Raw genomic sequence first — 144,179 nt, forward strand, 5'->3', positions numbered from 1 at the left:
ATAATTTCTATATGACCCAACCATTCCAAATCCTAGACTGGCTTTTCAAAAGAAAAGAAAACATATGCCATGCATACTGTACAGGAGTGTTTATAGCAGCGTTATTTGTAACACCCCACGCAACAAACAACTCAAGCATCTCTCAGCAAGGAGTAGATAACTTGTGGTACATCCACATACTAGAAAATCAGTTCTCAATAAAAAGAGGTAAGCAATCAATACATAGAACATCTTTGATGAATTTCAAAATTATTACATTGTATGAAACAAGCCAGAGAAAGTGGACATATTATATGAGATCATCTATATAAAACCTTAGAAAATGAAAAGTAATCCATAATGACAGAAATTAGGTTAGTTGTTGCCTGGGGTGGAATTGTAAGGAGGGACTCGTTACAAAACAAGAGCAAAGGGAATTATTTTGTAGTGGGGAAAGTATTCTGCATCTTGAGGAGTGCTTATATACCATATTTGTCAAAACTCACAGAAATTTGCCTCTATGAATTCAGAGCTTAAACTTAGCTTTCAATAAATGAAGTGATAAGCTCTTTGGGTATACCAGAAATAAAATTGATTTTTAATAAAGGAAAAGGAAGCTAAAATATTCATTAATGTTCCTCACTCTTATCCTCCAGTCAGGCCTATGACACAATACCAAAGTTCGAGTCAGGAAACATGAAATCCAAGAGATAATAAAGAAATGAGATCCAAGAGTAATGTTGAACCAACTTGTTCCAAAGATCAAATTTCTAATACCTAGAAGAACAAGTAGACTTCCCCTAGGCAATTCTCCCATAACCAATATTTCTTACAATACTATGGTAACATTGAATAGCTGGAGTCAAATGCAAGAACCTGTCATACTGGTACAGATACTGTGAATTACCTTATGCAAGACAAAGAACCTAACCAACCAGGACATAGCCAATCCCAAAGAGTTTCTTTAGAAAACAATGATCTACACCAAAAAAGCAAAGAGATGAGCAAGGCCTATGTCATAGAACAGTAGTTTTGAAATTTTGATTAAACAAATTCTTCTTAATGATGAAACATGAATAAACAAAACAAAGGTGAAGAATGGGTGTTAAGTTAAAAGCGTCACATCTTAGTAGGAAATTTTGCTTGTACTTCAGGTATTTGCGGGGTTCTAAGATTCAGAAAAAATGATTCATTCAATTATTTAGAAAATATACACTGAAAACAGCTTGTACCAAAAACTGTGATAGATGATGGAGATATATCAATGAGTAAGATAGTTTCATAGTTACATGCAATTTATCAGTAGCATAGTTTAAAATCTGCCAGAAAGCATGGTTACTGTGATCTTATCCTTGAAAGTTCTGGAAACAAAATTGAACAATTATCACTCTTCTCTTTCCTCATCCTAACACCCATGGATCAATCTTTCTCTCCCCCCCCTCCATCTTTCTCACACACATACACACACACATATATGATATATATGTATATATATATTTACATTGCCATACATTAGCATTCTTCTATGCTGAATATATCTTATAAATTAATTAATAAATCTCAGCTAACAGGTACATGTAGACCCTTAAATCATTTCTTGTAGAGAAGATACATTTTGTTTCATCAACTCATAAGATATTTACAAAATCTTGTCTTTGGCCTAAAAGAAAAACTTCATAAGTTGAAATTACAAAAAAGAAAATTTTTAAAATGATTTTTTTCGGATTACATTCCTTAAACATATTCCAGTAAAATGAGATATTGATTATAAAATTTTTAACTCTAGAAAAGTTAATTCATGAATCAAAAATAAATAAAAAGTGTAACTACAAACTTAAGGGAAAGTAATGAAATGGAATAGCAAAATCTATACTCCAAGTGGACTTACCACCCTAAGTGTCTTTAAATCAAAGAAAATAAGGAAGACAAAGAAACTTCATATACACACCAGAAATAATGAATGGCAGTGAAAGAACCTGCAAGAAACTAGAAATAATTAATTGAAATAAAAACTGAATTTAAGGTGCCAGTGTTGTGGCTCACTGGGTTAAGCTGCTGTTTGCGATGTTGGCAACCTGTATCATAGTGCTGATTCCAATAGAAAATGGAGTTCCAATCCAGCTCCCTGCTGATGTGCCTGGAAAAGCAATGAAAGGTGGCCATTGGGCCCTGCTATATATGTGTATATGGAGATCTGGGCTCCTGGCTTCAGCTTGGTCCAGCCCTGATCATTGCTGCCATTTAGGGAGTGAACAAGGGATGGAAAATCTCTTTCTGTTTCTCCCTCTCTCACTATCTCTCTAATTTTCAAATAAATAAATAATTTTAATAAATGGTAAAAACCATTTGGTAAAAACCAAAAAAAGCCAAAATCAAACAGAAAAGATAAATAAATCCCAAATCTGTGTGTGTGTGTATACACACACACATACATACATATATATATATATATATATATGTATTTGAGACCAGTAAAGCAGCTAAAATTTATGTAAACCTAATTAAAGACACAATTCAAATGACAAACGTACAAGTGAGGGCACTTGTAAAAGGCAAGATTTAGAATAAAGAGGAGATGAAACCACAGATACAATCATGAGTTTGAGTCAAAGAATGATGAGATAACTGCTTGCAATTCTGCTGCTACAAATTTAAAAACATAGAGGAAGTTAATGATTTCCTAAGAAAATATAAACTGCTTAAATTGCCAATCACTGCAGAAGATGTTGGGCTGGTGATTAAGAATCCATCATGGAAAAAGACACAAAGAACACGTGGGTTTAATCTTTAACGAACAGATGATTCCAGTGTTATTTAAATACTTCCAGGCCATGAAGAGAAAAGAACACCAGGAAAAAAATCCTCCCAATTCATTTTATGAAGCCAGATTAATTTTAATTCTGAAGCCTGATATGATATCAAAAGCATATGCTAGACTCATCTCACTTAAAAGCACAGATGCAAAAATTTAACTAAAGTATTAGCAAATAAAGGGAATTTATTCCTCTGTCTTAGGCTGGGGTCCCGGCTTAGACTGTGAAGTAGAGGGAGACATGCCCAAGGCTTATGGGTGAGAGCTTCCAAAACAACATCTGTTAGAAAGTAAGTATATGTGTGTATGTGCATGTGGGGAGGATGGTACTCTTTTGTCTGAAGTTGCCTCTGGTGTACTATGAAGTAGTTGTTAATATTACACATTGCAAGAAAAAGAATCTGTAGTTGTTTTGTTGACATTCTGAATGCTTCTGAGTAACTATAATTTATATATATAATATGTATTATTTATAAATACATAAGATATAAATATATATGTAAAAAGAAAGTAAGAGGCAGGGAAGGGCCTGGGGCAGGGAGAGAAAATTGAATAGGAATAGATAGACTTAGAGCAGTGGCTTGCCACTAGCCTCTCCCATGGAGAGCTCTGAACCAGTTGGAGGTAGGCTGCTGTCTGAGGAGTAGCTCAGCTGTGTGCCTTCCGCAGCCCCTAGCACTCTGGGCAACGGGGCAAGTAAGGACTCCCAGCTGAAGGTGGCATCCAGGCAACACCTCGCAGCATCTATTAAACTTAGTGACTAGTGTTTCAACGGAAACAGGGTGCAAAGGTAGAATGTACGTGGTTTGCTATCAAGAAATCTTAACATCCACAAACTTAAAAGTGTAAAAAAGTATTAAAATTACAAAGTTGTTGGATGCTGAAAAGGCATTTGATAAATTTGCGAATTCATCAATCATTTCTAATGTACCTGCAGTTCTACAAAGTGCAAATACATGAATCTATTGAATACTCTATGTATGGGCTTTTTTTTTCTTTTTTCTTTCTTTCTTGGCTTTGCTTCTCTGCTACATCAGTCTCAGTAGAGTAAACAGTTAAACAATAACTGTTATACACTGTCCCTGAGTAGAAATACATTTTAACTTTTCCTGTATTTGTTCCAGAAAGAAGCAGCCTGCACCCCTAGGTTCCCGGATAGATAGGCAGGTGTTAGAGACTTTTAATTTGATTAAATGTGTCTGCCTCCAGAACCATTCTCTAGCTCTCCACTGAACGCTTTACCAATATTCCCTGGAGATAGTTAACTCCGACAAGATATAAATAAAAATAGATAACAGCTAAAAAATATCATCAAATGTGACTGTATGTCCAAACAGAAAGTAAGAATTTTTTTGTTTTATTTATTCATTTGAAAGGCAGATTTATAAAGAGAGAGAGAGAGAGAAAAGAGAGAGAGAGAGAGAGAAATTTTCTGTCCGCAGGTTCATTCCCCAAATGGCTGGGGCTAGGCTGGGCCAAAACCTAGAGCCAGAGGGGCTCTCATGTGGGTAGCAGGAGCTGAAATACTTGATCCATCCTCTGCTGCCCACACAGACATATTAGCAGGGAGCTGAACTGGAAGTGGAATAGCTGAGACTTGAACCCGCGCTCATATGGCAAGCAAGTATTTTTATAGGAGGATTGTAAGTGTAGCAGTAAATCAATACCTGTTTGGCAGGAAATTGAACTATATATTCAGCAATCCACCTGTATTAATGGCAAATGGTCTCCCTTTAATCACTCCCTCCTCTGACCAAAATAATAGAGATTTAAAGTAAAAAACTAAAATTGAGGTGCCCGAATTGTGGCACAGTGTGTTAAGCTGCTGCTTGCAAGGCAGGTATCCCATATCAGAGTGCCAATTCTTGTCCCAGCTGCTTCACTTTAGGTTCAGCTTCCTGCTAACGTGCTTGAGAAGGCAGCAAATGATGATACAAGTATCTGGCCCCTGCTGCCCGCATGGGAAACTGGGATGGAGTTCCAGGCTCATGTCACATCTGGCAAAGCCCCAGCCATTGCACTCATTTGGGGAGTGAATAAGAGTATCTTTCTCTCTGTCACCCTGCCTTTCAAATAAATAATTAATTAAAGAATAAATTTAAGAAATGTGAAATTTTCTGAAAGTTTAAATTTTCAAATTGAAAAGTTCATGGATCTCTAGTAGACATACAGCAACATGTACCAGAAGTTAATCTGAACTTTTACCCCTGCAGATCTCATCTGGTGGATATATAGATAAAGAATGTCATTCAGAGGGAGAACTCAGTGCTTCCAAGATGGAGGTGCCCATCTGGCCACAGTGACTGGCGCAGACCTGGCAAGTCACCCACAGGCTCCACCAACAGCTCTGGGAACACCCCTAACCTACTGGCACATCAGAAGCACAGTCCCGAGAAAGAGACTGAAAGGCTGTGTGGAGGTCAGTGTTTGGTTCCCTGACATCCTTTTGCACAAGTCAAGGCCCAGGGATGGAGCCTTGATACCATACCAGCAGCCAGATACTGTGAGTGTGCACCTGTTTCCCACACACAAGCAACAGCAATCTCCAGCCAGAAGAATCTTGAGAGACTGTTCTCCCCCAAGTTAGGGTTCTAAACATGATTCCAATTCAGTGTGTTATGGTCTGTCCAAGGTAACATTTATGTATCTTCTCTTTGGAGGCAGAACTTCATGGAAATTCAAATAATAATAGCTTTCTGGATACGTGTAGAATCAGAACCAGGGATCAACTGAATTTCAACCTTAATGATCACAAGGGAAGCCGTCCTGATATATTGATCTAAAAATAGTCTTAAAAAGTTCACAGAAAATGTGGATTCTAAAAAAATTATTCATGGATATCAAAACCTTTTGCACCCAGATAAACTTATGTTTTGATTCCACTTTTCCATGAAGTTTTGTTGTACCCTTGTAAAACAAAACAAAGAATAGCTTAATTGGAAGAAGATGAAGGAGAAGGTGATATGTGTAGCTCTATCCATTTGACCCCATTCTCTTCATTTCTACCAGGAGAGCCCTTGAGTCAATTCTGTGATACTCAGGAGATAAGAACCCTTCTTTTTTTAATTCGAGAGCTGGGCGGGGGGAGGGGGGGATGATTGATTTATCTTTTGGTTCACTTTCCAAATACCTGGGAGCCAAGAACTCAATGCAGGTCTCCCAAATGGGTGATAGGGTCCCAATCATGTGAGCCACCAGTTGCTACCTCCCAAGATCTGCACTACTAGGAAGCTGGAGCCAGGAGCGGAGCCAGGCCTTGAACCTAAGCACATTCTGATATGAGATGTGGGCTTATTAACACTGGCATGAGTTACCCCAATAACTCATTTTAAGAACACACAAATATAGATGAAAGGTTCCAGTTCTGACTTCTGTGATTCACCAGTCAGTCTTTTCTGCTTGGATGCAGGGTGCCTGGCTCAGTTTCAATCAGCATGTGCAATATCAGAGAAAGGACAAGGCAGGAAGTAAAACCTTGCAAAAAAGAAAAACACAGCCAGCAGAAAATAGACTCTAAATATGGTAAGAATCTTTATTAAATTGGCTTGAATTCCATTGTTAGTCTCTGGGCATCACTTACCAGGTTTGGGTCTATAAAGCTAATGTTGTGAAGTTGAGGATCTCTGCCTGTGCTAATTCCCAGGACAGCCTCTACCTACAGACCAAGATTTGCCCCAGGTCCCAGGTGAGGAAAAATCCATATAGACAAACTCCCTGCATTGCTACCTGCTGTTCCATCTTTGCATAATTGGGAACTGTCATCCAGAACCTATTCCACAGTATTCCTGTGTCTCCATAGGCCTTGCCTTTCCTTCCCTTTCCTTTCCTTTCTTTGCCTTTCCTTCCCTTTCCTTCTCTTTCCTATCCTTTCCTTCCCTTTTACTTATTTTTTAAAGATTTAATTATATATTTGAAAGGCAGATTTAGAGAAAGGCAGAGGCAGTGAGAGACAGAGAGAGAGAGAGTCTTCCATCCGATGATTTACTCCCCAATTGGCAGCAACGGCCAGAGCTGGGCCAATCTGAAACTAGGAGCCAGGAGCTTCTTCCTGGTCTCCCAAGTCAGTACAGGGCATAAGGATTTGGGCCATATTCTACTGTTTTCCCAGGCCATAGCAGAGAGCTAGATCGGAAGTGGAGCAGCTGGTACTCAAACCAGGGTGCCCAAATGGGATTCTGCCACTGCAGGTGGTGGCTTTACCCGCTATGCCACAACACAGGCCCCTCCATAGGCCTTTATGACCAGCCAAATGAAGGGACAGAAACAGTATAAGAAAGCTCTTAGGAGCCAGTGTTGTAGTGCAGTGGGTACCAATTTGAGTCCCAGCTGCTCCACTTCTGATCCAGCTCCTTGCTAATGTGCCTGGGAAAACAGAAGATAATGGACCAAGTATATGGGACCCTGCACTCACGTGGGAGATCAGGAAGAAGCTCCTGGCTCCTGGCTTTGGCCTGGCCCAGTCCCAACCATTGCAGCCATTTGGGAATTGAACCAGTGATGGAAGATCTCTCTCTTGTCTTCTCCTTTATTTCTCTATAATACTAACTTTCAAATTAATAAAATAAATCTTTTAAAAAAAAGAAAGCTCTTATGCAAGAAGCAGAGATAATATTAAAAATAACAACGACAATCATTTTTGAGTACTAAATATATGCCAGGCATTATGCTAAGAGCTTGTGTTATTATGCATATTGTAGCATCAATCCTGGATGGTGGTTTTAGTAGCTCCTTCTCACAGATAAAGAAACTGATGTCCAAAAGCTTTTTTTTTCTAAAAAAAAAGACAATATTTATAACACTAACAATGAGCCCTGAGCAAAATCATCCTTCCCTGTCCCCATTGGAGCTAAGAATGAGACACAGTCCTGCTTATCCGAAACCCAGAAAGCCTGACCTACCCTTGTAGCTCTAGAAGACTGGTGTGTTTTGGCTAACAAATTGGTCACAGGGAGACTATCAAGCAAACAGGGGCCACCTACCCATAAGACAATCTAATGTTTAAAATACCACTAGATGTTTAGAAAATATTTTAGATTACTATTATGGAAAGTAACTTACGTTATGGAAGCAATCATTTAATCACTGTAATTAGACAAATTATTACCTGTTCAGTTAATTATCTTTTAATTATGTAATCTAAAAAACTAAGCATTATATTAGTCTAGCCAATGCCAAAATCTTATTTCATAATTTCCCAATGAAAAGTATAATTTATGATACAGTACAATGTAATTTCCTACAGAAATTAAGTTTCATTTTGTTCTTAATTATAGGATAAATCTTCCCATAACTGCCATGACCTGTATATACCCAGAGAGAACTTGGCCTTTCAAGGAAATGTAATTGTAGCAAGGAAAACAAAAGTAGTCATGTTTTTAGAGCCTTGTTAAGAATGCGCTAACTTTCTACACAACAAACACTGATTGTATCATGCTCAAGGAAGGTGTACACAAACAAACAAAAACAACCTAATTCCCAGGGGTTAATTCCAGGAGTTCTGTTTTAATTTGTTTGTGTTTGGGCCTTTTGTATCTTAAAAATATTTCCCAGGTAATCCTAATGTGCAGCTAAGGTTGAGAACCATTGAGTAGATAACTGTAGCCTGTGCTGCCCTTGGTATTGTTTTGCTTGTTTTCAAGAGAGTTGTTTGGATATACTGAGTTAAGAACCACATGCTAAGTATGTAGGGATCAGTAAAGGTGGATTATAAGGGTGGATGTTAGAATACACAGACAATTACCCAGAACTACAGGTTTATAAACTACAGAGATATTAGTTTGCAGCGTAGGAAGATTGAGATGTAGGTTATAGGCCAAGTTTCTAGGTAGTAACCCTCAGTTGCCAAAATGTGCCAGTATTTTCTTGTCAGTGACTTGCAAAAGGGAATTTATTTGCATAGAATATTTATTTGCCATGGTCCTGCTGGCCCAGTTTCCCAACACCTGATAACAACTTTAACTTCAAGGATTATACTTTTTTTTTATGAAGGGCAGATTCTTGGGTCTGGCATTGTGGCCTAGTGGGTAAAGCCAATGCAAGCATCCCATATGGGCACTGGTTAATGTCCCGGATGCTCCACTTCAGATACAGCTCTCTGCTAATATGCCTAGGAAAGCAGCAGAAGATAGCCAACATGCTTGGGCTCCTACACTCATGTGGGAGACCTGGAAGAAGCTCCTGGCTCCTGGCTTTGGCCTGGCCCAGCTCTGGCTGTTGTGGCCATCTGGGAAGTGAGCCAGCGGGTGGAAGATCTCTGTCTCTCCCAGTCTGTAACTTTTTCAGAATAAATAAATAAATCTTTAAAAGGTGGGGGACAGATTCTCAAACCCTTTAGTGAAATGACAAACCAATGAGGCATATTGTCTCTGAATTTTTATTGTAATGGACACAGAAGCAAAACGAACACAAATAAACAAAAGGAATGTATGAAAATATTAGCAAAAATTAGGTAGAAGAAAATCATTTAAGGAGAGAGTTCTACTGAATCAAACATTGTGTGTCTTCAGAGGAAATTGTCCAACTGTCCCCTTCAAGGTGACACTTAAACAGGTCCAGGTTGCTATCTAGTCAATCTGATATAGACTCTGCCAGTCAGTGCCTTTTCACAGTGATTATTTACAGAAAGTAGAGTCACAGTGAGATGTCTCTCAAATGGCAGTCTAAAGGCAAGGATGTTTATTGACCCAGAAGGTGTATTAACTTAACGTCCAGCTATTTATCTTGGAAGGCCATGTCCAAGGCTTAAACTTTCTCACTGGCATATTGGCATCCAGTTGTCAATGTGGCTTTCTGGTGTGAAGTTAAGGACCTCCTTGCTATCAGCCAGATACCTGGCTCAGTTCAACATGTGTTACAAGAAAAATCTCAGAATGAAATTAGTTCTCTCAAAGCATAGTCACATTAATCACACGTAAAATACCAATTTACTTAGATTCACAAGGAGCATCACATGGCAAAACATTACAACAGGGACTGTACAGCTTGGATATGAAAGCAAAAGCTACCTGAATTGCATGTTCCTTAAAAAATATTGGGCCACTCTTATTTTGAGTTTAAAAAATTGATTTAGGGATTTAACACATAAGGCTTTTCTTGATTCCTCCTCACTTCTCACAGAGAAAAAAATTATTTGAATAAAAAAATTCTAGGCCCAAGTACACCTGTTGGTAGACACAATAGCCATAGTTAAGTGCACTTGCTGCATTTCAGTATCCAAGTGCATACTTGACACTTACTAGATGCTGGGTGTCTGGGTTGGCAAGGTTGAATGACAGATGCTTTTCACTCCAGGGAGCTCACAATGTGGTGATTTCTTGGATTGTCTGACACTGACTGAACAAAGAATGAAACAGCCTTGACTGAAGGTGTGTTTAGTGCTGAGGAAGAGAGCTCTTCAGTCTCCAATGTTTCTATAAGGCAAGCTTGATGACCACGGTATTCCATGCACTAGACAGTTAAGTCACCAACCCTGGACAGCCCATAGCATGCATCTATGATACTCGAGAGCAAACACTAAAGGAGGCATGCATGAGGTCTTTTATTTCTTTTTTAGTAACTTTTTTGAATCAACTGCACATATTGGAATTGTACAATTTGATAAGTTTGATACTCCCAAGAAACCATCACCATAGTGAAGATAATGCCTGTGTCCATTACTCCAAAAGTTTTCTGTTACATGTGGAGGTGTTCAGTACAGGCCACCCTAGAAAATGCCATTTAGACATACTGATTACTTTGAGCTAAAGATACTTAACAAAAAGATGTGGGAAAGGCTCTCTGAAATCCCCTTTCCACCTAAAAGTAGGCCATAACATTTCCCATAAGAAAAATGCCATTCCTGTACCAGGAAAAGGACACTTTTATCACCAGAGAGTTAGAGTTAAAATGGATTCACACAAACCTACTAAGATAGCCTAATTCTATTAATTTTCCCCATTTTTCTCTTAGTCACTGACCCACAATTTACTGTCCCAAGTCTCTGTCTTCTTAGATCCCCATAATTTATCATTCTTTTATAAAATGATTTGTAAGCTTTGAGGCTTAATGTCTTCTTTGGGTCTTCATTTGCCTTTTGAAGACTCCACATATTTGTAAAATATTAAATAAAATTTGTGTACTTTTCTTCTGTTAATATGTCTTTTGTCACTTTCATTCTTAGGCCCAGTCACAGGACCTAAGATGGCAGAAGGAAGGTCCTCTACAGGTCTACATAATTCTTCCCTCTACCCTTCTCTCCATTCGAAATAATTGCTATCTGCTTTCTGTCACAATAGATTACTTTGTGTTTTACTTAGAATTTTATGTAAATGAAACTCTACGGTATGCACTCTTCTTTGTTTGGATTTTTCAATCATCATAATTACTTTGAGATTCACCAGTGTTGATGTATGGATCAATTGTTCATTCCTTTTCATTTTTGGACATATGTTTTCTTTTATCTTGGGTAAATAAGAGGAAAATTACTTTGGAACTGTTGTAGATATGGATTGAACTTTTAAGAAACTGTCAAATTATCTTCCAAAGTGTTGTACTATTTTACTTTCCCATCTATGGTCTGTAAGAGTTCTAGCTCCCCTGCGTCCTCAACCCCATCATCCTCCATATCACTTGATATGATCTGTCATTTTATTTTGACAGGCAGAGCTAGACAGTGAGAGAGAGAGACAGAGAGAAAGGTCTTCCTTCCATTCGTTCACCCCGCAAGTGGCAGCTACGGCTGGCGTGCTGCACCAATCTGGAGCCAGGAGCCAGGAGCCAGGTGCTTCCTCCTGGTTTCCCATGCAGGTGCAGGGCCCAAGCACTTGGGCCATCCTCCACTGCCTTCCCGGGCCACAGCAGAGAGCTGGCCTGGAAGAGGGGCAACCAGGACAGAATCCAGTGCCCCAACCAGGACTAGAACCTGGGGTGCCGGCACCACAGGCGGAGGATTAGCCTAGTGAGCCACAGCACCGGCTTTTCTCATTTGTTTGAAAAGCAGAATGACAGTGACTGAGGGAGAGACAGAGAAATACACCTTTTGTCTGCTGATTCACTCCATAAATGCCTGCAACATTCAAGACTAGGGCAATGAAGACAGGAGCCAAGAACATCATCTCGGTCTCCCACATGTACAGCAGGAACCTAAATAATTGGACCATCGTCTGCTGCTTCCCAAGGGCATTAGTAGAAAAGCTGGATCAGAAACATGGAAAAGCCAGGGCAGCCTTTTTATTTTTAGGTGGCTTAATAGGTAGGTGTATAGTGGTATCTCACTGTGGTTTAAATGTACATTTTCCTAATGACAGATGATGGTAAGTATCTTTTTATGTGCTTATTAGCCATTCACTTATCTTCTTTGGTAATATATCTGCTCAAAGTGTTTATCCATTTTATTGGATTATTATTTTCTTATTACTAGTTTTAAGAGTGCTTTGGGTATAAATTCTTTATCAGGAATATTGCTGGCAAGAATTTTCTCCCAGCCAACAGATTATCTATATATTTTCTTAATTGTGCCTTTCAAAGTGCAAAGTATTTCACTTGATGAAGTTTAATTTATCTACTTTTTAATTTTATGGGTAATGATTTGGGTACAGTATTACAGTCTTGATCATTGTTGTAAATCCTGAAATTGTGTGGTTGAGATCTTCACATCTGTTCTTTCTAAAATTTGTTTGCCAATTCTAGGTCCTTTACATTGATTTGAGAACTTTCTTTTCTGACATAGATGTTTAGTGCTATACATTTCCCCTATAAGTATCATTTTTAAATGTATCCCAAGATTTTTGATACATTTCCGTTTCTTAGAGTTTTTAAAATTTTCTTCAAAAGCAGAGTTACAAAGAGAAAGAGAGAGAAAGAGATAGAGAGGGGGAGAGAGAGAGAGAGAGAGGTCTTCCATCCACTGGTCCACTCCCCAGATGGCTGCAACAGTTGGAACTGTGCCGATCTGAAGGCAGAAGCCAGGAGCTAGGAGCTTCTTCCAGGCCTCCCATGTGGGTGCAGGGGCCTAAGGAGTTGGGCCATCTTCTACTGCTGTCCCAGGCCATAGCAGAGAGCTGGATCAGAAGTGGCACAGCCGGGACTCAAACCGGCACCCATATGGGATGCCGGCACCACAGATGGCAGCTTTACCCACGACACCACACCGCTGGCCTCAAAGCTTATTTTCTAAGAAAAATGCTACTCTACTGGGATGGCATCAAAGAGCTACATCACTAGTCTGTACAGAGGAAGGAAGTTCTGGGTTACCAAGTCCTTTTCATCTCAAAAACTATTATCATTCTATATTCTTATAAATATTTATTGATGTAACTTTCAAATAATGTCAATGTATTTAAAATCAATTTGGCAATGATAATTAGAATTTGGTGAAAACTAAATGCTGTATACAAAATAAAATTGCTCCAATATATTATATTTGTGTAATTATGTGTTATGCAGACATTGGTATTGTTCCAAACACTCTTATAAGAAATTTCCATAAGTAATGCCACTTAATAATCATAATTCTATTTTATGATGGAGTATTCACTCCCTCATTTTACAAATGAAACAAACGACACATACAGAGACTGAACAGAGAATTCAGGACTCAGGCATTCTAACTCCAGAACAGCACACACTGTTGTCTACCATTTGCGTGTATATTCTCACATAATGGTTAGGTATCCCTCACATTTCATTTCAGGACTGTCTGATTCTTTAGCACTACTGAAATTAAGATGGAAGACCTGACTTAGTCTTGCCAGTATCACTCCAGTATCTCCTTTCATTCTCCCTGCTTAGGTCCCACTCCAGATCTACTGACCTGACCCAAAGTGTCCTCCTTAGCTCAACCCCATTTAACTCTGTCTAGCTCTCTTTGGATTGACCGTTTGAACTCAAATGATAGCTTAGTTACGATGTTTGCCCATTGGTTTATATAGAAAGGGTAGACGACTCCAGTGTCTACGTGAGCTTGGATGACAATCTAAATAGCTGAACTGAGGGCTGGAGGTAAAGTCCTGCTCTAAATAGTAAAGACCAGCAGATACTCAGCTCCTAGTGATTATCACAGGGGGGTAGGTTCGACTACCCTCAATTTTGCTCAGCTGTGCAGAATTACTTCCCTTCTGAGTTAAAAAAAAAAAAATGAGAGAGAGGGAGTGAGCGAGAGAGAGAACAACCTGGGTGAGTCACCTTTGGCACACCCTTAACCCTGAAGAACCAAACAGAGCTCTCTGGCCACACCCATCACAGCCTCTAAGGATCCATCAAAAGCAGACAGTCCACTTAATCTAGAGCCATAGTATAACGAAAAAACCACTACAGCGAAGAAACCAAAGAATATCTCCACAATGCCAAACAACAAATGCAGAAACCGAGGAAACAAGAACAAGGAAGACACTATGATGCCTCGAAATGGGACTTTTTAAAACATACACTTGGTATAGAGTGTGCCTTTAGCAGTATTTAAGTTGAGCATTATTGCTCTGAATACTACTTTCCAATTAAATCATTCTAAACTTATGTTTTTCTGCAAACTCTTCATCCTGTTGCCTCATATTAACTTAGTTATCAACTTATTCCTATAACCTCTCTTTCTACAATAAATTTCTGAGTCACATTATCCCAACCTGAATTTATGCCGCTGAAAATTTAGCCCTTCAAAAATTTGTTTTATTAAATACAGTCTGTGGCTCTAGTCAAGAAAATATTAATTTTCTTGTCCCTTAATTATTTCTTTTATCTAAGTTTTTTTTTTCTTTTACTCAGCCTCACATACTTAAAGAACCTATCTTTTATGTAAGACATTGATTAAGATGGCAAATATGATGAAGAGTGTTGCTTCTATCCACTGGAGTCCTCCCTCCAGGATGGCCCTGGACATTCATTTTTACTTATTTGAGTGACAGAGATACAGAAAAAGACAGATAGGCAGAGAAAGATCTTCACCTGTTGATTCAGTCCCCAAATGCTCACAATCACTGGGACTGAGTCAGGTCAAAGCAGGAGCTCAGCCCAGAAATCAATCTGGGTTTCCAGCATAGGTGTCAGAAGCCCAATACTTGAGTGCTGGACATTTAGATATGCTCACTCAACTTGCTTCAATTTACCTATTAACTCTTTATACAGGCCACATTTATCATTTTTATAAGTAATTTCTGGAAAATGAGGCCTCTTCCTGACTTTCTGACAGTTCCTTCTTGGTCTCCTTTGCAGGTCATCCTCTGCTAATCGCTCCAAAATGCTGGATTTCTTGATGGTTCTACTCGAATCCAGGCTTTTCTATCCACATGCTTGTCTACTATATTTTTAAGTACTACCTGGACACCAATGACTGTTTGGCACCCCTATTTCCCTCTTAAGTTTTATGAACATTTATACCAGTGTAACTGCAGGCTGAAAATCTCCAATTAGATGTTCAGAACTGAATTGTTTTTATCTTTCCTATACCCAAACTTGCTCTCCTTTGGTTTCCCTATCTCAGCCTTTAGTAGCATCATTTATGAGCTGTGCTGGAAATCTCAGAGTTATTCTAGATTTATCACACTCTGACATCACCAAATTTAATTAGTCACTAAATTATGCTCACCCTACAACCTATATGTGCTTAAATCTGCTCCTCCTCTAAACACCTACCATTACTTCCTTATTCTAGGCATTAAATTCTTAATAATCCCTCAACCAGACTCTTGATTTCTGTTTTGATTCATCTAGTTTGCAAATCTGACATTCTTACTTCAGGAGTAAAAAATCTGGTTCTCTTTGCTTCTATAATAAAATCCAGATATATCAGCATAGCAAAAAATTCCTTCTTTAATACCATTTTCCACTTTGCAGATTATGATAAGATCAGTCTGAGTTTTACTCTTCCACTAAACATATTACTTCTACTCTATGTCACTGTTAAGGTAGATCTTTATGTTTAAAATACCTTGTTTCATAAGTAGGGCAAGTTCTTATTATTCAGAACTCAACTTGCACCTTGTATGTTGGTAAACTGCCTCCCCCACTCATAGCTTTGGCACCATTCTAGAATATTCTCCTAGCAACTACTACTTCTTTAAAATTATTTCATTATGTTTGAGTCTCCTCTAACAGAAAATTTTTCATCCTAATTTTCTTAAAGATTGGCATATGGTAAATATTCAAGAAATAGTGGTTGAATTTTTAGTGAAGACTAAATGCTCAGTATGAAAAAAAATCTGATCTATGTAGAAAGCTTCCTTCAAAAATTATTGTTTCATTGTAAATAACTGTTGTTATTAAACTCAACTCCTAGTGTCCAGTGCTTCTTCACCTATAATCAGAGTTTTTCAATAAAGGCACATATAGTAAATATTTAGACTTTGCAGGCCATATGGCCAACTTCTCAACGCTGCTATTGTAGTTTGAAAGCAGATATCACTGATACATAAGAGGTTATTGATACATAATACACAGCCTCACTGTATTCAAACATTATTTTCAAAATTGACTTTATTTACAAAAATAAACAATGAGCTACTTTTGGATAGGGGGCCATAGTTTGCCCACTCCTGATCTACAAGTTTCTAAACAGGCTTTTTAAAAATGCATGGGTAGGCTTTTAGCCTGGTGGCTAAAACTACTTCCTGTGTTGTGCTGCTTAGGTTTCATCGTTGATTACAGCTCCTGACTCTGGTTGCCTGCCAAAACATACCCTGGGAGGCAGTAATGGTTGTTCAGGCAATTGGGCCTCACCCACTCAACTGGGGGACCTGGATTGAGTTCCTGGCTCCTAAGTTTGGCCCATTATGCCTTCGTTGTTGCCTGCTTTTGGGGTATGAACCAGCACATGGAAGCTCTTTCTCTCTGTCTAATAGAAAAAAAAATCAACATCTCTCTTTCATAGGAGACCTATATACTGCTGTCATATCTCTAATAATTCCTAATAAATTCCAGCACATTTTGAAATACTTAATACCAACATGGATAAATGATGGACAGTTGTCTTTACCATCGTTGCCATAAGGGTGTAGAGTGAAGATATGCTCGTGTAGTATTGAAGAAAATAGATGTTGACCTCACCAAGAGGTTAGAGCATTCACCCACAATCAGGCTATCCATGTAATGATGATCATGCTAAATCCAGGTCAAAATAAATGCAAGATTGGTTCTCAGAGATGATAGAAATCAGAGCCCAGTCCTGGTCAATGTCTGCACAGTAGCCTCTGTGAAGACCTGGAGCAACTGAAAAAGATTCGTGCCCAAAGTGGGATTTGCCAGCTCCTCAAACTTCATGTCTAAGGCCAGCACTCTGAGGCCATGTGTATGTCTCTGAAGAAACAAGTCTATAGGTCTTATCTATTAATAGTTTGCATTACTAAAAAACCCAACCTAAAGTAACTGGTGTCTACTAAGCAAATTCTCTTCCTCCACTTGAAAATAGATGCTTAACCATGCCCAATTTATTGGCACTTTCATCATTCTTTACAGATTAATGGTACATCCTTTATAGATTAGATACACAGCAAAATTTGAACATTTCTCAAATTGAGATGCAATTTCTCAGAGCTGAGAAATTAGAGTAATTAGGTTCTCCCACTTCGGCTTCTCTTTTTCTTGGTAATGAGTCTCTCCTCTCTCTCTGCTCTCTGTACTCTGCTCCCCAATAAGACCTAAATAAAACTGAGGTTAATAGCTTAGTTTTTCCAAAATAATCTTGCAACAGCAGATCATGCCTCACATGATTCTACCCAATACCTGCTGGTGGTTCATCTTATTTATTTATTTTTTTTCCAAGTCTTAAAGTATAATTTTTATTTTATTTCCAAGTCTTACAGTATTTTAGGAGTAAGTATATGGAATAGAAACACATCTATATATTATAATTGAAATGATAGTGATAACTAGCATTTAATACTTAGAACTTACATGCTTTAAAAAACACACTCTCTAGTTCTTACAACATTGTGAATTAAGTTTTTTTTGTTTAGTTTTGTTAGTTTTTTTTATTTTGCTTAAGGAATACAACTTCATGCATTTAATATATACAAACTTGGGAACATGATGACTCTTCCCCTCCACTTCACTCCCTTCTTTCTTCTTCCTCCCTCTTCTTTTCCCATTCTTATTTTTTACAGAGATCAATTTTCAGTTAATTTTATACTCTTAGGATTAAACCTACACTAATCAGAGAATTCACCAAATAGTATGAAGAAAAAAAAAAAAAAGAAAAGAACAAAAATAAACAACTAAGAGAAACATTGTGGGGCCGGCACCATGGCACAACAGGTTAAAGCCGTGATCCAAAGTGCTGGCATCCATATGGGTGCCAGTTCTAGTCCTGGCTGCTCCTCTTCCAATCCAGCTCTCTGCTATGGCCTGGGAAAGCAGTAAAAGATGGCCCAAGTCCTTGGGCCCCTGCACCCACGTGGGAGACCCAGAAGAAGCTCCTGATTCCTGGCTTTGGATCAGCGCAGCTTTGGCCGTTGTGGCCATCTGGGGAATGAACCAGCAGTTGGAAGACTCTCTCTGTTTCTACCTCTCTCTATAACTCTGTATTTCAAATAAATAAAATAAATCTTTAAAGAAAAAAAAAAGAAAAACATTGTTCCTCTGCAGTCAAGGCAAGGGCTATTCAAAACCATTGAATCTCAAAGTATTAGTTTCACTCCTATAAATTACATTTTAAGTACTCTATTAGTTACCACAGACCAGAGAGACCATATGTTATTTGTCTTTTTGTGACTGGCTTATTTCACTAAGTGTAATGGTTTCCAATTGTATCTATTTTGTTGCAAATGACAGGATTTAATTTTTTAAACTGCTTTATAGTATTTCATTCTTTATAAATACATCATAATTTCTTTATCCTGTCTCCAGTTGATGGACATCTGGGTTGATTCCATATCTTAGCTATTGTAAATTGAGCTGAAATGAGCATGGGGGTACAGATCACTATTTTATATGCTGATCTCACTTCCTTTGGATAAACTCCCAGGAGTTGGATGGCTGGGTCATATGGTAGGTCTATATTAAGCTTTCTGAGATATCTCCATACTTTCTTCTACTGTGGCTGTACCAGTTTACATTCCTAACAACAGTAGATTAAGGTACCCTTCTCCCCACATCCTCACCAGAATTTGTGACTTTCCAGTTTCTTGATGTAGGCACTAATTGCTATAAACTTCCCTCTTAACACTGCTTTTGCTGTATCCCATAAGTTTGATATGACATATTGTCATCTTAATTTATTTCCAGAAATTGTTGGATTTCTTTTTTGATTTCTTCTATGACCCACTGTTCATTGAGGACCATGTTGTTCAGTCTCCATATGTTTGCATGTGTTCTTGAGATTCCTGCTTTGTTGGTTTCAAACTTCAATCCATGGTGACCAGTGAAGGTGCATGATATGATTTTGATTTTTTTTTTTTGCATTTGCTGAGACTTGCTTTATGGCCTACTATGTGCTCTATCCTAGAGAAAGTTCCCTGTACTGCCAAGTTCCATGCCACTGCAACTGTGGCATGAAAAGTTCCATCGATACAAGTTAGGTCCATTTGGTTCTTAGTTTTGATTAGCTCTGTTGTTTCTTTGTTGATTTTCTGTCTGGTTGATCTATACATTGATGAAAGTGGGGTTAAAGTCCCCTGTAACTTTTATATTGGAGTCTATGCCTCCCTTCAGATCTGTTAACAGTTCTTTTAAATAGCCAGGTGCCCTGTAATTGGATGCATATACATTTATTATAGTCACATTTTCCTGTTGTATTGTCTCTTAATTGTTACATAGTATCCATCTCTGGTTCTTTTAACAGTTTTTGTATTAAAGTCTATTTTGTTTGAGATTAGGATGGCTACCCCTACCATTCTTTTCTTTCTGTTAGCATGAAATATCTTTTTCCATCCTTTCACTTTCAGTCTATGTGTATCTTTGTTGGTGAGGTGCTGTGTTTCTTGTAGGCAGCAAATAGATGGGTCTTGTTTTTTATTCTATTAGGCCAATCTGCATCTTTTAACTGAGAGTTGAGGCTGTTTACATTCAAGGTAACTATTAATAAGTAACTACTCTGCCTTGTCATTTTTCCATAAATATTCCTATCATTTACTTTGGATTTATTTTGTACTTTTATTGGGGGATTTTCTGCTTTCTCATTCTTTCATTATGATGGATTTCTTTCTGTGTTTCTGTCTGTAGCACAACCTTTAGCATTTTTTGTAAGGCTGGATGTGTGGTGACAAATTTTTTCAATTTCTGTTTGTTATAGAAGGTCTTCATTCATAAATGAGAGCTTTGCAGGGTACAATATTCTGGGTTGACAGTTTTTTCTCTTAAGATTTGGACTATATCTTGCCATTGTCTTCTAGCCTGTGGGGTTTCTATTAAGAAATCAGCTGTGGTTCTAATTGGAGATCCCCTGAAATGAATCTAGCATTTCTCTAGTGCACAGTTTAGAATCTTTTCTTTATGCTTTACTGTGGCAAGTTTCACTACAATGTGTCTTGGTGACGATCTGGTCATGTCTGTTAGGAGTCCTATGTGCTTCCCATACTTAGACATTCCTTTCCTTCTCCAAATTAGGGAAGTTTTCTATAATTATTTCACTAAATATGTCTTTTAGTCCATTCCCTTTTTACATGCCTTCATGCACTCCTGAGACTTGTATGTTGGGTCATTTGATACTAACCCATAGATCTCTAACACTGTTTCTAAGTTTCTAATTTCTTCTTCTTCTTTTGTTTTGTTTGACTGTAAAATTTCCAGAAATTTATCTTCTAGCTTAGATAGTCTTTCTTCTGCCTCACCAACTCTGTTAAGGCTTTCCACTTCATTTTTTAATTTGATCTTTTGAATTCTTCATTTTTAATATTTCATTTTGATTTCTTTTTAAAATCTCAATTTCATGGGAAAATTTTTTTCATTCATATCATATATGGTTTCCTTAGTTTGTGGATTTGCTTCTGATTGCTTTTTTTTTTTTTTTTTTTTTTGGACAGGCAGAGTTAGACAGTGAGAGAGAGAGACATAGAGAAAGGTTTCCTTGTGTTGGCTCACCCCTAAATGGTCGCTACGGCCAGTGTACTGCAGCCGGTGTGCTGTGCCTATCTGAAGCCAGGAGCCAGGTGCTTCCTCCTGGTCTCCCATGCGGGTACAGGGCCCACGCACTTGGGCCATCCTCCACTGCACTCCTGGGTCACAGCAGAGAGCTAGACTGGAAGAGGAGCAACAGGACAGAATCTGGCGCCCCAACCAGGACTAGAACGTGGGGTGCAGGCACCACAGGCAGAGGATTAGCCTAGTGAACTGCGGTGCCAGCCTCTGATTGCTTTTGAATGATCTTATGATTAATTTTTTGAATTCCATTTCAGGCATTTCCTCAATCTCTTTATCTTCACATTCTAATATTGAAAGGTTGTTGTGTTCCTTGGGAGGAGTCATAGTGTCTTCCTTATTCTTTTATTTTTTTATTCTTTTATTTTTAGACGTTTTAGAATTTTTTTTTCTCTGATGGCTTTTATCTTTGAGCTATGCCTTCTGTGGCTTAGTGATATGTCTACACTTTCAGTGAATCCCAAGAGGTATGTGGTGGGTGTGGCCAGGGAGCTCTGGTCAGTGCTCCAAGATGGGGAAAGTATCCAGGGTCACACCCAAGTTAAGCATGGTAGCCCTCCTCTGGTTAACTAGATGGAGAGGAATGGTCACCTCTATTGGTGTGACCACCCCTTCTCCTTCAAGCTGAGGACGGCCCAAGTGTTAGTTCCTGGTGTGTTCAACCCTCATCCACACTGCTGTATGAACCACATATATCTGCATAGTCCTTCCTGTGAGCACGGTTCACTCTGCTATGAGCTGCTCTAGGCAACCAAGGAGCTCTGAGAGTGTGTAGCAGCCCTCTGTGATTGCCCGGAACCCAGCTACACCCTGCCTCCTCTCATGCAGTCACAGTGTTTTCTCAGTCTCAGCTCCCAGGGCTCTCAGGATCAAGGAGTACAAGTAGGGCCACTGTTCCCTGCCAGCCCATCCTGACTACATGGGTACTGAGGTGTTCCCAGGGCTGCTGTCCATATGTGTTCCAGCCCACTAGATTGAGTCCGGTCCTCCCAACCAGATTCGATGCCAGTGGGGATATGGGTTTTTCTCTCTAGTAAGATCTCTGGATCATAGGCATGCACAATACCCACCTGCAGCCCAGCTCATTTTACAGTTGTGCTGGGTGTGTGGGAGAGTCCCGCAGGCGGCACTTCCCTGCTGTAGGGATGGCTCCCCCTCTCCACCTATTGCTGCGTCGGTGCAGTTGGCATGATGGAGACCTTCCCATCAGTTGCTTTTTAACTGCTATGGTTGCCCCTGCTGACTGGGTAGAGGGTGCCCCTGATAATTGCTGGGTGCATGCACAAGAGCTAGAGCAGCTGCTGCCTGCTGATGTTCAAATAATGGTGCCACCCCTCCCACCACAAGTTGCAGGTCACTCTTATAGGGGGGAAGAGGGGAGAGAGAGAGAGAGATGCACTGCTCCCCCATGCACCCGGGTGAGCAATCGTCCCACTGCCATGAAGGATCCAGGCAGGACTCCAAAAGATGCAGTTCACTAAGCTCTCCCTCCAGTTGTATCAACAGCGGCATGGGCCTGTGCAGTCATATCTCACCTGGTGTGCCAGCGCAGGCTTCTTTTCCCCAGATCCAAGCTACTGGCTCCTTTGTTGCTTGTTGCTTCATTGCACCTTGCTTCATGTCTGCACTTTCTGCACAGGTCTGGGTCATTTCTACTGCTTTCACAGGATCTCTCACTGCAGTTTCCCCTGTGGCTTTACCCTGAGAGTGTACAAACTCCACTTTTTTATATGAATTTCACTTAGCCTAAATCAGACTGCCCTGTGGTTATTCCACAATCTTGGAACCCCAATTTTTTTGTTTTAAGATTTATTTTATTACTTATTTGAAAGAGTTACAGAGAGAAGGAGGGAGAGACAGGGAGAGAGAGGTCTTCTATCCACTGGCTCACTCTCCAAATTACAGCAATGGTGGGGGCTGTGCAGGCCCAAGCCAGGAGCCAAGAGTTTCCTCGGGGTGGCCCACACTTGGGGACAGGGCCTCGAGCACTTGGGCCATCCTTCACTACTTTCCCAGGAGCATTAGCAGAGAGCTGGATCAGAAACCTAGCCTCTGGGACTTGAACTGGCACCCATATGGGATGTTGGCACTGCAAGTGGCAGCTTAACCCACTGTGCCACAAAGCCAGCCCCATGGTTCATCTTTTTACAATAAACTTTGAAAGTTATTCATTGTTCCTTGAATTTTTCCAAATCTTACCTTAAGTTGATCTCTAAGTACCCTCGTGTACTTGCTGTTGGTTGTGTTTCCTTTTCTCATTTAACACTCTTTATCGTCTAAGAGGAGGGTTCCATTCACTTCAAAGGGATGGCAGACTATATAGAATTTTTACTTAGAGGAAAAAGTATTCAGCAATGGTGGATAAAGGGATGACGTAGTTCACCAGGACTTGAAATCTACATATTAGAATGTGAAGCTCTGTATTAGTCACCTTTTCATTACTTTAACTAAAACATCTAATAAGAGCTTCTTAGGAAGGAAGGTTTATTTTGGCTTATAGTTTGGAGGTTCACAGTCTAAGATTAAGTGGCCCCGTTGCTTCATACAACTGGTGAAGCTGGAGGCTGGTGGAATGACAGTCACATGGCAAGCTAGAAGCATAAAGACACAGAGAACATGCTCTTCTTCTATAATCTACCCTCTCATGAGAGCTCTCTTCCAAAACCAAGCCCTGAAAGACCTAAAGATCATCCCCTATGCTCAGCTCCCAAACACCATAATTAGATCATATCTACATCCTTAATCCATCTCTGTTAACTGTTGAATATCTTTTTTTTCACTAAGTAATAAAACTTTGGACTTTAAATATCTGCATGAATTTGGGGAACTAAATCCTGTTCAAACCACAACAAGCGACAAAACAACAGCAAATATTATTTTCTGTGTTTATATATTTGGTCCACTATTCAACTTCCATGTCTAAAACAATGCTTGATACTCAATAAATATTTGTTGAATGAATCAAAAATGGTTATCCTTGGGCAGTACAACATTCAGGTCAAAGTTAAGACAAACAGAGGACTGACTATGTTCATGACCACATAATCAGGTAGGCAGAGCCTGGGTAAGGAAGTTCCAGGATGGGTGGCTTGAGTAGATGGCACCAGACAAGTCTGCCAGCAAGCAGGTAGCAGGGCTTCAGTATTGCAAGGTGCTAGGAAAAGTAATGCAGACAGGGAAAGGAAGCACGCAGGAACGGAAGCAGGGACTAAACCCCTGGTTTAGATGTGGACCTTATCACTGGGGATGGCAACAAGGCTGTCACGATGAGGATCCCCAGATTGCTGAAAGCTCTTTAAATTGTTCCTAACATAGCTTCGATTCTATCCTAAAGGTTTAAAATAGGATTTCAAAAATTCTATTAGCCATAGTTTTTCTTTAAAAGCAAAAGAAGAACTGAAAGCATTTTGTAGCCCTCACTTTGTGCCCACGCAGAGCTCTATGGTAAAATGCTAAACTTAAGGATACAGTTAGCAGCCATGCATTTGAGATCCCTGCAGAGTAGCTCACAGACAGTGAATTTACAGAGGGATGGGGAACAGACCAGGTGGGACCAGATGATTCTTTAGAGTGAAATTCTTTTTTTTTTTTTTTTTTGACAGGCAGAGTGGACAGTGAGAGAGAGAGACAGAGAGAAAGGTCTTCCTTTTTCCGTTGGTTCTCCCCACAAAGGCCGCTGCGGCCAGCGCGCTGCAGCCGGCGCACTGCACTGATCCGAAGCCAGGAGCCAGGTGCTTCTCCTGGTCTCCCATGGGGTGCAGGGGCCAAGGACTTGGGCCATCCTCCACTGCACTCCCGGGCCATAGCAGAGAGCTGGACTGGAAGAGGGGCAACCGGGACAGAACCCGGCGCCCCAACAGGGACTAGAACCTGGGGTGCCGGCGCTGGAGGTGGAGGATTAGCCTATTGAGCCATGGCACCGGCCTAGAGTGAAATTCTAATTGACCTATATGTCTAATTTTTGCTTTTGGGTGAAGGTCTCTAGGATACAAATGTTAAAGAATGAAAGGGTTTTAGCAGGTGAAGTAATTATTCGGTGACACATTTTCTTGCAGTTGATAAACACCCTTTTTGTCTCGATGACTGTATTTCTAGTTCCTAACTCAATGCCTGATAGAAGCCAATACATTTGGAAGGCTGAAAAAAAAAAAAAACAAATGAATAGCCAGTCAGATAACCTAATTTCACTTTTTAAAAAATTTCCATTTGTTGGATAAGAATTGACTATTTTAGTGTAGTTCAAATTCTTGAGTTGTGTCATTGTTTATTTTTTCTGCATGCTAAATGAAAACATATTTTACTACATCACATTATCATAAAAATAAAAATTACAAAGATAATGAAAAACAGTTACAATTTTGAAAGAGAAAACATAAGAAATAGAGTTCAATTTGAGATCAGATTTCTTTGCATAGTTGCTACATATTAGAAAAACAATACATAATACCCAATCAAATGATTGAGCAAGAGGAAGAATCAAATTCATTTTCAGACATAAAAACTCTCAAGCGTAACTACATTTCAAATCTTGTTAAGGAAAGAGTTGAGAAATAAGCTTCAGTAAAATGAGGGCCAAAGGCAAGCATTTTGGAAAGAATTATCCAATGCAGAAAGTTCCTGGACAAAGCCTATGCAATAGGCTTTATGACAAATTAGCTTGGTTTGAAATATAAAATGGATTATTACTCACTTTTTAGAAGGACAATCAGGGATGGGGTCTTTTCTAAGGTATAGCAGAATGGTGCTACAGAACTATTACAAGTAAGATGTACATTGACTTATAAAGTCATTTTTCTCTGTTCTATTTTTAAAAGGTTTTGAGCAAGATTGTTAAAGAGCTGTTAAAAATATTCTATCACATCAAGTCTGCGATTGTTAAGGTACTTCCAGGGTAAAAAAATAGTAAAAAGACAAAATTTACTATAAACTATATGATATTTTAAAGTGTATAACTTTTAACTCAAAACACATAAGAATTTACTTAAAAAGCAATACAAACAAGAAAGACATACTAATGCTGTGAATAAGTAGAGGATTTTGGTACTTTGGGATTAAATGACCTGGATTTGCAGACCAGCTTATTCATTTGCTAGCTTCATGATCTTGAGCAATTTGCTTACCCTCTCTGCAGTTGTTTCCTCACTTATAAAATGGAAGTGATCATTTATCAACCCCATAGCACTTTTGTGAGGATTAATGATATAATGTAGGCAAAAGGTTTGCCATACAGTGGAAGCCATAGCACAGTGACTGTTAATATTACATATTCAGTTTATAGATATATTTTATGTGGATAGTTGTTCATGTGACTTCTCAGTAATTCAGTGACTTGCCAGGCAGCTGAAGCCCACAGCTAGGTTCAGTAGGAACTGGAACATGGGGTGTTGCTAGGAAGAGAAATGAAGAACTGTTGCATTGCTGAAGGAGTTGACACTCAGCACTTGGAGATTTTGGTAGAGCTGCCTCTACATAGGAATCCAGACTGGCAACGGGACCAGTCTCAGGAAGGCCCTGTCAACAAGAACAAAAAAGAACTATCACTACCTGGATCGTCCCTGAGAACTGGGCAAAGCTGCTGACAAGATGTCTAGCAGTGGTCAACCTCAGGGTTGCTGCTGACCACATACACCAATGGGGAAAGCTTCCGGAAGAGGAATTAGGAAAATCCAAAAAAACTTGAAGGTGTCTAACTCCCTTTCTCAATCACGGCCTTTGCTTTAATGCCATAAGAGTGTTAGCTCCCAATTCCATGAGGCATCCAATGCGGGTGGAAAAACTATGTTCTGTCAATTCACAGTCATTGAGGATGGTCAATGATCATTTCCTGTCAAGAAAGTTGGAGACCAGAGTCTGAATGAGAAATCCAGCCAGTTTTGATGTTTGATCTAAAACCTGATGATTCTCAGGCTGCCAGGAGATTTTTAAAATACTTTTTTTCTGGATAAGTTTAAATTCTCCAAACAAAAATTGCGAGGTAGCAATACAATGGATTCCCAAATACCCCCTACTCTATTTATCCATATTAACATCTCATGTTAGTATATTTGTCACAATTATTGAAGCACATCCAGCTTCTCTTAATTTTTTTAATCCAAAAATCATTTTAAGGCTTATTTTTTTTTTTTGACAGGCAGAGTGGACAGTGAGAGAGAGACAGAGAGAAAGGTCTTCCTTTGCCGTTGGTTCACCCTCCAATGGCCGCCGCGGCCGGCGCACCGCGCTGATCCGATGGCAGGAGCCAGGAGCCAGGTGCTTTTCCTGGTCTCCCATGGGGTGCAGGGCCCAAGCACCTGGGCCATCCTCCACTGCACTCCCGGGCCACAGCAGAGAGCTGGCCTGGAAGAGGGGCAACCGGGACAGAATCCGGCGCCCCGACTGGGACTAGAACCCGGTGTGCCAGCGCCGCTAGGCGGAGGATTAGCCTAGTGAGCCGCGGCGCCGGCCCAAGGCTTATTTTTTATTTATATGAAAGGAAGAGTTACAGAGAGAGGAGGAGATACAGAGGGAGAATGATCTTCCATCCCCTGGTTCATCCCCAAAAGGCCACAATTACAGGCTAGGCCAACACTGGGAGCCTGGAGCTTCTTCCAGATCTCCCATGTAGGTGCAGGGGCTCTAGGACTTGGGCCATCTTCCTCTGCTTTCCCAGGCACATTAGCAAGGAGCTGGACTTAAAGTGGAGCAACTGGGTCATGAATCAGTGTCCATACAGGATGCTGGTCTTGCAGACAGAGGCTTAACCTGCTACTCCACAACACCAGCCCCAATTCAAAAATCTTTAATCACTCCTACCCCTCCAAGCCTCTGGTAATTCTGTGTTTAGATAGAATTATTGTTGTTTTAATTAGCTCTCACATGTAAAAGAGAACACGTGGTATTTGTCTTTCAGTGTCTAGCTTATTTCACTAAACACGAAGTCTTCCAGGTCCATCCATTTTGCTGCAAAATGATAGGATATCATTGTTTTGTGTAAGTGAATAGTATTCCATTGTATGTGTGTGTATATACATACTATATATATATATATATATCACATTTTCTTTATCTATTCATTTGATGATGAATGCATTGGTTGATCCCATATTTCCGCTATTGTGAACAGTGCTGCCACAACATGGTGGAGCAGATATCTCTAATACAATGAGTTCATGATTTGGGGTACATACACAGTAGTTGCATTGCCAAGTCATAAGGAAGTTCCAATTCTAGGCTTTAAGAAAGCTCCATATTATTTTCCACAGTGGCTTCACTAATTTAAATTCCTACCAACAGTGAATAAGAGTTCCCCTTCTGTCACATCCTCACAAAAACTTGCTGCTCTCTGTACTGAGTGATAGCCGTTCTCACAAGGGTGAAGTGACATCTGGTTTTTGCTTTGATGTGCATTTCCCTGATGGCTAGTGATGTTGAGCATTTCTTCATGTTTATTGGCCGTTTGCATTTCATTTTTTGAGGAGAGGCTATTCAGACCCTTTGCCCAATTTTCAATGGGATTGATTTTTGTTGTTTTTTGAGTTGCTGATATATCCTAGATATTAATCCTTTGTCAGATAGGTAGCTTGCAAATATTTCCTCCCATTCTGTCAGGTGTCTCTTCACAATATTGATTGCTTTCTTTACTGCACAGAAGCTTCTAAGTTTGATATAATTCCACTTGTCTAGTTTTTGCTATCATTGCACTTGCTTTTTGGAGTCCTATTCAAGAAATTATCACCTACATCAATGTCTTGAAGTATTTCTCCTATGTATTCTTGTAACAATTTCATAGTTTCTCATCAAACATCTAGATCTTTGATCCATCTTTTTTTAATGCATTTATTTATTTGAAGTCACAGTCACAGAGAGAGAGGGAGAAACACAGAGGGAGATCTTTCATCTGCTAGTTCACTCCCCAAATGGCCATAATAGCCAAAACCAGGCCAGGTGGAAGCTAGGAGCCAGAAGTTTCTTCTGGATCTCCTTCATGGGTGGCTTGGGCCATGTTATGCTGCTTCCCTCAGGCCATTAGAAGGGAGTTAAATTGGAAGTGGAGCAGCAGACATGAGCTGGCAAACATATGGGATGCCAGCATCACAGTCGGCAGCTTTACCCTCTATGCCACAAGGCCAGCCCCTCTTTGATCTGTCTTGGTTTGAGTTGTTTATACTGAGATATAGGGTTCTAATTTTATTCATATGTATGTGTGTATGTATATTATCCAGTTTTACCAGTACAATTTACTGAAAGACTACCCTTTCTCCAATGCATGTTCTTGGTACCTTTGTCAAAAGTCAACTGGCTGTATGTATGTGGATTAATTTCTGGGAGCTCTATCCTGTTCTACTGACCTATATGCCAGTTTTTATGCCATCACCATGCTGTTTTAATTGCTATAGCTTTGTAGTTGCTTTGAAGTCATGTGTTGTAATGCCTCTAGTTTGATTTTTTTTTCTGTAGATCATTTTGCCTATTCTGGATCTTCTGTGAATGCATTTATATTTTAGAATTTTTTCTAATTCTATAAATAATTCATTGATATTTTATAGGGATTATATTTAATCTATAGATTGCTTTAGTTAGTATAGTCATTCTAATTATATTAATTCTCCCAACCCACAACCAAGAAATACGTTTTTTTGTGTTCTTGATGATTTCTTTCACCAATGTTTTGTAATTTTCATTGTAGAGATCTTTCATTTTGGTTAACTTTTTTCTTAAATATTTGATTTTTTTGTAGCATTTGTGAATGGGATTTCTTTCTTGGTTTCTCTTACAACAAAATTATTATTGCTATATAAAAATGCTATTTTTTGTATGTTGATTTTGTATCCTGCAACTTTATTAAATGGTTTATCAGCTCTAACAGCTTTTTTGCTAGAGTATTGGTTTTCCATGTCCAGCATCATATCGCCTGTGAACATGGATATTTTGGCTCCTCTTTTTCAATTTCAGTGCCCTTTATTTAGGTTCTCTTGCTAATACTTCCACTATTATATTGAATAAAAGTGGTCAAAGTAGCGTCCTTGTCTTATTCCAGATCAGAAGGAAAAACTACTTTCAGCTTTTCTTTGTTAAATATGATATTGGTTGTTGGTACATCATATATTCTTCATAATTTTGAGGTATGTTTCTCACATAAATTATTTGCTGAGAGCTTTTATAATGAAGAGACATTGAAACTTATCAAAAGCTTTCTTTGCACCTATCATGATGAGCATATGTGTTTTGTTCATTCTGTTGATTTGATTTATTATATTTATTCATTTTCTTCTATAACTTTGGGTTTGTTCTTATTTTTCCACATCCTTCAGGTGCATTGTTAGATCATTTATTTGATACTTTTCCAATTTTTCAATGTAGGCACTTACTGTTGTGTTCAATAAGTTTTGATAAATTGTGTTTTTATTTTCATTTCCATTCATTTCAAAGGGGTTATTGATTTATCTTTTAATTTACTCTATGACCCACTGTTCATTCAGGAGTGTGTTGCTCAGTCTCCATGTGTTGTATGTTTTATAGAATTTCTGTTGTTGTTAATTACAAGCTTCATTCCATCGTGGAATGGAATTTCTAAATTTGTTGAGATGTGTTTTATGGCCTAGCATATGGTCTATCCTAGAGCATGTTCCATGCATTAATGAAAAGAATATGTACTCTGCTGCTGTTGGATGCAATGTTCTGTAAATATCTATTAGTTCCATTTGTTCTACAATGCAGGCTAGCTCTGTTGTTACTTTATCTGGGCGATCTGCCCATTGATGAAAGTGAGGCGTTGAAGTCCCCCATTATTATTGTATTGAAGCTTAGCTCTCCCATTAGATACCTTAATATTTGTTTAACAAAACTGGATACCCTAGCTTTGGGTTAATATACATTTACTATAGTTCTATCTTGTTGAATTGATCCCTTAATCATTATATAATGAACTTTATGTCTCTTTTAACAGCTTTTATCTTAAAGTCTATGTTGTCTGATATGAGTATGGGTACTCTTGCTTTCTTTTGATTTCCATTTACATGGAATATCTTTTTCCATCCTTTCACTTTCAATCGGTATATATTTTTATTGGTGAAATGTGTTTCTTGTAGGCAGCATATAGATGTTTATCCATTTAACCAGTTTATCCATTCAACCAGTCAGTAACTTTTAATTAGAGAATTCACATTTACATTCAAGGTTATTGTTGATAAGTAATGACCTGGTCTTGCCATTTTCCATAAATATTCTTAATGTTTGTTTTGAAACTCCTGTGTTTTTTTACTAGCAGGTTTGCTGCCTTCACATTCTTTTATGCTGCTTATTGTCTTTCTCAGTTTCTGTACATACTGCATCCTTAAGTATCATTTGTAAGACTAGCTTGGTATTGACAAATTCTTTCAGTTTTTGCTTTTCTTGGAAGATCTTTATTTCCCTTCATTTATCAACAAGAGCTTTGTTGGGTAAAGTATTCTGGTTTGGCAGGAGTTTTTCTTTTAGACCTTGAACGGTGTCTATTCTTTCCTGGCCTATAGGGCTTCTGTTGAGAAATCTGCTGTCAGTCTGATGTACCTGTAAAAGTGACCTGGAATGTCTCTCTTGCAAATTTTAGGAAATTCTTTTAGTATTTTACTTTTGAAAGTCTGACTATAATGTGTCCTGGTGAGGATCTTTTCTGATAGTTGCTATTTGGGATTCTACATATTTCCTGTATTTGGTTATCTATATGTTTCTCCAAATTTAGGAAAATTTCTGCTATTATTTCATTGAATAGGTTTTCTAAGCCACTACTTTTTTCTATTCCTTCAGGAACTCCTTCGACTCATGTTTGTGGTCATTTGATGGTGCCCCATAGATCCTGAACACTGTTTTCATTCTTTCTAATTTTTTCTTCTTTTTTGCCAGGTCTTGAGATGTTTCCAAAGATATATATTCTAGATCAGATATCCTTTCTTCTGTCTCATCAAATCTGTTTTTAAGGTTTCCAATTTTTTATTATTTGACTTATTGAATATTTCACTTCTTTTGTTTGGGATTTTTGTTTGTTTTTTCATTAGGCTGAAGTAGCTTCTTAGACTCCTGTCAGCTTTGCAGGCTGGATTTGAAGTTAGTGGGAACTGTGGAACTCTCCTCCAGCGACAGCTGCTGATGGCAGAGGCTTCAGCATGTTCTTTCTAACTTACCTTGGCAAAATGGTGTTTTCCATCAGGAATTGGTCATGTAGATGCAAGGACTGCTGGTGCTGTGTCTCGTGGCAGCATGTCTCTCCTCTCTCTTCACTGTCCCAGAGTCTCTGCTCTGTTCTGTTAATTCTTCAATGGAAACTTCTCTCAATCAGCCCCTTGAGAATGTGGTTCTTACAGTATTCTGGTATCTTCCTGTGGCTGAGGTCAGTGTGGCTTCTCACTATTCAACCATCTTGGATCTTCCTAATAATTGAATTTTGAATGTTGAACCAGACTTGCATCTCTGGGGTAAATCCAACTTGATTATGATGTATGATCTTTCTGATGTCATGTTAGACACAGTTTGATAATATTTGGTTACAAATTTTTGCTAATTTAATTTAAGTGAATCAAGGATATTGGTCTTCAGTTTTCTTTCTGTGTTATTATTTGGTTTTAATATTAGAACAATGCTAGCCTCATAAAAAGAGTTTTTCAGAGATCCATCTTGTTCAATATTTTGGAATAATTTGAAATGTACTGGAACCCATAACAGCCAAAGTGATTTTGAACAAGAAAAATCAAACTGAAGGCATGACAGTACCTGATTTCAAAACATACTACAAAGATTATAGTAATTATAACAACATGGTACTGGCATAAAAACTGTTACATAGATCGATGGAACAGAATAGAGAGCCCAGAAATGCATACTTGCAATCAATTGATTTTTGACGAAAGTGTTCAGACAATACAGTGGAGTAAAGATAATCTCTTCAACAAATGGTGCTGGCAAAACTGGATGTATATATGTAGAAGAATGAAATTAGATCCATACCTCTCACCATATACAAAAATCAACTGAAGATGTATCAAAGATCTAAATTTAAAACCTGAAACTATGAAGTTGCTGGAAGAAAATATAGGAGAAGCACTCCAAGACATTGGTGTAGGGGACAACTTCTTGGAAAAGACTCTCAGAGCACATGCAATAAAAGCAAAACTGAACAAATTGGACTATATCAAAGTCAGAAGCCTTTGCATAGCAAAAGAAATGATCACCAGAGTGAGGAGAGAGACAAAAGAATGGGAAAAATATTTGCAAACCACCTGTCTGACGAAGGAATAGTATCAGCAACTTAAAAATCTCAACAAAAAAACAACCAATCCAGTTGAGAAATGAACAAAGGACTTCAATAGATAGTTCTCAAAAGAAGAAATACAAATGGCCAACAAATACATGAAAAAATGCTCAGCATCACTAGTCATCAGGGGAACGCAAATCAAAACCACAATAAGATAGTACCTCACCATTGTCAGAATGGTTAAAATCCAAGACAGAGAGTAACAAATGCTGGCAAAGACATGGACAATGGGGAACACTTATACACTGTTGGTGGGTGTGTAAATTAGTGCAGCCACTGGAAAAATAGTGGAGGTTTCTTTAAAAATTACAAAAAGACCTGTCATATGATCCAGCAATCACACTACTGGGTATATACCCAAAAGGCTTGAACAAAATGAATCAAAGAGATACCTGCACCACTGTGTTTATAGCAGCACTGTTCACAATAGCTAAAATTTGGAATTAACTAAAGTGTCCATTTTCAGATGAATGGATAAAGAAAATGTGGTATATATACACACACAGTGGAATATTATTCAGTTATAAAGAATGAAATTATACCATTTGCAGCGAAATGGACACAAATGGAATACATCATGCTGAGTAAAATAAGCCAGACCCAGAAATACCAGTACTGTATGTTCTCCCTTATGTGTGGGAGCTAATTCTTAAAAAATAAAGAAAAAAGAAATACTGTGTGTATCAGTATTGCTGCAAACACAGTTTTGTAAAACTTTGTTTCATTCCTTTGTCCAACCAATGGTTAAGAATGTTACACTACTGTAGTTTAATGAGATTACTTTAAAATTCATTGTATATGGGTAGAATGGTCATTTTTCCATTCAATTATTATTTATAGTCATTCTCTATATTCCCACCCAACTAGGGTTTTTTTACTTTTTAAACTTCTTATTCAGTGAAGTAATAAGCCTCTTTACTGTAATATAAATTTAAAATATTCTATCTCAAAAACTAATAAAGGGAGAGAAAAGGAGAAAGAAGGATGATGAGAAGGAGAGGGGGGCAGGGAGAAAGGGATGGAGGAGAGAAAATCATTATGTTCTTAGAATTGTACCTACAAATCACATTTAATCTGTTAAAATGGACTTAAAATAAAATGTTTTAAAAATCTGATTCTTTAGGAATTGTTGGTAGAGTAGATGATTAAGTGCTAACATTTCATGCATGTGTACTAATTTATTTTGTGGTTTTCCAACACGTGCAGTGACCTTATTTATTTTCTTCATCTAGTGTTAACTGATATCTCTGAGTGATAAAATGTTAACTACTAATTACCACTGGTTGGGTACTTATACTGTTAAATGTTTATTTATACTGATTACTGCTAGTGGGTTTGTACTTTTGCTTGCAGTTCTATAAGATTTTTTCATACACAGCCTAATGCTCCAATTACGAACATTGGTAGGAAGCATTGTGAAGTCTTCTTGGAGAACTGTCTGCTGTCTCACTATATACTCCTTGTAAGCTTTTTTATCTAAATACTGATTGGTCTGAAATGAATATTGTATTTTCAGGTTTCATTGGACTGGTGTTATAATGGACTATCTTTCTGCATATTTTTATTTTTAATCATTCTATGCCTTTCTGTTTAATTTACTTTTAAAATGTATGTGTATGTATCTTAAATTGACAAAAATGAAATGTGTTTAGCATGTAAAATGATGCTTGAAAATACTCATATAGTATTCATGGATAAATCAAAACAATTACCATATGCTTCAAAAGAAGAAGAAATGTATTAGAGTTAGTTTCTCTTAAAATGTTTTGTAGAATTCAGTAGTAAATCCATCAGGTCCTGGACTTTTCTTTGATAGGAGGTTTTTATTTACTGCTTCAGTCTCATTGCTTTTTAAATGTGAGTCCTTGGGGATTACTTGAGTCTTTAGTTGGGGTGGATGCAAGGGATTTATTTATAAATGTTTAGTAAGAATAGTGATGATGATGTTCACATATATATTTATATACATCCACAGCATCACAGCCCTTTAACAATAAGTGATGAGAAAACATTACATAAGGTTAAATAATATATATTTACCCTAGGACTGGGAACAGTTTCTTAGTTCAAATTCCAGCTCTTCCATCAAATGGCTTTTCTTTAAGGGTCAAGTTTGTCATCTGAAAGTGGGATTTTAGAAAAAGAGGAATTCAAGGTCTCTTCTAGCTCTAACATCATTTGATCTTACCACTTTATGGTAAGGTCATAGGTGTGAAAGCCAGGGTTCATCGTCTCTGTTTCTCCATTTATGCCCTTAGAATCTCCTATTTTACCTTGTTGTGTTCCTCCATGGCAAGTTTCTACTAAATGCCCCTCAATGGGGCTTCTCTGTCTCTCTCAATTTTGGTAATTTACTAAAGGTTTTACATTGTGATACAAAACTCCATCACCAAACCAGCAGAGGGACCATATTCTCTGACAGGTTGGAACACATCAGCTTTTACTTAGCCCAGTCACTTTCTAGACTACTATTGAATGTGTGCGCTTTCACAGTTCTAGCCTCATAGTACTTACGAGTTCTCCTTACAAAACCATTAACCCATATATAACTGTGCCCCTATTCCAATGGAGACAATTGTCTTCAAATCACCATTTTCACACCATTTTCACTCAATTTATTTTAACTGAATTTCTTAAGAAGAAAACATCTTAAACACCTCTACTTGAGAATTTTTTTGCATGATTTTCAGTCCTTTCATTTCTAAAATTAAAAAATTAATGAGTAGCAAAATGTAAATGGAAAGATATTGTTTGTTCACCCCTAAGTAGCCCTACACAATAAAATTACACAATAAATCTAACTCTAGAAGGGATCTCATGAATATTGTTATTAAAAATTATACCTGGAGGCCAACGCCCTTATGGACACTGGTTCTAGTCCCGGCTGCTCCACTTCTAATCCAGCTCACTGCTAAGGGCCTGGGAAAGCAGCGGAAGATGGCCCAAATCCTTGGTTACCTGGAAGCATGAGGAAGACCTGGAAGAAGGTCCTGGCTCCTGGGTTTAGTCTGGCCCAGCTACAGCCATTGCAGCCATCTGGGGAATAAACCAATGGATGGAAGATCTCTCTCTCTCTGTCTCTCAGTTTCTGCCTCTCTGTAATTCTGTCTTTAAAAATAAATAAATAAATCCTTTTAAAAAAGAATTACACCTTTATTCTTGAAGAGTTATTTTGTAGGCTCTTTAAGCATAAAAGAATATATTAAAAGAATAGGATTTAAATTTGATTATCTTCCAATTTGAAGTTCTTTTATTCTATTCCAAAATCATATGAAGATGGTGTTAGCATTCTGTTTAGTGTTTGGGGAGCTTTTAAAATATAATGACTCAATTTATTTTTTAAAATTTTTCTTGAAAACAGATTTTTATATCACCAAGTAAGGGATACACAAAATCATCATGTGGGGTAAGAAGAAGGGTATATTGTCATGTACATAATGTAATTCAGTAAACCACCATATACAACTGCATACCAAATGATATGACTTCCACACAACTGTGATACTCTGTTTAGTTCCACATATAAGGGAAAGCCTGATACATATCTTTCTTAGTTTTGATAATATAAAATCTTCCAATCCATGAGCATGGAATATTTTTCCATTTTTTTCTATTTCTTTCATTCGTGTTTTATAATGTTCATAGTAGTGATATTTTACAAATTCAATGAACTTTAGCCTAAGGTGTTTAAACTTTTGTTGTGATTGTGAATGGGAATGATCTTTTTAATATTTTTTAAGATTTATTTGCATGCATTTCATAAATACAACTTTAGGAACATAGTAATTTTTCCCACCATACCCGCCCTCCCACCCACACTCCTATACCTCTTCCTCTTCCCTCTACTAATCCCAGACTTTTTTTTTTTACTAAGATCTATTTTCATTTAACTTTATACACAAAAGATTAACACTATTCTAGGTAAAGAGTTCAGCACTTTGTATGAGGAAGAAAAAGAGAGAGAGACAGAAAAAAAAGAAATAAATAAGACAAAAACAAACAAACAAACAAAAAAAAACAAAAGAAAAAGCTAAAAACAAAAAACATTAAAAAAAAAAAAACAAGAATGAAAGCTGTTCCTCAATAGTCCAGACAAGGGTTATTCAAAATCATTGCATCTTAGTGAGAATTTTGCTTTTTTTTTCTTGGAAAATTAATTATCTTTAAAGAGGAACCCAAGAATGAAATAAGATGGTATTTAAATGAACTCTTAAACCAAAAAAAGGTGGACATTTAGGCTGTGCTCCTTAATTGTAATATCTTTTTGTCAATGTGAGTACGCAGCTTGTGATATTTAAAGAAAATATGATTTTTGTTCATATGTTTCTTGAGAAACTGAATGTGTTGAGCTTTAACTTCAAATGTAAATTTGTATAAGACACATCATTCAACAACACAGAGATCTAATTAAAGTGCATGACATTGCCCAAATGTTGCCTGAAAAGACTGATTCTTGATGTTTCTTATTTCAGAAACCATGTTTTAAAAACTCAGATTTGTACCTTGTATACAATAGAGAGCTTTAAACAACTTTCTCAGTTGATAGCAGTTTGAGGTCCTGTTTTGTAAGAGTTAATACATTGCCTAAACAATCACATAGAATGCCTTTACTAGTAGATATAGAACATACATTTTAAAATGAAACTTAAATACACAAAAAACTATACAAACATTATATCAAAGAAAAACACCAAGATTCAATATTTCCGTCATTTCTTTCATGAATCTATCAGTCAGCTCTAACTGCTATAACACAGAACCATAGACTGGGCAGCTTATAAAGAACAGAAATTTATTTCTTACAGTTCTGGATGCTAGAAATCTGAGATGAAGGTGTCAGCATAGCCAGGTTCTGGTGTAGGCTTTCTTCCAGGCTGCAGACCTCTAACTTTTTGTTGTATCATGCGTGGCCAAGAGAAGAAAGGGAAGGCAAGCTCTCTTGTGACTCTTTTAAGGGAACAAATACTATTGATGAGGGTTCCACCCTCATAACCTCAGTGAAACCTAATTAGTTCCCAAAGACTAACTTCTAATACCATTAAATTTTGAGGCTAGGGTTTCATTGTTTGGGTTCTAGAGGAACACAAACATTAAGTCCATAACAAAGCTCAGGTGATCACCAAACACCTACATGGAATTGCTGATACCCAGTTTTTGTGACTTCCAAAAAAAATGCAAGTTTTATACAGTTCATCCTGATATAAAATGGGAATATGAGCATCAGGTGAATAACTTAAAACCCATTGCTTTGAGTAAATTTTTCCAGTTGGAAGAAAAACTTCATAACATTTGACACAGGTTTCAGGTAGATGGAAAATGATCTTTTCAGTTTATGATCAGAAAAAAAAAAAAAAAAAAAAAAAAAAAAAAAAAAAAAACACCAGAAGGTGAAGTTTGAAGATCCCCTGAGACAGGCAGAAGAAAGACCAGGTACGTAATGAGCCGGAGCCCTGATGCAAGTGAAGCTTCTGTAATGCAGCTTGCAAGACAAGGTGGGAAAGAACACAAAAGAAGCATTCAGGTAGGTCACAGACATTCAGTGGCCCAAGGCTTTTCAAAACCTGGAAGACCCATAAACAAGACAAATGAAAGGTCTTCTTGAAGCTTTAAAATCAAAGCAAAGTGCAAGCAGTTGAGCTGAGTTGAGTCAGCAATGCTACTTGACTTACATGTCACTTTTATCATTTGTTTAAATCTTACACCAAAAAATTCTTTTAAAAGTTTTTGTGGAAATGAAATGAAATCATGAACATAATGGACCTTGTACCTGAACTGCTCAAAGACTCAGTTCACTTCACACTCTCAGAGTTTGACTAGAGAATCCTCATTTGAATGATGGAAAATTGCTCAAAGAGATAAAAAATAAAGCATAGAATGATTATTAGACTAAGTGCTTGCAAGTCTGCATCAAACTGTGCTAGTCAAATGCAAAACTTGCTAGTTTTTCTTTACAAGACTATGAAAATATTGACATTTGTTTTCCTCCTTCCTAAGTTTTCCTGGCTTCCTCCCAGTATTACTTTAAGCTGGTCTGATGAATGTCACCAACGACCTCCTCCTTTCCAAATCCTCTGTATTTTTTGGAGTGCTGTGCGACATTGGACACTTGTTGGTACTAACCCTCTGGCCTATAAATCCCAACTGCCAAGCAATAGTTTCCTTCAAATGTCCCAAACACATCTCAAATTACACATATCCCCAAGCTCCCCAGCTCTACTGTGCTTCCATGGCACATTATAGGTGCCTCATTCTAGCACTTACTGTGCTATAATTCTGGGATTAAATATGTATATTGTATATTTATAAATAATATGTTATATATCATTTATAAAAATATATGCAATATTTTATGATTACATTATATAATATGTATTTATATAATATATAAATTATACAATATATGTTATTTAGAAATAATACATATTTAACCCCAGAAGTACAGCACAGTATATATACATATATATGTGTGTGTGTGTGTGTGTATATATATGTGTGTGTGCATGCATATTCTTTCATTGAAGATAAGGACTATTGCTTATTCAACTTAGAATTCCTAGCTCCTACAAAATAGTGGCACATGGTAGGCATCTGCTAAATAAGAATGAGCAACAAGAAGCCTCGTGATGGTGTTGAAATGGAAACAACACCAGCATCTCTGCTCCGTCTGCAGTGTTTCCTTCTTTCCTTGCCTCTATAGTTTTTCCGGGATGTGTTTTGGTTGCAGCGTTGCTTTGTTTTTAACTTTCTGATTGTTGCTGGGTGATTTCCCTGGGATTCTCTCCTGGTTGCCCTGCTTCCCATACTCTGAGATTTCCATCTGTAGCTACATGACCACATTTTATCAGCCTCTGGAAAGGAACAGGAAGCTCAACTGCAACCACACACATATTTGTGGACCGCAGCAGTCAGGGAAGGAGCTTGGCAGGAATCCCCTTATCTCTGCCCAGAGTCATCCCTCTTGTCTTGTTTCACCATCTGTGTCCTCAGAAAAGATTTCAGTTTCTTATTATCCAACACTCCAAGTTGAATATGTATTTTATTGGTAACAGACCTATAAAATCATAATATGAGGAGATTTATTAGCCTTAAAAGAAAAATGAGAGGAGTGAAACTTTTTTCCCCTAGCTTTGGGTTACTAAGGTTCTTTGTGGTCATTTTTCTTTTAAACTTTAAAACAGGTTATTTCATAACTGATCCTTTTTAAGTGGAAGATTTACATTAAAGTCAGAATTTAGGAGAGATATTTAATTTATTTAAATGCCATTTACAAATGTGTTATAGTAAACTTCCTTTAGAATGTTGAAAACAATTAATTCTTGATTAATTGAATGCCCTAGTTCATCCAAAAATAATTCTAAAATGCTTTATCGACACAAGACAATAAGAAATCAGAGGAATTTTATAATACTGCTGGGGTGAGGAGGAATCTAAGACACATATAGTAATTTGTAAACAACTTAAGATGATCGCACAGCAGATAAATTCTTAAGTGGGCCCTTGAAGTGAACAAATACAACTATGTTCCTCTGGTCAGTATATTACTCCATTATCCAAAAACAGTTATTCAACTTTTCTCCAGTCTCCCACACTTCTGATGCTCTGCTGTAACAGTCACTGGCATTGACTTCAACCATACAAAACCCAAGGAACAACCCCTTTCCTACATATAGCAAATCCATCCAAAGAACAATGGATCCCTTCTCTCTCTTCCTTCTCCGAATTCTTAAATATGTGCATCTATTCTTTTTCACATTTGTAGACTCCCACTCTCTGCCAGAATTTCCCAAGTTTTTAATCATATTCAAGATTTCCATTGAAAAATGATTTCTCTGGACCTTATGTCCCCACTGATACCGTGCTATTTCTCTGCCTCTTCACAACCATCTGTTGCAGAAGAGTTGTCTACACTTGTAATCTCCACTTCCTCAATTCTCACTCACTTCTAGATTTCTGGCTTCCGCCCACCACTCCATGAAAAAACTATTGAAAATGAGACTGATGTGCTCATGCTGCTAATAAGTGTTTTCCATTATCTACATGAAATAATTCACATATATATTTGTGAGAAGTAACCCTAACTCTTAAGCTTGACTCTGACATTGAGACATAGCTCTACCACTTAATGTTTTCATACATCAGGGATATCACTAAACCTCTCTAAGTCCCAGGATCCTTACAAGAAATGTAAATAATAACTGTAACTTACTTCAAAAACTTGTAGATAATCAATGCATACATTTTCTCATACATATGTAAACTGATTAGAATAGAGCGAGAAATTGCAATTATAGCTCTAACCCAAATCTTTCCTCTGAACTCTGGACTCACATTTTGAACTTTATACTGTACATTTCCATTTGTATGTCTCAAAGATACTGTATTCATTTTCTATTGGTGCTGTAACAAACCAGGACAAACTTTTAGGTTTAAAACAACATAAAGTGATTATCTTAGAGTTCTTTAACATCAGTCTAAATGAACTAAAGGCAAGATAACAGTAGAACTGATGTCCCTTCTGGAAGACTTTTCCATCATTCTGAGGCCACCTGCATCCCTTGGGTCATAGTCTCCTTTCTCCATCTTCAAAACCAGTAATATTGCATCTTTCTTTAGCTCTTTTTTATTATTGACTTGTAAATCTTATTTTTGTATTCTGGATCCTAAAGCTTTTTTAGATATATAATGTGCAAATATTTCTCCTATATTATGAGCTATTTTTTCACCTTTTTTGGAAGTTTTCTTTGCTACACAAAAGATTTTAATTTCAACAAAGTCCACATTATATACATTTTTCATTGGTTTCTTAATCATGAGCATTAATACCTATTTTCCTTCTAAGAACTATGTAGTTTACAGCACTCTGTCCTCAGAATCAGCCCTTAAGGCATTCCGATCTGGCTAAAAAGCCCGTAAGAGTTTCTCAGGTATGAAAAGCCAAGACACTGTGAAAAAAAATGACCTAAATGAAAGATATCTGTGAGTGAGATCCCAGTGGAAAGAACGGGCCATCAAAGAAGGAGGTATCTTTCTCTGAAGGGAGGAGAGAACTTCCACTTTGATAATGGCCTTGTCTAAATAAGCTCGGAGTTTGTGAACTCAAGAGGCTTCCATAACCTTGGCAGCTCATGACAAGAGCCTTGGGTGATTACTGACATCATAAATAAGAGTGTCAATTGTTAAATCAACAACAGGAGTCACTGTGCACTTACTCCCCATGTAGGATCTCTGTCCTTAATGTGTTGTACTATGTGAATTAACGGTATAACTAGTACTCAAACAGTACTTTACACTTTGTGTTTCTGTGTGGGTGCAAACTGTTGAAATCTTTACTTAATATATACTAAATTGATCTTCTGTATATAAAGATAATTGAAAATGAATCTTGATGTGAATGGGATGGGAAAGGGAGTAGGAAATGGGATGTTTGCAGGTGGGAGGATGGTTATTGGGGGGAAAATTGCTAAAATCCAAAAGTTGTACTTTTGAAATTTATATTTACTAAATAAAAGTTTTCTAAAAAAATAAAGAATTATTTAGTTTACACTCTTATGCTTCTGTCTTTTATTGATTTTGAGTTAATTTTTATATAGGTCATGATGAAGGGCCTAAAGTCATCCTTCTGCAGGGAATGTCAAATTGTCTCAGCACCATTTGTTAAAAAGACTTTCTGTGGTTAGCATTTGGCTCAGTAGTTAAGACAATGTTTGGAGTACTTGCTTCCCATGATGGAGTATCTAGTTCAAGTCCCAGCTCCACTTCTGAGACAACTTCCTGCTGATGAGCATCCTGGGTAGCAACTGGTAATGGCTCAAGTACTTGAGTCCCTGCCACCCACATGGGATATCTGGATTAATTAGGCTTTGGCTTGGCTCAGTCCCAGGCATCTGGGGAATGAACTAGCAGATGGAAGATTTCTCTCACATTCTGTATTTCTTTCTCTCAAGTAAAATGAAAAACTGTTTCTTTCCCACTGAATAGTATTGTCATCTGTGTCAAGAAACAACTGATCTCAAATATATGGATTTATTTGTCTAACCTTATTCCAGAATCACAGTTTGTATATTCTTCCTTTGAAGCAGGGTTTGAAATCACAAAGTGTGAATCCTCTAAAATTGTTCTTTTTCAAGGTTGTTTTGGCTATTCTAGGTTCCTTGAAACTTCATGTGAATTTCACATGAATTTTAGGATTAATTTAGTTTATGCATTACTGTAAAAATAGATAGTTGGGGTTTTGATAGGAATTTCATTGTATCTACAATCAATATGGGGTTTTTGCCATCTTAACAACATTAAGCTTCCAGTCCAAGAACATTGGATGCCTTCCATTTAGTTAGGCCTTCTTTAATTTCTTCCAGGAGTATTTTGTAGTTCTAAATGTACAAATCTTATATCTCTTTAAATACATTTATATCTATTTTTACGCTATCATAAGTGGAAATCTTTTATTAATTTAATTTTTGAATTGCTCACATATAGTATATATAAATAGAATTGACTTTTTTTTTTTTAATTTGACAGGTAGAGTTATAGACAGTGAGAGAGAGAGACAGAGAGCAAGGTCTTCCTTCTGTTGGTTCACCCCCCAAATGGCCGCTATGGTCGACACGCTGCGCCAATCCAAAGCCAGGAACCAGGTGCTTCTCCTGGTCTCCCATGCGGGTGCAGGGCCCAAGGACTTGGGCCATCCTTCACTGTCTTCCTGGGCCACAGCAGAGAGCTGGCCTGGAAGAGGGGCAACTGGGACAGAACCGGCGCCCCAACCGGGACTAGAACCTGGTGTGCCGGCGCCGCTAGGCGGAGGATTAGCCTAGTGAGCCGTGGAGCAGGCCAAGAATGATTTTCATCAGTTACAGCTAACCTTTGGACAGCCACAACCTGTGTAATAATGAAGATAATTTTACCCTCTATTAACCAATTTTCACCCTGCTGAAAATTCATCATTTACAAACAAGCAGCCTTCATGGCTGCCATTTGGTGTAGCAGTTAAAACACTGCCTGGGACATGCACATCTCATATTGTAGTACCTGGGTTAAATTCTTGGTTCAGCCAGCGCCGCGGCTCACTAGGCTAATCCTCCACCTGTGGCGCCGGCACCCCGGATTCTAGTCCCGGTTGGGGCGCCGGTTCTGTCCCAGTTGCCCCTCTTCCAGTCCAGCTCTCTGCTGTGGCCCATGAAGACAGTGGAGGCTGGCCCAAGTACTTGGGCCCTGCACCTGCATGGAAGACCAGGAGGAAGCACCTGGCTCCTGGCTTCGGATCAGCGCAGCGCACCAACTGTAGTGGCCATTTGGGGGATGAACCAATGGAAGGAAGACCTTGCTCTCTGTCTCTCTCTCTCTCTTTCTCTCTCTCTCTCGTAGGATATAGAGGCAACACTAACCTCTACCCATAGAGAATGGCCTTCATGCCACTTATTGTACAAGTGTCCACTGCTGCATTTGCTGAGCACAGCATTCATATAGTGAAAAGTATGACAGCTTTCAGTAAGGAATTTGGGATTCAATCCTGCCTTCATCATTAATTAGCTGAATGACCTTGGAAAATGCATTTGATCTCTTTAGATCTCTATAGAATGTGAACCAGAAGAGTCATTAAAATATTTTCACTTCTAACTTTCTTATTAACAATTTTTTGTCAAGAACCTTAATAAATTATTATTTTGAAAAATTGCAGATTGACTGTCTTCCAGGATACCAAGATGGTGGAATAGGGAAGGCTGTACTGTTCTAAGCCAGTGGTAAATAGTAAAAAAAAAAAAAAAAAAGAAAGAAAAGGATGAAGTTCATTCTCAGGGGAGATCCCTAAGAGGGATAAAGTACCCACTAACACAGTGAAAAAAAGGGGGGCATGATTCTCTCTCTCCATAGCCCCCCATGAGGGTGCCTGGCAACCAGCTAAGAAAGGGCAGACACCATTCTGGGCATCAGCAGCAGCTACGGAAGCTCTTGAGCACACCCAGCAACTAGAAGGGACAAAAGGCAGCAGCAGCTTGGGTTCATACACCCAGCAGCCAGCAGGGACAAGGTAACATTGTGAAAAAAGTAGGGGCTATGGCCAATTGCTCTCATGCATGCATGTAATCCAGAGATTCTACCATAGGGAAAAATCTGGGTAACCTACTGATTTTGAGTATGGCTGGGCAGGGGCTGGACACCCATGGAGGACTGTGAGGTGCCCCCAACCTGAAAAATATCACAGGCTCCAGAGCTCAAACTGCTAGGTGGAGTACCCACAGACAACTGGCTCTGGGACTATCTTTGCCTCTCTGTAGATGGAACAGGCTAGCGGGGCAGAGCAGATCCTCTGCACCCTGTGACTGTGGGAGCCTTGTGTGCTGAGACAGTGGGAACTCTGTGACTGCACAAGAGGGCACAGGGTGTAGGTAGGTCTCTGGAAAATCACTGTGTGAAGTTCCACGTGCTCAGAGCTCTCTGATTGCCCTGGGTGGGTCATTGCAGTGGAATCCGTGTTCACACTGAGGACTGCACAGATCCTTTGTGTGGCTCATACAGCAGTGCGGATGAGTATTGCACCCATAGTGGGCTAACACTGGGACACTGATCACCTTGGAAGAGAGGAGGTGAGGGTGTGATTTGCCAACAGAGGTGATCATAGCCTCCTTTCCGTGAAAAAGAGATCCACCATGCCCAACTTGGGTGTCACCCTGGACATTTCCCCCACCCTGGAGAACTGACCAGAGCTCTCTGGCCACATGCAGCACACACATCTGGGTATTCACTGAAAGAATAGACATTCCACAAACAGAAGCATAGTTCAAAGAAAAAAGAGCCATTAGAGGAAAAAACCAACAAGTATTTCCACAAATGTCTAAAAATAAATGCAGAAATTCAAGAAACAAGAATAAGGAAGACAACACGACCCCCCCCCCCAAAAGAAACACAGCAACACTTCAATATTAGACTGTAAAGATTAAAAGACTGATGAACTGCCTGAAATGGAATTTAAAAGATTAATCATAAGATTACTCAGAAACGGGAAGCAAATTCACAAATCAAAGAAATCCATACATGACATGAATTAAAAATATTTCCATGAATATGAGATTTTGAAGAGAAATCAAAATGAAATATTAGAAATTAAGAATTCAATAGGTCAAAAAATGTAGTAGAAAGTCTTAATAGACTTGGTGAGGCAGAAGAAAGAATATCCAGGCTAGAAGACAAATATTTGGAAATCTTACAATCAAACAACAACAAAAAAATTAGAAAAATTAAAAACAGTGTTAAGAGTGAAAAAGATAGTCCATGCTAACAGAAAGCAGAAACAAGTAGGAATAGCCATCCTAATATCAGACAAAATAAACTTTAACAAAAAAAAAAAAAAAAAAACCTTAAAAGAGACAAAGAAGGGCACTATGTGATGATTAAGGGATCAATTCAGCAGAAAGATCTGACTATAATAAATGTATATGCACACAATTACAGGGCACCTGGCTATTTAAAAGAAATGTTAATGGTTAAAAAAGGGAGACATAGACTCCAATATAGTAGTAATAGGAGACTTCAACACATGATGTTCGTCAACAAGACAGAAAATCAGTAAAGATGTCAAAGAGCTAATCTACACTATAGACCAAATGGACCTAATTGATATCTACAGAAATTTTCATCCCACAATTTCATAATATGCATTCTTCTCAACAATGGATGAGACTTTCTCTAGGGTAGAACATAAGCTAGGCCATAAAGCAAGTCTTGACAAATTAAAAAAAAAAAATCAAAACAATAGCAGGCATCTTTTCTGACCACAATGATATAAAGCTTGAAATTAACACCTCAAGAATCTCTAGAACTTATGCAAACAAATGTAGACTGAAAGGGGCCAGCACTGTGGCATAGCTGATAAGGCCACCACCTGCAGTGCTGGCATCTCATATGGGTGCCAGATGGAGTCCCGGCTGCTCCACTTCCAATCCAGCTCTCTCTGTGTCCTGGGAAAGCAGTTGAGGATGGCCCAAGTCCCTGGGCCCCTGCACACACATGGGAAACTTGAAGAATCTCTTGGCTTCTGGCTTTGGATTGGCACAGCTCCAGCCATTGTGGCCAATTGGGGAGTGGGCCTGCGAATGGAAGACCTCTCTCTCTCACTCTCTGTTTCACCTTCTCTCTCTCTCTCTCTCTCTCTCTCTCTGTTTCTCTCTGCCTCTCCTCTCTCTGTGTGTAACTCTGACTTTCAAGTAAAATAAATAAATCTTTTAAAAAAAATGTAGACAGAAAACATGCTCCTAAATGAACAATCATAGAAGTCAAAAGAAAAATTTTAAAAGTCTGGAAATGAATGAAAATGACAATGCAACTTATCCAAACTAATGGGATACAGCAAAAGCAGTGTAAAGAAGGAATTTTATAGCAATTGGTGCCTCCATAAATAAATTTTAAAGGTACAAAATAAATGAGCTATCAATGCATCTCAAGAACCTAGAAAAAAAGGCAACAAACCAAATTCCAAATTAGAAAGAAATAATTAAAATTAGAGAACTAATAAATAAAATTGAAACCAGAAATCAATACAAAAGAACAGTGAATGAAGAGCTTGTTTTTTGAAAAACAAAACAAAACAAACAAAAAAAAAATTGATACACCATTGGCCCAACTAACCAAAAAAAAAAAAAAAAGTTAGAAGAGCAAAATAAACAGAATCAGAGAGGAAAAAGGAAATGTAATACTAGATATCACAGAAATAAAAATAATCATCATTACTTTAAAAAGTTGTATGCGAACAAATTAGGAAAACTACAAGAGCTGGATAGATTCCTGGACACATACACTCTACCAGAATTGAGTTATGAAGACATAGAAAACCTAAACATAACAGTAACCAAGATGAATCAGTAATAAAGAACCCCCCAACAAAGAAAATCTCACGACCAGATGTCTTCATTGCTGAATTCTACCAGAAATTTTTTTTTAACTTTTATTTAATGAATATAAATTTCCAAAGTACAGCTTATGGATTACAATGGCTTCCCCCCCATAACATCCCTCCCACCCGCAACCCTCCCCTTTCCCACTCCCTCTCCCCTTCCATTCACATGAGGATTCATTTTCGATTCTCTTTATATACAGAAGATCAGTTTAGCATACATTAAGTAAAGATTTCAACAGTTTGCTCCCACACAGAAACATAAAGTGAAAAATAATAGATGATTTTTTTTAAATGATGATGAAATCAGATCAGACCTATTGTCATGTTTAATCCCAGTGAGAGTCAAGTTGGGAATTGATAGTTCCAGATTTTATTTATTTATTTGAGAGGTAGAGTTACAGACAGTGAGAGGAAGAGATAGAGAGAAAGGTCCTCCATCCACTGGTTCACTCCCTAAATGGCTGCAATGGCCAGAGCTGAGATGATCCAAAGCCAGGACCCTGGAACTTCTTCCAGGTCTCTCACGTGGGTACAGGGGCCCAAGCACTTAGTCCATCTTCTACTGCATTCCCAGGTCACAGCAGAGAGCTTGATTGGAAGTGGAGCAGCTGGGACTAGAACTGGTGCCCATATAGGATGCTGGCTCTGCAGGTGGAGGATTAACCTACTTCACCACAGTACCGGCTCCTACTTTGATATTTTATATTTCAATAGTATCTTTTCCTGGTGGGAATTTCATTTCATCACTATTTGTACAACAAAAAAGCATTGTCTTCAGTTAAGGGATTTTTAATTTTGCTGGATTCCAGTGTATCAATTTTTCTTTCCTGGCTTGTGCTTCTGCTGTCCTTAAGTTATTGCCAATCTCAAGGCCAGCTAGGTTTTCTCCTATGTTAACTTTTATGAGTTTTGTAGTTTTACAGTACAATTAGGTCTAAGATTCAGTTTGAGTTCATTTTTCTATGTCTAGAATTATTTTTATGAATGTCCACTTGAAGGATTTTTGCACATTGCCTGATGGGGACTTCTAAAATGATAAAATGTTTCCTTCTTTCTGGATGCCCTATTTCTCTGATAATCAGAGTCTATGATTTTTTTGTTTGTTTCTTTTTTTAATAGAAAAATTTTATTTAATAAATATAAATTTCAAAAGTACAATTTTTGGATTACAGTGGTTCTCCCCCGCCCCATGACCACCTTCCCACCTGCAAACCATCCCATCTCCTACTACCTCTCCCATCCCATTCTTCATTAAGATTAATTTTTAATTATCTCTATATATAGAAGATCAACTCTACACTGAGTAAAGATTTCAAAAATTTGCACACAAAGTGTAAAGTTCTGTTTGAAGATTAGTTTTACCATTAATTCTCATAGTAGAGCACATTAAGGACAGAGGTCCCACATGGGGATCAAGTGCACAGTGACTCCTGCTGTTGATCCATGGAAGCCTCTTGAGTTCACAAACTCCAACCTTATTTAGACAAGGCCATAATCAAAGTGGAAGTTCTTTCCTCCCTTCAGAAATCTACCAGACATTTAAAAAAGAACTAATTTCAATTCTTCTCAACCTATTCAAAATAATTTAAATGGAAGGAATCCTCCCAAACTCTGTCTATGAAGCCAGAATCACCTTAATTCCCAAACCAGATAAAGATACAACAGAGAATAAAAACTATAAACCAATATCCCTTATAAAAATAGCTGCAATAATCCTTAACAAAATACTAGCCAATCAAATCCAACAACACATCAGAAAGATCAATCACCTGGACCAAGTGGGATTTATATGTGGTATTCAGGAATGTTTCAACATATGAATATCAAATAATGTGATACCTCACTTTAACAAACTAAAGAACAAAAATTATATGATTATCTCAATAGATACAGTGAAAGCATCTGATAAAATACAAGAACCTTTCATGGTGAAAACCTTAAGCAAATTGGGTATAGAAGGAACATTCCTCAACACAATCAAGGCAATTTATGACAAACACATAGCCAGAATCGTATTGAATGGGAAAAAAAAACTGGAAGCATCCCCACTAAGATATAGAACCACAAAAGGATACCCACTCTCACCATTGTTATTTAGTATAGTCCTGAAAGTTTTAACCAGAGCCATTAGGCAAGAAAAAATATCAAAGGACACAAATTGGAAAGGAGGAAGTCAAATTATCCCTAGTAGCATAAGACAAGATTCTATAGGAGATCTAAAAGATTCCACTAAGAGACTACTGGAACTCAGCAAGAGTTTGATAAAGTGTCAGGACATAAAATCAACACACAAAAATCAATAGGCTTTGTATACACAGACAATGTCATGGCTGAGAAAGAACTTCTAAGATCAATCCTATTTCAGCCATTGTTGAAGACAATTTGGAGATACCTCAGAAATCTGGAAATAGATCTACCAAATGACCCCACAATCACACTCCTTGAAATTTACCCAAAGGAAATGAAATCAGCAGATTGAAGAGTTATCAATATTCTGTGTTCATTGTAGCTAAATTCACAATAGCTAAGATGTGGAATCCACTGATGTCCATCAACTGATGAGTGGTAAAGAAACTATGCATATAGGGGCCGGTGCTGTGACACAGTAGGTTAAAGCCCTGGCCTGAAGCACCAGCATCCCATACTGGCACTGGTTCGAGACCCGGCTGCTCCAGTTCCGATCCAACTCTCTGCTGTGGCCTGGGAAAGCAGTGGGAGATGGCCCAACTCCTTGGGCCCTTGCACCCATATGGGAGACCCAGAGGAAGCTCCTTGCTCCTGGTTTTATATCGGCACAGCTTCAGCAGTCGCAGCAAATTGAGAGTGAATCCGCAGATGGAAGACCTCTCTCTTTCTTGCTCTGCCTCACCTCTCTCTGTGTAACTCTTTCAAATAAATAAATAAAGCTTTAAAAAAAGAAATTATGGCATATACACCCTACAGAGTACTAGTCAGTAGCAAAAAAAAAAAAAAAAAAGAAAAGAAATTCTGTCTTTTGAAACAAAATGGATGCAACTGGAAACCATTACACTTAATGGAATATGCCAGTCCCAAAAGACAGTTACCATATGCTTTCCCTGATCTGTGGTAACTAAGAGTACTGTACTGTACTGTAATGTAATGTACTGTACTATAATGTAATGTAATGTACTGGAGTTAGATTGACATTTCGAGATTCAATGATTGTTTGAAGCCTTTTTCCTTACTGTTGAGGAAGGATGCTTTTTATTCATACTTTTTGTTGAACTCTTTACTTAGTGTAGGGTTAATCTTATGAATATAAAATAAACTGAAAATAGACATTTGTAAAAATTAAGAATGAGAATGGGAGAGGGAGGAGGGTGAAGCACGAGAGTGTGAGCAGGAGGGAGGGTAGGATGGGCAGTATCACTATGTTCCTAAATCTGTATATATGAAATACATGAAAATAAAATAAATAATAAATTAAATTTAAAAATTTCATATTTAGTAGTATTTGCTTCATTGCTTTGTTTCATAAAGTTTCAACAAATGTCTGAGGGGAGTTAGGAAAGCTGGTGAACAAATGAGGGCAGCTGTGCGAAGCAGACTACAGTATAGGTGATTGGGATGTAAGGGGAGCTCAATTTCACCCGGTAATTAAACAACAATTTGATGCCCTGTTTTTTTATGGAACAAGGACTTATATTACTAAGCACATTACAGAGAAAAACCCAACATGAAGATGATTTCACCTAGGGATTTAGAAATATTAAAAATAACTCCTAAAACCCCATTACTTTCTTTTTAATTATTCAAAGATCTCAGGCTGGACACCACAGCACAAAATGATCCCTGAGCTCCCCATGACAAGTGTCTTCCAATGTGAATTTCTGATAAATGAGCTTTGCGTCATTGACTTCTATAATTCAATTAGAGACATTTTTGTAGTGGGGAGGGGGAGAATTATTCCTTTTCCATATAAAATCAATGTTAGAAGGAAAAAAGCTAAATTACACAACTCAAGAGGTAATATAACTTACTTACAAGTATTGAGAATAGCAATTTTATAAATATTTCTAGTCAATGATTTCAATTTACTTACATTATGCATTCTTAATGGAGAACTATTATAGTCAAATGGGCAAAATGTTAAAATGTCAATATTACAACAATATGTGGCCCTCCAAAGCTTAATCCTATCCTGATAAAATCTCAATCTTTAATACATAATACTGTTTCTCTGGTTTGAAGTTTTGTTTTGTTTTGTTTTTTCAGGTATCACATGAGCAGCATTGACATATAATTCATGAAAGGTACACAAAATGTGACCCAAATCAATGCTACAAATCTGTGACACATAAAAGGTTGAAAATCAAGGACTTTTTTCTTGCTTAATGGCATGATCTTAAAGTCACCTTGTGAGAACATGGCATGTGTACTGTTATGGATTGTTCTTGGCCTTGTGGTTGTTGTTTATAATGGCTTTTAGTAGTTTTGTGTGTAAGCTGGGCCTTGCAAATTAAATAAAAATAGTTTATGTTTTACTATTTAATTTGACAGAAATTATGTGTAAAGTGCTAAAAAGAAAATTGTCAGCCATAGCAAAATATCTAGTAACTAAATTAGAAGTATATTCTCATACCAAGGTAACATCTACATTTGAGTATACTAAAAATAATTTTGGGGCCAGCGCTGTGGCACACTAGGTTAATCCTCCACCTGTGATGCCAGCATCCCATATGAGCATTGGTTCTAGTCCTGGCTGCTCCTCTTCTGATCCAGATTTCTGCTATGGCCTGGGAAAGCAGTAGAAGATGGCCCAAGCACTTAGGTTCCTGCAACCATGTTGGAGACCCAGAAGAAGCTCCTGGCTCCTGGCTTTGGATAGGATCAGCTCAGCTCCAGCCATTGAGGCCATTTGGGGAGTGAACCAGAAGATGGAAGACCTCTCTCTCTCTCTGTCTTCCCCTCTCACTGTCTGTAATTTTACCTCTCAAATAAATAAATAAATAAAATCTTTTAAAAAATTAAAAAAATTTTTTTTGAATAAATACATTAATTTTTCAATAGCTTTTCCTTTCTTGAAAAATAACTTTTGAATGATTTCTTTCAAAATTTTGGTAACATTTTTGGTAATATCCTAACTGAAGCAGAATCCTATTTCAATTTTGCCATCTTGATGGCAGGGAAAAATCAATAGGGTATAAGGACTTGATGTGTTTAATAAGGAAGGAGGGGCATGCCCATAACTGAGGTGGGAACACTTTGCTGTGTAAAGACACCGGCATGCTAAGCAACTTACTCAGAAGAATGTCTCTATACAGGGGAAGGCAGCCAAAACGATTAAAAGAAAGAAAGAAAGAAAGAAAGAAAGAAAGAAAGAAAGAAAGAAAGAAAGCAAGCAAGCAAGCAATGATCCAGCACACAGGGATTGATTCTCAGATTGGGGGCTAAACTCTTTAAAGTCTACTGACACTCAGAACTCAGTTGGTACAGAACTCAGTTGATATGTACCCGTGCACTATAATTTTTTACAGTTTCCTTTTACAGTCAACAGCAAATGTGAAGCCTCATTAGCAACCTTCTCATTGGCCCAGGAAGAGATGTTAGTCAAACTATTTAAAATGCTGGACAAGATTAAAGATATAGTTAGGAGTTCTACTATCTAATGTCCCTAGACATTGACCCTGTGTGGGACACAGGTTGTAGAAACTCAGTGCTAGGCAGAACTTGTGTGTTCCTTAAGTTATTTGATAAATGATAATTTCCCTGAAGCGAGAGCTTCTTGTGCCAGGAAGTAGTTGGATAGTAAAACAAAAGCAAACTGAGAAACTGATGATCCTTATTATTCTATGGCAAGCATTTGTTTGTGAAGTGGCCACAGAAACTTTGACAGGCAGGGGAAATGGTAGCAAAGATATAAAATGTAGGCGTGTATTGGATACGTCTTCCTACCTTTACAAATCCATGCAAAAAAAGATAAATTAAGCAGAAAGGTGTAAAAACAGAGAAAGAAAAGAATATAGCTTGGCTAAGAGAGGGATACCTACCTGAAGCTTGGAAAGTAATGACTAAAAGTCTTCTAATGTTGACTTTTTCAGGACTGAGCAGGTGGTATGCTCGGAAGACAACAGTCATAGCTATGGTCCCAAGTCTTAATTTTTTACACAATTTCTATTAACAATTGTCTGCCAGATAATGAGTGTCAACACACTAGCAAATATCAAAATAAAATATTTTCTTCCTACCCAAGTCTATAGTTTCCTATACTTTGGAGGTAGTCATCATTTTGTGGCTAAAGAGGGACAGAAAAAGTGTAGAAGCCTATATTGAAAAGAAGGACCCTAAGGCTTAAAAATTGTCTGGACAAGATCTGCCTATTGTTAATTACAAACGGAACTGACTGAGTGTAAATAAATTGGATGCCGACCCGATGTTTGGGAGAAGTATATTTCCAGAGAAACCACAAAACTTGGGAAACCCAAAAAATTTTTCAACCACTAAAGAAATCCTTGGGCGTTAAAATTACACCAGGAAGAAGTGGGACACCAAAGCTTGACAGGCTTCCAAGTAAAATGAACTTTTCAATGCTCACTCCAGATTGACCCTGGAGAATGCAACGCAAAGAACTGGCCAGGGGGCAGAGGCAGGAGGTAGGAAGGGGGCACACGAAATCCGCCTGAATAGCAGAACCTGTCGTCTAGGCTGAGATGTCCACCAATCAAAGAATTCTTGCTAGACAAAGTCTTTTCTACCCTACTGCAGTATACTTGCCCACATCCAAACCTGCTGAAAAAGACTAAATATTTCCTGGTGGTCTTGGACTTTGTACTGGACACTAACTGGAAGAGGTGGATGGGATTTTGAAGAGTTTCTTCCAGGGGCTTTGTGGTGTATCAGGTTAATCCAGAATCTCTTATTGAGCACCACTTTGAGTCCCAGCTACTCCACTTTCTCTCCAGCTCCCTGCTGATATGCCTGGGAAGTAGCAGAGGATGACCTGAGTGCTAGGGCCCTTGCTACCTGTGTGGGAGATATGTGGAGTTTCAGGATCCTGGCTGCAGCCTAGACCAGACCTAGCTATTGCAGCCCTTTGGGAAGTCAATCAGTGAATGGAAGATTGATTCTCTCTCTCTCTTTCTCTCTCTCTCCATACCCCCCTCCCCCCAGTCACTCTGCCTTTCAAATAAATAAATAAATCTTAAAAAAAGAGATTCTCCCTTGGACAGAGCTGAGTCTATTCCATGTGTGAAAAAAATAGATTCTGCAGATATTTGGTTGGGGGATAGCACTGAAGCTGTATTAGTCTTCTATTGCTGGCATAAAAAATTCTTTAAAATTTTTTTCAATTATTTTTCAGTTCTGAAGGTCAAAAGTTTGACAAAGGCTTTCTGGGCTGAGTAGGATGTTGATTGGGCTGTATTCTTTCTGTAAATCCTAGGGGGTAAGTCCATGCCTATATTTTCCCAAGGTGTGTAGATCACCTACATTCCTTAGCTCAGGACCTCCTTTCTCTATCTTCAAAGCTAGCAATGGTGCCTCAAGTCTGTTTCTCATAAAGTCTATCTGAGCCTCCTATTGTCACATCTCTCTTTTGATGAGAGCTGGGGAAATTTTTTCCTTTCAATATCTCTTTAATTAGATTGAATCCACCTGGATAGTCTGGGATCTTCCATCTCAGGATCCTTAACTTAATTACATCTGTAACATCCCTTTTTTCCATAAAAGGTAAAATAGTCACAGGTATAGCCTGGGAAGTAGGATGTCCATCTCTCAGAGAAAAGGCTCTATTTCAATACCAATTTTCCTGCTCTTCAGAAATAGAATCTCCATGTCATTTACCAACAACTGGGAATATCTGCCCAAAATACTGTGTTTCTCAGGTTCCTTTGATATTTTGATACACCTAAATGCTACTATGGGAAGTAAATTGAAGTAATATACCCAACTTAAGAAACTTGCCTTAATGAGGGTCTTGCTTTAGATTTACCTTGCTCTCCCACTTTTTAGTTTCTTAAAGAGGAATTTAGATGATTAATTTGAGATCTTTCTTCTTTTAGATCTTTCTAATTTTAGATCTTTTCTTTATTTACAGACAAATTTAACTTTATAAGCACTTCTTTAGCTACATCCCATATATTTTGGTATGTTGTACCTTCATTTTCATTTACCACAATATTTCTTATGTCCCATTTGATTTCTTTATAGATTCATAGGTTATTAAGGAGTGTGTTAATCTCCACATATTTGGCCCACGCCTCAGCTTACTTGGCTAATCCTCCGCCTGCAGCACCGGCACCCCAGGTTCTAGTCCCGGTTGGGGCACCGGATTCTGTCCCAGTTGCTCCTCTTCCAGTCCAGCTCTCTGCTGCGGTCCGGAAAGGCAGTGGAGGATGGCCCAAGTTTTTGGGCCCTTGCACATGCATGGGAGACCAGGAGGAAGCACCTGGCTCCTGGCTTCAGATCAGCACAGTGCGCCGGCCGTAGCAGTCATTTAGGGGGGTGAACCAATGGAAGGAAGACCTTTCTCTGTCTCTCTCCCTGTGTCTCACTGTCTAACTCTGCCTGTCAAAAAAAGAAAAAAATTTCCACATATTTGTAAGCTTCCTAATTTTCCCTGCTTTTTATTGCTAGTTTCATTTCACTGTAGTCAAAGAACATATTTTGGATCATTTATGTCCTATTAAATTTACTGAGGTTTGTATTATGGCCTAGCATATAGTCTATTTTATAGAATGTGCTATGTGCATTTGAGAAAAATTCCTATTCTGTTCTTGGACGGAGAATTATATGAAAGTCTTTTAGTTCTAGTAGATTTACAGTGTTGTTCAAGTCTTCTTCCATTTAGTTGCTCTCTGCATTATTGAAAGTGAGGTGTTAAAGTCTCCAACTATTATTATTTATCTATTTCTCTTTTTCTGTAACTTTTGTTTCATATATTTTGATGTTCTATTATTAGATACATATATATTACATATTTTTAAATCTTTTGATCTCTTATATGAGCATTTCCCTCTTCATCTCTAGTAATAGCTTTGTTTTAAAATCTATCTTATCTTCTATTATAATTATTTCAGCTTTCTTGTGGTTGCATCTACATATAGGTGAGTCATTTTTTATCCATTCTGCCAATCTCTACTTTTTGATTCCATTGTTTGACACACTCACATTTAATATCATGATTGAAATAATCGGACTTGTATCTGCACTTTATTTTTTGTTTTCTATGTGTCATCTTGTTTGTTCCTCCATTCCTCCTTTACTTCTTTATTTTTCATTGAGTATTTTCTAATGTAGCATTTTTCACTTATTTAAATGATGTTTTTCACTGCATTTTTGAATGATTTTAAGGTGGCTGCTCTTTGCCATAGGCACTTCCACTTAACAGAATCACCTTCAGAGTATAATTCCAATGATATACAGAAATGCTATACTTACATAGTTCTATTATCTTTTCTTTCTTTTTATGATACTATTTTTATACATATTATATCTACTAATGTTACAAACCCAGGAACATATTGTTTTAACTATTTCTTTATGAGCTGTGGTCATATCTTTAACCAAATATAGACTTGTTCTCATCTGAAAAAAAAGGAGAGATGGTCTTTTTTCTGTTATCCTTCCTGCTGGTCAGAAGGCTAATGTGAGGAATGAAGGTAGATGAAGCATCTTTAAACATGATCTAGAAGGGGCATAATGAGGATGACAGATTAATGAGACAGGTGATGGTGTTCCAGTGGGTCATGGAACCATCATATCAACACTGTGTTTTGTGTTTTTAATATGAGAGAAATAAACTAATTTCTATCTTCTCAGCAATTGTTAATTGGGATTTTTGGTATCTACAGCCATATCAAATATTATCAAAACCAAAGGTGCAATAAAGTTGTCAATTCAAAGCATAGAAACCAGGTAAACAGAGAGGAAATGAGAGTAGAAGATTGGGGATTTCTCTACATTCCTATACTACTCTCCCTCCAAAACACACATGCACACACACACACACACACAGAAGGTGTAACTTGGGAGACACAAAGCAAGTAAAGGACTCAAATACAGACACCTTCCTTATTATGTGAGTCTCAATCAAAATTCTTTCAAAAATGTTGTTAGTCAAATTTTAATTTTAAACCTGAAAACATTGATTTTCACTGGAAAACACTCCCCAAATTTCAGTAAGTCAAAATAACACATGCTTATTTCTCACTCCCTCTATTGTTTGTCCATCTTGGGTCAGTTATGCTTATTTTAATAATGCAAGAACCCAGGCTAAGAGAAGCTCATCTCAGTAGGTGCTTCCTTGCTCATGGTCCCAGGAAAAAGGAGGATAAGTGAATCATACACTGGTTCTTAATGATGATGCTCAGGACAGCAACACCTTTCACAATAGTCTGCAGGCAGAAGCAACTCAAATGCTCACCAATGGATAAAGAGATAAATAAATTGCGGCATATCCAAACAATGGAATATTAGTTGGCCTTGAAAAGGAAGGACATCCTGCAACTTGTTATAACAAGGATGGATCTTGAGGTCATAATACTAATTGAAATAAGGCATTTTTTAAAAGATGTATTTATTTATTTGAAAGTCAGAGTTACAGAGAGGCAGACACACACACACAGAGAGAGAGAGAGAGAGAGAGAGAGAGAGAGAGACAGGTCTTCCATCTGCTGGTTCATTCCCCAAATGGCCACAATGGCCAAAGCTGCAACAATCCAAAGCCAGGAGCCTGGAGCATCCTCCAGGTCTCCCATATGGGTGCAGGGATCCAAGCACTTGGGCCATCTTCAACTGCTTTCCCAGGCCATAGCAAAAAGCTGGATTGGAAGCAGAGCAGCCAGGACTCAAACTAGTTCCCATATGAGATGTTGGCACTGCAGGTGGCAGCTTTGCCCACTACACCAGCCCCAAGGCACCTTTTTTAAAAAGGCAAATACTATGCAATTCCATTTATGGGGTACCTAGAGTAGTCAAAGTCATAGGATAGAAAATACAAAGATGGTTACTAGGGCCTAAGGGCAAAGAAAAAGAGAAGTTGTTTGATTATTATGGAATTTCAGTTTTTCAAGATGAAAAGGATCTGGAGATTTGTTTCACAACAATGCAGATGTGCCTAACACTGCTGAAGAATACATCTAGAAATGGTTCAAGTAGTAAATTTTGTGTTGTGTGTTTTTAACCACAATCTTTTAAAATGGTACTCAGAAAAACATATATCACTTCTTTTCACACTTATTTACCCAAAGCTGGTTACATATCTATGCTTAACTTTAAAAAGGGATAATTACAATCTGGTCATGAAAGAGTAAAGCATAAACAGTTGGTAGCTAGTACTAATGATAATCACATGATTATCTTTTCTTGGCAGGAAATATTTCTTTTGCTTTCCAATCTGCATACAAACTCATTCACCTACCTCCTTCCCAGGAGATCTAAGTCAGAAGTTGTAGTGATGGCCCCAACCTCAAAGCCTAGAATTTCTGGGTGATTCATGAAAGCCTTTATAGCAGGAGATAATGAAGACATAGCAGGTTCATATATCTCTCTTCTTGAAACAGAGACCTTACCCTCCCAAAATACACACAGACATGATCCAGCAGTATATCACAATCGAAATAACTTCAATAAATATATTTAAAATAGGAGGAATAGGCAACACCTGGAAGTTATTGGCCTATAATAATTCCAATATTAGGCAGGGCAGAAATTTGGGACTTCATAACCTGAAGGCAAGGCATATTTCTTAAAAAAGACTCCATGTGGGTTTCTTAAGAGGGGCAGCTCTTTCCATCGATTTCTATGATTCCTAGATTCTCCTTTTGGAAGGGCATCCTTTGGCAAGGTTTTAAGTAGGCATTCAAGATTATGTCTGCCTTAGGGGGTTGAACTGCTTTCCCACTTTTATTCCTTTCTAAGAATTTAGGAAGTCCAAGGGTCATTTTAAGTCTCAAAAAACCACACTCATAGCTAGGTTAGACCCTCTTTTAGCAGTAAAATTATCTTAGGAACTTAGACTTGACTGACTTCTTAGCTCCTCCCATTTTCCCTTTGTAGCTATATTTATTTGCTATCTGTGTCTCTCTAACTCTCTTTCTCTCTCTCTCTTCTCCCACCCCATTCCTGCCACAGTTTCCTGAGCTTAGCAGTTGAGTGTTACACTTTCTTCCCTAAACTGGTATAAGCGATTTTGAGCCATTTGTCCATTGAAAAGGACTGCAGGCACCACACACTAATCCACGATCAGTGATTTGATTCTTGCTGCAAAAATGAATTTTTATAGGCCTTTGTGACTCAAAGCATAAATTTTAGTTTTGACTAATCTGGTTGAAAAGTACTTGTATTGCCAATTCCCCATTCTTCAGGCTCTCTAATTTTTTTTTATTTATCCTTACAAACTTACCAGTTCTTATTCTGAATCTATCCTTTTTCTTACAATCTTGTCAAATGCAGCTAATAGCCACCAATAAGCAGTAGTAATAACGTTTCCCTAAAGCTAGGTGTGCTTTGGTAATTGCCTTCCAATTTATAGTAGGCAAACAGTTTTACCAAATGTTTCACCCCTAAGAACATGGATTTCCATTCCTCTAGTTTTCAGTAATAGCTTTCTTGATTTCCCCTGGCAGGGTAGGTGTTAAAGCAATGTTACATGATTAAGGGTTTACTTAATCATTAAAAGAGGACTCCACTCCAAGGTTCTAAGTGCTTTGCTACTTTGATAGAATAGATAATCCTGTGGAAACAAATTTCTAACAAATCTCAGCAGATTAAATTAGAGATTTATTTTTTTCAGTTGTGTTCCATGTCCTTAGGTGGGGTCTTCAAAAATGTCTATTCACCACAATCACTCAAGGACACACACACAGTCTCCATCTCAACATCTGCTTGCATACTCATAGCTCTAACAGGAAATGTAAGCAACACTAGTAGAATTTCTATAGTTCTGGATTCAGTTGCAGAGAACAGAATCCACTCTATACAATATAAAGAGAGAAGGATTCAAGGGTTCAACAACATATGAGATAGTTGGGAGTACTAAATAATTTTCAGGAAAATCTTCCCAAATCATCCAGAACCTGGTTATCAAAGTAGTATGTCTTTTCTGCAATTTCACTAGGAGCAGAACTCTATGAGAACAAAAACACTTTTTCAATCAGGAAGCCACCATCACTGCCACTTCCAGACACGTCACACTTGCTACAGTCAGTCTGTGCTTACAGAGTAGATGCAGGGAGACCTGCCTCTCAAAACCCACAAAGTTGGTGCCTGGAACTGTTGCCAATGTTGTTGTAGGAAAGCAGAAAAAACAAACACAGCAAAAGTATGTCTTCCCCCTAACCTACATTTTCTAAATTTCATGCTAGTACATCTGATTAGCCAAATGAAAATCACTCCCAGAATCCCTGCTGTAGTGGGAGTACAGCATCTATGTTATATGGAGGAACACTACAAAAAATGAAGTTGGGCAATGATCCAACATTACCATCCCTTAGTATATTATAGACCACTATATAGCAACAAAAATATATTTTTATAATTTTTATCGTCTTCTAATTTAGAGCAATTTTAAGAAGTTCACACTAAATGTTCATAACAAAGCCTATAGGGATTCAGGAAAGTTAAAATTTTCCTGTGCTCTTTTTTATATTCTAAGTGCTTACAGATATAATGTACTTGTTACAAACAAAATAAGTATCATGCTTCAGGTATATGTGCAATCCTCTGCTTTAATATTTTAATTTCTTCAATTTTTACACCAATTCTATGGAGTAGTACATGTAGGGGTTATTTTCAGCTACATATCTCAGACACCCACCTACAGTGGCTTGATCAAACATACTGTTTATCTTCCATACATAAGTAGTCTGAAGCTGGCAATCATGCCATTCCAGGGACCTGGATAACTGTCTTTCTGCTCTTTTATCATTAACTTGTGTCCTTCATCTGCACAGCCATAAGATGGCTGATCAATCTGCAGACATTGTTGACAACTTGTGGATTTGAAAGAGGGGAGGAACAAAGACAAAAGCTTGGTCTGCTGCCTGATAGAGGTGGCATATACATTACCAAGTTGTGAGTTCAGCATACGTTTTATTAGCCCAAATGGAAATACATAGCAACTACTAGATGCAGGGGAGCCAGGAACTAAAGTTTTGTTTGTTTTAGTTATGCCAAAGATAGTGTTATGTTAGTAAAGAAAAAGGCTATCATGAATACTGGAGAGGTAACTAGCTGTGTATACCTTAGATAAACATTTTCTTAATTTTACAACAAGATATTCAAGGTTGAAAAGTTTAAAAATGTGATCATAGCTCAGTGACTTGGCATTTGATTCATGCCTATGACTGAGAATTCAGGACTTTTGATAAGTATTTACTTTAAAAAATGTTAAAACTTTAAAATACTTTTGACACATGAAGAGGTAAATTACACTATTTAGGAAAAAAGGAAAAATGGAAAAGCTTTTTCCTTAAGGGTCTATAGAGCAAAAGTAGGAATGAGAGGGGAAATGAGAAGTGGGGGAAAGATGAGAGATATGAAAAATTTTCTGTGGAAATAACATGAACCTATGTTTGAAAACAATAGCAAAAAGCATTTGTTTAAAAGTACTGTGGCACATTTTCAGGCTACTTCTTATTACTGGGTAAAAATTTGTAGCCTCGTGACTAGAATTCATTCTGATGTAGCAAAACTCATTCTATTGACTATTAACTCTTACCTAGAGCTTGAGAATTATATAACTATTAATCAAACAAACATGAAAATCATCTCTAATTACTATATGGTATTTTCCAGAACGATCTGTTTGATTTTCATTTCCTAAACCTGGACTTTTTTCTTTCACTGAAAAAGAAAAATGATATGATATACTCTGAAAAGCAAGAATGTTACAATTAGTCTCAAAGTAGGATTGTGGATGTTTCTTACAAGCTTTTGGGGATTCTGAGATTTGAAAACATATAGAAGATATCAGAAGTGGGTAGCTAAGATCACCAGGTTAGAAGGCAGGTTGTGGTTCTGTTTGAGCATACTGGCAATGACAGTAGCCTTCAAGAATGCATAACTCAGCCCAAGAAATCTGCAACAACCTGAAACTGGTCTTTGACAACTTTCAGCTTGTGACTTTTTCCCTAGGGAGATGGGAGGTTCCTTCCTTTGTTGTGTCTTTACCATGACATGTGGGGATTCCCCTCCCTTAAATTTCCCTCCTTGAACGCGGCCAGCTCTTGGCACTGGACACCCTAACCAGCAGAATATGATGACTAAACAATTGTAGCTCAATTCCTGGTTCTAGCTATGGAGTACACTTAATTCATCCCCAAATAGTCATTTGGGAACAACAATGAGCAAATTAATCATATTCCTGTGAGTTTAAGCAGCAGCAACAAGAAGGAGAAGTAAAAAATGCAGACTGAATATGAAAAGACTGGGAGTGGGAAAACTGTGTAAAACATACTTGAGTAAAGGATTTACACTCATGTTAAGTTTGATTGAAGACTAGCAAGACAAAATGTAGGCTCCTGTTGAAAGCCACAGAATGCCCTACACTCTTTATCATCAAGACAGTTACAAGATATGCTTGTACAATAACTGACATAATAATGCCCAGGAAGGGTGTACCTTGTGTGACTTTGACTATAACACGTCTCAAAAAGCTACTTTTTGATTGAATCTATTTGGGGACCTTTTGGCCTTCTGAATCTGGATGTCTATATCTCTCTCAAGGCTTGGGAATTTTTAGCTGTATTTCATTAACGGATTTTCTATGCTCTCCCTACTTTCTTCTACTTTTAAAATGCTTATAATGTACTTAATGGTGTCTCATTAGTCTTTCTTCCTGTATCTCTCTCTCTCTCTCAGCCTGACTGGGTTAATTCAAAAGACTTGTCTACAAGTTCAGAAATTCTTTCTTCGGGTTCATTTAGTCTGTTGTTGAAGCTGAATATATTTTCAACTATATTTTCAAACTATATTTTCACTTCATTCTTAAATTCTTTAAGATTTTGATTTAGTTCTTTTTTATGATCTCTCTCTGTTGATTTTCTTATTTGGATACTGCATTCTTTTCCTAATTTGTTACATTTCTATAGGCATTCTCTTATGTCTCGTGGAGCTTTCTTAAGATCATTTTTTACTTTCTTATCAGCATGTCACGGATTTCCTTTCCCTTGGGTCTATTACTAGGGAATTATTGTATAACTTTAGCAGTATTGTTTCCTTGCTTTTTTAGGCTTTCTGTGTTCCTAAATTGATATTTGTATATCAATTGGAAAAGTTACTTCTACTAATTTTATAGAATGGGTTTCATAGTGAAATACTCTCTTGGAGATGCACTCTATGGTATAGGTTATGTAGGGCGTGTTGGCTTTGGTTCTGCATAGCTGCAATGCTGTAGTGTCTGTGCAACTTCTTCAGCTATAATCAACATCGGTGATGTCTGTGAATCTCCCAGTTGCCCCCATTGCAGGGGTTTGTGGGACTATTTGTTGGAGAGTAGTTTTCCTAGTCGGTGAGTTTGCCAATGCTCCAGGTTGAGGTTGGGGCTGGCATGGTGGCATGCTTGGCTGAGGAGACATGCTGCTTAGCTATCTCTGTGAACCACAGGTGGATGTGATCTCAAGATGGGGCTTTGCATCTGTGGGGAAGGGAACAACATTGTCTGGGATCTTTCTCTAGAGTAATTTAGCACTGTGAACCCAAAGCTTTTTTGCTACCACATTTGTTAATTTTGATATTGTTTTGTTACACTTCTGAACTCCTCACCTTGGAATTCTTTGGCCTATTTACTGAAGAACCTTAACTTAACCTGGAATTACAAAGATTTCAGAAGCAATAATATACAGATTCTAGGTCTGACTTCTCCAGTAATTTGCCATTACTTCGAATGAAAACCAATGGTGACAAAATAAATCAATACATAAAAATTTTAAGAAAGGGGAACAGTGCTGTGGCATAGCAGGTAAGGCCACCTCTGGCATACCATATGGGTGCCAGTTCAATTCCCAGCTGCTCCACTTCCAATCCAGCTCCTTGCAAATGTGCCTCGGAAAGCAGTTGAAGATGGTCCAAGTGCATGGGCCTCTGCACCCACGTGGAAGACCTAGATGAAGCTCTTGGCTCTTGGCTTCAGCCTGGCCCAGCCGTTGTTGGTGCAGCCATTTGGGGAGTGAACCAAGAGATGGAAGATTTCTCTCTGCCTCTGCTTCTCCCTCTCTGTAACTCTGTCTTTCAAATAAATAAATAAACTTTAAAATGAAAAGGTGGCTGCCTATTTCTCTCTAAAATTAGGAAGAAGAGACGAAAGAAGAGGGAGGTGATTTACAAGTGATCCTTCCCTTTGAAAATTTCCTTTTAAGATTTAAAGATTAAACACCTTTCTTCTAGAAGAGAAAATTGCTAGAATGGAAAAGATCCACATGACTCATTAGCACTGTGCAATGTCTGTAAGTTTTTCTGACCAAAATTCATATTTTCATAATTCAACCTAGCACACACGTGTGTGTGTGTGTGTGTGTGCATGTATGGACAATGGAAACAATAATTGTATAAAATACTACTCATGTTTACCATGTAAAATACTCTCATACGTTTTATGATCAGCACTTTTTCTTTCTCTTTGTTTCCCTTGTATTCTCTCCTATAGTCATGACAACATAAGTGATTTTGCCTTGCTGTTTGAAAAATGCTAAGTTACTATAGGATTCCAATAGTTTTGAATAAGAAAGGAGAAGAAAAAAACTGGAGATGGAAAGTTTGTTCACTAATTTTTCTTCTTTTTTCCTCAGGCAGTAGCTCCTTTAATTTATCCATTGTTGATTGAGGCTAATACACTGCACACAACCTGAAGGGAGCCTTTACTCTCCTAGAGGTTGATATAATAAAGCAGTAGGATTGTGCAGTGGAGAATATTGTAAACAATCTGGTGTCTTCCCACCAGGTTGATTTCCCAGTGGTCTTGCATGCGGCATGCTCATTTCCATTCAAGTGTCTTTATTATCACTTAACCTAGAATTCCAGCCATTTACCAAATCATTCTCTTTGCCTACTCCTATTATGCTCAGGTCTACCAGTGGAGAGTTGTACTGATTTTTTCAGTTCTTAAAGGCTACTAAAGGTACACAGGAGAACACTCCAGTCCTTAGAGGCCTTCTCCGTCAGGTGCAATCCATATCAAAGGAAAGACCATCAAAGCTATTATTTTTCAACTAAAGCTGTTATTTTCACCACTTATAAGTGAACTAAGAGACCCAAATAATTCAAGATCCTCACAATCAACTTTGTTTATTCAACTAGAAAGCTTCAATCTCACTGTAGACATTTTATCATGTGTAGTGAAAACACAGTTCTTTACTATTGTTGATTGAGCATTTGGCCTTGGAAAATACCATTTAAAGACTCAATTCTGAGTTACTTTTCATCAGAGGTGGGAAAAATAGACTTTGCTGTGATACCTTTCTATCTCCATAAAGAGAAATAATTCAATCCAGATCTCAAGTGCTACCCAGCAACTTTTTCCCACATACCCTATTCAAAACAGCTTTGTTGACTTTTCAAACTATCAAACACTGGCAAATTATAAGCATTTTTAATAGTACAATCATTAACCTCTAAGTTTTTTATCCAACTCTAGAGCTATGAATTGTTTTTATTTTAGTTCATTTGTATATACAAGAACTGCTATCCACTAAATGCCTTTGTGCAAGGAATCTATCTAAAAGTATTGAAACCATGTCAAAAGGACGTAATTAGTAGTTTGAAAAGGCTCTTATTAAATACAGGTGGAACAAAATAAGCATTAAAAACCATAATACTAAGAGACTAAAGCACACCAAATATAGAATATCCAGGAGTACATAAAAATATTTTTTAAAAAAGTCATTGACCACCTCTGGGGTTTGCTAGGATACCAATTCATTAATTCTGAAAATTAATGAAGAAAAAGTAAAATATCAAAACTAGCTGCTTGATGATGTTTTTAATATGTTTTGCAGCTCTTTTGTGACCAAAATAATTTGGCTTTTTTTGTGTGTGTGTTATGGGCTTTATTGTGTTTTCCTATGATGTGAACCTTGCTTTCCAAAAAGATTTTGAAATTAACCTAGACTAATTTTACTTTTCCTGTAATTTCATATGAATGAAATCATTCAGTATAGTATTTTGTATTTGGCATTTTTCATGTAGTATTTTGTTTTTGTTATTCATCCATGTAGGACTATTTTAATCCTTTTGTTGCTGAATAGTATTCCATTGTATGTATTCACAATTTGCTTACTAATTTCCCAGCATTTTTCCTGTAGCTGTTTAAATATTATTTTCCTTTATTTTGCTAATACGGAGGATTACACTGACTGATTTTCAGATGTTAAAACAACTTTGCATGCCCAGGATAAACTTCACTGGTCATGATAAATTATTTATTTTAATGTTGATTTTAATTTATGAAAATTTTGTTCACTACTTTTGTGTGTATTTTTATGAGAGATATTAGTCTATAGCTCTCTTTTCTTTGGCGGTCTATCACTAGTTTTGATATCGGGGTAAAACTGGTCTCATGCAACGAATTCAGCAATGCTTTTGCAAAACCTACTTAATACCTTACAGAACTTTGAGCAAACATTCTTACTTTGTTCGTTTTTTCTCCTTATTTCCCAATTAAATCTATCCTAACCAGCTTCAAGTCCAGCGTGGAGTTGGCTGAAGTAGTGAGTGACTAGCAATCACAAATATTAGACAATTAGACCTAAGTCATATTAGGGACTACTTTCACTCAACATTTAGAAGGGGGAAATGAGATCTTCAGATTGCCACACTCTTCCCGTTGTCCTACCTTTAAGGATCTCCATCATCATGTAGCATTCACGACAAACCTCTGCGGCTAGAAATGCCTAAAGTTCCTACAGTGTATATATTTACATTACAAAGTTGGTGTGTTCACTCTTACTCTTTTTCCTCCCTAGCAACAGGAGCACTGTTCTTACTAACACAATTCAAAGAAGGAACAGCAAAACAATGAAGCTCCAAGATTATGTGGCCTGGGAGAGACCAGTTGAACTGGGCATGCTCAGTCGCCAGGCAGAATTTTTTTTTTTTCTTTCCGTCAAGTGGAAACTACAACAGCGCGTACCGTGCGCGCGGAGGTGGGCGTGTCCGCCCGGAATTTAGAACGCTGCCTCAGCCAATGGGGCCTCGCGGCCGGCTGGCCGGGCTCCTCATTGGAGAAGCGGGGCGGCGAGCGAGTGGAGGGCCTCGGGAGGGAGCCGCGGAGGTGCGGGTCGGGGGAGGCCGGGCTCGCCGTACCCTGCGCCTGAGCAGCTGCAGCGGCGGAGGCAGCATCCAGCGGCGGTGCCAGCAGTTCCAGCCCGTTGCTTTACTTTGGGCTGCACCCACAGAGCCATTATGCCGAAGCGAAAGGTAAGTCTTACCGAGAAAAGATTTTCGAAGGCCTTCCAATTGTGCTTACAACAAATCCTGTCATCGCGGTGGGTCGCACAGTGCGCGCGCGGTAGCAACTCGGGCGTCGGGAATCTCTGCTTCTCCACGCTTGTTTTCGGATGCCTGTTGCAGACATCCTCATCGATGTCTGACTGTTACTTTCCCTCTGGCGACGCGGCTTCCCCGCTTTACGAACTCATTCTCGCGGGCATGGTTTCCAGCTCCGACGAGAAGCAGCAAAAGCGGTGTTGCGTTCCCATCCCCGACCCCCCTCCCTTTCAGGAGGAGAGTTTCCTCTTCGCCAACTGGCAGGTTTGATTAGCGTGGAGGGAAGGCAGCGAGAGGACAAGTAGTGGTACGAGATCGAAACGGGGAGCTGAAGCTAAGTACAGAAAACAGCCCGCGCGGATGTTGGGAGTGTTCCCGTGAGGGCTGCGCCCGCGGCTGGGTGCGCCGCGGCGGCTCTGGGGCTCGGGGAGAGGGAAAGCCATGTTTAAAATAGCGCTCGCCCTCCTGCTCGCCTCCGCGCAGACCCGTATGTTCCAACTCCAGTGTCAATCAGGGCTGGGGACCGCGCGGGCGGGGCCGGGGCGGCCTGGACCCGCCCGCGGCGCGCGCCGGCCGCGGCGGAGTTGGCGGCGCGGGAGACGTAAGAGCGCCGGGCGGCCAGTGTGGCTGGCCCAAGGTCAGGGGCCAGCAGGCCCTCTTGGGCGACCTGGAGTCACAGCGCCCTTCTTGCGAAGGGGGCACTGGGGTCATGTCAGTCTCCTCTTCCGCTCCCTCCGTGCTGCGTTCCCTTCCGCGCAGGCCCGTGACGCCAAGTGCCTTGCCCAGGGACACTTTGTCCCCTGGAGGGGAGGGGTCTTTCCAACCCCCCCCCCCCCAAAACATGTTGTGTGATGGCCGGTTACCAAGAAAATGCTTCGCACCCTCGCACTGCCTGCCCCAATGTTTCCAACCGTGTCAACCAGAGTGTATTAAATTTGAAGCAAAATTACAAATAATAACCTTTATCAGTTAAAGACTGTGTGCTAGTGAGTGTGTGTGAGTGTGTGTGTGTGTGATTGAGAAACTAATGGAGTTTTAAAAATTCAGGAACTTTTTGCCTGCTTATCTGTCGTTACTCAGAATTTGGTTGAAACGTATGTGCTCCTTTTTTTTCAAAACATGAACATTAAAGCAATTTTTAAACTCCTAAAAGACTGTTGTGCACCTGTTGTGCGCCTCGTGCTGTGCAGCTTGACTTGCATTGTCTCCTGTAAGCCCCAGAGCACCTTGAGCAGTGTTTTCCGGGTTGAGCCGCCAATAGTAAATAGCAAAGATTTGATCAGGAGCTGTGGAGCCCCAAGTCCTTCCTCTCAGCCATTACTTACCCTTTTAGTGATAAACGGAGCAAGAGGAATTTAGGCTATCCCAAGGGACTTCTGGTTTAAGATGATGGGTGGCATATTGAGAGTACTTATACTTGTGATTCACTATTTAAATTTTTATGAGAATATTGTTTTTCTAGGCCCAGTGTGCTAGAATGAGGATAGTAAAATTTTGTCACAATTTTCAGAATTTTATCCAAGGATAAATGATGGGTTGAGATTTCTAGTAGAACTGAAAGAACTAACCATCAAGAAATGGGTTATAGAATGAGTTGGGGCCATCTCTTTACCTGGGATTTCTTAATAAATGTTTAGATAAACAATAGATTAGATGTGGACCTGGCTTGGTAGAAACCTTCCTTCTTGTTTAAGGGCTAGAGTTGGTGAAATTCTTACTTTTCATTTCTCACTGTCCACATTTTTCAAGCATATTGAGGGAAGAAGAGCAATAGAGTACGGGATTTTGGTCTGGGTTTTATTTCAATGGAAGACAGAACTCTGACAAAATAAGCTTGACAAGTCCTGGGACCAGGAGCAAACCTGTGTTCAGGTACCCGTGTGTCATCCTTAAGGACATCAGAGATAGAAAGCCTCTTTGTGAATATTAGGAAGGCTTTTCATTTTCACCTGGAATCCAAAGACCTAGGTTAGTTCCTTGGCAGGAGCAGCCACAGATTAAACATGGCTGTCGTGCAGCAGTTAAACCTTAGAGCTGCCACATGGAATCTTGAAGTTCACAAAACTGACATTAGAAACCACTGTTAAGTAGAGATGTTTAAGGAAAAACAGAAAGAACTAGAAACAAGCCACGCATCACTCTTCAAGATCTTTAAAGCTGGGGTCACTGCAGAAGTTACTTTACAGCATTTTTGTTGATCGCAAAACTGCCTGTTCTACAGTGCATTAATCTTCAAAAGTGCCCCATGATACGTTTTTGCAGTCTTAGCTCCGTTTGTCACCTATTTCTAGAAAACAAAAAAAAATGTGTTGTTTAGTGAACATCTGAGTTCTGCAGAGCAAGGAGTGGTACTAAGAAAATTACTGAAAACTTCCAGAATCCCAGCACTGTTTTAATGCTGTAGGGACACAGAGTTTGCTTTCTTGGAGCTTATATCAGTGAAGTGGTATGACAGGCAGACACAAAACAGTTGAATGACATTAAGGCTATTGTATATGTTCCCGAAGGTATAGATGATCTATAGATTCCAAAGGCTATAGGGTGAATAAGGAAAGAAAGCTACATTTGGGCTGGTCTTTAGAGTGTGGATGGCATTAAATATACGAATGGAAAATCAGTCATTCTATGTTATCAAACATTTGAACACCTCTTCTGAATGTATCTTAACATGACCAGGCCTCAGCTAAACAACTTCAAGGCCATAATATCCATATCAATATAAAATGTTATGACATTTCATTTTTAAGTTTTATGTATGTCCTTGAGTGTGATAGTCACAGATAAACCAGAGATTATTTTTTAATAACTACTGCAGGGTTTTTTGAAGCAGCACTTCGTGAGAGTTCTTCAGTGTATAATAATCTGTTTTTGTGTAAGATTCAAATAAAGTTGATTTTTCTGTTATATAATGGATGGTAAGTGAATGGACTGGCAGGGGTATTGATAAAAGATAACATTCATGAACTCAGGTGCGGTTGGAACCAAGAGTGACTAACAGTTCTAGACTGTTCTGGTCAGATGTCCACAAATGACTGCAGTGGTCATGCCATTATTTCATGGTCTGAAGCACTGGCCAGTGAGGTCTGGAATCACAGTTTTGGTGGGATCAGCAACAATAAATACATTTTCACATCCTTCTTATTTTTCCAGTTCCTTATTATTAAAACTGTTATAAATGTCTAGTGTAGCATATCAGAAATTCTCTAATGAGGCAATTTTCCATGAATTTGACATGTACATGGAAATATTTTTCATACTTAAATATTTAAGGACAAAAAATGCATCTGCTTTAAATATGACGTTAGGCTTTATCTGTTTTCTTAAAATGGAAAAGCCCAGTAGCATTGGAGTTGGTGTAGGAATGCTTAACTAAATACTCAAGATTTCTGATAATTGATCTTTCAAAGGACTATAACTTGTCATGTCACCAAAAAGAGAAACTGTAATATAGATAAAATACAGAAGTGGTAATGTAGCTATATAAAATATAGATAAATTTGACTGTATGGGAACAAACATTTCAACACAGCAAGAGAAACCACTGGTAACAAAATTTTAAAATTTACAAAAAACAGGAGAAAGTATCTGTTTCATATGTCACTGAAAATGGTTTGCTATTTTTAAAAAGGTGGTCTCACATTTCCTATGGCAAGGACATGTGTACTTGTATATGCTTACAGGAAAATAGTGAAGACTCAGTATACACAAATGTTTATTTTACTAGAAATCAATGGCATGGACATTATTAAGAATAATGAGATGTGGTTCTTAAAAAATAATCAGGGTTTTAAAATACTGAATGTAATTACTACATCATCCTGGGATACAACATTGGACACTCTCAAGCAATGTGAATGAGAGCGTACTTTCATTTTAAAAAAAGACTTATATTGAAGTGTGATCTGCTTTTCAAAAATCCACTCATCCATTCAACATATACAATTCATTGATTTTTAGTGAATTATAGTTGCGCAATCATTATCATAGCCCAGTTTTAAAATATTTCTGTCACTCCAAAAAGGCCCCTCAAGTTGTTTACAGCCAATCCTTGCTTCCACCCAGGCCTATGTGGTCCCTACTCTAATTCCTCTCTCTCCAGATTTGCACAATTTTATATGAAAGGAATCACACGTTATGTAGCTTTTTGTCCGATTTCTTTCACACCTTATAATGTTTTTGAGGTCCAAGCATCTGGTAGCATGTATTGGTAACCAGTACCTTATTCTTCATTATTGTACGGTAGTGTTTTCTTGTATGGATATACCACTTTTTGTTTATCCTAACACAAATTGATAGATGTTTGGTTTGGTCCAAAGTTTTGTTTTTAGTTTTTGTTTTTAAGATTTATTTGTGTATTTTCAGGGAGAGTTACAGAGAGAGAGGGAGAGACAGACAGAGAGATATTCCATCGACTGGTTCACTCCCCAGATGGCTGTCACAGTGAGGGCTGGGCCAGGCTGAAGCCAGGAGCTTCACTCGGGGTTCCTATGTGGGTGCTGGAGCCCAAGTACCTGAGCCATCTTCTGCTGTTTTCCCAGGCATATTAGCTGGGAGCCAGATCAGAAGTGGAGCAGCCAGGATGAGAACTGGTGCTCATACGGATGCCAGCATTGCAGGTGATGGCTTCATCCACTACACCACACTGGCCTCCCAGGTTTTGGTTATTATAATAATGCTGCCATGAATGTGTATATGTCTTTGCATAGACATAAGCAGATGAGCATATTTTCATTTCTCTTAGGAACATTACTAGGAGTAGAACTGTGGGTGATATGAAAGTCTATGTATCAGATTTTAAAAACTCCCAAACTGTTTTTGAAAGTGCAGAAGAGTTCCAGTTTCTTTACATGCTTGCTCCTTCGTGCTACCATCAGTATCTTTCTGTTCACAGACATTCAAAAAGATTTTAATTTTTATTTTTATACTCACTAATGATGCACAACTTTCAAAGTGTCTGCTAACATAATGTATGCTTTAAGTGAAGTATCCAGATATTTTGCCCAACTTTTAATTGGGTTCTTGGTCTTGTTATTGAATTGTGGGTGTTCATTATATTTGGGATACAAGTCTTTTATCACATAAATAATTCATAGATATTTTCTTCCTATCTGTATCTTTTTAAAAACCCTTTCTTCATAGAGTCTTGAAAAGCAAAAGTTTCTAATTTTGAAGAGATTTTTTTTTAAAGATTTATTTATTTATTTGAAAGTCAGAGTTACACAGAGAGAGAAGCAGAGAGAGAGAGAGAGAAGTCTTCCATCCGATGGTTCACTCCCCAGTTGGCTGCAACAGCCGGAGCTGCGCCAATCCGAAGCCAGGATGCAGGAGCTTTTTCCAGGTCTCCCACGTGGGTGCAGATGCCCAAGGACTTGGGCCATCTTCTTACTGCTTTCCCAGGCCATAGTAGAGAGCTGGATCAGAAGTGGAGCAGCCGGGACTCGAAGCGGCGCCCATATAGGATACGGGCACTTTAAGCCAGGGCGTTAACTCACTGCGCCACAGTGCGGGCCCCTTGATAAATCTTTGCCTGATACAAAGTGGCTTGTATTTTCTCCCAGTTTTCTAGTTCCAGTTTTTATGATCTATTTAGAATTAATTTTGTGTGTTGTGAGATGGTGGTTGAAATTCTTGCAGTTATCTTAGCCCCATTTGTTGAAAACCATCCTTTCTACATTGAATTGCCTACATACCTTTGTTGAACCTGAGGTCACCGTAAATGTAAAACTTTGTTACTAAACTATCAGTTACATCCTGTCATGTCAAATAGGTCTGTTATTACACCAGTACCACACTATCTTGATTACTGTGGTTTTGTAATAAGACTAAATCTAATAGCATCAATTCTCCCTTTTGCTCTCTCTTATGGAATTGTTTTGGCTATTAGATCTTTTGTGTTTCCATATAAGATTTTTTATTTCAATTTTTATAAAGCATTTATTTATTTGAAAAGTAGAATAATAGAGAAAGATAGAGATAGATAGAGTGAGCCTCCATTTGCTGGTTCACTCCTCAAATGGACACAACAGCCAGTGTTGGGCCAGCTGTGCTACAATGCCCATTCCTCCATATAAATTTTAGAGTCAACTTGTAAATTTCTACCAAAAATAAAAGCCTGTTGTGATTTTTTAAAAAAACATTTATTTGTTTATTTATTTATTTATTTGAAAGCCAGAATTACAGAGACACAGAGAGAGAGAGAGAGAGAGAGAGATCTTCCATCTACTAGTTCACCCCCCAAATGGCTGCCACAGCCAGGGCTTGACTAGGAACTCCATGTGTGTTTCCCCAGTGGGTGGCAGGGGCACAAGTACTTAGGATATCTTCCACTGCCTTCCCAAGCCTTTAGCACGGAGATAGATTGGAAGCAGAGCAGCTGGGACTTGAACCAGCACTTATGTGGGATGCCAGCATGGCAGGCAGCAGCTTAACTGACCATGCCACAGCTCTAGCTGCAATCCTGATTTGAATTGGATCTATATATCTATTTGGGCAGAATTGCCTTATTAGGGATATTGAGTCTCCCAGTCTGAGTAGGAAATGACCTGATAGCCATAAACACTTGCAGAATTTCAGTTAAATATTGATCTAAAACTTATATGAAAGTGAAGACTCCAAAGTATCTAGGCTGTGCATTTTATTTATTCCTCATTCCATGTTAAACAAACATGATGAACATCACCTTGGGAGATTAACAAGGAATCGGTGTCATTTCAGCTCTGGAATAAATGTGCTTGTTTTGAATGATCTTTCATTCTGACAGGGAAGGTAAGACGCATCCTGAGTATTTGTAATTCATGACAAGAAGTAATAATGAGTCTCAGGAAACGTTTGAGCCTTGAGCCTTCAGAAGTTTGGCCAGACTCAGTGTCCAAAGAAGAAATAGCGACAAAGGGTTGTTCAGTTAAAGGGGTTAGGGATTGGAGTTTAAGACAACCCTCTTGTGTTCTGAAGGTTGTCTTCTGGCACCATGTTTTTAAGTCAGCACTCATTATTTGATTGATTACCTAATTTGAATTAACTTTCTTTTGTAATCCTTCTAATTTGACTTGACCATGAAGTCTTCATGGCCTTTGTTTTATTCTCCATAGAACCTAGCACAGGTCCTGTAAATATCTATTTAACAAGTGCATAAATGAATTGTTTTCATAGAAAGCAAGTTTCATTATTTCATATACTTGTTGGGGAGAAAGCCCACTGTGGTTCTGTCACTTGCTGCTTGCTAGCTATAAGATTTAGAGCAGGTTCCTTAACCTCTACTTAAGCATCTGTGTTCCTGATTCTCTAAGAGTCAGTTTCCTCATCTGTAAAACTGGAATAATGACATGAGTTACTTCAAAAAGTTCATGGACAAATGGAACCAGAAGTTCAGATTATTTTAGTGCAAAAGCATTTCAAAATCCATGCATGATTTTTCTCATTTTACACATTTTCCATAAACTTTTTTAAAAGACTTTTCATATGCATGGATTTCAACTTTTTCTGGCACCAAAATAAACTTATCTTTGAATTCCATTTTCCAGGAACTTTTGAGGTTCTCTCATATTTTCTGCCTCACTCAGCGCTGTGGGAGTTAAATGAGGTAGTGACTACAGAGTGCTTTGCACAGTGACTGGCATGTGTGAAACAGTTATTGTGATGATGATGATGATATTTTTAATTATTAAGAAAAGCATGGTAAAGTAATATGCTTGTAATAAGCACCAAGCTTCCATTTTGTAGCAGACAAATGGCACTTACTATAGATACGGTACAAGCAGATCTCTCCTGGATGTCTAATTAACTGCAATTATAGGAGTAGATGTTCAACTACCAAATAACAAATGTAGTGTTTGTGAAAGCAAATGAGTTTTAATCTTGTGTATTTTCACATGGTTGATTTTTGTCACAAAAAATTATGTTTAAAAATATCTCCATGTAACATTAAAATTCCCTTGGCAAATCAGTGAAGTGATTCTCTTTTCCTATACTTTCCTCCTAAAATACTGCTTTTGTTTGCACTGCGGTTAAATATATTCCACTTTCCTGCACTGTACATTTGGAAATGGTGACTGAAATACATATCATTTAAGCTGACTGCTTTCACAGTACCTAGGATGTTGAAATACCATGAGTCTCCTGAGAATTTAAAAATCAGTGTCGAAGATAACAAACCAGATCGAAATGTTGATTTCCTTTTTCACTGGCTGCTTACTTATTGTACATTTCACCGTCTTCGTAACGGAGTCAGTTATTGTTGGTCAAGATATTTATTGAGTCCGGTAGTCTTGTATCTTGTGTGCATGTCCAGAAAAAGACCCATTTACATGTGCCCAAGGAAATACATATTTGGTCACAGGTGAAGTAAATAATATATGTAGTTGGAAGTAGAAAAAGTGATTTTAAATTTCCAGAATGCTTCCAAAATTTATTATTTTAAGAAAATTTATATCGATAATTAACATAAATTTGGTATGAATTCTGAGCCAGCCCCTCTGGATCTGAATCCCAACTTTCCCATTTACTAGGCAGATTACCAGTTGAGTTATCTTGGGAAGTTACTTGAACTCTCTGAACTCAATTCTTCATTTATGAAATGGACATAATACTGTTTTACCCCTTGGGCCGGTGCTGTGGTGCAACAAGTTAAAGCCCTGGCCTGCCGTGTCAGGATCCTATATGGGTGCCAGTTCAAGTCTCAGCTGCTCCATTTCTGATCTGGCTCCCTGCTAATGTGCCTGGGAAAGCAGCAGAGGATGGCCCAACTCCTTGGGCCCCTGAACCCACGTGAGAGACCCAGCACAAGCACCTGGCTCTTAGCTTCCTATGGGCTCAGCTGTGGCTGTTGCAGCCATTTGTGGATAGAGTCCTCTCTCTCTGTCTCTCTCTCTGAAACTCTTTCAAATAAATAATAATAATAAAAATAATAATAATAAAAATACTGTTTTACCCGCCTGCTAGGATTGTATTAAGAATGAAGTCATTTAGATCATTGTTTTGCATCTAAGTGGAATGTTCATTGTCATTATTAATATTATTCCTTTGTGCCACTTCTCTTGTAATTTCGTATGACGTCCTGTAATGTCCATGTGACTCAGAGTGTCATAAGCAGCTGAGTCAGGCAAGTTGAGTTCTTCAGATCCATTCTTTTAGTTTTATTGGTGAAGAAACTGCAACTGAGAGAAGTAAGGTGTGAGCCATGCTGGAATTTTGGCTTCTGATTCAGCCAAGTGCTTTTTCCAGGATTCTGTCTATAAAAAACTATGTGAAAAAGGCGACTCAGGTGAAAGAAGCACCTCATATTAAGATTGTATAAATATGTATTTATTCATTTCATATTAAAAATATACCCCCATTATTGAATTATGAATTTAATGCAGCAAAATTTTTGAATGTGGCCCTTTATTTTAGCTATTTTTAAAGTTTTTTTATTTGAAAAGCAGAGTGACAGAGAGAGAGAGAGAGACAAAAAGAGAGAGATCTTCCATCTGCTAGTTCATCCCCAAATGAACAAAGCAGCCAGGTCTGAGCGAGACCAAAGCCAGGAGCCAGGAACTCCATGCAGGTCTCCGCCTGCGTGACAGGGCACAAGTACTTGGACCATCCTTCCACTGCCTTTCCAGGTACAATAGCAGGGAACTGGGTCAAAAACAGAGTTGCAGGAACTTGAACAGGCGCTCCTGTATGAGATGCAGGTGTTGCAAGCAGTTTATCTCACTACACCATAGCACTAGCCCTTTAAGCTATCTTTTAGATTTGATTACAAGTGAAATATTTTCCCTCAAAGTATCTCTCAGAAGAGAGAGAGTAGCTGTCAATTTTGGTTCATCCAAACTCTTCTAACGTAAAGTTCTTAGTAATTATTTTTATCTGGAATAACAAAATATTATTTGAGGAAGACACATTAGCATGCAGTGACTTTAACCAATGCAGTTTGGAGTTAGAGAAATCACCTAATGAAACTGATAAACCAAGCATGGAGGAAATGGCAAAGAAATTTAACATAGGTTTGAATATTAATACTGTGAATGTGATTTCTCAATTCCAAGTATTGGATGGTTAAGGATTAGAGTAAGAAACAATGCAGTACTGAAGGGGCCTCAAACATAGATCTACAAGGTGAATGAAAAGTAACCATGCTAATGTTAACCCCGTTGTCCTCATTGCTTGGAATAAAACTTCCGGTGTCTGTTTCATGTGTATAGGAATATTTGAATTTAAGGCAACCACCTATTATTTGAAATACTTCATAAGAATGTCATGGATCATGCTTCCATTTTTTGGGAAAATTAACCTTGTGTTAAACAAGTAGTTGGGTCTTGTTAATTTCACCCCCAAAGAGTGATAGAGTTAGGTATAGGCACCTTTCAGTCCCTCTCTTGGAAGGTTATTTGATTTTTTTTGTTGTTGTTCTTTTCTTCTACCAACCAGCTTATTACTGGTGGCCTTTTTTCTCCAGAGTTAGATTTGTGACAGAGAATACCAAATAATTGTTAAATATAAATTGTTATATAATACAAAAATAATAATTTTAAAATACTGGCCAGCAAATTGGAGGAAAATCCCCTCAACATAATACATTCTATAGGCTCAAAGAAACGACTGTTGGTTTCTTTGTGCTGTTGTAGCTACTCCAGCTTTTCCGCATTGGCATGGCTAACCCAGGAGTTGATGTGGGATTTATTCTACGCCAGCTGAAAATGATGGCTTGAGTTCCGTTAAGTATTCAGTTTTTAGCTGATTCACAGAAGTTGTAAAGCATGGTTGGTGTTGCTTAAACTCTTGGAAGTAATATGTCACAGCCTTCGCTTACCAGTTAAGACTTGGGAAGTTTGACATAGGAAGGTCCAGCACTCCCTGCTGAGAACCCTGAGATCTCCTTTGTGGCTGAGGATGATGGCCCTAGGGGTATACTAACTAGAGTTACACTTCCTTTAGCTATTACTGCCTTTATCTGCATTAACAAGTCCACAAGCTAATGCCATCTGGAGCAGTTCCCAAGCACCTGTTGAATGATGTTAAGAATTTTCCTTTCTTCTCTGAAGAGCTTAAGTTAAGAAGAAGAAACTGGGAGCTCATTATGCCCAGAGTGCTCTTCTGTGTGGTGGGAACCACAAAAAGAACCCCAGCAATATATGTTGATTCCTTACAGTCTGTGGGACAAAAATTCTGAGCATGGGGGCCAGCATCATGATTCAGTGGGTTAAGCCTCCACCTGGGACACAAGCATCCCATATGAGTGCTGGTTCAAGTCCTGGCTGCTCCACTTCTGATCCAGCTCCTGGCAGTGTGTCTGGTGGGTCCCTTCCACCCATAGGTGACCCACATGGAGTTCCAGATTCCTGGCTTGGGCTGGCCCAGCCTCAGCCTTTGTGACTGTTTCAGAAGTGAACCAGCAAATGGAAGATCTCTCTGTTTGTCTCTTTCTCTGTCTCTCTCTCCTCTGCCCCATCTACCCTGTGTAACTCCTGACTTTCAAATTAATAAAAACTTTTTTTTAATTCCAAATTTCTTTTCTTGGTAAGGTTTAAGGAAAATACAGTTATGTTCCCTTGAAAACCTTCCTTGGCCAGCACCGCAGCTCAATAGGCTAATCCTCCGCCTGTGGCGCCGGCACACCGGATTCAAGTCCCGGTTGGGGCGCTGGATTCTGTCCTGGTTGCCCCTCTTCCAGGCCAGCTCTCTGCTGTGGCCAGGGAGTGCAGTGGAGGATGGCCCAAGTCCTTGGGCCCTGCACCCCATGGGAGACCAGGAGAAGCACCTGGCTCCTGGCTTCAGATCAGCGTGGTGCGCCGGCCGCAGCGGCTATTGAGGGGTGAACCAGCAGAAAAGGAAGACCCTTCTCTCTGTCTCTCTCTCACTGTCCACTCTGCCTGTCAATAAAAAAAAAAGAAGAAAGAAAACCTGCCTTGGCCCCTTGCCTCATCAGCCTTCCTAGAGATAACCATTATCTTGAATTTGGTGTGTATGATTCCAGTCTCTTTTTATACACATACATATTTGTGTCTGTAATATTGATTGGTACATACTTTAAATTGATAAAAGTGGAACCAGGCGCTATGAATATATTTGCTCTGTTTCTTCCCTCTGTCATTTCACATTATAATGAATGGGTATAATCTGCTTAGGTATAATGTGAGTCCTGGCCTATTTGGACTTCTTCTAATTATTTACTGCGTATTTCCTATTTATCATGTGTTTTTATTTTGTTTTTCTTTGCCTTTTCTTTCATTCCTCCTGATTTGGAAGGTTATAGGTATTATTTCTGTTACTTTTTTCAAGTTTAGTTTATTTGAAAGGCAGACAGAGAGAAAGAGAGAGAGAGCAGGGCCAGCACTGTGGCATAGCGGTAAAGCCGCCGCCTGCAATGCCGGCATCCCATATGGGTGCCAGTTCAAGTCCCTGCTGCTCCACTTCCGATCCAGCTCACTGCTATGGCCTGGGAAAGCAATGGAAGATGGCTCAAGTCCTTGGGCCCCTGCACCCGCATGGGAGACCTGGAAGAAGCTCCTGGCTCCTGGCTTCAGATTGGCACAGCTCCGACCATTGCAGCCAGTTGTGGAGTGAACCAGTGGATGGAAGACCTCTCTCTCTCTGCCTCTCCTCTCTCTGTGTAACTGACTTTCAAATAAACAAATATTTAAAGAAAAGAGAGAGAGGAAGATATCTTCCATCATCTGGTTCATTCTCCAGATGCTTGCAACAGCTGATGCTGAGCTAGGCCAAAGCCAGGAGCCAGAAACTCCATCCAGGTCTCCCACATGGGTGTCAGGGGCCCAAGGACTTGAGGCATCACCTGCTGCATCTCAGGGTGCCCATTAAAAGAAGCTCAATTGGAAGCAGATGCAAGACTCAGTCAGAGGCTCTCTGATATCGGGTGCAGATATCCCAAGCAGGAGCTTAGCCCAGTGAACTACAGTGCTCACCTCTGTTCTTACATCTTTATAATTTTGTACATTTTTTAAAGAGTTATTTATTTGAAAGAGTTATGGGGGATGGAGGGGAGAGAGAGAGAGAATATGAATGAGAATCTTCCATTTGCTAGTTCACTCCCCAAGTTGTTGGCAATGGCCAGGGCTGGGACAGACAGAAGCCAGGAGACAGGAGCTTCATCCGGATCTCCCACATGAGTGATGGGGCCAAAACACTGGCCATCTCCAGCTGTTTTTCCTGTGCCATTATCAGGAAGTTGTATCAGAAATAAAGCAGCAAGGACATTAACCAGCACCCATATGGGAGGCTGGCATCGCAGGCAGTGGCTTTACCCACTATACCACAATGCAAGACTTAGGTTCTTATATTTTTTTTAACTTTTATTTAATGAATATAAATTTCCAAAGTACGATTTATGGATTACAATGGCTTCCCCCACATACCGTCCCTCCCACCCACTACCCTCCCCTTTCCCACTCCCTCTCCCCTTCCATTCACATCAAGATTCATTTTCGATTATCTTAATATACAGAAGATCAGCTTAGTATACATTAAGTAAGGATTTCAGCAGTTTGCTCCCACACAGAAACATAGAGTGAAAAATAATAGATGATTTTTTTTTAAATGATGATGAAATCAGATCAGACCTATTGTCATGTTTAATCCCAGTGAGAGTCAAGTTGGGAGTTGATAATTTCTTTTTTTTTCTTTTTTTTTTTTTTTTTACAGAGGATCAGTTTAGTATACATTAAGTAAAGATTTCAACAGTTTGCACCCCCATAGAAACACAAAGTGAAATATATTGTTTGAGTACTCGTTATAGCATTAAATCTCAATGTACAGCACATTAAGGATAGAGATCCTACATGAGGAGTAAGTGCACAGTGACTCCTGTTGTTGACTTTACCAATTGACACTCCTGTCTATGGCATCAGTAATCTCCCTATGCTCCAGTCATGAGTTTCCAAGGCTATGGAAGCCCTCTGAGTTCTCCGATTCTTATCTTGTTTAGACAAGGTCATAGTCAAAGTGGAGGTTCTCTCCTCCCTTCAGAGAAAGGTACCTCCTTCTTTGAAGACCTGTTCTTTCCACTGGGATCTCACTCGTAGAGATCTTTTGCCAGAGTGTCTTGGCTTTCCATGCCTGAAATACTCTCATGGGCTTTTCAGCCAGATCTGAATGCCTTTAGGGCTGATTCTGAGGCCAGAGTGCTATTTAGGACATCTGCCATTCTATGAGTCTGCTGAGTATCTCACTTCCCATGTTGGATCATTCTCCCCTTTATTTATTCCATCGGTTAGTGTTAGCAGGTACTAGACTTGTTTATGTGCTCCCTTTGACTCTTAGTCCTTTCATTATGATCAATTGTGAACTGAAATTGATCACTTGGTGTAGTGACATGGCATTGGTACATGCCACCTTGATGGGATTAAATTGGAATCCCCTGGTATGTTTCTAACTCTACCATTTGGGGCAAGTCAGCTTGAGCATGTCCCAAATTATACATCTCTTCCCTCTCTTATTCCCACTCTTATGTTTAACAGGGATCACATTTCAGTTAATTTTTAACACTTAAGAGTAACTGTGTATTAATTACAGAATTAAACCAGTCATATTAAGTAGAACAGACAAAAAAACTACTAAGAGGGATAATGTATTAAGTTGTTCATTAACAGTCAGGGCTATGCTGATCAAGTCACCGTTTCCCATAGTGTCCATTTCACTTCAGGAGGTTTCCTTTTTGGTGTTCAGTCAGTTGTCACCGATCAGGGAGAACATATGGTAATTGTCCCTTTGGGATTGGCTTATTTCACTCAGCATGATGTGTTCCAGATTCCTCCATTTTGTTGCAAATGACTGGATTTCGTTGTTTCTTAGTGCGGTATAGTATTCTAAAGAGTACATGTCCCATAATTTCTTTATCCAGTCTACCGTTGATGGGCATTTAGGTTGGTTCCAGGTCTTAGCTATTGTGAATTGAGCTGCAATAAACATTAGGGTGCAGACCGCTTTTTTGTTTGCCAATTTAAATTCCTTTGGGTAAATTCCAAGGAGTGGGATGGCTGGGTCGAACGGTAGGGTTATCTTCAGGTTTCTGAGGAATCTCCAGACTGACTTCCATAGTGGCTTGACCAGTTTGCATTCCCACCAACAGTGGGTTAGTGTCCATTTTCCCCACATCCTCGCCAGCATCTGTTGTTGGTAGATTTCTGCATGTGAGCCATTCTAACCGGGGTGAGGTGAAACCTCATTGTGGTTTTGATTTGCATTTCCCTGATTGCTAATGACCTTGAACATTTTTTCATGTGCCTGTTGGCCATTTGGATTTCCTCTTTTGAAAAATGTCTATTGAGGTCCTTGGCCCATCTCTTAATTGGGTTGTTGGTTTTGTTTTTGTGGAGTTTCTTGATCTCTTTGTAGATTCTGGTTATTAACCCTTTATCTGTTGCATAGTTTGCAAATATTTTTTCCCATTCTGTCGGTTGTCTCTTCACTCTCCTGACTGTTTCTTTTGCAGTACAGAAACTTCTCAATTTGATGCAATCCCAATAGTTAATTTTGGCTTTGACTGCCTGTGCCTCCCGGGTCTTTTCCAGAAACTCTTTGCCTGTGCCAATATCTTGAAGGGTTTCTCCAATGTTCTCTAGTAACTTGATGGTGTCAGGTCGTAGATTTAGGTCTTTAATCCATGTTGAGTGGATTTTTGTGTAAGGTGTAAGGTAGGGGTCTTGCTTCATGCTTCTGCACGTGGAAATCCAGTTTTCCCAGCACCATTTATTGAATAGACTGTCCTTGCTCCAGGAATTGGTTTTAGATCCTTGATCAAATATAAGTTGGCTGTAGATGTTTGGGTTGATTTCTGGTGTTTCAATTCTGTTCCATTGGTCTATCCATCTGTTTCTGTTCCAGTACCATGCTGTTTTGATTACAACTGCCCTGTAGTATGTCCTGAAATCTGGTATTGTGATGCCTCCGGCTTTGTTTTTGTTGTACAAGATTGCTTTAGCTATTCGAGGTCTCTTGTGCCTCCATATAAATTTCAGCACCAATTTTTCCAGATCTGAGAAGAAGGTCTTCGGTATCTTGATTGGTATTGCATTGAATTTATAAATTGCTTTTGGGAGAATGGACATTTTGATGATATTGATTCTTCCAATCCATGAGCATGGAAGATTTTTCCATTTCTTGGTATCCTCTTCTATTTCTTTCTTTAAGGTTTTGTAATTTTCATCATTGAGATCTTTAACGTCCTTGGTTAAGTTTATTCCAAGGTATTTGATTGTTTTTGTAGCTATTGTGAATGGGATTGATCTTAGAAGGTTCTTATATTTTTTAACAGTGATCTTTAAATTTTATTTTAACAGGATCTAAAATTATTCTGTATCTGTATCATCTTCAAGATGATACAACCTTTAACATCTTAGCTAGCTACCCCTTTCCCATCGCCTGTGGTTGTTATTGTCTAGAGCTTCCCTGTTCAGTGTGGTAGCCACTCACTGCATAAGGTTATTAAGTATATAAAAAGAATGAGAAGCTAATTTTAAATTTTACTTAATTTTAACTAACTTAAATGTAAAAACTGACATGAGAAGATTATAGGAAAATTTAAGATATGTTTGGAACAACCTGAATGAAATTGCTATAACTAATATGAATTCTTAGTACAAATCAGATAGTCACAATAACTATAGTGTTTGCATGGAGATGTGCTGTAATTATAAAATACATACCAGATTTTAAAAATTTGATACAAAAAATTGTGAAATATCTCCTGATAATTTGTATATTATTTGCATGCTGATATGTTTACATTTTAGACATATTTGGTTAGATGAAATATTTTAATTTCACCTGCTTCTTTTTGCTTTACAAATTTTTGGTATTTATTTTCATTTTATTTGAAAGACAGAGACAGAGACAAATATAGAGAGATAAATCTTCCAGCTATCCCCAAATGCCTTCAACAACCAGGGATAGGCCAGTGTTTTGAACTATAAGTATTTATAACTGTATTTGGAATCACACCACAACTTCCTTTTTTGTCCATCATTTTGTTTGTGAGATTTATCTGCGTTCACGCGTTTTCAGTACTACACACTGTTTCATTACATACCATAGTGCACTTAATTGTCCTCCCAATGATGGATATGTGGGTTGTTTCTAGTTTTTAATTTTAGCCTAACATCTTTTTATTTTCATGCTTTCTGTCCTGGGGTCTGGTTTGTCTCTTTAAAATATGAGATTGCTGGATAAGTGTTAGCTACCTATGCTGTTTATTGCATTATTTTTAAGTCTTGTAATCTGATAGAGCATGCCTTCCTCCCTCCCTCCCCCGATTTTTGTTCTTCCTAGGGAGTGTTAGAGGGTGTTAGGAAACTGGGGCTGGCACAGGGGAGAGAGTATAGGCGCCTGACCCCACATAAGCAGCTCCCTGAAAAAGCTCTAGAAGCTAACAGCAAAAAAATTAAATCACTTCCTGGAGAGAACAGGGAAAGGCTGTGGTGCGTGTCAGCCCTGGCACGGGGTGTGGGGAGGAACCGTCCTTGTTTCTACCATGATGTGTGGCCACACCCCACCAGCTGTGTGTGCTGAAATCTGTAAGCCTGGATTCCAACAGTCAGAAAACATCTGGACACATCGCATCAGCCACCAAGGATCCTTCATCTCCTAGGAAGACAGCTCCTCCATTTAGTTGAAGACACCAACATCCACAGTGACTATTCGTCTTTAGCCCCCTGCGACTCCTTAGATCTGGAGTAAATCTTTAAGCCTCCATATGAGCTTCAACACAAATCCCTATATTGTGCATTGACCCACCTTATCCCAGTGCCCCTCAGAGCCACAAGGAGCTCTCCACCCCCTCCTGAAAGACAGCACTGATGACAACATTTACCTGAAAATGACAGGTCCCGGAACCTTTTCAGTGTACCCTCTAGACTTGGTGATGCTCAGCTCCACTCACACAATAAAACCAGAGCTACCTGTCCTGTAGAGAATACTCTGGATCAGTCATGTCCCCTTAGAATAATCCTTCAGTCTCAAAGTTCAGACCCATTGGCTGATTCTCTGTCCTGATCCAAGACTTGGGGATTCAGTGATCCATCAGCCGCCTGCTGCTTTGCTCTGAGATTAGCTCTTGGTGGGGCCAGAATCTGTCCACCCTGTGTCTCCCCTACCTCCAGGCTGGCTTGCAGCTCAGTACCCAGGCCTTGTGAGAGCCGAGCGAGCCTCAGCTATGGGAACAGGAGAGTTTTGTTTGACCCTGGATCACGCCCTCTTGACCACTCTTGGTTTAACCTGGGTAAATATACCTTCCCCTGTCCTGGGGGTGGGGCAAGAACCTCTTCGCTTCAGCATTCTCTGCATCCCATCTCACTCCCTTTGTCCTTCCCACTGGGGCACTAGAAGTTGAAGTATATCTGAGATCACCTGCATAGACTCCCAAACCTTAATTTCCTTATTTTTGTTTGTCTTTATCACAGTCCCTTGGAACAAAAAGCTTTGGGTTTCTGCTTTAGTTCTTTCATACAGTGCCCTCTTCCTTCCTGTATCCAGCCTCATGGCTAAATGTTAATGGTGGAGAAGGCTTGTATCAAGGCAGCCAGTAATGTTAGTTCTTTCCAAAATGTATGTCTCTTATTCTAGAACAAAAACAGATGACCAGTTTGCAGGTAACCTGGTTGTAAGGAAACATGCTCATTGTTAAGGGTCTGTTGACTATAATTTCATACCTCATCATTCAGAATAGCCTTTCAGTCTGTGTCTCATCTATTGCACAATGTCTGTGTCACAATTCACCGTTTGTGAAGTGCTTCCTGCAACACCTCGCTTGATCGTCAGTGTGTCCCTTTGAGTTAGATGTCATTATCTGTCATTTGTGGATGAAGAGCCTGAGCCACTGTGATCAAGTCATCGCCTCAGATCACACAGCTCTGGACAGAGTCACGATTCCAGCCAGGTGCCTTGTGTACACTTCCTGTGCTCATGTTGTAGTACCCTGCTGGCCCCAGTATAATCATTGCCTGTTCCTGACTGTAAATATGTTAACGTACCTGTTAGTAGAAAGCCCTTCTGGAGCAATGGCCTGGAGTTGTAATTCTTCACATCTGAAGTCCTGTGTTCATTCATCTGAAGTCATCTACACTCTCAGTATGCCTGCTTTTCCATACAGTCTCTTTCCAAGTTTCTCTTTTTGAGTAAGTTGCATTCGATACATATATTTTTAGGTTGATATTTTTTACCTATCACTAATCCACTGCATAGAAGAGTATTGAATATATTATTATTAACCCATTTTTCTGATAATAGTGATGTGCTGCCTCCATAACTGCCTCTTGATTGCAGATAGAGTACCTTGGACTGAACCTACAACAGAGGTCCTTATGTTTGGCCAGAGGTTGGGCTTGTATCTGTGGAAATAAGCAAAGCTGAGAGGCACACCTCAGAATTATCTTCATATGCTCAGACTCCCTAAGATTCAGCTGTCTCCATCTCTTCTTACTGATGTAACACTAGATCTGTGAACCGGACACTCCTGAGTAAGACAGTGGGAACCATAGAAAAAACTCAGTCGTTATGACAGAGAAGGTTCACAAAGGAGAGATAAAGAGTTGGTCCATTTGGGAACAGGAGAGTGGTCCATGGACATGGGAGGTTCTGGAAAGAGGGACCTGATAGACTGCAAGCTCCAGAGAACAGAGAAGGTTCACTGTTTCCTTTGCCTTGAAGGAAGCTTTGTTTCCAAAAATATTCATACGTACTTAAGACCTGTGTTTTTTCAAACTGTTTTATTATTTTAGGTTTTTAATTCAGCATTTTATATGAACTTTCTGTGTATTTACCTTGCCTAATGGTTTTTAATCTCATTAAATTAATAAAATAAATTAAATACACAATTTCCCTAATCTTTTCTATATTATTTAATGATACATGTGTTGCTTCTAGTTATTTCACATTAAAAATAGTACAAATAAAATATAATTTTACAAAGTTGCTTTTTTGAGTCCAATATTTGGAATTACTGGATCATCCTGTAATCAATCCTATGGGTCTTTTTTATATTACCAAGATGTTTTTGGAAAAGACTTATCAATTTATTTACAGTATTGTCAGGACCACCAAAAGTGCATTTTATGATCTTCAAAATTTTGTTCTCATTTTGTCAGATGAGACATTACCCCACAGCTGTTTCATTTTGCTACTTGCATAATTGTATTGGGTGTTATATTCATATCAACTGTTCACTTGTGCTTGAAGAGCCTGGGTATTCACTGCTTCATGTACTTATAAAATGTTAAGTTATTTAATTTTCTAATTAATTTCATTGTTTTAATATTATTTATTAACTCAGCCAAAAAATGTTGGCATATGTGGAGTTTCATGTGAATCTAAAGTATGTGTTACTTTCAAATATAAGGAAAATATAACTAATGTTTTCCCCATTGTCTGCAGCATATAAAAAGTCAGGTTTGGGCTGTCATAGGAGTGGGCAAGTGCTGCCCCCCAGGGATGGATCAAACTTGGAACAGTCGGCTTGGGTGGCAGGGTGTCTGTCATGCTGATGCTGGAGTTGATAATGGAAAGGATTATCAAGAAATGGACTGGAAATCAAAGCTAGGCAAATATAGAATGAAAATGCGTTTTTGTGGTTGGCCTGGACTTCACCAGCATGCAGCCCTTATCTTAAAGGGGCAAGGTGACTGGAACAAGCAAGGGAAACAGTATCCCAGGTGCCCCGATACTGACTATTGGTAGTAGAATTATCAAAGATAAATGAAAATCGCTGGGATAGGTGTTTGGTTTAGTGGTTATTTAGTGCCCATGTCCTCTATCAGAGTGTCTGGGTTTATTTTCTGGCTCCTGCTCCCCATCCCAGCTTCCTGACAAGGCAGACCCTGGGAGGCAGCAATTGATGGCTAAGGTGGTTGGGTCCCTGCCACCCACATATGAGACCTGGATTAGGTTCTTGGCCTAGCCCCAACCCAGTCTGGCTATATAGGGCATTTGGGGAGTAAACTAGTAGACAAGAATGTGTTCTCAGATCTCTCTCTCTGTCTCTTTCTCTCTGCCACACCTCCTCTCTGTTTCTTAAATACCTTTTAAAAATGGAAATGGTCAATGAATATTGAGAGCAGAGGCTCACATCAGTTAAGAGCAGTTATGCAATTCAATGCTGTGTGTTTCTGTGTTAAACTCTTCTTATAAACTTCCTTTTTCCCTGCCTGCAAAGAAGTCTGCTGACTTCTCTGTCCAAGGAATTAAAATAGCTTTTTATGTTTTAGTCCTCATCTAATGTATTTTCCAATTTAAATATAATTCACTGATGTATTTTCTTTCTAGTCTCCAGAGAACACAGAGGGCAAAGATGGATCCAAAGTCACTAAACAGGAGGTAGGTGTGTCTTTAAGATCCTGCATTTAATTATCAAAATTGCAATTTTAAATATTGTTCTTGTTGCCTGCATCTGAATGGATACTACTGTAAACAAGATTGTTGAGACTAAGTAAACCAGAGGTACGTGTCTGTGTGTAGTCTCGCCTGGCCTTGGTATGTTTCAGTTGAGTGCATCCATGAGGCATTTTCCATTTCCTATGTTGTTTCTGTGTCTATCCCTTCGTCCTGCTGTCTCTTAAAGCAGATACTGGGAATTCCTTCAGGGCAAAGAGTGCGATAATAGATAAATTCATCAAGGAGAACGGAGTCTGCCTTTCACTGCGAAAATGAAAGACTGTTGATTTCATAAACTCTCTGCCCCAGTGAGTGAATTATAAATTATTTTTTAGGTTCTGAATATTTGCCTAAGAGGAGCCATGTCTAATATCAAAAACAATGGAAGGATACACAATATGTGAAAGTATTAATGCTTTATTTTTTTAATTGAAGAAACTCTCAGGGTATTATAATAATTAGGCAATAATTCAGATATGCTCTCTGTTGAAATATAATGACCTCCCAAAAGCTCAGAACTTGGAATAGATACTTATATTTGACCCTTCGCAGTAACACTATGAATGTCTGAAAGGAGATGGACTAAAAAGTAGGAAATGAGATGTAACTGTGATGACAGCCATTCCCCTACAGCTCTTACATTTGAACTTATAAACTAAAAGGGTCATGAGAGAGAAAAAAAAAATATCTAGTTACAGATCCTTTGATTGGGTTCCTATTGTTGTGGTTAATAATTTAGAGGAGTTTGTCATGATATCAAAACTCCTACATGGTATTTAAACAATGAAATTCATTCTTTGAAATAATCTTTAACAGAATCAACAAAGAAATAACTTTAAAACAAAACTGCCTGTCTCTACCATGTATTTAGCATTCATCGACAGTTTGGAAAATCATAAAGTTTGTGATCCAAAGTCAATGTGCCACATAAATGCTAGAACCAAACAAAAGAAAATGATAAATGCCTGGATTTTCTTGGAAAATGGCAAGATATAATTTTAGGACAGTTGGCTAAGTGTAACTAACCTTAATGTTTTTAGATTAAGGCACCAAAAAAAGCATTTGGATTTCTCCGTAAGGACTGACATTTGAATTGATTTGTCAGTCAGAAAACCTAAAAACCTTCGCACATGGTGGATATTGGATAGCAACAACAGTCTTCCCTTCTCCACTAAAAAGCAAATCAAGCCTGTTAGGATATATATAACGGATATGTGTGTGTATTTGCTTACATAGTTGTCTTACACATATTCTTTTTTAACCTTACATTCTTATTATTTCTGTTGTTGATGTTTGTTGTTTTACATTTCATTTTATTTTATGTCAATATATTATATATTTTGATATTATTACTATTAACCACAATCTTTTCTAGGCAAGACTTTTTACCTATCTTGTAAGCCAAAGCCAGCTTAAAACCTAACGGCAGGGCATTCACACAGTTGTGTGAAAAGTGGAATGGTCAGTCAGTTAGCAGTTAAGGGTTAAAAACTCTGAGACAGTATTTGGATTGATTTCTTTTCCACTAAATTAAAATTCAATTCGGATTGCATTTTCCAGTTATATCATTGAATATGCACAGCGTTGACTCTGGTGAATGGACAGCTATAGCAAGGGAGGTCCTCTTCGAACATCCTCCACCACTGCTGTGAATTTCAAAGTGCTTTGTGCACGGTGCAGTGCTTTAGCAGAGAGGGATGATAAATGACTGAAATAATGCATCACAATCATTACACTCAGCAATTTACAAAGTCCTTTCACATCCATTATTTTGTCTGATCTGCACAATAACCCTAAAGGAGGAGGCCAGATTCTTACCTTGACAGAGACATGCGTGTACCTGTCATGCTCCCCTGTTCTGTCTGTGGATCCCACAGGGAACAGAAGCAAAACTCTTTGCCTTTGTGGAGCTTGCATTTCAGTGGGCAAGGGAGAGTCAAAATAATTGGATATTTACTATGAAGAAAAAATACATCAAGGAAAGAGAGTAGTAATGTCAGAGAAGCACTATCTTTTTCAAAATAGGCAGATATTATCCCTGTTTTAACTACAGCAAACAGAGAAATAATACCATTTCCCCTGGGTGCCTCTACTTGCCAAGTAGCGAAGCAAGAAAGATGTCTTAGTCTCCTGATCCCAATTCTCTGACCTCCCGGTCCGTTTGTTACAGTCATGAAAATCTGGTAATCCAGTGTCCATTTGTCAGTCTTCTCCGATCCCCAACCAAGACTCTAATTTACAGCTTTCCCTCTGTCCCAGTTTTGAAAAGAGGAACATTTCTATGTAACCTCTTATTTGTTTTTGAGAATCAAAAGCAACTTAACTGTTGGGTTTTGTTTGGAAACGTGTGGTCAGCATCAGGACCATATTGTTTTCTCATAAAAATAAAATACTTCCAGATTTCAGTAGAACTGTCCATATGTTTCCAGCAGTATTTGACAAAATCCAGTGATCTGATTCAGCTTGGATCTGGCTATCCCTGTGCACTTTGACATGCTCAGATTGGAGTTCCACGTTGCTTTTGCCACCAGGCCCTTAAAGTTGAAGACTCCACATCCCCTAGAGTAGCCTTTGCTTCCGATGTTCCCTGCATTTACATACCACAGTGACAAAGCCCCGCCCTTACTGGTTTTGTCCATCTTGTGATGACTTTTCCTTCAAAAAGCTTTCCTTCCCTGCCTGAGATCCACCAGTTTTCCTGAGAATGCAGGCTTAATCGACAAGTCAGGTGAAATTCCTAATGTCCCTTTGTCCCCTCACAGGCCTGCCCAACAGCCTGAGTCTCCAATGAGTACTTTAAATGCTAATGTTTTAAAGAGTAAAAAACAGCAGTCTCGCCTATTTCGTATCCAATAAATATAGTCCAATCATTTATAGATTTAAGGCTGTGAATGCTGACGGGACTTTCCAGGAAGGCGTCCACACTTGCATGCATAATCAGTCCTGCTAACTGAGTGAAAGACAGTCTCAGTCTCCACTGTTTGCCGTGAGAAAGAAAATCACTTATGATGGTTACTGGAAGGGAAATTTTAAGAAAAGTCTTTTTTAATATGATATAGAAGAGCTGGTAAAGTTTATACAGGAAGTTATAAAATGATTTTACAGTAAAAAAATAAAAAGTATTTTTTAAAGGACGATTAGACAGCCTGGAGAGGCAAACTTTGTTTTTGCATTTATTTCCTAGGCTTTTACATTTTGAATTCTTGTGCTGAATTATAAAAAGGTGTTAAGTCCTGTGGATCAGAACGACTTTCAGGCCCTGTAGAGCAGTGTTTGGATTGCGCTGTCTCTGGAAATCCTCACTGGGTCTGTTCAGTACATTCAGGTGTTCAGAATTGCCATATGTTTTGGGTGCTTAATCTTTCCACTCATCTCAGCATTTACTGAGGATGTCTACTAGGTAGGTATTTGAGCTGCAGAAATGTAGAAGATAGCCCTGTGTGGTAGGAGCCACAGATGTGAGACAGATGAGGTGAACAGTGAGGGTAGGCCAACATCAAACACATAGGTTGACACCGAGCAGAGAGTCAGATACATTTTACTCACCTCTGTCTAGCATGGCAGCTGCCAATTTTCCTCTTGGAGGCTGTCACTCTGTCTGCTGTGCTTCGCTTGTGAGATGCTGTGGATAGTTCTGGACACCATGCCAGAGCTTCGAAGCTGAGCTCTGTTTGGTAACTGGCAGGTGGCTCTTTGTTCTTCCAGGCTCTGAAAACATATTGAAGGGCAAGGCACTTGCTTACTGTATGCTGTGATGGATAAAGTTGCCCTTTTTTTTTTTTTTTTTTTTTTTTTGGTGATACATATTGAATGTGAGTAACTGTCCTGGGAAAGGCATTACAGAATTTTGGTTCTGATTTCCAGGGACTTGTGAGTCCATCATCATGAATGCACCCATGGTAGTCATAGCTGGCAATGTGGTCTTTTCTGTGGAGAATCTGATACACACCCTCTTCCCCTACTAATCCCCAGAAAGGGCTTTGGACCGAGCCCTCTGCCGAGCTGTGCATCCCCTTAATCTGTGCAATGAATATATCCCAGCCGACTGCTTCACCTGCACGGAATCTTATTCCCAGTGCATTCTGCTAGCTGGCCTTAGGTCCAGCTCTGATCTTTGCTTGAGACCTCAGGGTTAAAATTATTCATGGAGGCTCTGGCTCTTCATTTCCTTCTGTAGTTCAAAGAAAGATGAGTTTAGCTTCTCTGGCTCCTTTCAGCAAGAAAGTTCTTAGATGTGGAGATGACAAGAAATATTTCTTCCAGTTTGGCCTGACCACTGACCTAGACTGACCTAAGGATGGCATCAAGAATTTTGTGATTGTGCACAGTCACGGCACGAGTACCTTCTGATCGTTTCTGCTGACCTTAAGGAAAATTATTTGACACACGTAGGCTACTGTAATGAGGCAACATCTGTATGAGGCAGTACAAATTAGGGAAAAAGTTGAATTCATTTATTCAGATTTTCTTGAGTAGTAGTATGTGTTAGGGAGTCCGCTGTTTGACTAGAGATAGAGCAGTGAATAAAGCCGACAAAAGTGTGGAGTATTTATTTCTGGAGCGCTTTTAAAGAAAGGCGATTGTACTTTGCGAATGTGAGATCCCTTGGGGAGCCAGCTTCTGTTGGGCTGTCATAGAATGTCAGAAGTGTGCACTGTTAAATTTTCTTTGCAAACTTATTTGCTGTTAACGTGTACCATCTTTAAAGCAGAAAAGATTTCCTAAAAAATATCAATCTCTACAGAGTTCTCCGAATTTTCTAAACTTTGAAATTAAAAGAAGAGATGAGAGAAATTTTTGCTTGAGCGAATTCTTTTAATATCTGCTCATGATAGATAAGTATGTTCATTGTGCTACAGTTAAAAAGAAGTCTTTCTTGTTAAGTGGCTACGATTTGGAGTCATCGTCTTCTCCAAATTAGCAGAAAGATGAGAAACTCCTGCTACCTCAGTTTCTGTGTGGTGATAGAAGTTTCTTCTTGTATTAACTTACAAGTTTTAGTCCCAGTTTTAAGGAATAAGAGTCAGACCAGAGACTAGTTCTTAAATAGCACCTCAATGCCCCTATTGTCAGCTTTATCACAAAAATAGAGGTTATAGATTGCGATGAAGTTCAAAGTCACCTTCCTTCCCCATTCTCGCCCACCGCAGCCTTCACTGCGCAGCGGTTTGCGGATACAGCACACCTGCACTATTTGGAACGCACTCTCCTGAGTGTTGCCATGTTCCGGAGACTTGAAGTACCCCTCCTCCCCGTGCTCACCTGCAGAGGGCGATGGAGGTCATTACAGTCGTTCAGAAAAGTCGGGTAGTTGGAGATGAAGTTTCAAAATCAACCAGGCTGTGTATCCTCACTGAAGACAATGTTTTTTTCATTTCCTTTGCAGCCCACCAGACGATCTGCCCGATTGTCGGCGGTAAGTACCCTTTGTCCAAAGCAGCAAAAATAAAGGTGGTGTTACCCGTGGCTTTGTGGGTTTTTTTGTTTTTATTTTTGTTTGTTTGTTGTTGCTGTTGTTTTCATTTTGGAAATTACCTGGATTCACCGTTTCAGGCAAATTTGACCAGTGCTGCTAGGCTATTTTCTTGATTGGATGCACTGGTGAAAAGCAGTGGCCAGCCCCCTCCGGTGAGGTCGCATTTGCCTAGATCTCTGACACACATGTTCTAAGCCAAGGTGTGCCTGACTACAGACCCCGCCGGCTCCCTCTCTTCCTCACCACTCTGCCCTGCTTGCTGGCTCGTGTGCCCTTCCCTGCTGTGCTCCTGATGGGCCAGACCTCATGCTGCTAACAGACAGATCTGTTCGACTCTGGTGGAAGGTTCTGGTTAAAATTCCCTCAGCCCAGTCTGCCCACTGAGAAGCTAAGGAGAAAGGCATTTGCTATCACAGGAGTACAAGTGTGGATCCCACCCGCAGTCTTCAGCTGTGCATGGAAGAGCGTGTTAGGACTGGTTCCGAAGTGTAAGGACAGCCGAGGCTGGGGTGGGAAGAGCCAGTGTTCCACAGGAGTCCCCCAGGGAGTGATTATCAGCCACCTTGAAGACGTAAGAGTTGGGAGGTGCTATTGTGACTCCGTAGCCAGTTCAGAGAATAGACTTTGTAAGTCAAAGGAAAGCCAACGTTTACAACAAGGCTTTTCTGGGCACCTGGAAGCAGCATGTGAGTACCTTCTGCTGGGCTGTGGCACCGACACAGTCTCCTCCAAGGCCAGCAGGGTCACAGACTACAAAGTCTCCTTTCCCAGTTCTATCAAAACACTTGAATGCCGAGTCAGGGAGAAAGATCTGTCCCACAAAAAATTATGTAAAATTAAATTATTTGCTGTAATTTGAGAAAATGTACATGTTAATATATCAAAACTTGGAATCACAAAATATTGCTGTATCTGGGAAGCAGACTACAGATTTAGGGTGAAAAGAAAATTAATAAAAATATTTCTTTCTTTAAAGCTCAATTTCCTTTCGTTTTTTTTTTTTTTATTTGAAAGCTCAAATTGGCTAACAACCGATCTTCTGGAATTGGACTGTCTACAGGTTTCACTTTATGCTCTTGATGAAAAGGGCCAGATTCAATATGAACCTGAACCACTTAGGGACATTGGGGAGAAACATGTGTTTTTCTCCACAGGGGGAAATCATGGCCAGTGGTTTCTATTTAAAAACATTCTTCTAGTGCTGGGAGAGATACTCACTTATTTTTCTCTAGCTCTGTAGGAGAGACATTTGCCTGAAATATCTGCAAATAGCTTATAGTCTAAGCTAGCTATCTTGGGCCAGTACCCCTGTGTGCCACCTGGTCTCTGGCCCTTAGGAATCTCAGGGCTAGAGCTCTGTGGCGTGGACACCATAGCCCCAGCATTTGTGGACCCTGCTCATAAGAATGGGAAAAGGACCACATGAGGCAGGAGAAAAAGGGTTTCCTAGGAAGTTCTTTAGCCAGTAATATCTGTGGGGAAAAAATATGAGACTTTTGGCTTTAACAGCAGAGATTTTTGTCACTATAATTGCATTGTAATAAAAATGCTCTAGAGCCGAACAAGTCCAGTGTCTGGGTGGGAGAGTCCTACCTAAAGCGGACATTGTAGAGTTGGATGCAGACTATTGGCTATAGAACTTGAAATCCACATCAGAGGGGGAAGGATTTGGAAATGACTTTGAAATGCTTTGCAGGCAGCAGTCTTCATTCCTGGATGGGTTTTGCGTATGATTGTGCTGGGATTCCTGGACTGTTGTGAAGCCATTGTGACAAAATTCATTGAGTCATTTGGCCAAGGGCCTGACTCATTCCTCTTGCCGTTGTGCTATGATAAAAGGAAGTACAGAGACATCAGAGATAGAATCTTAACCCTGTTCCCAGAGAGCTGTTCTGGACCAGGGAATAATGAGTTGGCTTTTCCATCTCATCTGCTGCTTACTTCCAAACCCAAGATGAAAATAGTTAGGAAATGCAGAGGTCTTTATGCTGTTACCTAATGCTGAAAATAGGACAAGAGTTTTTTTTAAAAGGAACAAAGAGTCAAAATGAACAGTTGTCTTTTGCAATCCATTTGTGTCCCTTGGGTGCTATTGTCTTTTTCAATATTTGTATAATGTGTCTTTCCAGAAACCTGCTCCGCCCAAACCTGAGCCAAAACCAAGGAAAACATCTGCTAAGGTAAAAGGTGCTGCCCACCCCCTCCCACCTTTGGCTTTTTGAACAATGCATACTTTATAGTCCCATATCAAAAAATCACCCAAGGAAAGACCTCGTTCAGTGATTCAGGGTGAAACATATGACCAGGAAGCTGTTAACCACTTTACCGATTCTTACAAGGCACAAAGCACAATTTTATCGTGTAACAGGCATGTGTTTTCCGTTTGGTCCATGAGGCACAGGCTGTCAGAGTGTGTTACTCTGAGGTGCCTTGTATCCAAATGTTGTCTGGCAGCTGCCTTCTGAATACCAGTTCACATAGCACTCAGAAAGGGAGAGGGTGGGGGAGGGGGTGGGCCAATGCTCAGAGCTGGGGGAAGGACTTCCAACTTCGTATCTGATGGTCGAAGGCCAATGTCATGACTAATCACAACAGTACAATAATAAAGACCAGCAAACGATTATAGAGCCCTTGTGGTTGGCCAGACACTGTTCTGGTTGCTTCACTCTTAGAACCCTCCAGCCAGTCCTCTTGAGGTAGGTACAGATGTCCTGTTTTGCAGAGGAGGAAACTAAAGCGTAGCGTTATTAAGAAACTTACCCAAAAATGGCTTTTCTATACTTTGCCGTTCAGAGCACTGTGCCAGGTTATGAATTCTTTGCAACTAGGTGGATAGAGTAGGTGATGTTGGAAGCAGAGCTCACCGGGTGGCTTGATCTGAAACCGAGGAACATTTCTGCGTCTGGGCCTTGGTTCTCAAGCACCCCTCTGCTTTCTGGCCGCCTAGGCCACATGTCTGCCTGAGAGATGTTTCCCTGGAGGCAGCAGCTGAGCCAGTTCCCGGCTTGGTGGGCTCTGCATGTGGCAGGGCCACAGCTCACAAATGTGTGTGTGTGTGGGGGGGAGAAAGCCTGGTGCTTTCCACGGAAGGGAAAGTCCGGTGGATTTTCTAAGCGTGTCCCATTTTCATAGAGACTCTGTGTAACTCAGTTGCAAACCCAGCCCAACTGGGTTCCCTTTTGCCTCTCTGCTTCACCATTTTTGGGCAGGAGGCTGCCTGTGCTGAGCTCACATCACTCTGTGGTTAACATCCTTTGTTTGCCTGTGCTTTGATCCTCTGTTAGAAAGAACCTGGAGCAAAGATGAACAGAGGCGCTAAAGGGAAGAAGGAGGAGAAGCAGGAAGCTGGAAAGGAAGGTACTGCACCATCTGCAAATGGTGACACGAGAGCTGAAGAGGTACTTCCCATCAAACCCCCGCTGACTGCGTCCGTGTCTTCAGAGAGACCGCTCCATTCTTCAGCCAGTGATAGCACGCTCATAATGTCTCTTTCTATTGCCTGTAATGTAATTGCAGATCCACATCTCTCGCTCAACTGTTAATGTCTCAACCTCCAGAAGTACCCCACCCAGCACACTGTCAGTAAAGGGGCAGATTGAAACAGTGAGAGTTAAGGGTACAGTAGAAAATTCTGCATGTTTGCAGTGACTAGAATCAGATAGTAGCGTGGTGTTTTTTTTGTTTTGGTTTTTGGTTTTTTGGTTGTTTTTGTTATGAACAGTGGGACCTCACAGGTAAGGCTTCTGTGGTTGCTTGGAAAGTAGAAAGCAGCAAGTGCAGCAGTGTCCGCATAATACCTCCAGCCTTGTCTGTTTTACACCCAGAGTTGAAACAGGTGGTGTGGTGAAGCCATGTGAAAACAATGCTCAGAAGTGTGTGTTGGTGGGTGGACTTTTCTTTGGTTGTAGTAGTTTTAGTGTAGTAACTATGTATTTTTTCTTTCTTTTACACAGGCACAGAAAACTGAATCTGTAGCTAACGAGGGACAATGAATGGTCATGAAAAATTGGGGTTGATTTTGTGTATCTCTTGGGACAACTTTTAAAAGCTATTTTTACCAAGTATTTTGTAAATGCTAATTTTTTTAGGACTCTACTAGTTGTCATACAAAAATATATAAGGGTGGACATTTTACCCTCTCATAGTCATGCTTTTTGGAAGTTTCCATAATCCTCAAGTAAAATAAATATCAATTTAATATTGGAAGCTGTGTGTAAAATTGATTTAGTATTCCATGCACTTGCTTTAAAATTTTAGTCCTGTGCATACTGTGGTGTTTTTACTGTGCGTATTTGAATTTTTCTAGAGCAATAATCAGTGGTGCTTTTGTACCTAGGTTTTATGTGATTTTAATGAAACATGGATAGTTGTGGCCACCTGCTGACTACTTGTGGTTTAAAATAAAAGGTTTTCTTGTCTGCAAAATATCTGTCTGTTGGTATCTTTACTATGTTTAGGAACTGTTTCATTTTACTCTTGCAAGTGATATAGAGAATTGCTGTAGTCTGGGCCTTGGTGGTATCCCTAATATATCAAACTGCATTTCTTAATTTTCTGGCCTTTAACATTGTTATTATTTTAATAAAGTCATTTAGGACTGCTAGTGTGAAGAATTCCATCTGTTTCACTTTATACCTGAAGTGGCCAGCAATGATTACCATATAAAACATTTGATTTGTTTTTAAGTCCTTAAAAACCAAGATAGAGTTCTGCTACCCCAGAGCAAGTAAAAAAAAACCATCAGCTTGGGCTCACCTTTGAAAATCTCCCCCTTTCAAATTAAGACTCAGTCACGTTTGTGCTCAAATGCTTTCTTGATCATCAGGAATTTCACAGCCCAGAAAGTTCTTTCTCCAACATGACCACACTCAGCCTTGCAGCAACCTGAAAAGGGCTTGGCATAGGTATCATTAGAGCTCCTCTGTAGGCTAGGAAAGAGGGGCTACTAGAGGATGTGACTAATTGGAAGGAGAAAATCCAGCCACCAATTGTTTGTGTTTTAAACAATGTCCTTCTGGCTGGTGCCGCGGCTCACTAGGCTAATCCTCCGCCTGCAGCACCGGCACACCGGGTTCTAGTCCCAGTTGGGGCGCCGGATTCTGTCCCGGTTGCCCCTCTTCCAGGCCAGCTCTCTGCTGTGGCCAGGGAGTGCGGTGGAGGATGGCCCAAGTGCTTGGGCCCTGCACCCCATGGGAGACCAGGAGCGGCACCTGGCTCCTGCCATCTGATCAGCGCGGTGTGCCAGCCGCAGCGCGCCGACCGCAGCAGCCATTGGAGGGTGAACCAACAGAAAAGGAAGACCTTTCTCTCTCTCTCTCTCTCACTGTCCACTCTGCCTGTCAAAACAAAAAAACAAAACAAAACAAAAAACCACAATGTCCTTCTGTCTATGAAAGTAGATAGCAATGCCAGACACAGAGGAGCTATTTATAAATGTAATTTGTTATTGTTTGAGTCTCTGAGAAATTGGATAAGTGTGTGAGCACCCAGGAGAGCTGAATTCTAGGGATTCTGCTCAGAAGAAGTCTCGAACATTTTAAGATGAAGAGAGATGCCTGTACCCAGGAACTCCTACAAAAGTTAGTTGTCCCTCGGGGCGGTAAATGCTTTCAGATGGTAGTTATCAATTAATTATAAAAACAACGTCCCTTCTCCAGCTCACATTTTGGGGCTGAAATTTGTCTCATTGTCCCAGCTCTGTTAGTCATCAACTGCAGATACCAGCCACATCCATTCTGTACAGAATAATCACATTCATAGTTTCCTTGGCTTCTGATTTAAAAAAAAAAAAAAAAGATGGGCATGGTTCATGAATTTTGGATATGCTGAAAATCACTTTCACCTCAAAAATTCCCAGTATCTACTGAACACTTGACAAAAATATTTCAACATGCTATTAGAACAAAACTGAAGTACATTATTGGCTGCTTTCCCATTCAGAAGTGGACTATAAACTTCATAGATCTACTCTTCAAGAAGTTACAGGGGTGGGCATTTATTTAACCTAGTGATTAAGATGCTGGTTGGGATATCCATGTTCCATATCAGACGCCAGTGTTCAGTATCCAGGTCTGGCTCCTGACTCCAACTTCTTGCTAGTGCAGACTGTGGTAGGCAGCGCTAATGGCTCCAACAGTTGGGTTTTTACCACCTACACGGAAAACCTAGATTGAATTCTAGGTTCCAGGCTCCTGGCTTTAGCCTTGGCTCAGCCCTAGCCATTATAGACTTTTGGATTGTGGATTACAGATGGGATCTTTTTTTTCTCTCTCTCTCCCTCTCTCAAATAAATACAAGTTTAAAATAAATAACCTTTTTAAGACGTATTTAGTTATTTGAAGGGCACAGCAACAGAGAGCACAGGTAGGGACTGAAAGAAAGACTCTTCGATCCACTGGTTCATTCACCAAATAGCTGCAAACAGCCAGGTCTGGGCCAGGCTGAAGCCAAAACCTAGGAACCCCATCCTAGTATCTCACAAGGGTGGTCGAGACTCAAGCACTTGGGCCATCTTCTACCGCCTTCCCACGTGCATTAGCAGGAAGCTAGACTGCAAGTGGAGCAACTGGGACTATAACCAGGACTCTGGTATGGGATGTCAGTGTCACAAGCAGTGGCTTAGCCCACTGTACCAAAACACTGGCCCTAAAATAAATTAATTAAAATTACAAAGACCATATGGGTGACTTAGAAAAAAATAGGAGAGGTCTTTTCAAGTTCATAGGAAATGCACATTATCTTTTAATTCTGCTTTCCACAACTTTCTGTTATTTTAATTTTTAATTCATTTTTAACAGATTCAATGTGAATTTTAGATAGAATTCTGAGAACATAATGATATTCATTTCCACCGTCCCTCCATTCCTCCCTCTCTCCCTCCCACTCCCCTTCCTTCTCCCTTTCTTTCTCTTTAGCTTTTGAGATAACATATTTTAAATTTATAGTATAGTAAAAAGGTTTACCAAATAAGTTTAACAAGTAGAAAGCAAAAAGACCCTAGTTTAGTAGGAATATAGACAATAGCTATAACCAATAATTGAATGAAAAAAAAAGACCATTTTACCCATATACATAAATCTTAAAGTATTATCATAGTTCATTGAAAACTGTAGTAGTATAACATTCATTTAAAAAAAAAGAGAGAGAGATCTATTTGTTTATTTGAAAAGCAGAGTTAGAGAGAGAGGGAGAGACACACAGAGAGTGACAGAAATCTTCCATCCACTGGTTCACTCAAGTGGCCACAAGGGCCAGGGGCCCAAATATTTGGCTCATCCTCCGCTGCTTTCCCAGGCACATTAACAAGGAGCTGGATGGCAAGTGGAGCAGCTGGAACTCAAAATGGCACCCATATGGGATGCCGGTGTTGCAGGCTATGGCTCTACCCTCTGCCACAATGCCAGCCCCATGCTAATACAACATTCTTAACCATTGGTTTGAAAAAGATATAAAACCAAGTTTTACAAAGCTATATTTGCAGCAATTCTGATACACAAAGACATTTCTTTTTCTTTTTTGTTTGCTTTTTAAATTTAACTCCCACTATATAAGGGAGAACATGTGGTATTTCTCTTTCTGGGTGCAGCTTATTTTGCTCAACATGATGTCCTTCAGTTGGGTCCATTTTGCTGCAAATGGTAGAATTTCATTCTTTAGTCTATTGTGTGTATGTATATATGTATATGTACATATATATATACAATTTTATCCATTCATCTGATGATGGACACCTTGGTTGATTCCAAATTTTGGCTGTTGTGAACAATGCTGCTCTACAATGGTGGTGTAGGTATCTCCTTGATTCATTATGTTCAAGCCTTTTGGTTACATACCTCTTAGGGGAATTGCTGGGTCATGTGGCAAATCTTTCTAGGTTTTTAAGAAATCTCCACACTGTTTTCCACAGTGGCTACACTAATTTACATTAACACCAATGCTGTGTAAGTGTTCCCGTTTGTCTACATCCTTGTCAACATTTGTTACTCTCTGTCTTTTGGGTTTTGCCATTCTGACAGGGATGAGGTGATATCTCATGTGGTTTTCATTTGCATTTCCCTGGTGGCTAGTGATGTTGAAAATTATGTCATGTATTTTTGGTCATTTGTATTTCTTGTTTTGAAAATTATCTATTGAAGTCCTTTGCCCATTTCTCAATTGGATTGGTTGTATTTCTCTTGTTGAGTTTTTTAAGTTGCTGATATATTTGGAATATTAGTCCTTTGTCAGGTGGTTTGCAAATATTTTTCCCATTATGTCTCCTCGCTCTATTGATCACTTCCTTTGCTATGCAAAAATTTCTGAGTTTGAGATAGTCCCCATTTGTTTTTCGCTTTTATTGCCTCTTGGGGATCTTGTCCAAGAAGTTGTCCCCTACACCAAATGTCTTGGAGTGTATCTTCTATGTTTTCTTTCAGCAACTTCATAGTTTCAGGTTTTAAATTTAGGTCTTTGATCCATCGTGAGAAGATTTTTGTATGATAAGAGATATGGATCTAATTTCATTCTTCTACATATATGCATCCAGTTTCGCCAGTACCATTTGTTGAAGAGATTATTCTTACTCCACCTTAAGGTCTGAGCACTTCTATCAAAAAATATGTATGAGGATTAATTTCTGGGCTTTGTAGTCTGTTTCATTGATCTGTGTATTTATTTTTAATGCAGTACCATGTTGTTTTAATTACTATAGCTTTGTAGTGTGCTATGAACTCAGGTATTGTGATGTCTCCAGCTTAATTTTTCTTGTTCAGAATGGCTTTGGATATTCTAGGTCTTTTGTGATTCCATAAGAATTTTAAGATTGCTTTTCTAGGTCTGTAAAGAATGTCTTTACAAGGATGCTCACTCTTACCATTGCTATTCAATATAGTCCTGGAAGTTTTAGCCACAGCCATTAGGCAAAAAAAAAAAAAAAAAAAAAAAAAAAAAAAAAAAAAAAAAAATCAAAGGGATACAAACTTGGAAGGAGGAAGTCAAACTATCCCTCACCTCACCCCAGTTAGAATGGATTTCATACAGAAATCAACAAACAACAAATGCTGGAGAGGATATGGGGAAAAGGGTACCCTAATCCTCTATTCCTTGTAATGTAAACTGGTTACAGACACTGTGTTAGACAGTTTGGAGATACTTCAGACATCTGAATACAGACCTACTCTATGACCCAACCATCACACTCCTGGAAATGAAATCAGCATATGAAAGAGTTATCTGTACCCCCGTGTTCACTGCAGCTCAATTCACAATAGTTAAGATATAGAATCAACCCAGATGCCCATTAACTGAAGACTGGATGAAGAAACTTTGGGATGTATACTCCATGAAATACTACACAGCGGTTAAAAAATGAAATTCTGCCATTTGTAAAAAAATGAGCACAACTGTAAAACATTATACTTTGTGAAATAAGCCAGTCCTGAAAATACAAATACCGCATGTTCTCCCTGATCTGTGGTAACAGATTACCTAAAAGGGAATCTATAGAAGTGAAACTAACTCTTTGAGATTTGATGACTTTGAACAGCCCTTGTCTCGACTGTTGAGGAACAGTTTTTTTTTTTTCTAGCTGTTTGTTAAACTCTATACTTAGGGTAAGGTTCATCTTATTTGTATAAAGTTAATTGAAAATAGATCTTAGTAAGAACATTCCTCAACAGAACCAAAGCAATTTATGGCATACCCGCAGCCAGCATTCTATTGATGATTTCTTTCATCAATGATCATTTTCATTATAGAGATCTTTCAGTTCTTTCGTTAAATTTCTTCCTAAATATTTGGGTTTTTGTGGCTATTGTGAATGGGATTTCTTTCTTGATTTCTCTTTTCAGTGAGTTCATCATTAGCATACAATGAAGCAATTGTTTTTACTGAAATGGTTTATCAATTCTAAGAGCTTTTTGATGGAGTGTTCATGTTTTTCCATGTACAACATTATGTCTGCAAAGATGGATAATTTGACTTCCTCTTTTCCAATTTTGATGTACCTTATTTCTTTCTCCTCCCTAATTCTTCTTGCTAAAACTTCCAGTACTATGTTGAATAAGAGTGGCAAAAGTGTACATCCTTGTCTTGTTCCAAATCTCAAAGGAAATGTTTTCAGTTTTTCTCCATTCAGTATAATATTGCTTGTTGGTTTGTGATATATAGCCTTTATAAGTTTGAGGATTGTTCCTTCTAAAGCTAATTTGTGAAGATTTTTATCATGTAGGGGTGTTGAATCTTTTCAAGTGCTATATGCTTTTTGTTCTTCATTTTTTTGATGTGATTTATGACATTTATTGATTTGTGAATGTTGAACCATCCTTGCATTTCTGGGATAAATCCCACTTGATCATGATGTATAATCTTTTGGATGTGGTTTTGGATTCAGTTTGCTAGTTTTTTGTTTGGAATCTTTGCATCTATGTTCATTAAGAATACAGGTCTCTAGTTTTTTCATATCCTGTCTTTTGGTTTTGGTATTAAAGTAATGCTGGCCTTATACAAAGTTTGGCAGAGTTCCATCTTGTTCAGTATTTTGGAATCATTTGAAAAGTATTGGAGTTACTTCCTCTTTGAATGTTTTGTGGGATTCAATAAAGTAAATTCATACTTACAATATGGAATGTTTCACCACTTTGCATGTTATCCTTGTGCAGGAGCCACGCTAATCTTCTCTGTATCATTCCAATTTTTATTGTATGTGCTGCCAAAGAGAGCACTCCACAAACAGTCAGAATCTCACAGATAATCACTACATACCATTTTGTTTACAATTATACATGTGTTTATGTATGTATGTATAGATGCATATACACGCACTCACATATTAGTATATATATGCACACAGAATTTCTAAAGAAGGAATCATATTGTGCATCCTACTTTGAATCCAGTGAACCAGTAAACTGTAGTTGAGGTGTAGATCATTTCTAATAATAGAAATGTTGCTAGTGATAGCCAGGGAACATGCTTATACACAAAGTTTTTTTCTTATATCAATATTTACACTTAGCTAAACACTTTCCTAAAAATGGAATAACTCAATCAAAGGAAATGTACATTTGACAGTTTGACTATTGTCAAAAATGTTGTATCAATTTCTGCTTCCATCAACAGCATTTGAATACCCTCTCTTCCTACCTTTGCCAGCACTCTTATTTTGGTCAGTCTAATAAATGAAAAATGTATCTCACTGTCTTAATTTTGAATTTAATATATTACTAGTAAAATAGAGCTATTCTTATGTTTAACAGTCATTTGAATTTACTCTGGATTCTGATTTTGTCTGTTTTTCCATTGGGTCAGTCTGTTTTAAATCATTGTTATTCCTAATGACCACTGATGCCATTACTTCAATTTCACATGGGTCAGTGGTTCTGCAGGCCATTGGAATGTGTCTAATTAAATATATGGGTATTGTCATTGACACAGTGACACAATGAATACTGTGTAGCCAGTAGCTACCTAAGTAACCCAAGAACCCCAAGTTCATTTCCAAGAACTAGGGGAGAACTCACTGAACATTCAGAACATTAATAATATGCCACCTGTAATCATATGGAAAAATGGGAATGCCCATCCACTGTCCTACTTACCTACATGGTGCATTTATAAATGTTAGAAAAAGGTCCTCTTTCTCCAAGACAATAATTTGCTAGTTGGGAAAATCATCAAAATTGCATGAGTCTACAATGACTTTGAGTCGAAAGATGCCCTCTGTAGTTGAGTTGCACAACTGGTACAATCCTAAGTGGTGGTCTGCATGCTTTAACTTCTTCCTGAAAGCTCTCCAATCGATTCTGGTGCCACACTAGTGGGTTTTAAAAGGCACATGGCCCTGAAATTCCCAACTATAATTTCTCAGAAAAGATAATCTCACCCTAAAAGTCAAGTTCCATTGGTTTAACAATAGGTGAACCAACTCCTAAAATCTGGAATGTTTATTATATAATAAGGAGGATTGAAACAAGGAATGAAGTGAAAGCTTCTTTCTCCAAATTTTAGGGGACTCTCTGTTCACTAGATGAACAACAGCTATCCTTTAGGTTGCTAACTGTAGCTGGCTTAGGGAAGTCATCTCAGCTTTTAGCTATCACATGCTAACATGTCTCCACTTGGGATGTCTTGCATTTAATCAGGAATTCTAAACTTTTATTTTTATTTTCTATTTATTACTCTTCTGAGGACACTGATTTAAACTCTTATAATTATAATAATTAAGATAATAATAGCCATAATTTATTTAATACCCTGTAATAAGCACTTATCATAAATTATCTTAATTTGGGAGAAAATTTATGAGTTCTTGAATTGTTTTAATAGAATGTTCCTATCTTCTATAAAAATAAGCCACATTTTCTACACCAAATGGAGGTTCAGGCTCACTTGAAGCTGAAAAGGTAACTGTGATTTTTGTTCCTCTACCTTTGGAAGGAGAGGAAAGCCCAGTTGAAAAGTGATATTTATGAGTAAGAGTTCATGTCTTGAAGTAGGCAATGATTTCCTAGTTATGACACCAAAAGCACAAGAAACCAAGCAAACAATAGATACATTGGATGACATCAAAATTAAAAACCTGAAAAAGTGAAAACCCATAAAATGGGAGAAAATGTTTTCAAATCATATGTCTGATAAGTATCTGGAATCCAGGATATACTCATATAAAGGACATTTACAATAAAAAAAAATCCATTTGAAAAATGGGCAAAGGATTTGTGTAGGCATTTCTCCATAAACATACCAGTGGTCAATAGGAACATGAAGGAATGGTCAACATCATAAGTCATTAGGAAACACAACTCAATACCATGAGAGATCACTTTATACCCATGGGTATGACCATAATAATAAAGGGAAAATAACAGCTGTTGAAGATGATATAAAGAAATCCAAGCCTTCATTCATTACTGGTAGGAATGAAAAATGGTTTAGACTTTGAAAAAGTTTTATAACTCCTCAAAAAGTTAAACAGTGTTCCCGTATGACTCAGCAATCCCACCCCTAAGGGTCTGTGTGTATGTGTATACACAAGAGATTTGAAAACATGTGCACACAAAAATTTGTATATGAGTGTTTATAGTGTGTATGACCTATGGTTATAGTGTATATGGCCTATGGTTTATGAGTCTCATTGAGTTCCTCAAAGCCAAGTGATAGCAGAATTATTCATAGCAGCCAAAAAGTAGAAACAATCCATATGTCTTTTAGCTGATGTGTAAAATATAGTATGTACATACAACGGATTATTATTCAGCTATAAAAAGGATGAACTGTTGGTATATGATACACACAGATAAATCTTGAAAACAAGGTGCTGATTAAAAGAAGCAGACAGGAAAGGCCACATCATGTGTGTTTCCATTTATATGAACTGTGCAGAATAGGCAAATGCACAGAGATACAGTGTAAATTAGTAATTTGCCAGGGGCTAAGACAGAGGAATGGAGAATGACTGCTAATGGGTGTCTTTTGTGGGTGATGGCTAGCAACTAAGTGGGTTGCTCATACAACCTTGTAAATTTACTAACAACCTCTGACTCATACTTTTAATAAAAGATGACATTTATTAGGCTACTGAAAGCATGGATCTTGGAACCAGGGGACTTGAGTTTAAATCCCAGCACTGTTTCTCACTAGTTGGGTGAGCCTAGACAGGTCATTTAACTTCTCTCAATTTTTTCATCTCTACAGTAGAGATGCTATTTGCTTGACAAAGATACTAGGACTGAATGAGAGAGTCACCGTCAAATCACCTGTGCAGTGCCTAAAATATGGTAGGTTTTCAATAATTGTCGGTTGAACTGGAATTGGTAGAATAGAAATGGACTTTGTAGTCATACTCTGATGAGTATATATCATGTATGTTCAGTGCGTTGTCCTTAAACAGTGAAAAAGCAAGAATTATTCTTCACTTAACACAGACAGTATGATCATTAAACTTGTGAACCCTGAAGCCAGTCTACCTGGGTTCAATCCTGTCTTTGTTACTTATTGGGTGTATGACAAGGGAGAATTCACTCAATCTCTCTACCTTAACATTCCCATCTGTAAATGGTAATAAAAATAATACCTACTTTATATGATGTAAGTGTAAGGTGCAAAGTAAGCATTCAGGAAGTATTGATACTATTAATCCAAAGGTAAAGCAGATGGCACTCTGAGGGCAAGTAGCAGTGTCCCATTTCTCCCTTGTGCCTCTGAGACCTGATGCACGTACAGACCCAGTATATACATGAAGTGAATGTGGCCTTCGGTGGACAAGAAGAACCAAGCTTAAGTCTGTTGTTACAGCTAAATCCATCTCCAAATTAAGCTAAGTATTCAGTGTAGGTCAAACATGTAAACCCCAATTCTGGCCAGTATTCCTTGGAATGAATGCAAAAATGAAACATCTGTATCTCAATTTGTATTAGGCTAAAACCTTTTAAAGCACTAATGCCATAACTAAGAACATCCTCCATTATTTGAGGAACTATTCTTGTGACAATACTTGTTCAGCCTGTGAACTCACTTTTAATCTTAGACCTACCTTAACTATATTTCAGGAAATTTGTACCATGATCTGTAATATTCTTCTCCCTCATTCATAAAGTATTTAACAATTGAACAGGGAATATTCCCTTAAGGATAAATACACCTGGACCTATGGTTCATGAGCCTCATTGAGTTTCTCAAAGCCAAGTCATAAACTCTGAAGGTGGGAAAAACCTAGAGTTCATGTAGTCTCTCCCTGATGTGGCCTAAATTCCCCTTTACAACAGGATCAACCAAAGAATTGCTCAGACTGATTCAATGACTCAGCTCTGAATGTTAAAAAGTATTTTCTCCTTGTAACTTCCAATTATTGATCCAAGTTCTAATAGGATCAGGAACATATAAGCTAATTGGTCCTTCCCCCAACAGATCTTCAAGTGTCTAAAGATGCCTGTCACATCCCATCTGAAACATCTCTGTTCATCTCAACCATCGTCATAGATTATAGCCATGGAGTATAGATATTTCTTAAAAGTGTGATGCATTCAAATGAGTCTCATAAATTCAAATGGGTAAGAAATGAGAGCAGAAGTTTTTCAAAATTAGGTTAAAATATAGGAAATGCCTATCTTTCCTTTGCCTTTAGATCTGCAAAGTTAGCAATTTTGTATGAGTCAAACTATACTTTCCCTAGTTTTTTTTCCCCACTGTAGATTTCATCAGTATATCTCCTGTGAGTTCATCTTGATCTCTTAGAAGCATGTTTTCTGGGCAGTATATCCAGGATTACACCAAAAAACTGTCTTCCAGGTTCACCCTCCCACCTAAAACAAATTGAACCCCTAAATATCAAGCATTTTGCAAGGTACCATGGGTATTGTTCTGAGGTCAGTTTTTCTATTGTTATAGAGTTTATAATCTAATGGGAAGCTAACATTAATTATACAGTAACACAAATAAATGTACATTTATAAGAGCTGTTACTGAATCCTAACCTCTTCCACAGTAAGCCCTTAATGTTGTTTCTCTAATGGATCTAATTTTGAGGACTATATCTAAATAACACTAACAGATGTTAGCCATAAACAGACCCACAAGAAGTTAAATAAGTTAACTTACTGAATAACATTTTTAAAGTATTATTCATCTGGTTGCCGTAGAGTGCCTGCCAAAAATGACAATTTGGGTTTGGCATAATTAATGTTTAATTGTGTTTCCAAGAAGTAAGTAACCCTGAATTCTTCTTGTGACTATTCCACTGATGCCTTTTGGACTGGAAGATCCCAGTCTGTCACACAAATGATCTGTGTTACTAGAATGACCTAATAGGTAAAATAAAATTTTGGGAGGGTGGAATATGGAAGGAAGATAGCCTCAGAGTTGGGAACCAAAAAGTTTGGACTGGTCTTTGTGATTTTCTGACATAATTTTGTTCTTAGAGATGAGTCTCTTTTGAATTCTAAAGGGGATACTTTTTCCCTCATCTAAAAAAATAAAGTTGACGTTTGCTAATGGTAGTTCTAAATCAGAACAGGGTGATTTAAAAACGTGTTCTCAGAGGCCTGCGCTGTGGCATAGCAGGTAAAACCATCACCTGCAGTGCTGGCATCCCATATAAGCACTGGTTAGAGTCCCGGCTGCTCCACTTCCAACAGTGAGTTGCTTTTCCTCTTGCATTCCCACACTTTCTTGAGTTATGTTTTGTGTGTATTTCATTCATACCGTAAAACACTTCCTTGACGATTTCCACAAGTAAAGTTTGGACCTTTGAAAGCAAGGAGTCATTCATTCATCCTTACGTGCTCCATAACACCTAACTGGTGCCTGGTACACAGTAATTACTCAATGAATGTTTATTGAAGTATTTTAATGAACTAACCTAAAGCTCAGATTCCCCCAACTTTCAAAGTATCATTAGCCTCCAAGAAAAGCAAAATTAAAATAAAGAGGAAAAAAAGTTTTATTAAGTGTTAAATGTGTTAACTTCAGATTATAATGGTTCTAGGAGACCAAGGAAAGATCCTTGAAAAGCTGGGAAAAGATTTAGTGGAAAAGAAAGTATAGATGCTCCCAATCCTTTAAGGAGGTATGAGTGGACCAGAGAGGAGTGGGAGTAGATGTTCTGATAAGGGAACAACCTTTCCAAAGATTGGAGGAAAGTATGGGGAGTCAACTCTCCTGGGATTGAATTCCTCTACCAAAGACAAGTTTTTGATGCCTGAGAAACTTGATTCACTATTTTGTGCTTCCATTTCCCCCATAAAATGATTGGGTTGAATTTCTCAAATGAATTGAAAACCCATCTTAAATAAAACAGAATGACAATAATTCTTTCTTGGTAGTGGTATGGGAGCTAGAGGGATTGCATGGCCTGCTTGGCCATCACATCACCCTTGAAGTGGCCCATAAGACTCGGCAGCTGAATCCGTCAGACACCATTTGAAGACAACTAAACCAGAGCACCTCTCATGGTTGAGGTGACAGAATGGCTCCTCCCAAGAGAGTGCACAATTTATGCAGAAAGGAAGACATATGGCTGAAGTACAGGGTAGATGGTGGGAAGCAGGGGGAATAGTATATGAACATAAAGCACTCAGCACCATGCCCAGCCTGTGGGAAACTCTCAGAAAACGTTATATAAATGTTTGTGGGACTGTAAGCTAAGCACGTGAGACTCACATGATCATGGAAAGCATTGAATGGTGATCCCTGGTGTTTGGGATTGATTCAGCAAGAAACACAGAGTCACCCTAGATTCTTCCACAGGGGGAAAAAGAGGATGAGAGCATGGTTCTGGGGAAGAGAAAGCTGACAACTGGTTGGAACCCTCCACTAACTCATTTTCTTTTTTAGTAAAATATAGTCTGGATATTACATATAGTAGTTTTTTAGGTTCTAATAATTGTATGGTTGCTATTCTTAGAAAATCTAAGCTAAAATTTCTAGGATTGAATGGTTATAATAGCTGAAACTTATGAAATAGTTCAGCAAATATATTATGTATATGAAATTTGTATGTTATATTGGCACACATATACTCTAGATAGATAAATATGGCAAAATGTTAATTGTTGGCTCTAGCAGTGGATATTCAGGTTTTTTTTTACATTATACTTTTCTGTATATGTACATTTTCATAATAAAAACTGAATTAGGGAAAAATTTTTTTTTGACAGGCAGAGTTAGACAGTGAGAGAGAGAGACAGAGAGAAAGGTCTTCCTTCCATTGGTTTAGCCCTTAAATGGCTGCTACGGCCAGCGCTGCGCCAATCTGAAGCCAGGAGCCAGGTACTTCCTCCTGGTCTCCCATGCGGGTGCAGGGCCCAAGCACTTGGGCCATCCTCCACTGCCTTCCTGGGCCACAGCAGAGAGCTGGACTGGAAGAGGAGCAACCGGGACAGAACCGGCACCCTGACTGGAACTAGAACCTGGAGTGCCGGCGCCTAAAGCAGAGGATTAGCCTCGTGAGCTGCGGCGCCAGCCGAAATAGGGAAAATTTTTGTATTTGTACAGGAGAAAGAAAATAATGAATAATGAAAATCATAAACATTAGGACAGTACCCACTCTGTCCTTGGTTGTGTTATAAAGAATTTGACCTCACCCAAAGGGAAATCCAGCCTCTATTTATTCCTGATAGTTTATGCCTACAAGGTGACTCATGGTGGACCCCTTGGGCCTTGTAGAACTAGCTTTATCTTGGGGTTGAAGATAGAAACTGGAGACTGAGTTTCACCACAAGGCCAATCAATCAATCATGCCTATGTGAGGCAGGCATTATGGTGCAGGAGGTTAAGCCAATGCTTGCAATCCACATCCCGTTTCAGAGTGTCAGTTCAGTTTCTGGCCTTTCCACTTCTGATCTGGCTTCCTACTAATGGTCCTGAGAAAATAATAGATCGTGGACCAAGTACTTGGGTTCCTGACATCCTCATGGGAAACCCAGATGGAATTCCAAATTTCTGGCTTCAGCCCAGCCCAGTCCTTGCTCATGTAGCAATTTGGGGAGTGAACCAGAAGATGAAAGATCTGTCTTCCTTCTCCTCTTTCCGTGTGTGTACATTTGTTTCTGCTTCTCTCTCTATCATTCTATTAGATAAATAAATTAATCTTTTATTACAAAAATTAATCTTTTATTACAAAGATAAATAGCATTGCTTTTTAAAAAAATTGGACCTATGTAATGAAAATCCAATAAAACTCTGAACACCAAAGCTCAAGCGAGAGCACCCATGCATACTGTTATTCGCTGGTACCAGGAGACTAGTGTACCCTGAGGACAGCGGAAGTTTTGACTTTTGGAAACCTACTAGATTCAGCCTTATGTCGCTCTCTCTCAGGTTGTAATTTTTATCCTTTCATTGCAATAAACTGCAAACATGAGTATATGGGCTTTCAGTGAGTACTATGAGCCCTTCCAGTGAATTACTGGCTATTCCTTGGGGTTGGCGTTAGTTTGGATAGTTCTAGGCATAGTCATTATCCTTGGTGCTTATGTATGAATATTCAGTGTTGTTGTGATAGATCCTACCATGAAGAGCTTATGAACATGACCTGAACAACATCATGCAGTAAATCAATGGAACCAGGATTTAAAACCTTACGTCCTGCTCCACGGTCTGTATATGTTGTTGAAAGAAAACAAGTTTTCCCATGGATATAATTGAAAAGAATTCCAGAATAGATAGGTTCAAGTAGCAATGTAGTTTAAGTCCTATACCCTCTGCTCTCCAACTGTAGTTCTGTGTAACGAGTGTAGAGGACTCTGAGGCCCATCAATACCTTGGTCTATGGGAAAAAAAGGTTCAGTGATGTTTAGTACTACACATTTTGCTTTCTAAGGTCATTAAGTGAACTAATTAATTTTACAAAGAAGTCCAAGCATTCTAAGAAAATAGACTTTGTGATGAACTCGTCCCTTATCCAGATAACCAGATCGCCATAGCCTCTGACCATTCCAGTTAAGAACAAGCTTGCTGCAAAACTTCAGGGGCATTGGAAAATGCTTTAAAGGCTAGAGCAGTCCTACACCTCTGTCTGCTAATTGATAGTTGACAATAATCCAAATCCAAATGTAAAAGACATGTGATTCAGAATTCTAAAAGCGGGGTAGTAAAAATTTCAATACCCTGAGAAATTATATGGGAGAAGATCTATCTATTAAATGAAACTCCTGTATAGTTTTCTTTTGTAAAATCCAAAATGCTCCAGTTGGAAGGTCTTAATTTGAGAGACACTCTAAGTTTCAAGACTTTGCAAATGTTTGATAATTTTTTTAAACCAACTAGCTGAACATGCATTAAATTTTAATCAAATTGTCACAAAAGCTTGCAGATAAATGGTACTGTATAGGTGCAAGCAAAAAGTGTGAATGACCCACTGTCACAGTCACCGAGGTTGGACATTTGCTCTTTGAATATGTGCACTGATGTGTGAGCAATGCCCTTACACAGGTTGTGAGGATGCTATTCTTCTCTTGCCACCCCCCAAAAGCCTGGAGGTAAGCAATTCACTAGTGGGAGAAAAAAGCCAGGCAATGCCAAGAGCACATAAAAACAAGAGAAAGCCAAGAGACTAAAACCTCTGGTGCTGCTTTATTCTGCTAAATTGAGCCTAATGGCCAAACGAAACTCTAAGAGGTTTCAGTTTATGCCCTTCTTGCAATTCTTTAAGTAGCTCATATTTTACTTAAAACAAAAACCCCACAACTCCAAATATTTTTTTGAGATTATGTTTTGCTCTACTATAGTCATTTTATGATTTTTAATCATTAAAAAATCTTAGTTCCAAAGCATAATTATGCATCGTGCTAAAACTTTAAGTAAGGAAAAAAAAAAGAAGAAGAAAAGAAGACACCAAAGGAAAATTGGAAATGGTGTTTGCATGTTTGCTCATCTGTTAAATAAGAATAATCAAATTGCCTGCTTCATAGAGTTGTTATGAGGACTGCGTGAGCGAGCAGTTTAAAGTGCTTAGAACAGTGCCTGGTGCATAGTAAGTCATGTCGCTTTGTTTAATAAAACAGGCATAAGTGGAATAAAGTAAATGACCATCAGAAAACCTGCTGTCTTCCTTACAAGTAATTAAACACCAGGAGACTGTTCTGGAGGCAGAGAGAATTGAGGTGCAGTGGGAGAGTTTGTTTCCAGCAAGTCTGAGCTAAGTCTGTTATCCCTCGGTTTATTTTCATTATATGAGTTTTTGATTCCTGCCTACTTTGAAGTTTGCCTCAAGGGAAAAAGTTGAATTGGGACTCTTTGTGACTGGAATCTTTGGCCTGGAAGGTTGGCGCCTTCAGCTGTTTCTTATGCCAAGCTTTTGAGATTCTGTTCCCGTTCCAAAAACTGGCAGGAGCTTCCTTGCAAGTTCCCCTGAAAGACATGAATGAGACTAAACTCCAGTACATCTCTGCCTTTATAGAACCTTAACTAGCCTAATTAGCCTGGTGAATTAGCAGTGCGAAGGGCAAATGCAGAGTGCAGCAATCTCCAGTTTGGGGCTGCAGGCGCATGGGGCCCACAGATCACGAGGCAGAACCAGTGCTGCAGTCTGTCAAGGGCTCAGGAGCTGCTGCCGTGAAAACTGAAGACAAGCTGCTGCCATCCTTTGGCTGCTTCCGTAGAAAACACGGATTTTGAACTTTGGGCCGTGAAAACTTATATTTATAGTTGTACTTTGGAAATCTATATTTATTAAATAAAAGTTAAAAAATTATATTTATACCTAAAAAAGGCATTGCAATGCCTACTGGGCATAAGACATTATATCACTAACACCTTTAGACTTAAAAAGAGAAAAATTTAAGGTAGTTTGGGGCTGGCTCCATGGCTCACTGGGTTAAGCCTCCGCCTGCAGAGCTGGCATCCCATATGGGTGCCGGGTTCTAGTCCTGGCTGCTCCTCTCCCAGTCCAGCTCTCTGCTGTGGCCCGGGAAGGCAGTGGAGGATGGCCCAAGTGCTTGGGTGCCTGCACCCTCATGGGAGACAAGGAGGAGTGACCTGGCTCCTAGCTTTGGATCGGCATAGTTCCGGCCATGGTGGCCATCTGGGGAGTGAACCAATGGGAAAAAAAAGGAAGACCTTTCTCTCTGTCTCTCTCTCTCTCTCACTGTCTGTAACTCTATCTGTCAAATAAATAAATAAAATCTTTTAAAAAAAATTTAAGGTAGTTCTAAATAGCTCTTTTTCAGATCCAAATGGAAGGGCAAAATGCTTAAAATGGAAAGGATATGAAAGGAAAATACAAAGAAAAACATATAGGCTTTCTTGCAATGGCTGTACTCAACCCTATCAGACCTACCTGTGAGTATTAGCATCTTTACTGGAGCAGGGGCTTATGCTATCGGGGAGGTTGCCCACATTCCACATCAGAATGCCTGGGTTTGATTCCCAACTCTGGCTCCTGACTCCAGTTTCTTGTGAATGCAGACCCTTAGAGGCAACAGTGATGACTCAAGCAATTGGCTTCCTACCTGTCACATGGGCCACCTGGATTGATTTCCCAGCTCCCAGCTTTGACCTTAGCCCAGCCCTGGCCATTGTGGGCATTTGGGAAGTGAATGAGAAGATGGGAGCTTTCTCTCTGTGTGTCTGTGTGTGTGTGTCTCTCTCTCAAATCAATAATTTAATTGAAAAACCTTTACTATCCTGAAGTATAACTAATAGATAATAAATCCCATCTTCAGGCACAATTTGGTACATTCAATATATTGCTTTACCTGTAAAATAAATATGAATTTTAAAGAAATCTATAATAAACTATGTATGTAAACCCCTGATCATGATTTTACAAGCAGTCATATTGGAGTAGAGAGATGCACAAAACGGGTTCGGATTCAATAAGTTCTATTCAGTGGATTATCAACATACTTCCTTTATACTTGAAACTCTGTAATAGGAGATGAGGATGTTTATGTATTTGCATGGAACCTCTGTGTTGCAACAGCTGTCATTGTGCCAGACTCAAATACTATGAATGGCATTGCTGTTGGTGATTTTCTGAAGTGGTACACAATACTTGTTAAAGTTCTATATTAAGCATAATATTTAAAACAACAGGGGGCTGGTGCTGTGGCCTGTGGCGGCAGCATCCCATATGTATGCTGGTTCAAGTCCCGGCTGCTCCACTTCCTATCCAGCTTCCTGCTAATGGCCGGGTAAAGCTTTGGAAGATGGCCCAAGTGCTTGGGCCCCTGCATCTGTGTGTGAGACCCGGAAGAAACTCCTGGCTCTTGGCTTCAGACCAGCTCAGTCTGGCCGACATGGCCATGTGGGGAGTGAACCAGCAGATGGAAGTCCTTTATCTCTCCCTCTGTAGCTCTACCTCTCAAATAAATAAATAAAATCTTAAAAAAATTACATCACAAATGTTATCCATTGACTCCAAAATAGGGAATATAAACTTTATGTCATGTGTACAGCATATTTTAAAATGAGTGAATGTTTCCTAATTGTAATTATAATGCTTCAAATTGGGTTTTTACAAGTGAGTTCATGCATGAATTATTTCATGTGATGCTTACAGACTTTTTTTCTAATTTGAGATTCAGAGAAATAGAGAAAGAGACAGAGATCCCCTCAAATGTTTACATTTGGGAGGGGGCCAAGGTCAAAGCTGGGAATGCAACTACTTGCACTATTACCAATACCTTTCAGAGTATGCATTAATAAGAGGCTTCACCAGGAGCTAAAGCTGGGCACTGAAGCCAGGTATTCTTTTTTGTTTGTTTGTTTGTTTGTTTGTTTGTTTTTGACAGGCAGAGTGGACAGTAAGAGAGAGAGACAGAGAGAAAGGTCTTCCTTTGCCATTGGTTCACCCTCCAATGGCCGCCACGGCTGGCACACTGCAGCTGGCGCACCACGCAGATCCGAAGCCAGGAGCCAGGTACTTACCCTGGTCTCCCATGGGGTGCAGGGCCCAAGCACTTGGGCCATCCTCCACTGCACTCCCTGGCCACAGCAGAGAGCTGGCCTGGCAGAGGGGCAACCGGGACAGAATCCAGCGCCCCAACTGGGACTAGAACCCGGTGTGCCGGCACCGCTAGGCGGAGGATTAGCCTATTGAGCCACGGCGCCGGCCGAAGCCAGGTATTCTGATAAGGGGCGTGGGTACTTTAACTGGTATCATAACTGTTAGGCCACATGTCCCCCCAACATCACAGAAGTTTTGGGAGAGAGATTGTCATATCATTTCCATTCCAGTGATAAGGAAATTGGAACACAGAAAAATGATATGCCCAAGATCATATGGCGAGAAAACAGCAAAGACAGAACCGGAATCTAATGCGTTTGCCCTCCTTGTGCTGTTGTTTTCGACCTTGCTTCAGTGGTTTAAAGCATCTTATATGAAATGACTGTGCTTAGGTTTTCCTCTAGCAAAAGCTCCTTCAAGGCCCTGCTCCAAAGCCGTGGTCTTCCTGAAGCCTTTACCCTCTTCCCACTGCACTTTGTCCACGTTGTCCAATAACATAGTTCAAAGTTGGATTGTGAGCTAATCAAGGGCTTGGGCACCTTCTAATTCCTCTTTCTGTCCCCAGAGCCCCACAGAGCATCAGGCACATGGAAGGTGTTCGATCATCAGGGAACATCAAGAGGCACGTTTGTACAGGAACCTGTGCTGAGTGCTGGGGGTACACAGATGACTAAAACAAAACATTCTTTGGCTTCCAAACGTCCAGTTCAGTGAATGTATGCCCATCTGAATGCAACTTTCTGAAAAGGGTAGAGGAATGGTATTTTAAGAAGATACCAGAAGACAGACTTAAGTCCTCTCCAGTTTGATTTGCTTTGCACCTTATAGTGAAAAGATTAGCTGAAACAGACTGAAAGAGATATACATGGAGAACAAACTAGATTCTTGAAGTAATGAAAATCTTAAGAGAGGAATGGAGACAACAAAATAGGAGGCCAGTGGAGGTGTGTTCTGATAAGAACAAAATGAAAAGTGACTTTGGTGAATGAAAGTGATCTATTTATAAGTAAAGCCAACAGGAGGAGCTTACAATCAATATGGGAACAGGTAAATGTGTAGTTTGGGCGCCGTGGCTCACTTGGCTAATCCTCCACCTGGGGCGCCAGCACCCCGGGTTCTAGTCCCGGTTGCTCCTCTTCCATTCCAGCTCTCTGTTGTAGCCCAGGAGGGCAGTGGAGGATGGCCTAAGTGCTTGGGCCCTGCACCCACATGGGAGACCAGGAGGAGGCACCTGGCTCCTGGCTTCAGATCGGCGCAGCGCACAGGTTGTAGCAGTCATTTAAGGGCTGAACCAATGGAAGGAAAACCTTTCTCTCTGTCTCTCTCTCACTGTCTATAACTCTCTTGCTGTCTCTCTCACTGTCTAACTCTGCCTGTCAAAAAAAATTTCTTTTTTAAAAATGTGTAGTTTGGTATTCTATCGGGAAGAATATTCAATAGGTTTAACCCTGGAGAAAATATCTCTCACTTTCCAAGAGAGGAAAGAAACACAAGGGATCTTCAAAACTTTAATGAGAACTTTATATTATGAAAAAAATTGTGCAAGGATTTTTTTAAAAATTGAGCCAAATTAAATGTATCTTTAATTTTAAAAAATTGTGAAAAAAAACTTCCTACAGGAAATAAATAAACTTATCTCAATTCTATTTGTCTGCAGGCTGTTTGAAGTACCCTCATATAATTAAAGATACAACATTTGTTATTGAACTAAAAATTGGAAAAGAAGTAAATCTGTTTCAAAGATAATAGGATCCTGTTTATAGAAAATACTAAGGAACACCACAAGAAGATACCATTAGCACTAATTTTCTCAAAATTCAGCAAGATCTCAGGATACTTGGGATACAAGATCAATATAGAAAAATTAGTTGTATTTCAATTTACTATCAAAGAACAATCCAAAATGTCTTAAAGCTGTGGTGCAGCAGATTAAAACCCCAGCCTGCAGGACTGGCATCCCATATGTCCTGGCTGCTCCTCTTCTGATCCAACTCTCTGCTGATGGGCTGGGAAAGCAGTGGAAGGTGGCCCAAGCCTTTGGGCCCCTGCACCTGCATGTGAGACCCAGAAGAAATTCTTGGCTCCTGGCTTCAGATAGACTCAGCTCCAGCCATTGTGGCCATTTGGGGAGTGAACCAGCAAATGGAAGACTTTTCTCTCTGTCTCTCTTTCTGTTTCTCTCTCTGTCTCTCTCTCTCTCCCCCTGTAACTCTACCTCTCAAATACATAAATCAAATATTTTTTAAAAAATAATATTTTATGGTTTATAAATTGTACCTCCATAAAGCCTTTTAAAAATTAGGGAGAGTTTAAAAATGATAATCAATGATTTTTTTCCATAGTAGGAGGATTTTACTCATTATTTGTGCCTAATTTCTGTGTTGTAATCTCCAGTATTAAATGCTATGACCTTGAGAGATAGAGTCTCATTTAGGATATTTCCAGGCCATTTTCAGCGTGGTAATCAGATGCACCATTGTCATAAACCCTTTCACTGACACCATCAGGCAGGACTTTGACAATCGCATTTGATTGTTTTGATCTGGCAGAGCACTGATAAGCCTGATGACAGGAAAAAAAAAAAAAAAAGTCAAGGGGAAGTGAAAGGTAAGTCAGATAGTCAAAAAAGGTGGTGGCAAGTTAGGATCCTTATTTCTTGGCCTTTCAAGAGCTAGACCATAAAAGGAAAAACAGGCACTTATTGTTTGGAAGAAAACTACTTCCTGAACTTCCAAGACTCTAACAGTTTCTTGGACAAGATGGAAAGCCAAGCTTTGATAACACTAAGCAACTAGACATTCAGCACTTTCAACACCCAGCACTCTCAGTCCCAGCAATTGTCAATGTCTTTGCAGACATAGGCTAGAGGGGCTGAAAATGATCATTGCAAACAATATATGTGGCACCAGTCCCACCAATGGCCCTCTGTCATTGGCTTTGTAGAGCCCTACATGCTTACAATTCAAGTCACATTTGTGAACATTCAGCTTTCCCAGTAACAATTATCAGAATATTTAATGCTTTGATGAACAATTTGTATTTTCTGTCTGGAAATATCATGAGAACCATCAGTGGAGTAAGTTTAAATTCTGGGCTCAGAAACAAGGTTTTTAGATATAATCTCCTATGCTTTGGTGACTGAGATAAACAGGTGCTCAACTGGGTAAAATTCTTTTTTTTTTTTCCAGGCAGCAATGGGAATCATGGTCTGATTATACAGCTTTAAGGCTGCAGTCACTTCTACTTAGGCTTTATTTGTTATTTTTCATCTATTTCACCTTTAGAAATATTGAGACTTAAGAAAAATCCTTTGTTATCTGCCATATTTTAGAAGTTCCCTGTTAGCAAAATCTTCTGGTTCAAATAGAGTTAGCTGTTTGTGAAGAATAGTAATAATAGGCATGAAAATAGCTACCTGCAGGTGCAAGGTCCTATTACAAGGTTGCCTTAACATTCTGCAAAGATTTAGTGAGAAAATTAAAGCAACTCATTGTGATCACAAGGTGAAGCTTCATAGATTTCCAATGTGCCAGGCAATGTGTTAAGCATTTTACATGTGCATTATGGCCTTTAGTCCTTATAAAAACTGAAGGAGAAACTGTGATTATTCTTGTTGTACAAAAGAGAAACCATGGATTTAGGAATAATTCCTGCCCAAAGTTGGTGAAAAAAGTTGTTAACTAGACTCTCTAAGCTGATTCTTAAGTATATTCTTAGCCTCTCTCCTATGTGGCATCCAGCAATTCTTCTTTGATGATACATATTCAAGAAGATACATATTAAGTTATGCAAGGGTATCAAGGAGAAAATGAATAATTATAATTTTCTGGAAAAGCTCGTTAAAAAAAAACTCTCTGTCAAAATTCTTATCATCATCATTGATAACAAATGTATGCTATCCTCAAAAAGAAGCTACCCAAATTTCATTAGTGATATGAGTTGTTGAAAATTCCTCATGCATAGCAAGTTAATGGTCACTCTGAATTCAAAAGGTAGACTCCAGAGGGAAGAACAGAACAAGGGAACAATTCCATGGCTTCACAATGCAAAGCATGTATTGAAAAGGTAATTTATTAAAAAGGCAGACTGAATGGATTTCAGTTGAAATAATGACTGTTGGATTAGGCTTTTTAAATCTTGAATAAAGGAAGTTTCATATAGTGACCAAATACAATTTTGTTCCAGATTTTAGTTTTTTTGTATTAGCATTTGTTTTAGAATAGCCAATTATTCATCTTTAACTGGGTTCTGAAATTAAATAAAGTGATTTTTAAAATAAAGGGTTTTAATAAGATGTCTGTTCTTGGTGCATTTGCATCTCTATCCTCAAAGAGTCCAAGAGCTGAAGAGTGATTTGGGGTTGTGTCCTTTTGGACCAGGTGAAATGGCAATTATTAAAGAAAGGGTCAGTAGAGGGCCAAATGGCTTTTCTTGATTTAGCACGTGAAAGAGAATATGGGCAAACTAACTGTGCATGAGGACTCAAATTCCACTCATTTGCTAATGGGTACACATATTGCTGAAACCAGATTCATCCTTTAAAAATGGAGTTCTTCAGGAGGTCCTGTATAGTCCTTTCAACAATTTTGATTATTAGTGCATATAATAATTGGTAGCTTTGGGATCCACAAGGAGGGAAGGCCTACACTTCTGGGAATGGAGAGGCCTACTTCTGGGAAAGAAAGTCCTTGTCAAGGTCCCCGCGGGTGCCTAAAGGTTAACCAATGAGGATCAGACACGCCTCAACCTTTAACTCCCATGCCCTGAATCTATAAAAGGAGCTCTCCCAATCTCTGACGCGCGACTTCCCCGGCCCCCGCTCTGTTGCTCTGTTGGGACCGGGGAACCTCGCCCGGGAGCGGAACCCCAATAAAAGCCTGTGAATTAATTGATTTGTCTGCCTGGGAAGATTTGTTATGCGCCGGACACCTTACAATAATATGAAGAAGCTAACAGGCATTTACCATTTTCCCACCAATCCCACGAGGCAGTAATTTCATCAGGATTCATGACAGTAAAAAGGAATCAAGCTAAGTATTTTAAGCAAGTTAGGCTTTAATATAGGCAACCGATGTTTCCAAGAGGGTTGGAACTGCTGGGAGAACTGGTTCCCGGCTGGGCCTTCAGAAATAGTTCCCAGAGAATCGCAGAACAGTCCCGCTAGGAAAGACTATTTTCAAACGCACCGGAACTAGAAAACTCAAGGTCACATTCAAAAGAAGGAATCTAGACTGGAGAATCTGCTGCTGATACCATCATTTGACACACAGGAAGCTAGAAAGAACACTCAGGAGCACCGCAGCAGATCTTGCCTGCCAGCAGAACATGGCCAGGACGAGATGGCTTTCTCATGTCTGCCTCCAAATTTCAAACAAACCAATATCAATGACACAACATAAATCAAATCCAAATCTGTAGCTATAAGGAGCTTTGGCTTAAGAAATGCATATTTTAGGGACCAGTATGGTAGTATAGCAGGTTAAGCTACTGTCTGCAGCGCTGACATTCCATATGGGCACCAGTCCAAATCCCAGAGGCTCCACTTCCAATCCAGCTCCCTGCTAATGTGACAGCAGCAGATGATGGCCCAAGTGCTTGTACTCCTGCCACCCACATAGGAGACCCAGACGGGGTTCCAGGCTCCTAGCATCAACCTGGCCTAATCCTGACAATTGTGGCAATTTGAGAGTGAACCAGCAGATGGAAGTCTTCTCTGTCTCTCTCTCTCTCTCTCTCTCTCTCTGTCTGTCTCTTTCTCTGTCACTCTGTATTTCAGATAAAGAATAAATCTTAAAACAAAGAAATGCAGATTTTAGCTTTCCAAATTCTACGGGAGAGGAAAGGACACTGGGAGGGGTAGAATACAGGACAAACAAGTAAATCCACATATTTCCCAGGGGTTACTGTTACCATCATCCTCAACCCCCACCAAAATTGGTAGATAAGGAAACCAAGACATAGAGAACTAAGAAAAAGGCAGCCTGCCCTAGAACCTACACTGTTAACCACTGGCCTTACCTGCCTTCTAATAGTCAGGTTATGGTCATTTGTTAAATGAAAATTCTAGCAACATTGTTTGCCATAGGAAAAATTTTTTCGATGATAAAAGATTCTAATGAAGCAAATTAAGAAACAGTCTAATATTCTATTAGATTTTATTAACTTTTTCAATACTAAATAAAATTCACTTAACCAGTGAGATCCCACAAAACTCTTAAATTTCATACATTTTTAAAATTTATTTATTTGAAAATCAGAGATACAGAGAGAGAGAGAGAGATCTTCCATCCGCTAATTCACTCCCCAGATGGCTACAATGACCAGGGCTTAGCCAGGCTGAAGCCAGGAGCCAGAGGTCTCATCAAGTCTCCCATGTGAGTAACAGGGGTCCCAACACTTGGGACATCTTGCACTGCTACATTTCTGACGTGTCAGAAATGGAGAAGCCCAGACACAAACCAGCACAAATATGGGATGCTGGCATTGCAGGCAGCAGGTTTGCCCTCTACACCAACCACAGTACCAGCCCCAGAATTCTTGAATTTCAATCCTTCAGAATCTCTGCTACTGATTTGGGTCCTACTAGATGCTATTGAGATGGTGCTTTGGGTTGGAGAACTAGAAATATACAGGGATCCCACCCCTGATGAATCTCTGTTAATCACTAAGTTCAAACCCAAATACTAGAATTTACTACTAAAAAGGGATCTTTCTCAAGACAGTTGAATTTGCATTCCAAAGAGCAATAGAAAATATTTCTCCTACCCTAGCACAGTGGTATGTTGGAGATTTTGCCAAGGGTTTGCTAAGCCCATTTTCTTTCCTCCTGGGTCCCTTTGCTGTTAGGCTTGGGTCATATGAGTTTTGGACAATGCAACTTGAGGAACAACGTTGCCCTTTACTTGTGGGCCTTGCCACTCCTTCTGTGTGTTGATAATGGTGACATCCAAAGATAAAAGGAGACTGAGCTCCTCTTGGATGGCTGCCAACTGGACTGGACTGGATGTGAGCGAGTGAAATATGTTTGTGAAATGAAGCCTCTGAGTTCTGGGGCTGTTACAACAGTGAGTTGACTTGCAATTTCTGCTATGACTCATGCTAGCAAAGGTAAAACTAGGTTAAAGAGACATAGCCCTTAGGCGGGGGAAGGCCAACCTGGATTTGCAGGGAAGCATGAAAAATGATACTTCTCTCTGGCACAAATTACCTGGCTTCTCACTTAACATCATCTCATTTTCAGAAATTCATTTAGGAATCACCATTCCCTTTGCTTTGCTCTGGTTCTCAGGCTAGACTGTGAACCTGAACGTGTTGGAGCAAAAAAAAAAAAAAAAAAAAAAAAAAAAAACTAAAATGAAGTCAAAGGAAAGGGACTCGACTCAGTTGATGGACATTTATACTCCTTAGTACCACCCATGGAAAAAGGAAGCCCATCCAAGTGCTGAAGTCAGACCATCAGAACCAGCTCTCTTCTACCATGGGTAGGAGCAAGCGATGTGCAAGGACAGAAGGGAGAAACAGTTCACTTTCTTAAGGATCAGTGGGTATATCTCCAGGACAAAAAGCAATGGCAAGTTACCCCTTTTGTGAACCAAAACCCATGAATAGGTTAAACCAAATTTCCTCTTCCTAAGAAGAAAACTCTGAAGCTCCTTAAAAGCACCATTTATATACCATAGTAAATATGTTCACTGTAGATCACTTTTAGCTCTTTATTAAACCAAATCCCCCAGGGACATTTTATGCCAATTCTTTGGAAATTAGTTCTTGTTTCTTTATGTCATTGAAAGCAATAAAGCTAAGTGCTTGTTATATTTTTCTGTAATTTGAAAAAAGGACATCTGACCTCAGGTTCTAACTCCAGGTCCTTCAATAATTCTGGGATAAAGCTGGTAAACTGCATTATTTTTATTATATCAGAAAACCTTTCAGAAATGGGATATTTAATTCAAATATGCATAAGCTCAAATGCCAAGTTTCTAGTTTTTGACCAATAATGTATCAATTTAGTGTAATAATTGGTTTTCTCAAATGATAATTGATTGATAACTGATTATCTCATGCTCTTTGGAAACTCTGAATAATAGTGAATGCCTTTAATATAAATGAGATAAATGAATCATTTTAAAAAGGACCTTAAATAGACTTCATATAGAAAAATTTGTTAAAACTTTAAGAATATAACCAAAACATAGAAACAACTTAAGTGTCTATCAGTTGATGGATGGATAAATAAAATATGGTATAGCATACAATCGCAGAATATGATCCTGCCTTAAAAGAGAAAAAGAACTAATATATATGATAACAGAGGTGACTCAAAAAACATTATGCTTACTGAAAGGAGTTATCCACAAAAGATGATACATTATGTAATTCCAATTATATTAACTGTCCATAAGGTATAAATATGTAGAGACAAAATTAATGATCACCTATGGCTGGGATGCAGGAGAATGGGAAATGATTGTTAACAGTTAAGAGATTTCTTTTTGGGGTGATAAATCATTATATTAAGGTAATTGTTGTCAGAGAGAGAGAAACAGAGAGAGAGGGAGAGAATGAGAGCACTCTTCCATTCTCTGGTTCACTCTCCAAATGGTCATAATGGCCTGGGCTGGGCCAGGCCAAAGCCAGGATCCTGGAGCTTCTTCCAGGTCTCTCACATGGGTGCATGGGTCCAAAGTCTTGAGCCATCTTCTGCTGCCTTCCCAGGAGCATTAGCATGGAGTTAAATTGGAAGTGGAGCAGCCTGGTCTTGAACTGGTGACCATAAAAGATGCTGGCATGGCAGGCAGAGGCTTAACCTGCTATGTCACAATGCCTGCCCTTGTCCAATTCTTTAGATATACTAAAAATTATTTGATTGCACACTTAGACAATTAATGCAATTTAATCCATATTAAGAATCTTAAGAAAGTACATAAAAAATGCTTGTTATGTAAAAGCTATGCATATATTTCAATTTTTTGCATCAAAATAAACTTCTTTTAATTACATTTTCCACAAACCTTTTGAGGCACCTTCATATATAATTTCTCAATAAGCTGTTAACATTTTCCAAAATCATTCATTGAGAATTCCATATTTTCTAATTGATTTTATGCAAGATTGTCCTGTATCATTGGAATATAACAAATAGCAGGTAAAATTGGGCTCTTGGGAAGTGACAACAAAAGCAAATGATAATTGTGTCTTCCCTCAGGAGAGAATGCTAGAACTTTTGCCCTTTCTCTCCCTTTTGTATTGGGACATCCCCTGAGCCCTTTTCCTTACTTATGGCTGGAAGCAATGAGATTGGATTGTGGCCCAGAAGAAGCTCTGTCCCCCTAACAGACCCAGGGACTTCAAATCTCTTCACTTCCTTAGACAGAATTAGGCAACGGCCTTCAAGTACATCAGGGCCAATTTTCCTCCTTTGTAGTTTTGTTTTTTCCCTCTGCAGCCAATTTTACCTGGCACAAAATTTGTTCAATTGATACCCTCTCCTTTTTCTTCTTTGAGAAATTTATTCCAGAGTCATCAAGAGACACAAACGTCATCTTCCTAATTATGTCATAAGTCAATTGTGAAAATTTCAGAAGATAAATAAAAGTTTAAAGAAAATACAATCACTGCAATCATAAGAATCTAGTGTATGTGTATGTGTGTGTGCACACATACATAATTTTAAAATTAATATACTGTAATTTTGGGGTTATAATAATCATGTAACTAATCTTGTTGTTGGCTGCTAAAAAACCCAATGGAGCAGCCATTTGACCTAAGAGCTAAGGCACAGGTTAAGATATCTGTGTCCCCTATTGCCATTCCTGAATTTGATTCCTGACTCTGGCTCCTGACTCCAGCTTTCTGTCAAAGCAGACCCTGAAAGGTACCCATAATGCTCAAGTTACTGGGTTCTTGCCACATATATGGGAAGCCTACATTGAATTTCCAACTTCCAGCTTCAGCTCTGGCCCAGCCGTGACAATTAAAGAGATTTGGAAAGTAAACTAGAAAAGGGAAGCACTCATTCTCTCTCTCTCTCTCTCTCTCTCTCTCTCTCTCTCTCTCTCTCTCTCTCTCTCTCTTTCTCTCCTATATATCTCTCCCTCTCTCTTTCTCTCCGTGTGTGTGTGTATCTATCTCCGTGTGTCTCCATGACACCCAAGGGAATATGTTTTAAAAGCCTGGCATCAAAAGCACAAAGCTTTATAGCACTCATATTGTGGACAAAATGTTTCTAGCTTAATTTTATATCTTTCTATTCAAATTTCTTTTGTCCTACTTTCCATGTTCTCTTATTTCTCCACTTAATCTAATTTTATATATAATCTTAAAAAACACTCTACACATTTCCAGAAATAATTTTTTCTATCATAACCATTAAGTTTTTAAATATTTTTGTTCATTTTTGTTTTTGAGATGCAGGAGACAGAGAGAGTGAGCAACAGATAGATGGACAAAGAGAGCTCCCATCCACTGGCTCACTCCCCAAATGCCCACCAGGGCTGAGGCTAGGCTAGGACAGTGTTGGAGCTACAGCCAGGAACTGGGACTGCAATCCCGGGCTCTCATGTGGGAGGCAGGAATTCAACTATTTGAGTCGTCGCCACTCTCTCCCATGAAGCTCAAAATAGGAGTCGGAGCTGGGAATTGAACTCAGGAACCCTGATATGGGAAAAAAGCTTTTTGACTCACATATTAACCACTAAGCTAAATGCCCACCCAATATAACCCTTTTTAAGTGTATGGCTCAGTAGTATTCAGTATATTCACATTATTGAACTCTCCATCTTGTCAAACTGAAACCCATTTAACAACAACTCGCCATTTCCTCCTCCCTTCCAACCTCTAACCCTAACACATGGTTACTTCTTGGATATTATGAATGATGCTTCTATGAACATGGATATTCAAATATTTATTTGAACTCTGCTTTTAGTTCTTTTGGATATATAACTAGAAGTAGGATTGATGAATCATACTGTGGTTCTATTTTAAATGTCTGCAGGATCATCATACTGTTTTCCATAGTACTTGCATAATTCCCACCAGCGATGCACAAACATTCTACTTTCTCCACATTCTCATCAAAATTTGTTGTTTTCTGGTTTTTGGATGTTAACCATCTCAATGGATGTGAGGTGGTATCTCATGTGTATTTTTTTAATATTTTATTTATTTATTTGAGAGGTAGAGTTACAGACAGTGAGAGGGAGAGACAGAGAGAAAGGTCTTCCTTCCATTGGTTCACTCCCCAGATGGCCGCAACGGCCAGAGCTGGGCTGATTCGAAGCCAGCAGCCAGGTGCTTCTTCCCAGTCGTCCACATGGGTGCAGGGGCCCAAGGACTTCCCAGGCCTCAGCAGAGATCTGGATTGGAAGAGGGGCAGCCAGGACTAGAATTGGTGCCCATATAGGATGCTGGTGCCGCAGGCAGAGGATTAACCTACTGCACCACAGCGCTGGCCCCTCATGTGGTTTTGGTTTTCATTCCTCTAAAATTATTGATGTTGAGCATTTTACATATGCTTCTTGTTCATTAGCATATCATCTTTGGAGAAATGCCTATTCAAGTTCTTTTTTTTTTTTTTTTTTTTTGACAGGCAGAGTGGACAGTGAGAGAGAGAGACAGAGAGAGAAAGGTCTTCCTTTTGCCGTTGGTTCACCCTCCAATGGCCGCCGCTGCAGCCGGCGCACCGCGCTGATCCTGGCAGGAGCCAGGAGCCAGGTGCTTTTCCTGGTCTCCCATGGGGTGCAGGGCCCAAGCACCTGGGCCATCCTCCACTGCACTCCCTGGCCATAGCAGAGAGCTGGCCTGGAAGAGGGGCAACCGGGACAGAATCCGGCGCCCCAACCGGGACTAGAACCCGGTGTGCCGGCGCCGCAAGGTGGAGGATTAGCCTATTGAGCCACGGCGCCGGCTTTATTCAAGTTCTTTGCCTGTTTTTTTCTGGGTTATTTGTTTGTTGTTGAGTTGCAGGCATTCTCTTTATATTCTAAATACTAACAACTTATCAGATACATGATTTGCAAATATTTTCTCCCACTTATCTTTTGACTTTGTTGATTTGTAACCTTTGATGCTCAGAGTTTTTAAGTATAATGCAGTTTCATTTGTCTATTTCCTTTTGTTGCCTGTGTTTTTTTATTTTTATTTTACTTTATTTAATGAACATAAATTTCCAAAGTACAGCTTATGGATTACAATAGCTTCCCCCCCCCCATAACTTCCCTCCCACCCACAACACTCCCCTCTCCCACTCCCTCTCCCCTTCCATTCACATCAAGATTAATTTTCAATTATCTTTATATACAGAAGATCAATTTAGCATATATTAAGTAAAGATTTCAACAGTTTTGTTGCCTGTGTTTTGATGCCATATCAAGAAACTATTACCAAGTTCAAGATCATGAAGATTTTCTCTTATCGTTTTTGTCTAGAAATTTTATAGTTTCACATTTTACATTTGATTCTTTAACCAATTTTTACTTAATTTTTCTATATAGTATAAGTTTATGACTTCATTCTTTTGCATATACAATTCCCCTAGTGCCATTAGTTGAAGTGACTTACTTTTTCCATTGAGTAGTCTTGGAGCGTTTGTGAAGATCATTTGATCAGATAAGAAAAGTTTTTTTTTTTTTTTTTTTCTGGTCTCTCTATTCTATTTTATTGAGCTGTACCTGTCTGTCTTCATGCCTTTACTGTTTTTTCTTCATTTCCCCTTTCTCCTATGAGTTTCTTTTCTTTTTTTTTTTTTTTTGAAGATAAATTTGTTTGAATAGTAGAGTGACAGAGATGGAGAGACACAGAGAAAGAAAAATTCCATCTGCAGATTCACTCCTCAAAGGCCTGTAATGGCTAAGGCTGGGTGAGGCTGGGCCAGGATCCAGGGATTTCATCTGGTTCTTCCACATGGGTGACAGGGTCCCAAGTGCTTAGGCCATCCCCCACTGCCTTTGTAGACACATGAGCTGAGTAACCAAGTAACCAAGTAACCAAGTAGTGGCTTAATCTGCTACATCACAGTGCTTGCCCTTTTGTCAGCCTTGTTTTGATTACTGGAGCTTAATAATGTGTTTTGAAATCTAGAAACTCGAGTCCTCCTGTCTTGTTCTTAAATGTTCATTTCTTTATTTGCAAAGTAAGGAGAGAAAAACAGATCTTCCATCTGCTGGTTCATTCCCCAAATGGCCACAGCATGCAGATCTGAATCAGCTCAAAGCCAGGAGTCAGGAACTCCATCCAAGTCTCCCACACAGACGGTAGGGGCCCAAGCAATAGGGTCACCTTCTGCTACCTTCCTAGGCACATTAGCTGAAACCTGGACTGAAAGTTGAGTGGCCAGGAGTAGAACCAGCGCTCCAATACAGGACGCTAGCAGCACAAGTGGTGGCTTACTCTGCTGAGCCACAATAATGACCTCCCCAACTTTGTTCTTTTATAAGATCATTTTGGCTATTCAGAGTCCCTTGAAATTTTTTCATAAATTTGAAAATGGAATTTTCTATTTCTGTAAAAATTGTCATTGGGATTTTGACAGAGACTGCACTGAATCTGTAGATCCCTTTGGGTAGCACTGACATCTTAACACTATTCAGTCTTCCAAATCATAAATACAAATGTGCTGCATTTATTGTGTTTTCTTTCATTTCTTTCAGCAATATTTTTTTAGTGTACACTTGAATATTTTATTCTTTGATACAGTAAATGGAATTATTTCCTTATTTCTGTTTCAGATTGTATGGAAATACAATTGATTTTGATTTTGTGAGTTAACTTTGTATCATGAAACTTTGCTGAATTTCTTCATTAGTTCTAATGGGGTTTTGTTGCATCTTCGGGGTTTCCTATACTTAAGATTTGTCAATTGCAAACAAGTTAATATTACTTATTTCCTTATTTGTATGCAACAAAAGAATTTTAAGTAGAATAAATTTTATATGCCATTTTTTGCTCTCTCATCATTAAAAATATTCTCTTAACACTAATTGTAATTGCTGCATATGATTCCATCATCCAAATGTGCTATAGTTTACTTGACCATTCCTTAGTCCCCTATTATAGAACATTTAGGTTGGTTTCAACTTGTATTATGATGAACAATATTCAAGTTCCTATCTTTGTGTATACTTCTTTAGTCACACACAAGATTTTTTTCCTTATGATAGATTCCTAGAAATGACACAACTAGGTTAAAGAATATTTTAAGGTATTTGATATATTATTCTAATTTGGAAATACGTAACTTTAAAAATAGTAATTGAGGGGCCGGCACCGTAGCATAGCATGTCAAGCCGTACTGCCACCTCAGTGCCAGCATCCCATATGGGGACCAGTTCATTTCCCAACTGCTTCATTTCTAATCTACCTTCCAGCTCACGTGCCAGGGAAATGCAGCAGAAGATGATTCAAGTGCCTGGGCCCCTGCACCCACGTGGGGACCCAGATGAAGCTCCTGGATCCTGGCTGTCTCCTGGATCCTGGCTGTGTCCAGCCATGGTCATTGTGGCCATGTGGGAGTGAATCAGTGGGTAGAAGATATATCTTTCTCTCTCTCTCTCTCTGTCTCTCCCTCTCTCTATGTAACTCTGCCTTTCAAATAAAATAAATAAATCTTTAAAATAAACAGTAATTGAATTACATACCTTATATCCATCCTTTGAAAATTTACAGTGTATATTACATGCCTCACATCTATCTAGCTATCTCTATCTATCTAAATACACAAGTATATTGATTATACTTATTCAATAATATTGAGCTATTATCGTGACTTGATCATTCTTTTTCTTTTCTTTTCTTTTTAAGATGTATCTGTTTATGGCCGGCGCCGCGGCTCACTAGGCTAATCCTCCGCCTAGCGGCGCCGGCACACCGGGTTCTAGTCCCGGTCGGAGCACCGGATTCTGTCCCGGTTGCCCCTCTTCCAGGCCAGCCCTCTGCTGTGGCCTGGGAGTGCAGTGGAGGATGGCCCAGGTGCTTGGGCCCTGCACCCCATGGGAAACCAGGAAAAGCACCTGGCTCCTGGCTCCTGCCATCGGATCAGCGCGGTGGGCCGGCCGCAGTGCGCCAGCCGCGGTGGCCATTGGAGGGTGAACCAATGGCAAAGGAAGACCTTTCTCTCTGTCTCTCTCTCTCGCTGTCCACTCTGCCTGTCAAAAAAAAAAAAAAAAAAAAAAAGATGTATCTGTTTATTTGAAAGACAGAGTTACACAGAGAGAAGGAAAGGCAGAGGAGAGGTCTTCTATTCGCTGGTTCATTCCCAAATTGGCCACAATGGCCAGAGCTGAGCTGATCTGAAGTCAGGAGCCAGGAACATCCTCCAGGTCTTCCTACTAGGGTGCAGGAGCCCAAGGACTTGGTCCATCTTCCACTGCTTTCCCAGGCCATAACAGAGAGCTGGATCAGAAGTGGAACAGCTGGGACTTGAACCAGTGCCCATATGGGATGCTGGTGCCACAGGCGCAGCTTAACCTGCTACACCACAGCACTAGCCCTGGTCGTATTTTTTAATTCCTGCTCACCCACCCTACTCTATCTGGGGTGTTAGGCAGCCAGTAAAAACATGTGGGACTCTAGAGGCCAGAATAGGTGAAGCAGTCTACTCTAGGCTGTACAAAGTGGCCACTTTGAAGTTCTTGTGGGTGAGGAATGAGGTTGAAAGCTATCCTTCTGAGGAGAGAGAGACTAAGCCTCAAGGCCTGGAGGTGAACTGGACTGAAAGCGTGGAGCCATGGTATCAACGAGGCTGGTCTCACAGATGGGAAGCAATTGGAAGTTAGGTTGTCACAATGGTTGGAAGGGTACTTCTGGCTTTGAGCAGGGATTTTGAGACACACTAAAGACATTGCACTGATTTAGACTTTTCTCTAAAATAACTTCCCAGTCTCCATTGTCAATGTCTATCCTACTAACACACTAGGCTCGTGGTGCCGTGATGCCTCTAGACACCAAGAACTTTATTCTATTTATTTTATACTATTATATAAATAAAGACATTTAGCAAGTGAATAACTTCAAATCCCCCAATGTGGACCATGAACTCCTGAGTACCTTTTGAAAATGTACCCTTAGGTAAGGACAGATTGAGAATAAAAGGAGAAAATCTGATTTGCTAAACATCTATTATGTAACACAAATTTCATGTATTAGTTTCCTTTAAATGCTGTAATAAATCGTTGCAAATAGGGTGACTTAAAACCACAATGGAAATTTACTTTCGTGCAGCTCTGGAGGCCAGGAGTCCATAATCAAGGTGTCAGCAGAGTCCCTCTCCCTGCAGAGGCTCTGCAGGGAACTCCACTCCCTGTCTCCTCCAGCTATTGTGTCTTCCACCACTTCTGGCCTTGCAGCCACTTCCCTCCAGTCTCTGCGCTGTAGTCCTGTGACCCTCTCCCTCTTCTCTCTGGCTTGTGTCTCTCTCTCCACTCTTACAAGGACATTTGCCACTGGGGTCAGGGCCACCCAGACAAACCGGAATGATCTCCTTAACTCAATCCTTAATCTGAATCTGCAAAATCTTTTTCCAAATAAGGTCATAGTCATGGATTCTAGAGATTAGGATATGGATCAGTCTTCTTAGAGGACACTATTCAGCCAACTACACTTTACTTCCAGAACATCGATGAATTCTTTAGCAATCTTGTGATGAGGGCTTCTGTGTCTTCTGTTTACAAAGGAAGAACTTTCAATAGAAAGAATAAGTCCTTGGCCTCAAATGAGGTCTCCTGATGTCAGAACTAAGCTTTACCCCAAGGCTCCTGGATGCCTGTGGTCAGTGTTGACAAAATCTACCCTGTGCCTGCTCAGTTCTACAGCACCGTCCTCATCAACACAAAATCAATCTCAGACCACAGTGTTCGCAGGTGGCCTATGCACACCACTGGTTTTGACCAAAAAGATGTAAAATCTTCTTTTCTAAAAGAGTGTTCAATCTAATATAAGAAATAATATAGTCAAACAATTGTCTTATTTTCATGATCAATTCCAAATAGATATTAATCTAATTCAAATACAGATACTCATACAGTGTTCAAAAATTCTTTTTTCTATTTTCTATTCTCCAAAAAAAAAAAAAAAAACACATGTCTTTACCTTAATCTAATTCATTCCCTCAGTGTTTATTAAGTATATACTGTAATTTATAATACAAAATCCCTTGACATACTTCTTGCCCTATTTTGGACATTTTTATTTTATAGTAAGAATACATTTGAGCTAACACCAAAAAAGGCATAAGGATATTCTGGCATTCTCTACATATTGGATTATTTTTAAACCTAATTTATTGAGTATTAGTTTCTTCTTCTGCTCTTTTTCTTTTGCTTGAAGTGAGGTTGTTTTAAATAACACTAAGATTTCATATAACTGTAGCTAGTTACTTCTCAGAAGTTTTTTTTAGAAATTTTTTTCACAGTTCAGATTTAGGAGTGGTTTGAAACAGGACAAAAGGTATGGATTGTGGCATAGCAGGTAAAGCTGCTGCGGGCAACACCGCATACCATATGAGCATCATTGGAGGCCTGGCTACTCCATTTCCAATCCCACTCCCTGCAGTGCCCACATTCTATATGAGTACCGGTTCTAGTCCCATCTGCTCCACTTCTGATCCAGCTCTCTGCTATGGCCTGGGAAAGCAGTAGAAGATGGCCCAAGTCCTTGCCCCTGCACCCAGGTGGGAGACCCAGAAGAAGCTACTGGGTCCTGGCTTTGGACCGGCGCAGCTCTGGCCATTTCAGCCATCTGGGGAATGAACCAGCAGATGGAAGACCTCTCTTTCTCTCTGCCTCTGCCTCTGCCTCTCTATAACTCTGCCTTTCAAATAAATAAATAAATCTTAAAAAGAAAAGGAAAGAAACAGGATCGAGAGTGTACATTCAGTCACCCACTAAAGCAATTGAAAAATAAGAAAATATAATACTTCTCTTCAGAGAAAACTTTTCCTGCTTCATATGGGCTTTTTGACATACATATATGTATATATACATATATATATAACGATGTCTCAAAGGTGATACATAGCACATAGTCAAAGGTATAAGTTTAGAATCACAGTACCTTTTAAGGAAGGAATAGATTGTTTTGATAATATGTGTGCTTAGTAATCTTAATAGTAATTGTGTGTTTAAGGAAATAATATTTTAATGAACTCACACACAAAAATAACATCTGTTAGAGCTGATTGGGGAAATTAAGTGGAAATGCAAAAATTGAAATGACGTTAATTTGGCCACATTGGAAAATATCAGCAAAAGAGATTTGAGTTTAGATGCTTTAAAATGTAAATAGTGCCCATCAAGGGACATAGCCTCACTTCATATAATGTGTTTTTTGGATACACAAATAGGGAAAATTTGCACTAATTCTATAGGGGCATAATTAAAAATAATTAGGTAGGAAAACCCATATATTACATAAAACAACTTCAAGGAAACAGATTTTGCATTTTCAGAAAATGGTGAGTGTGTAGCACAGGCCTGAGAGCTGAGGTCCCCAGTGATGTAAGTTTCCTTCCTGTGTATACCTGCCAATTTACCGCCCCCCCCCCTTTTTTAAACACTTACAAAGGACTGTCTCCCGGGAAGACAAAGTATGCATTTAATGACTCAATCCTTGGCAACCATCAATAAGTATGTTAACTAAAGGAAACTAGCATAATACATACTGAAACTGAGGAAATGCTAGTGAGGATAAATAGTAGATGATAGATAGATGGATGGATAGATAGATAGATAGATAGATAGAAGATACATAGATGGAAAATCTGATGTTGAAATGGAAAAATAAGGAGCAGAGTGGATCACCCTGGCTTTTACTATGGTAATAAACAGTGGTCAAATCTCCCTGCAAACACAAACATATATGACTTTTTAACATTACAGCAGGACTTTAGGGGAGCTAGGCACAGTTTGGCTGGGCTGCACATGTCCTCTCATTCTGGGATCTAGGCTGAAGCAGCAGGCACCATTTGGGACATACAATACTCACAATAGAGGGCAGAAATTGGGGAAGGCAGAGCCAAAGTACACAAGGGCATCACAATATTCTGCTGGGACACAGTGTACTTCTCCCCATGAGCACAGCAAATCCAGTCAGGAGGGAAAGGAATTACGCTGCACTACAAGGAACACAGAAAAGGTGGAAAGGAATGAAAAATTGTGAACACAATAGCTAAAAAACAATCAAAAAATGTTCAGGATCATTAGCAATCAGGGAAATGCAAATCAAAACCACAATGAGGTTCCACCTCACCCCAGTTAGAATGGCTCACATACAGAAATCTACCAACAACAGATGCTGGTGAAGATGTGGGGAAAAAGGGACACTAACCCACTGTTGGTGGGAATGCAAACTGGTAAAACCACTATGGAAATCAGTTTGGAGATTCCTCCGGAAACCTGAATATAACCCTACCATTCAACCCAGCCATCCCACTCCTTGGAATTTACCCATAGGAAATGAAATTGGCAAATAAAAGAGCTATCTGCACCTCAATGTTTATTGCAGCTCAATTCACAATAGCTAAGACATGAAATTAACCTAAAATGCCCATCAACAGAAGACTGGATAAAGAAATTCTGGGATATGTACTTATAGAATACTATACAACAGTAAAAAAAAAAAAATGAAATCCGGTCATTTGTAACAAAATGGAGGAATCTGGAAAACATCATGCTGAGTGAATTAAGCCAGTCCCAAAGGGACAAATATCATATGTTCTCCCTTATTGGTGACAACTAACTGAGCACCTAAAAGGAAACCTGTTGAAGTGAAATGAACACTATGAGAAACAATGATTTGATCAGCCCTTGTCTTGACTGTCGAGGAACAACTTACTATTTTATTCTTTTTAATATTTTTTTGGTCTACTTAATACCATTGGTTGAACTCTTTAATTAACACACAATTATTCTTAGGTGTTTAAATTTACCTGAAAAGTGGTCCCTGTTAAATATAAGAGTGGGAATAAAAGAGGGAGGAGATGTATAGTTCAGCACATGCTCAATCGGACTTACCCCTAATGGTAGAGTTAGAAATGTGCCAGGGGATTCCAATTCAATCCCATCAAAGTGGCATGTACCAATGCCATCTCACTAGTCAAAGAGATCAGTTTCAGTTCATAATTGATCATAATGATAGGATTAAGAGCCAAAGGGAGCACATAAACAAGACTAGTGTCTGCAAATACTAGCTGATAGAATAAAAAAGGGAGAGAACGATCCAACATGGGAAGCGAGATACACAGCAGACCCATAGAATGGCAGATGTCCTAAACAGCACTCTGGCCTCAGAATCAGCCCTTAAGGCATTCAGAGCTGGCTAAAAAGCCCATGAGAGTATTTCAGGCATGGAAAGCCAAGACACTCTGCAAAAAAAAAAAAAAAAAAAAAAATATATATATATATATATATATGACCTAAATGAAAGATCTCTGTGAGTGAGATCCCAGCAGAAAGAATGGGCCATCAAAGAAGGAGGTACCTTTCTCTGAAGGGAGGAGAGAATTTCCACTTTGACTATGACCTTGTCTAAATAAGATCAGAGTTGGCGAACTCAAGAGGCTTCCATAGCCTTGGCAACTCATGACAAGAGCCTCGGGTGATTACTGACGTCATAAATAAGAGTGTCAATTGTTAAATCAACAATTGGAGTCACTGTGCACTTACTCTCCATGTAGGATCTCTGTCCTCAATGTATTGTTCCATGTGAATTAATGGTATAACTAGTACTCAAACAATACTTCACACTTTGTGTTTCTGTGTAGGTGCAAATTGTTGAAATCTTTACTTAGTATATACTAAATTGATCTTCTGTATATAAAGATAATTGAAAATGAATCTTGATGTGAATGGGATGGGAGAGGGAGTGGGAGATGGGATGGTTGTGGGTGGGAGGGTGGTTATGGGGGGGGGGGGAAGCCACTATAATCCAAAAGTTGTACTTTTGAAATTTATATTTGTTAAATAAAAGTTAAAAAAAAGAAAAATTGTGAACAAATGAAATGGTCTGTCCCACCTAAGATATGGAAAACCATGAAATAACATGACTGAATATATATATTTTTAAGACAATACTATGATTGTTAAACACTTTGGTAATTCAAGTAGAAAACCCCAGACAGTGGCAGCTGGACACAGGTTTCATGGGATCTGAAATACGTACAATTTGTTTGATCTTCCTTAGGAAAATATGACCAGCTACTGCCAACCCAAAATTAGGGTCCGTAAAGTTTAAGCCTAATTAGCTTTAAGGTAAACTCAATTTTGCCTTTTGCCTTTAGTTTATGTAATGAAAAAAACAAAAACAAAAATAAACAAAAAACCCTAACTCCCCTCATCAATAAAGTTGTGCCAAAAATACACAAAATACAAAGTGATTTTAAAAATTTCATGGAAATGGAATCAAATGATAAGTTTATTTTAGTGCAAAAATTTGGAATTCATACAGTTTTTTGATAGTACACATATTCTGTGAACTTTTGGAAATATCCACATATGTACAATTTCAAGTTTTGCTGCACTATAATACTCCTATCCTTTAATAAGATTTTCCATTATTTTTTTGCAGTTCCCTTTTGGATCCTCTGTTCTAAAACTTATGTTAGTACAACTGCTTGAAAATAAAATACTTGAGATGACGTTGTGGTGCAGTGAGTTAGGTCATCTCTTGGGACACCTACATCCCACCTCTGAGTGCCTGTTTGAATCCTGGCTGCTCATTTTCCAATTCTGCTCTCCCTCTCTGTCATTTTGCCTTTCAAATAAATAAATAAATAAATAGTAAATAAATATCTAAAATAAAAAAGAAAACATTGCAATTTTTAATAGAGATCCTTGTTTGTTTAAACCTAAAGACAATAAAATAACCTTCCGGGCTCCTGAGGCCACCTGGGTCACAGCTAAGAGGGAGGTTGGAAATTCTTGTCTATTTGCATTTGTATTTGTTTCAAGAATCCAAATTGATTGCTGTTGTTTAATATACAATTACCTGCATAATGGTGCTAATGTAATGAGTATATTGAATTTTGAAGAAAATATTTGGCTCCCTATGCCAGAAAATGAGTGATGCAAAAATGCAGAATTTCTATTAAGAATTAATACTTTTGTTCACACTTAGCACAAAAAGTAATTTATTTTTTGTGCATTTTCCACAGTCTTAGATATCATTGTTGAGAATAATGGGAGAAATTATAGATGGTATGGTTTTCAAGCCAGGTGAACAGAGAAAAGACCAGGGTAGTGTGAGAATATGTTGGTATGCATGACGTCAGTCTCAAATCCAGTCAGTGAGTTGTGGTATGAGGAAAAGTAGAAAGGTGAAGTCTAAAAGGAGCCTGCACTCCACGTCTATCATCTTACTCTTTATTTGATGTGGTAGGCAGGATAATGGATGAAAGAAACTCACATCCTAATCCCCAGAAACTGAATATATTTCTTACACAAAAAAAATACTCTATAGGTATGACCAAGGTTATGGACCATGAGATGGGAGTTATCCTGGATTTTCCACATGGGTCCATTGTAATCACATGTGTCCCGAAAAGCTGAGACCCTTTTCCTGATGTAGTTTGAGAAAGAGATGTTATAACATAGGGATCAGTGAGATTGGACCTGCTGAGCTGACTTCCAGAAGAGAATACAGCCCTGCTGACATATCAATTTTATTCTGGGGAGATTCTTACTGTACTTCTGACCTACGAATCTGTAAGACAATAAGTTTGTGTTGCTTTAAGCTGCAAAGTTTTTGGTAATTTGCTATTGAAGCAATAGAAAACCAACCCACTGGGTGAAGCAGGGAAATGAGTCATCCAGTGGCAGATGCCATTGATGTCTTTAAATCCCTGGGAGGAATGCTCCAGAAAGATCCAAGTGCCCCCAGACCTCAGCCCACAGGGCTGGGGCCCTCCTCGTTACACTCTGACATGGCCCACCAGGCACATTTTCAACCCAGAAACCTTTTCTAGTTTGTTTTTCCAGTTTTCTCAATTTGTATTTGTGAAGTGACATTTCAGATCCTCTTGGTTTGATTATTCTGCATGAGGTAATGTGGCAAAATACACTTTGGCAACCCCATGGGTCACATTCTCCAGTGTGATTAAACTGTTTGCAGTGGGTGGAGGAAATGCTTTGGGAAGTGTATTTATTTTCGACTGGTACAGTGTGTGACAATTTGGCTATCACTGAAACAGAGAGCATAGGTTCTTCTGTGGTCTTTGAAATACAGACATAGCTGAACTTTAAACTGCGTTCTGATTAAATCCACTTAAACCTTTTTTTTTTTGCCATGCATGTCTATATTTTTGCTCTTGGCTGGACAGACTGCCGTGCAAAACAAGTATTTGTCTAGCTCCGAAGGGGATGCTCAGAAGAAATCACTTGAGGCCACTGTAATTAAAAACAAAGGCAAAAGTGAGTCATTTGGGGGAAGTTAGGAAGAAGATACACAATATATGCAAAGGCAAGCAATAGACTTATTCCAAAATATTGTTTAAAATAGTTTGCATGCAAAATGTCATGACTAGAAGAGAGAACAAGTCATATAAAGTCTTACGGATCATTTCATTTGCACATAAAATAGGCTAGAGGATGGATTCAAGAAGCAGTGAAGGTATGATAAATAATGACTAAATATACTAAATATCCTGGAAACATTCTGTGAAAGAATAAAATCATTTGCCAAATAATGAACCATACAGATTAGTTTTGTGTTAACTGACATCATAAAGTTATTATGTAAAACTTGGATGTTCTTTAATGCATATTCTTTTTTCAACACCAAAGATTTAACAATGTTGAGGAGAGTATTTAGCATTCTTACAGAGCTTAATTTCAGGATTTCAGCTGTGCATCGCTAAACAAACAGGATGTTATGCTAATGAAGCATCACTTTGCCCAGAATATTGACTACTTATAATATACAATCATTCAAAAGAAGTACCAGGTTACTGACACCATTTAAATATTAAATATGGACTAAAGAGGTTATTTGTGTTGTTAAGCTATTCGTATCTAATCTCTTTCCACCACAACCTAAATAGAAATAACAGAATGTATTCAGGATTTTCCCTTGAAAGACAGCTAAGTTTTTTTTTTTTTTAATTTAGTTTTATTTATTTGAAAGACAGAGTTACAGAGAGAGAAAGAGACAGAGAGAGAGGTCTTCCATCTGCTGGGTCACTCCCCAGACAGCATCAACGGCCGGAGCTGCACTGAGCCAGGAGCCAGGAGCCAGGAGCCTCTTCGGGTCTCCCACGTGGGTGCAGGGGCCCAAGGACTTGGGCCATCTTCTACTGCTTTCCCAGGCCAGCTGAATTGGAAGAGAAGTAGCCGGGACTAGAACTGGTCCATATGGGATGCTGCTGCTTCAGGCCAGGACTGCAACACCACGCTGGTCCACAGACAGTTAAGCTTAATGGAGAATATTGGACTTCACAATAAAAGCTCTATTCTGCCACCCATCCCTGGCAATGGAAATGCTAAGAGCCCTCTGGGACCAGGTTCCCTATCTGAAAAATGGGGGTAATGTTACCTATGCCACCTGCTTTCCAAAATCAGATGAAAATTTAAAACTTGTAAATTTTAGAGTTCTATAAGTTAGGATTACATTAGGCTTTAAAAAAATGGTATCATATAAATCGTAGAGATACAAGTTCAGTTCAAATACATATTGTTATAACTTTTGGTGGAATTTTATCAAAAGGAAATCAAATGACAGTTTCATGATCTTGCTCTTTGTCATCAACATATGTTGTGTGTGTTTACGGCTATGTCCATTCCGAGTGGATTTAGGGGAAGTAGACTCCACAGTTTTGCCTAGAGCTAGTCCTGATAGGCTGTACCTTTGTTTCTGAGTTCTTTCCTTATACTTGTGTTTGTTGTTGACTGCCAAGTCATGTCTGCATTAAGTTACCAGGACAAATATTAAATTCTCTAATTTTTTGAACAGGAAATTTTAGTTACTTATTATGCGCATGTTTCTGTACAAGGTACTATAGGTAAACTCTGCAAAATGACAAGAATGTGCAGTTTGATTTTTTTCCTTCTCTAATATGACAAGTTCTTTGTCTGAATTAATCAAATCAGCCAGTAGGTTTTTGGCTTCTTGTAGACACAGCTTAAATGTCAGTTTTTATCTTCAAGCTGCTATTTTGAGAATTGGTGGTTTGTAGGTGGAAAACATTTTACTGTTTAGAGACAGAGTACTATACAATAAGGCTTATTAGATAGGTATTTTCATTTTGTAGGTTCATATCATTTAACTTTTTAAAGTGGAAAACTTTAAACATTGCATAAGCTTATGGAATAGAATGCTTAATACTACATATAAAACTTCCGTATATTTATCCCAGCTTTGATAATTAACAACCCATGACCAATTTTGCTTCATCTCTACTCCCTCCCATCCCTCTCTTTTCCTGTACTATTTTGGAGAAAATCTCAGAAAACCTATAATTTAATCCTTAAAGAGATAAGGAAGGAGGAGGGAGGAGAGAGAAGAGAGACAGAGAGA

The 144,179-nt window shown here is 38.9% G+C and overlaps 1 protein-coding gene, 1 long non-coding RNA gene and 1 other non-coding gene across 6 annotated transcripts; 1 reads left to right on the plus strand and 2 right to left on the minus strand.

The window, feature by feature from the left end:
- Positions 1-6,648: 6,648 nt before the first annotated feature.
- LOC127493017 (uncharacterized) lies at positions 6,649-69,139 on the minus strand. Its single transcript, XR_007922912.2, has 2 exons — positions 68,367-69,139; positions 6,649-26,341 (listed from the first exon to the last, which is right to left on the minus strand). It is a non-coding gene; the product is annotated as an uncharacterized lncRNA (long non-coding RNA).
- On the plus strand, positions 66,845-99,682 carry HMGN3 (high mobility group nucleosomal binding domain 3). Of its 4 annotated transcripts, none has more exons than XM_008263133.3 (7): positions 66,845-68,355; positions 89,674-89,724; positions 95,168-95,197; positions 97,387-97,437; positions 98,542-98,655; positions 98,774-98,873; positions 99,211-99,682. In XM_008263133.3, the coding sequence occupies exons 1-7, from the start codon at positions 68,341-68,343 to the stop codon at positions 99,222-99,224; spliced, it is 375 nt and encodes a 124-aa protein (XP_008261355.1). In that variant the 5' UTR covers positions 66,845-68,340; the 3' UTR covers positions 99,225-99,682. The 4 variants fall into 4 exon arrangements, with proteins under 4 accessions (XP_008261355.1, XP_008261354.1, XP_008261356.1 ...); XM_008263132.4 differs by having other exon boundaries at positions 98,774-98,860; XM_008263134.4 differs by lacking the exon at positions 98,774-98,873.
- Positions 99,683-105,849: 6,167 nt separating this feature from the next.
- Positions 105,850-105,957, minus strand: LOC127493317 (U6 spliceosomal RNA). Its single transcript, XR_007923376.1, has one exon. It is a non-coding gene; the product is annotated as a U6 spliceosomal RNA (small nuclear RNA).
- Between the last annotated feature and the right edge of the window lie 38,222 nt (positions 105,958-144,179).

The sequence above is a fragment of the Oryctolagus cuniculus genome, chromosome 5 (assembly GCF_964237555.1).
Source record: "Oryctolagus cuniculus chromosome 5, mOryCun1.1, whole genome shotgun sequence".
Lineage (NCBI taxonomy): Eukaryota > Metazoa > Chordata > Mammalia > Lagomorpha > Leporidae > Oryctolagus > Oryctolagus cuniculus.

Excerpts from the sequence above, each read along its gene's own strand:
- HMGN3 (XM_017345246.3), top strand. Across the intron at positions 89,725-95,167 it reads CCAAAGTCACTAAACAGGAG|CCCACCAGACGATCTGCCCG; the intron begins GTAGGTGTGTCT and ends TTTCCTTTGCAG. Across the intron at positions 97,438-98,541 it reads CAAGGAAAACATCTGCTAAG|AAAGAACCTGGAGCAAAGAT; the intron begins GTAAAAGGTGCT and ends ATCCTCTGTTAG.